The 122,064-nt window shown below is 41.5% G+C and overlaps 4 protein-coding genes and 1 non-coding gene across 6 annotated transcripts; 1 reads left to right on the top strand and 4 right to left on the bottom strand.

Annotated features, from left to right (window-relative positions):
• Window positions 1-1,576: 1,576 nt before the first annotated feature.
• LOC139655596 (serine-rich adhesin for platelets-like) lies at window positions 1,577-27,399 on the bottom strand. Of its 2 annotated transcripts, XM_071533038.1 has the most exons (6): window positions 27,117-27,399; window positions 6,594-7,921; window positions 2,937-6,191; window positions 2,733-2,795; window positions 2,524-2,572; window positions 1,577-2,246 (listed from the first exon to the last, which is right to left on the bottom strand). In XM_071533038.1, exons 1-6 carry the CDS (start codon window positions 27,152-27,154, stop codon window positions 2,210-2,212), a joined length of 4,770 nt encoding a protein of 1,589 aa, XP_071389139.1. In that variant the 5' UTR covers window positions 27,155-27,399; the 3' UTR covers window positions 1,577-2,209. The 2 variants fall into 2 exon arrangements, with proteins under 2 accessions (XP_071389139.1, XP_071389138.1); XM_071533037.1 differs by having other exon boundaries at window positions 2,937-7,921.
• Window positions 27,400-46,487: 19,088 nt separating this feature from the next.
• ttll12 (tubulin tyrosine ligase-like family, member 12) lies at window positions 46,488-81,306 on the bottom strand. The gene is made up of 14 exons (XM_071533039.1): window positions 81,166-81,306; window positions 80,343-80,506; window positions 79,499-79,697; window positions 77,246-77,405; window positions 72,914-73,047; window positions 69,468-69,544; window positions 67,830-67,946; window positions 64,691-64,885; window positions 61,881-61,992; window positions 57,110-57,261; window positions 55,947-56,028; window positions 52,062-52,130; window positions 48,879-49,017; window positions 46,488-47,199 (listed from the first exon to the last, which is right to left on the bottom strand). Exons 1-14 carry the CDS (start codon window positions 81,304-81,306, stop codon window positions 47,048-47,050), a joined length of 1,893 nt encoding a protein of 630 aa, XP_071389140.1. The 3' UTR covers window positions 46,488-47,047.
• A 1,300-nt stretch (window positions 81,307-82,606) lies between these two features.
• On the bottom strand, window positions 82,607-95,240 carry pnpla3 (patatin-like phospholipase domain containing 3). The gene is made up of 9 exons (XM_071533034.1): window positions 94,972-95,240; window positions 93,331-93,563; window positions 93,130-93,195; window positions 90,430-90,639; window positions 87,960-88,020; window positions 87,612-87,788; window positions 86,480-86,612; window positions 85,823-85,930; window positions 82,607-84,444 (listed from the first exon to the last, which is right to left on the bottom strand). The coding sequence occupies exons 1-9, from the start codon at window positions 95,156-95,158 to the stop codon at window positions 84,186-84,188; spliced, it is 1,434 nt and encodes a 477-aa protein (XP_071389135.1). The 5' UTR covers window positions 95,159-95,240; the 3' UTR covers window positions 82,607-84,185.
• Window positions 95,241-97,285: 2,045 nt separating this feature from the next.
• sult4a1 (sulfotransferase family 4A, member 1) lies at window positions 97,286-112,473 on the top strand. The gene is made up of 7 exons (XM_071533040.1): window positions 97,286-97,454; window positions 103,655-103,785; window positions 104,203-104,283; window positions 105,115-105,241; window positions 105,363-105,457; window positions 108,883-109,021; window positions 112,361-112,473. Exons 1-7 carry the CDS (start codon window positions 97,286-97,288, stop codon window positions 112,471-112,473), a joined length of 855 nt encoding a protein of 284 aa, XP_071389141.1.
• Window positions 112,474-118,178: 5,705 nt separating this feature from the next.
• trnak-uuu (transfer RNA lysine (anticodon UUU)) lies at window positions 118,179-118,251 on the bottom strand. The gene has a single exon. It is a non-coding gene; the product is annotated as a tRNA-Lys (tRNA).
• Window positions 118,252-122,064: the final 3,813 nt, after the last annotated feature.

The raw sequence follows: 122,064 nt of genomic DNA, 5'->3' as shown, positions 1-122,064 counted from the left end.
GGTTTAAAATAACCGATAAACACACAAGCGACCGCATAACAGTTAATATAAAATATATTAATGCGCGTCATACCGGTACTTAGCGCCCATATTGTTTAGCTAGCTATCATAGAATTTGAAATTATGGTCATTTGGCTGGTAGTATACACTTCTAACTTCTGAGTCTCATGTTCGGGCCACACATTAAATATTTAAATGACATTATCATAATTATATGGAGGACATGTTAGGTGTGCCAAAGGAAATTACCAACATTTCATACATAAAGAAGTGTCCTTTCTATCCATTCAAGTTCTGTGTTAGCTAACCTAGCTTTTGTAGCCCGTAGTCTGAACGCACCTACAGGACTATATTACTTGGCGGAAGAATGGTATCAATTAAATGAGTAATGTTGTGGATGTCCTGGTGGGTAGTTTGAGAGACGTTCCTTCAGCAAGAAGACCCGGGTTCAAGCCATGTGTTGACAATCATGCTGAAATACTCAGCGGCACTCCTACCAGCTCCAGGTTCACCCTGACCTTTGACCTCCCTGGAGGGGGCAATTGGACAGAGCATTTCCCTGTGGAGATCAATCAGGTATCACATGGTGAATAAAGAAGTGGGTAACAACCTTGTCAGTGATCAGCTGCTACACGGAGTGATTTTACCTGGCAGTGGTCTTTCCAACATGATGTGTCTTGTAGTTCCCTTGTGTTTTATTTTGTTGCATACTGTACTACACCATTTAGTTTTTTTGATTAGTTAGATCAGGTAGGCTTGTTCTCTGTTAAGTCTTCTGAGACATGATCAAATAAAACATCCCATCATCAAATAAGTTTTATCCGTTTTGCTTATGATGTATACTATGAGTTTACATAATAAAGATTTATGTCAGCTTCCATAAAAGAAAAGATGAGTAAACTCAGTTCAGGTGGGTTTACCCTCGACTACATCCCTGATTCTTAGCCTACTGCCAGTGACAAACCAATTTTTCATGCTTGTCATGTAGACTAGGGGAGATGTCTTCAGTTCCCAAGTTTTCCTTTGTAGGCTCTAACACTGAATTCATTCAAGGTGGCTTATATGTTGATTACTCACTGATATAGCCCAATATGAGCAATATATGCACTTAATTAAATTTCCCTACCTGCATCTCAGTGAGAAACAGGACTGCTTTTTGTCAACATCCAGTTCTTAGCCATCTTGGTAGGAAAATAACAGGTGATTATAATCAAATGACAGCCACAGCCAATGAGCTGTCTATATTGTAAGGCACCATATTGGTAGGAAATGCATGTAACATAATGGGAATACTATGAATAAATGCATATTATAATAATAACAACAACAACAAATAAAATGTATAGGACCCATTCTGTATCAAGTGTCAACCATGACATTTGGTCAAAGGGCTTAAATTACCCATTATCTTTCTTTTATTTAAAAAAAAAAAAAGCTACTATATATTGTTTTAAATTTGCATTATCATACATTAAAAGTACCACTATTTTGCAATGATGGATATCATTTTAGAATGAAGCACAGTCCCCCTCTAGTGGTGAAATAGAGCTACAAATGAGCACAAGTAACAATGGATTCATTTATTGAACAAGACATTTGATGTATTATACAAAAATAACACTTAAAATAATAAAACATTGCCCAGCAACTTAACAATTGTGTAACACAGTGCTAATATTTCAAGTTACAAAAACACTGTCAACTTAAAAAAGGGAATGTAATGCATCAAGTAAAAATAAAAATAAAAAAACAACAAAACAGAAATATTATAGTGCATTCCTAAAGAACAGAAATGCATCCACACTAATAATCAGCATTCTCAGTAGGATGCAGGTTGCTTATACACCCAGTAAGAATAATGGAAATGTGCCATATACGCTCCTGTCTCAATAAAATGCTTGAGTGAATTTGAGGGCAGCAGGCCTTTACAGTAGAATTTTTGGAATGTCTACCAAATAATTTTGAGAGCTATTGCACAATGCTATTTTGAGTTTCCATTGGATTTTTTTTTCTTCTTCTGTTTTTTTGTTTTTTGTTTTTTTTTACAATTTCCTTGGGTCAAAATAAACTGAATCTTCAAAACTCAAAAGTTCTGAAGCATTTGACATGGATCTCTGTCACCTAAGACATGACTGTAGCTGCACTTAAACAGGACCAGGAGAAATAAAAAACATTTCAAGATAAGACGGTATGGAGAGAGATTAAACAACTAAAAGTAGAAATCTTCTTCTATTCCACTGAGGTAGCTGGTAAAAAAAAGAAAAGGTAGTACAAGACCAACACAAAGAGACATCTAATACACACACACATATTACTAAAATCAGCATTATATAGTTTTATAGCATAGATATGAAGAAATCTGTAAATTTAATGTAGTATGTTTGTGAAAATAAATGACGTGCACAAAATCCTGCCAGTGTCAATTAGTTACAATATGAACTACTATTTTTTCCCCACAAGAACCTCTCCCTTTGGGCAATGAAAAAAAATGCGATATGCAGCCATTGGCCACTTTTCCCTTACTGATAGGGCTCTGGAGGGGATCTACTCCTCTTCCTCTCCCTGCTGTAACCTAAAATGCAAAATAGTAGAGAACAAAGGAAAAAGGGTTACACTGGCATCTCAGAACCTATAGGAATGGGTGAAATGGAATAGTGCATTAGTTGGCTGTGAAATCATCTGTGTGATTGTGCATGAAAAGAACCATGTTAGGGGAAAATGGCAGGTGTTACCCTTTGTTTTGTTTGCTGTTGTTCTCTTGTCTGTCCACTTGTAACCTTCTCCCACAGAGCCTCCTGTGGTAAGAACGATGGTCAGGAGGAGCCAGAATTCAAATTACATACATTAAAAATACGGAACTTTGTTATATATACACATTTATTATTGACTACTTGAAAAATACATTTTAGAAACTTCAAAGAACACAATGCGCGTACTTCGTTCATATGGGGATGCATTCCGATGTATGGCGGTCAACCTCTTGGCCTGATCTATGCTCTTCTTCATCAGAGGGGCAGCGGACTCGTGGGACTTGTGCCTCTGCCTGGCCAGCCTGTCACAGTGACTGGGTCCTGGATTAACGACCCGCCCAGCATCATAATGCTCTCTTCCAGGTGTGCTCTTAGAATGAGTGGGACTGGTCCTAAAGTCCACTTTAGTCCCGAAGCCATTTTTTTTGTCTTTCGAAGTTGGGATGAAGAAGTTCTGCCAATCTTTCCTCATATGTTGCCATGCTAAAGTTTCACTGGAGTTAGATCGCTGCACTTTAGATGAAGACAAACCTCTGGAAATAGACGGGCCTTGTTTGGCTTTAGAAAGACATTTGTTTGAGGACGCCGAGCTTTCTCTGGAGGAGGCCGAGCTTTCTCTGGCGTCAGAGAGGTGTCCTTTTGTGGAAGCCAAACTGCCTCTGGAGGCAGATGGGCCGTCTTGAGTACAGAACGAGCGTCTTTTGACAGGAGCCTGGGCCTCACTCTCTGATATCTTTTTTGTTTGGAGTCCCCTTGAACAACTGGCAGGTTTATCATTTGATACAAATCTAATTTTTTTATCTCCGAGTGACTGTGGCGTATACTTTTTATCATTCTTTTTGCTGTTTTTTATGGGGGCATTTGAGACTTGAGTTTCATCATTCCCCTGCTTGTGGACTGTAGACTCTTTTGAAAGTTTCAGGTAATTAGTGGAGTCAGAAGAAGTTTGCACAATGAGGCGAGGGATCACAGGATTAGGAGCCAAGGGGCGAGCGATCACAGGATTAGGAGCCAAGATGGACGACTCCTCTCTGTCCACAGACTGGTGCTGTGGCACTCGTGACTTTTCAGATGACAATCTGGTTTGTTGAGGCTTTTCTCCAGCAGTTCTGCAGTGATTGTCCACAGGTTCAGATGAATGTCTGTTTTGTGGAATAAATCTGTCATCTGGACTGTCCTCTGATCCTGATGAGAATAATCTCCTTCTCTTTGCCTTCTTTTTGCCAATTTGGCCACTTTCAGCATCTGTTACAGATTCAAGTATGGCAGTGCGTTTCTTTAAAATCTTTCGTCTCTTCATCTTGTGTTGAATATGCTCAGAGCCAGCTTTGGATTCAATCAACTGTCTACTTGTTCCCATACAGCCCGACTCGTCAGCGCTGTCCGTTTCTAATGTGGAGATGATCCTTTTTTGGCTTTTTTGAACATTTGTGCACTCATCATCACTCTCTGATTCAGACTCAGGTATACATACAGAGGTCAGCAGCTCTTTCCTCTGAGAAAGATGTAAGATATTTGGTTCAATCTTCTTGTCCCAGCACTGCCTGGACACTGTCAAATAGTTAGGCCTATGTTCTGATGGAGATATTGAATAATCATCACTGTCTTCAGTTTCACAAGAACTGGATTGTCTGCTGCTCCGAGGTGTTTGTGGTTCCGTCTCAGACTCTATTTCAGGTGAAGGTGTAGTCCTGCCTGGTGTCTTGGTCATTTTTGCTTGTAGAAAGCTACCAACTGTCTCAAACACATCCAAATCAGAAGTAGAAACTAGTGCTGGCATCGTTGAGCAATGTAGCTCAGAGCGAGATAGAATTCTGCCAGCTTGTCTTTGTTTTTCTCCAGATTTACCATACTCTGGGACATTTCCTGGGCTTCCCTGGGTTACTTCTGTTGATTCAAATCTAAGGTCTGATATTGCTATAGGTATGACCATCCAGTTTTCTTCATCCATCTCATCCTCCGTTTTATCGTCACATAGGAAATCATCTGCTGTCAAATCCTCATTTTGTTGAGATTCATCCACTGTTCTCAACTGCTCACATTGTGGATCTTTGGAATCTGTCACTTTCTGGTGTTGTAGTCCATCAGTCTTGATCACAACATCATATTGTGAAGTTGTCACTTTGGTTATACCTTTATTTTGCAATCCTGTCACTGTTTGGCTGACTGGTTCTTTGGGAGCCTCCACCATGCCCTCCTCACTAGAACTTGACCCGTCATCTGACAATGGAGCAAAGAGGGAGTGCTTTGTTTCCTGTCCCAACTCTCTCTCAGTCTCACATTTGGGGCATAATTGTTTTTCAAAACCATCATCAGTTTCAACAAAATATGGACAACAGCATTTTTGTGCTGAATCGTGCCTTTCTGTCCTACGTAGAATCTGCTTCTTTGGAATCTGTTCCCCATCTGAAATGACATCTTTCTGCATCTCAGCAAGAGCCTGCTCATGTCCATGACCTTGATTTCCAGATGGAGACTTATCACTGTTGTATTCAGACATTGGTGAAACTGAATGTGGCCCCACAGTCGCATCTTGGTTTTCATTTTCATCATCGGTTATGTCTTCATACTGTAGGACTTTAAAACACGTTGGAAAGCTTGATCCCTCATTCTTGTTGTTAGACAGTTGTGTAGTTAACTGTGAATCTATAGTCACATTTTCATTTGGTGGATTTTCATCATCTGTAATGTCTTCATATTGTGGGTCTTTAATTTTTGTTAGAAAGGTTGAGCCCTCACCCTTGTTTCTAGAGGGAGGTGCCTGTCCTTCGCACTTGTTTTCAGAAAGTTCTATCCTTAACTCAGTTTGAGGATGTGATGAAGGATGCAGATTCACAAACTGTGTATCATTACGATTTGTCTGGATGCATCGCCCTTCACTTTGGTTTGTAGAAAGTGATACAGAATTATGAATTTGTTTTTCAGAGACTGGTAAACTCAGCTTGGAATGTGGAATTACCTTTTCATATTGAGGGCCTTCCTTACCGGTCACACTGTCATGTTGTGGATCTGTTACATTTTTCTGTTTGCCTGGTTGTTGATTTTCATCAACAGACGAAAATTGAAGTGTTTTCTTTTCAGATAGCACTGAACTTGACTTGGCTTGACGATCCTCTGAGACATCACTGGTCACACCCTGCACATTTTCCAGTTGTACTGCCTCAAATGGTTTTCGGCTTCTGGCTTCATCCACTTTCTCTGGTATATACTTCAGAGCCAAAGAAACACCAGGCTCTCTGTCTATGTCATCCAGATTCTTGTTGATATTCAACCAACCAGATGTATATTCTTCTTGTAATGAGTGACAGTTTACCGTTAACACTGGATGCTTCTCAATCAGTTCGCCCACAGTCATTCCAGACACTGTGGTGAGAACCACGGGACTCTTATCTTCATTCTTTGTGCAAGTGGCAGCAACATTCAGCATAATGTGTGGATATTCTGTGGATGTAAAGACATGAACGTTATCTTTGTTCCCATTCCAATATTGTTGCACTATGATGTCAGAAATGTTGTCCATCTCAGCAATGGTCTCTACATTCTCCAGACTAGCAACCAGCTCCTTCAGTGCAATTAATGAATAACAAAGGACTGGAACAGTGGGTAAGCCATTCTGTAAGGTCTTTCCACACCATTTACTGTTGAAACTTTCATCATCGTTAACAAGACATGTTTTTTCTTCAGAGCTATCGTTTGAATAAATTAGTTTGCCATCACTATCCTCAGACAGAGTTACATCCAATCGTTTCTTTACGGGTAAATCAAAATCTAAAGGTGCGCTTTTCTCAGCAGATTCATTTTTATGGGCATCTTTGGAGTTTTCTATAGAAGAGACTGGTGTACCTGTTGAATGTTTCTCCGTTGTAGATCTAGCCCAATCATCTTTTTTAGCTTTTAGAGTTAACTCATTTTCTTTGCTCTCCTTCGAATGGTCCTCTTCACATGCTTCTCCACCAACTGTGAAAGACTTTGTGAAGTTGAAGTTGTGAAGTGGAGGAGCAACACTCTCTGCCTTTGGCATGATGGACCTGCAATCAGGCTGGTTCTGCGTGCAGAGTGTGGAGTCCTCTTTACTTGAGTGCAAAGTTTGCCCCTCCTTGGAATCTGGCCGTCCATTACTTGGCTTGTTGTGACTTGGATTACTCTTAAAATACTCAAGCGTTTCTGCAATGAAGTCCAGTATTTCGCCATCAGTAAATATTTTTCTTTTCTCAGTAGGCAAGACCTTGTCTATGGATAGCTGAGAGCTGAGAGAGGGAGAGGAGCTATGCTGCTTATGGGAGGTGGGATGAGAGTCCTTTTGTGTACTAGTTTGAGAGAACATTTTGTGTCTAGGCTGTCCATACTTAAGAGCTGGTGGTAAACTCTTGGCTTGCTGGCTTGTATTAAAACTGGTGTTGCAAGAAGGTGTTGCTGTCAGCATGGAAGTCAACAGTGGGAAAGACTCTGGTTTTCGCACAGGTACATGAGAAGGTTGGTCTCGTACAGGAAATGTCTGCGCTGCCATGTTGAGGCTGACTCCCTGAAGTCCTGCAGAACTGCTAGACTTTGATATGGCAGGATTTAAATGTTGCGTCTGTGCCAATCTAGTATTATTGTTCATATTTGACCCCTCCCAGGAATTGGGAACATTACAAGATTCCCTTGATTCTCCACTAAAACGTGCCATTGGTTGTCTAGCAGAGCGCTCATTAGCAGTCATCGCAAAACGTCTATTGTGCTGAGCAGAGACACACGCTGATGAATTGAACTCTCCCTTAGCTTCTCGGCTTATTGGGTGGCGATTATTCTGAAGAGGAAACACGTCTCCCATAGGGACTGAGTGTTGGAAGCCAGTGCTTGGTGAGCTTGTTTGGGTGTCCTGTCTGTGGTGCAGTGCTGGAACATTCTGTGGTGCCTGTGTGAAGTGATATTGCCTCTGGCCTGGACTGTAAACCCCTCTGTACCCCCCAGGATGTTGAGAGGCAAAGGGTGCAGGGTATCCCAGTGCAGGGTATCCCAGTGGTTCAGATGCAACATTGTTCTGGTAGGGTGATGGGAGAGCTCCATTGTTCCTCCTGTGTTGGCGGCACGCAGGATAGACCCCTCCTTGATGGCTTTGTGGGTACCCAGATCGCATGGCATGGAGCGCAATCTTAGAAGTGATCACAATGGTTAAGCTCTTCTCTGGTCTAGAGAACAAAAAGAGAACAAAAATTGGTTGTCCATTTCACTTTCAGTAAAACACAGTAGCTCTTCTTCCAGTTTTTTACTATGGAGACCTGTCAAACCTAAATATACATACTTTGGCACTGCCAACAAATAGTAAGTCTTCTCTTTGGAATGTGAAAGAGGGGTTACAGAGATTGTGGCTCAAATGAGTAAGCTTAAAATAAAGCATAAACAAGTACACCTGTCTGTGGTAATGGACCATTAAAGTCACAATTAAGTGACATTTTGACAGCACCTTGCTTCTATAATTTGACACATTTCCGGTTGAAACGGGTTGGATATTGGGGTGGGGCACAACATGGGGAGGAATCAGTCAAAAGTGGCTGACAATGTGAACCATTGGGATATCAGTATCCACTGGGGAGAGATAGGCAGTTTTATATGACGGGAGAGGCGAGGAGGTGCAAAAATCTGATATTATTGGAATTTTTTTTTTTTTTTTTATGCACGCCTTCTAGTACACCATTACGTAACCACAAAAAATACCATTATTCAGAAGTACAACAGTATTTTGACATAAGAAATATGAGAAAATATTTTTGTAAATGGAAGTCGTGCACACAAACCTAGCGTGGCCATGGTTTGGGAACGCGGAAGCTGAATACAATGGAGGAAGACCTGATTTGCATTAAATAATGGATGACATTTTGTTTTTTCCCCAGAGAGCAGAGCAATCGCATGGTGTCAGAAGACTTGGATTATTGTAATTGGGCGTTTCCAAGGGATGATATGCTGCTGTGAAACTCCTGTCCACATAGATACATACATGCATGAATATAAAAACATAATATCAACTATGCTGCACACTTTTTTGCCCTTTTTCGAGCCTGAAGGACTGGCTTCCATTTACTGCAATTGTTTGGGAGAGAGCTTCTCTGGCAGTGAGCCTGGAGAACTCCTGTAAGTCGTATGAAGAAAAACACTCAATTGATTTCGTACTGGCATGACTGAGGATGAGTAGATAATGACTGAATAATAAATTTTAATTTTTGGGTGAGCTATCCCTTTAACTCCAAGTATTCTTGCCTCAGGATGTAAAGCTTTTACTCTCTGCCACTAGTACAGACTCCAGTAGTTATGCTGCAGAACTAAGGAAACATAAATTTGTCCCTTCCTCAGTCTTCCACAATTCCCAAACACAAGCTGCACTGCAGAAACATGGTTATGGAATTAGGCAGAAAATCAAAAATGCTCTATAGCTGCATATCACCACCTCTAGATGTCACTGAAGGATAGCTGAGCTTTCAATCTCTCCCAGTTTGGCTTCTAGTCTTGATTACCCAAGAACACGTTTCACCACCCACTGACTCAAATCAAAACTGGAAAATTTTCTACAGTATAGTCTTACAGCTGATCTGTTATTTCAGTGTTTTATGTCCAGTTTTCCTCATTATTGATTGAAGTACCCTTGGTGCATACAGTTTAAAAGTGGTGTTTTTTGTTTGTTTTTTGTGTTTAATTGCATTCGACATTTGACTGAGGATTAGGCATCTGAAGTCGGATGCAATTTGAGTAATAGCCTATATAAGGGCATAGTTTTATCAATTTTAACCATAATCAATAGGTTTAAGAAATAATGCACACACTGTAACATTGCTATGGAGTTGTTGTTTTTGCACCTTTATTTTGCTCATATGCAGTTGATTTAACATAAATTACATTTTTATGGCAGCTCCAAAGCCTATTCTCTTTCAATTTTAAAATCTACATTAAGTTTTTTTTATTATTATTCAGTTTAGTTATATGTAAAGATTGGATTTATTAATCCATCAAATTAAGTACATAATTTAAAAAGATTGCTGAAAATGAAATGTCTCTGTTTCATGAAAATATTTTACCTTGTTTTAAAAGGCTGTTGATACCTCTTCCTAACTGCAGACATTCGACACTTGACCCGCAATTTTTTTTTCCCCACGGAAAGCTGGGGGTGACTAATAAATAATATAAACTTGTATTTAACTGATAACTTTGAAAACAGATTGACAACATTTCCATAGCATAACAATTAACAGAGGTGCACTGTGGTTAACAAATTTTGCTGAGCAAGCCTTGACAACCTGATGAGATGCATACAATAGTCTATTTACATTGTTTAAGGCAGCAGGGTGCCGTATGTAGAAACCGCCCTTCTGCCAGAGGATCCTGGTTCAAGCCCATGCGTCAGAAAGCTTCTACCCTGCTGGATTGTCGTTGAGCAAGACACTGAATTCCTACCAGCTCCAGTGGTGCCATTCTGTAGCTGAGCTAGGGCCGGGGCGACTCATCGACGTCATCGATTACGGAAATACGTCGATTTGCATAACGTGTGTCGGCGCGTCGCAATGAAGTAAGATAGCTGCGCCCGGTCAAGGCATGCCCTGCGTTCCAAATCGCATACTTTTTCTTTTTACTACACTACGTACTACATCTGCCCTTAGAAAGTATGTACTGTGCATGTAGTAGGCAGACAATTGGGACATACTATTTCGTCATCACATTGCGTCTTGAACTTTGACCCTCTTGCTTATATATCCGTCGCAGTAATACGGTTGCAGTCCCTAGCGCAAAATTTGAAGATTGTTGAAAACGTTGCCATGGAGATCCAAAACGCCATTCGCCGAGCTCGTCAGAGACGCGCATACCGTCGGAGATCAACCCGGAGAGCTCTGCTGCTGTTACTTTGTAATGTATGTAGTTTTAACGTCATTGTACATTATAGCATGCAGTATTAGATGCACCACAGTTTTTGTTTTTGTTTATTTGTTTTGTTTTTTTCTCTCTCTGGCGGCTCAGCATGCGGCTCAGTCGAAGTGACGTGTCTTCCGCTGCGCAGAGGATTGTGGGTCAGAATAGCCAAAAAAGCATGCTGGCCTGCATACTGCAAAATTCGACCGGATGTAGTAGGGCATCCGGGTATTTTCTGGTATACTGCATTGACATGCATGAATTGGGACATGCTAAATCTTTTTCTGGCATACTAAATAGTATGGAAGTATGGGTATTGGAATGCACCCATGGATTCCCCCGGAGAACAAGCTGCAGCTAAAAAACCTCGCCCACGATCATCTAAAGTGTGGGAGTATTTTAGACAGAGACCCAACGGTTACATGAGACTTTTTTCATTCTGAATGAAATCATTCCGAAGGAAGATTGCCACGCAAGTGTTTACATGAGCGCTAAATATAACGATCGCATTAAGATGTGCGTTTACATGCTCCACAGTATGTAATCAGAATAAAAGTTTCTGACGTGCAAAACACTGAACCCAGCACTCTAACATGGGCTTACGTTTTTAAAAGATGGACCTGCGTCGGTTATTTCTTTACTGCTGTTCTTTCTGATGAAGCAACAGTTTTATCAAAACATACGACTCCATAAGTGTCAGAAAAAGACGTTTTGTTTTGCCCCCGCAATGATTGGGTCCATTTGTAATTTTCACCACTGTAAACCGAAACTGGCCCAGAGAGGCGGAGTACTGACACTGACTCACAGACTTCATATAAAAACGGGCTGCGCCGCCTACATCAAGCCTGAGCGCCCCGGGGTTATTTGCACTATATTCCTTTTACTTGAATTGAACAAGCTCTCTTTAATTTTATTTTTTAGAGATTTTATGGTTGGACTGTTTTTAAGAGAAGATGATTGAATAAAATAGTGAAATATTAATGAGACAAGTTTTTGATATTTATTTTGGGAAAATGAATTGTTATATTAATCGAGTAATAAAACAATTATCTTTAGAATAATCAATAAATTAGTCGTTAGATTAATCGACTAATCGATAAAAAAATAATCGTTGAGCCTGACCTCCCTGTGGAGGGGACAAGCGAGAAGAGAATCTCCGTACGGGCAAATCAGTCAAGTGTCACATCTCTGCATTTACTGCCATGTCCTCTAAAGTATGTGGGCTGGTTACCATACACTCACTGGCCACTTTATGTTAAATTGCAGATCTCATTTCAAATTCTGAAGGATCTCTTGAATAAATACCAGCTGGCTGTCAAAAATGCCAGCTGGTATCAATACTTTTCCAATCTTATTGACAAAAACTGCCATAATCCCAGGGTACTTTTTAGTGTGTTAAACTCTGTCATCTCCTCCACTCCCACCCCCTGTTTAGAAGTGTCTGTCTCGAAATGTGAGGATTTTCTAAACTTCTTTAGAGACAAAGTACTTGACATCAGAGCTAGTATTAGTCCATCTGTAAAGTCTAACCATCTCCTCTGAAAACACTGCAGTTCTAAATTCCCTTAATTCCATCACTTTACCAGAACTTCATCATATTATCTCCTCTATGAAGACCTCCACCTGTTCTCTCAACATTATTCCAACGAAACTCTTCAAAGACGTTATTGGCACCATTGGCCCCAGCATTCTTTCAATTATCAATAGCTCTCTGGAAACCAGCCATGTTCCCCAATCTTTCAAACATGCAGTGGTCCAGCCACTTTTAAAAAATAATTACAGACCAATCTCCAAACTCCCCTTTCTTTCTAAAATCCTTGAAAAAGTAGTTTTTAAACCAACTGTTGTCCCACCTGGCTCAAAACTGCATTTTTGAAAAATTCTAATCTGGTTTCAGAGCTCTTCACAGTACTGAAAATAACTAATGACTTCCTTCTAGCTGCTGACTCAGGTAACTGCTCCGTCCTCTTGCTCCTAGATCTAACTGCAGCCTTTTATACAGTAGATCATTCCATTCTCATTCACAGGTTAAACCATTGGGTGGGGGTCTCCGGTTCTGCCTTAAACTGGTTTTCTTCATATTTATCTAACAGATCTTTCAGTGTCTCTATTAGCAACTCATCTTCTTCCTCTGCCCCCATGTCCTGTGGTGTCCCCCAAGGTTCCGTACTTGGTCCAATCCTCTTCTCCATCTATTTGCTACTGCTATGCAACATTATTCAAAAACACATTTCTTTTCACTGTTATGCAGATGATACACAGATCTACCTCCCCCTAGAGCCTAATAACTGCACCAAACTAACTGACCTCAATAACTGTTTTCAAGACATCAAATCCTGGATGGCTGCGAACTTTCTTCAGCTCAATGAGAATAAAACTGAAGTTATCTTATTTGGACCACAGCCTTTGACCAATATTATTTCTCCTCATCTTGGCCCACTGGCCCCCTCTGTTAAACCACATGCAAAAAATCTTGGAGTTGTATTTGATTCAGGATTGAAGTTTGACAAACAAATCAATCAGGTAGTAAAATTAAGCTTCATGCAGCTCCGCATCATCTCCAACTCAGATCAATTCTCTGTACTTCTGACCTGGAGAAAGTCATCCATGCCTTCATATCATCCCGCCTTGACTATTGCAACTCGTTATATTTTGGTATCACTCAGTCTTGTTTATCCCGTCTTCAACTAGTTCAAAATGGAGCAGCAAGAGTTTTGACAAGGTCAAAAAAGAGGGAGCATATTACTCCTATTCTTGCCTCCCTACACTGGCTGTCTGTTAGCTACAGAATTGATTTTAAAATCCTTATGTTTGTTTACAAGGTGTTAAATGGTCTCACCCCCTCTTACATTACAGAACTCCTGTCCCCATATCACACTGTCAGAGTACTGAGATCGTCTGACCAAAGACTTCTGTCTGTCCCGAGATCCAGGACTAAGTGTTACGGGGACAGGGCCTTCTCTATCGCTGCCCCTAAACTTTGGAATTCTCTTCCTCCCACCATCTGATTCTCCCCCACTATTGAGATCTTCAAGAGTCATCTTAAAACACACTTCTGCTCACTAGCTTTTAACTGTTCCTAACTTAACTTAACTAGCTCAGGTATTTCTCCTGAAGTCTCTGTAGGTCTGTGTTGCCACTTTGGGCTCTGTGTGACCATGTGCCTTTACTATTATTATTTATCATCACTCTGATTTTTTTCACCTCTCTTATTGTGTTTGTTTCCTTCTTTTGTTTTTATTTTCCTCTGTGTGTTGTAAAGCACTTTGGATCAACTATGTTGTGTGTAAAGTGCTATATAAATAAAGTTGAGTTGAGTTATCAGATACACCTATCTAGTACCGGCTGGCCATCTGTTGCTATAGCCCATTTATCAAGGGCCAACAACTTGTGTGTTGTTAAGATGCCCTTCTACACACCACTGTTGTAAAGAGCTGGCATTGAAGCATTTGTGGCCTTTCTGTTAGCTTGAAGAAGTCTGTCCATTGTCCTCTGACCTCTCTCATTAACAAAGTATTTTCGAACTATAACTGACTGGATATCTTCGCACCATTCTTTGTAAACTCTAAAGCCTATAGTGCGTGAAAATCCCAGGAGGGCAGCTGTTTCTGGGATGCTGAACCAACAATCATACCACAGTGTTACCTGGCAGACCAAGTACAGGGTCCCAGATCAGCCCTCACTCTAAGGTGGCCTGCTTAGCCTGCCTAGTATTTAACAGCACAGGATTCTAATGGATACAGGCTGAAGGCGAGAGATATTCATCCAGCGACTGTCTACTATCCCAAACTCTACCCTACTTCCACTCCAGGAGCACCCTTATGCCGCTTTTCTACCGCATGGTACCGGCTCAACTCGCCTCGACTCTACTCGCTTTTGGTAGTACCACTTGGTTTTCCACTGCAGATAGTACCCCCTCAAATTTGAAAAGATTCTTATAAAAACTGTTCAAGTTGTCACCTTTACATGGAGGATCTGCAGCATACGGGGTGAATCCATAATATAATAATATCCCCGAAAGTTATTTCGGGGATATAATTATGAGAAAATAACGATCAATAAAAATTGATGAATGTAAATTAAGAGCAAATAAGTTAAAAACTAATTTCAGTGCCTACATTCAACAATCAAAATGGTAATAATTTGGTTCATTACTAGCCATTAGGAGGAGAAAGATAGATTCCTATGCCTATCACAACTCCCTATACTGCTAACCTTCCTTTAGATCGACACTTCAAGAGATAATCCAAAGTTAAGTATCCAGAGAATATATCCCAAGAGTATACCCAAAGACTACTTGCAGTCTTCAGAGACTAAGAGTCATCGAGGCTCTAAGTTTCACCTCTCCATATTGAGGCGAAGTGCTTTTCTTTGATCAGAGGCTAAGTTCTCAGCCGAGAACTTATCTGAAAAAAGTCCCAGTATAGTTCGATCCTCAGTCAAAGTGTCGTAGCCTCCTCATCCTGGGAGCCCTCAACGGGCGACTCCTAACTGAGCGATTTCTGATGCCTTTATATACTGTTTCTAACCCTCTTTCTCCCCCCTTACAGATCATCATACCATAATTAGCTCAGCTCCACCTCGGTGGCTTGGTGCGCTACCTTGAGGTTCCTGTTTTTAGTTTTAGCCTGTTAGTTCGGTTTTTTTTGCAGATATCCGAAAAGCACCAAATTTATCCAGGCAGCTCCAGCCCGAAAAGTAACTAACCGTTTTGCTGGTGTCAGTAAATCTCTGCTATTTTTGATAGGCCATAACTTCTTTTCTTTTGGTCACACACCCAACCTTGGGAATTTTCCACTGAGCCTTACACACACACACAATGCTGACTACAACACAACCGTGATTATTTCAACCATTTAAGAACATTCTTAAAATCAACCACTGTCTCAACATATCAATTTGATTAACTTAACCTTATTAGTACGTACTCATCTTTGTGATTATTATTTTTCCTTAACATTGCATTTCTAAGCAGTTTAAGCAATTCAATACATAAATCAACTTATTTCTTTTCAGTTTTCTTCCAAGGTCTCTTCTCTTGCTCATTGTCAGGCTCACTATCTCCCAAAATGTCCTCCAAATCAAAAGGCATCCGAGGAAGCCTGGACTTCCTCCTCTTCAATGGCAGCCAGTAACTCAGAGAAGGTCGGGTTATGATCTGGGTTTGTGTCCCCTTCTTCTTCCTACGGTTTTTGCTCCACTGTAACGGTTTTGATCCACTATAAATAAGGATTTTCCTCATCATCTATCAGAATCCCCTGTTCCTCTGGTGGTGGGGAGGTCGGTGAGAGTAATTCTTCAGATGATGGTGATCGAGGGACAGAGGTCATAGCTGTGGCCAGTCTCTTACTCATATGCGTCGGTTCTTCTTTGCAAGCAAGCCTTTCAACCTCAGGCCTCCGCTTCCTTATCGGGAGCGGTGCATGTGATAAGCGCAGGGCATACGAAAGGTCTGGTCTCACGACAACAGTGAAAGTCAGATCACGCATCTTGCCCCTTCTAATGTTTGGTCGAACAACAAACTAAACCACTTCACCATGACTGCATGCTTTATATATTGAGTTGCAGCCACATGATTCGCTGTTTGGAGGAGCAGGCTATTGTGTTAACAAGCAGGTGTTCCTAATAGAGTGGCCAGTGAGCGTATGTACCAAAGGGACAGGCAGAATAAAAAGTGATGCTTAAACTAGATTCTGTAACACCCATTGTTTTGCAGAAGAGCAGGTTTTGTTTTTCACTTTTGTGACTCCGCTCCTGTAAGTGTCACTCTTGAATTCATTTAACTGCAACTTCAAGAAGTATGGAGGCCCCAAGTGACCAAACTACATCTATTCCATTAATAGCAAGTGCCATTAAGCCTGCGCCAGCTAACCTGTCGACTTCTACCCTGTCAAAAGGCCGGACATCTCCGCTGTCCCACTCCTTGACGATACGAGCCTGTAGTTGCAGCTCAGGAAGTTGGAGCTTCAGCTTGGCCTCCCATCACCTCCGGCTACACGGGGGGCTTCAACCATGGCTATGCCAACAGAATCAGATGTCAAAGATGTCAAGGGAGAGAAGAGTCATCTCCAAGGCCGGCAGTAGCTATGGGCAGGGGTGGGCTCAGCCCACCCAAACGTGCGTCTTGCCCACCCAATCAAATGTTAAGAATTTGTTTTTTTTTGTGGCCGTATTCACACCACATGGGGTCGTCTCTCTCTACATGGGGTTCTCTCTCTCTCTGTAATGTGAATAACAATATTAGTTAATAGAATAAAATAGATAATGAAATAAATAAATGAAATAAAATAATATATATACAATGCAAGTGTTAATCTACTGATATAGTTACATTGAAGTTTGAGTATAGGCTTGAGTTAGTTGATTTAGTTGTTTTCTTTGTCACTTTTCAGTTTGAGTTAATATTGGCTATGGTGAGAATCTCTCTGGATTAGGTTTTAATTTTATTTGAAAACTATGCTCATCCAATGAAAATAAATGTTATAGAGTTGATTATGTTAAAATCTGACTCAAATCATAGGGTAGCAGCAAACTTAGAAATGCTGCTTCACTACCTCCCAATTTCCCTGCTTCAAACTATTCTTTATAAATTAGAATAGAATAAAACAGAATACTACTTTATTAATCCCCATGGGGAAATTAATCTTCTGCATTTAACCCATCCAAACACCCCATACACAAACACACAGCCATAAACTGGAGAGGCCTGAGGGCACAATGGCAGGAGCTTGCATCTGATCTTGACTCTGACAACCCTTCGGTTGCCAGCTGTCATTTTACCAGATTTTTGTGCCATCTGGCCAGGGATTCGAACCGGCAACCTTCGGACTACTAGTCTCCTTATTTATACACACACACAATTAAGAATAGGCTAATTCTAATGAGAATCAATATCAGAGAATAAGAGGGGAGATTCAAGTAAAAATATTCATATATATCTTACTGGATGACTTGCTTGTGGAAATTGAGGGAGTGTTCACTGAGTGTTGCTAGGCATCTGTTCCTGTCTGTCTTCAGGAAACATGCAAATACTTGATAAACATCTGTTAGTGGCTGGGAAGTTGGGGGACTTTTACTTCTCTAATTTATTTGGTAACCGGTTCCAACTCACTGAGGATTATTTGTTGAAAGGTTAGATTAGGTGGGAAACCTCTCTCTCACCATATTACTATTTTGTTGATATTACCTTGAATTCTTGATTTCACATGTATTGATTTACTGCTCGAGCAAACCTAAATAAATATATTAATTTGCAATTAAACTAGTATAGTAGCATTTCATCCCTATCTGAGGGGGCTAGCTCCAAGCAACATTGCGGGGGCAAGCGATACTGCGTACATTTGCATGGTATCCTTGACACGAAACCAAAACGGACACAAGGCTCTCCCATAAACCGTAAACAGAAATGAATGTCCAATTTGTTTTATTTACATCTTTGCACACCAGTAGGGAGGCATTACGCAATTCAGGGTATTCTGAAACTATTAAAACTAGCCCCTCCACAGTTTTCTCCAGTGTGGTTCCCATGATAATGGAAACGCTCTTATTGAAGAGAGGCTAGAAAGGTGGAGCATCCTTGAACTCAGGTGGCGGTGGCAAATAGCCATATGTGTCACCGTGAGCAGGAGCCGCCTTCTCTCCCTGTGCCGCTGCGGCTGCCGTTGTATGTATATTGAAAACAATGGAGGCAGCAGTGGTAACCACCCACTGTCTGCCTTCAGAGTGAGGGCTGATCTGGGACCCTGTATTAGGGCCTCCAGGTAACAACCCCTACTACATACATATCAAGCCCCATAGCAGTTTCCTGTTACGTGTCCGTAGGATCGGACAAAGACACATCAATGACTCAGTTGCAAGGACTAGAGATAAGGTGGAAGACTAAATCATTAGCATAACACTGTGGCATTCCTGACCATGAGAAAGTAGGCTACTCAGGCCAGGGTGGAGACAGATCATGAACTGCATTCCTTAGTATGTACGCATGCAATGTAATATGCAATGGAAAACCAAAAATGGAAGTTGTACTTCTGTACCTCTATTGCTTATACGCAATTAGGGCTGCATGATATTGGAAAAAACTGACATTGCAATATCTTTTTTTCCTGCGATATATATTGCAATATGAAAAAATACAGGAAATGTCACCAGATACATGCAGTGTGTTATTCATGTACAGATATACAATTAACAATCATAATTTTCATCATTTGGGTACTTTAAAAGTCTATCCTCTTCTAACAAAACAAACCTCCCTCCTACTTCTACCACACTTGGTACAGCCCTCTGCCACCCAGAAATCAGCGTGGACTCCTCCACTACAAGGAGTGGAGAGAGAACAGGTGGAGAGGTATTTGGGAAAAACAACACGTTTCTTAATAAACTTTACAAATGGACTTGTGTGTCGCAGTTGTGTTATTTACATGTAATCAGAACAGATTTATCTATATGCCGGCAAGATGTAGTACAGATAGATCTGGATTAGGGTTGCAAAGGGGTGGAAAATTTCCGGTAAATTTCCGGAAAGTTTCCGGTAAATTTCCATGGGAAGTTAAGCTGGGGAATTTTGGAAATATTCCAAATTGGAAACTTTCCATGGGAATTATGGGAATTTATGGGAATTTATGGGAATTAATGGGAATTTATGGGAATTAACTGGGAATTGAGGGTAATTTAATGGAAAGGTATCATATCCAAGCATAAATATTTGTTTTGTTATAAGCAGACATCCATCCAAAATAATACAATTAAAACAGATTTATTTGTAAGTAGAACTTTATCAAGTGTTAAATATTTTATTGAACAATCAATTCTTTCATTGAAGAACAAAAACATGAATGTTGAGTTAAATATTACTCATCCCCCCGACCCAACCCATTCAAAAATTAACAAAAATGCACAGGAATGCACAGTGCATGTAGGGGGCGTGGTCTCAATAGCCCTGCAGTAAGCAGTGTGCTATGTGTGCATGTGATTGAGGAATAGCATAGATATTCAACTGTTCTTGCATGATATCTGGTTGTTTTAGTCAGGATTATGCTAAAATATATTTTCCCCAACTATATTTAAGTTCCCTATTAAGAGCATACCTTCAATTTAGTAAATTCCTGGTTTATTCCCGTTTATTCCCATAAATTCCCGTTAATTCCCATAAATTCCCGTTAATTCCCATGGAAAGTTTCCAACTTTGAAAATTCCCGGAATTTTGCAACCCTAATCTGGATACTGCAAGTTTTGTGTGTGTGTTGTGTGTGTTAAGCGTTTCTTACATTAGGGCACGGACCGGCCCCGTGACTAACTTTTTAACTTTTAACCAGCACTGGGACGAGGTGCCGCTGATAACGGGAATACACACACTCAAAAGCCGCCTCGCATAACTGAACGCCTGCCTCTAGCATCCAGGCGACATCATCTGTGACAGTAGCCGCGTCGCATGCATGTTTACAGGCAGGTGATACGCAGACTCTGCATGCACAGCGATCAGTTCGCTATGTGCTCTGGTGAAGGGGTGTACTTGATCAGTTTGTCAAACAACCAAAACAGGGAGCGCTCATTTTCAGGTTGTGGTAGGCGACTAGTGGGGCCTGCTTTGGTTGTTTGATAAATTGATGAAGTGCACCCCTTCACCAGAGCACATTGGGAGCTGATCAAACTCCATGTACCCAAGAACCCTTAAATCCGACTAAATTATGTAATATCAGACGGACTTTTCTTGTAGATTAGTCATGGAAAATGAGAACCTTGCGAGTTTTCCAGCAGCAAAAACGTTGTAGCATGACGTGTTTGAGTTAATTTGCCTTACTTGACATCGCGCGTCCTGCAGTGTGACTATTGCACATGCGCACATCGCGATGACGATGCTGAAACGATATATCGTGCGGCCCTATATGCAATGATAGTGCCATCTAGTGTATGCATAACAGGTACCCTATTTAACTAATGACTCAAAATGATGTTAGCATACAATATGACCCAAGGCCACAGCGTCCCATGGAACTTTACACTGGGGCCCGCACCCTGCAATCGGCTACTATTGGTCAACTACATTCCATGTGACAACCTGGCCATCACTCTGCACGGTCCCGACTCGTCACCCTCCTGGCACCTCAGTGGTGGAACGATTTTCCCTCCTCACTCAGGACTGCAGAGTCACTCCCCAATTTCTGTGGCAGACTGAAAACCCATCTCTTTACAGGCCAGCTTGCCCCCTGATGTCGTGCCCCCCTGCCAAGCCCCTCACCCTAGCTGGGCTCTGTTTCCTGCCCCCCTGACCCAAAACAAGGCTCGTATTCTTCACCAGCCCTCCCCTCAACCTGCTATCTGGCTATTTACCCTGTTCACGCTTGAGGAATGTTCACTTATTTTACCGTAGCAATAACTGTAAATCGCCCTGGATAAGAGTGTCAGCTGCATGCCTAAACTGCAGAATACAGGGTTAGGGTAACTCTACATATCGATTCGCAAAATACCTTTCCAACAGTTTTTCCTGATAACCTCTTTCTCGACACACCAACAAATCCATCGAATGTAAAAACTATTTTTTGCGATATTTGAGGACTTAGAAATTCAGCTTTCATTCAGCTTATTCCCCATTTGAAACTTATATTTTTGCATGAAGTGGCTTGATGGAAACACAACTACTGTGGCTGCATTCAATTCCGTGTAAAACGCTATCTTCTGGATGTTGTCTTCCCTTGAATTCAGGGGGGAAGCCCCAAAACGGCAAGATAAAAAACGTCTGACAAAGTGGAATTCAGTTCCAACTTCTGTTAAACAAGGGAGCCTTTATCCCCCCTTGTTCTCTCATTTTTCCTCCCTTCCACAAAGGGTAGAGAATGTAAGCTTCCAGCATGTATTGTATCCCACAATCCATCGCTCTGGTCTCTGAATCCACACTGAATGTAGCCTAACAGAATAACGGCTGATAGAAATCGTGCATATCCTTTGAATGTAAGGTGATTTGACAACTTCCAGTTTTGATACAAGCTAATCTCTGCGTTTACTTTTTTTTTTTTTATAGCTAATGCTGCACCATTCAAAAATGTGATTTCTAGAGACTAAACTTGAGTACAAAACTTCTCGCTGGAGAGTAGCTAAATGTATCGATTTCCTTCCTAGTAGGGATGTCCAACATAAATCAATGATTGATTTATTGTTTGTTATGTATCACGTCGATTAACTTTAACGGTTAACAACTGTCTGAATTGTGTCATCGCAGCCGGTTAAACCATTAAACCAAAGTGGAGGGCTACTTGCAAGAAATGCCACTTGATACGAATCCACTGGACTGGTGGAAAGCCTACCAGGTAGGATTCCCAGGCTGACAGCACTAATGCAGCGGTACCTCTGCATCCCGGGACCTCTGTCCCATCAGAGCACGTCTTCTCTGCCGCTGGGCAGACGTTGCGTGTATGTGGTGCGTTACTCTGGAGCGTTTGGATATGCTGATCTGTATAAATAAAAATGTTTAGGCAACAGGCCTAAAACAGTTAACCCCAGATGATTTGATCAACAGTAGTTTTTTTTTAATTTGGAAACTTTATTTCAGTCGGATTAATATTGGAATACGAGAATGCCAGATAAAAATGCGGCAGGATTTTACAAGCCATAACTGCATCGCCTAAATAGACTAATACTATAATAATATTCTTATTTTGTTCTTTATGATTATAGCCTCCATTCAGCTTCAATATGCTTGTCAGTGTGACTTACATTGTTTGTCTGAATTATGCTTCGATTTGAAGTGTGTGTAGTGGCGCATGTGTGTTTTGTTTAGTTTTTGTTTTTTTTGTTTTTTTGGGGGGGGGGGCAGCTAACAATTTATTTGATCTTTAACAGTGCAAATCTATCAAGATTTTTTTGGAAAATGTGCATCCCTACTTTCTAGTTAGGCACATCAGACATTTCATCACTAGGGGGCTCACTGAAGGGAAGACAAGAGGGTACTGTGGATCTGAATGCAGCCTGCATCTGGGATGAAAAGGGGAAAACCTACTTGTCTCAGACTCAAATGTGGCCCTCAGTGCGACTAGCTGGAATCTCAGAATCAATTCAGACTTTCTACTTTCCACCTTCTCCCTACTTATGGGAGCATAGACTTATCTTCATATTTTTTTAATCCCATCCATTTTCCCCATCTTGTTCTGCGCCGACTGAACACTCGTTCACATTTTTCTGCTGCATACACACACTTATGTCAAAGTCACACTGTTCCCATCAATGTTCTGTCAGTCGCCTTTGCAAAGATAACTGATGGATCATCAGCAGATAAATAGAGAAAGTTTAACTGAGTTGAACGTTTTCTGGATGGACAGATTTGGTCACCATCGGTTTAGCCAATTAGAGGTGTTCCTACATTTGTTTTGGGAAAAATGGCAGCAAACACCAAGATGAGGCTACACCATCATGTTGTTGTATGACTCAAAGGATTACAAAAACAAAGAAAATGGAAAAGGCCTGGTATTATGTTGGGATGACTGTAGGTTTTCCAGGTCAGTCTTAAACCTAATTTAAACTGTACACTTTGTTTCACGGCAATAAGCAAAGCCTTCTTGACATGTTTTCTGCTTACTGTACTTCTGCCAGACTGCCACGTCTGCCACATTTACATTCCAAAACAACTAATGGACAGAAATCTATCCTTCAAATGTTCTGTCCATTTTCATACACATCAGTGTGTGCGTCCCCAAGTGGTATGGCTGTGGACGAGCAACTACTGGATTAAAACATAAAAAATAAAAATATGCCATACGTTGTTTTGTACTCCTCTTCAGGCAGCTGCTTCTGGTAGCAATTAGCCTTGGTCATTATAGAAGCCACACAAAAGCCCAGCGTTGGCAAACTGTTTACCTTGCGAGGCAGCTGGATCACGCGAGAATCCATCTTGCCAGGCTTCAAGTTATGCGTTTGTGGCCGAACCACAGTGGTGCGGACCAATCAGTGTCCTATGAGGACAGCTACGGGCGTGGTTTAGGTGTGACGACAGCGTGAAGCGACTGTTCGAGTAAGAGTAAGAGAGCCCTTTATGCGCAAATTTTCCTTACAAAGACGGCAATAATTGTCCTACTACGTCATATGGTTTGTTGATCTGATTGGTTGAAGTTAGCCCGTGATAGACAGATGGTTCATCCAATCACCTGCCAAGTATTTTTTGAAAGTGCCTGCCCTCCAAACAGTTTCCAAGAAAGACTTCCCAGATGGTTCTGTGTAACAAACCATCTGGCGCGTCAGGTTAGCAAACTTTGGCTTCCGGACAACAACGCAGATTAATCTCCAAAAGCATCCAGCTATTTCTACAAGTTACGGTGGACCTAGCCAAACTAGAAACTTTTGTGCAAGCTCCTTCAAATGTTGAAAGAAGCCAAACAGAACATCTCTGCGCTTATTGCCAACATGATTTCTATACACATGCAATCGATGAGCACTGTAGAGAGCAGATAATGATGCTTTGCATTTTGTCCATAATCTGCTTTGGCCAGTGTAAATATTGGCATGCACCAAATAGTCAAACAGTTAGCCTATTTAGACGACGCACTGACTTATAAACCGTGAAAAACAAAAAAAAAAGTACTTTCTACAAGTAAACATGGAACATGGAACCACTGGAATTTCACTGGAATTTCCTGTGGGAAATTCCAGTGGTTCCACTGGTTCCATGTGGTTCACACCAAAGTTTCCAAAAGAAAGCTTCCAAAGGAAGTTTGACCGACACCTGCTAATGATTATTTGCACATTTTGACAAGAGACAGTTCTACTTTTGCTTCATCTTCACCATCTCCAACATTATTGAAATGAATTTATTTCTTGAAAAAATGTTGCAGGGGTGGAATTTAATAATGAGATGCAAAACTCAATAGGCCTATTTGATGATTAAAACCGTTCTTTTCATGAACATGCAGCCTGCAGGAGGGATCACTCAGGAGAGAGAGACTGAAGTGCCCTGAACTCACCGTGGTGAATTATAAGAACTCAGAAACTGTTGTACCACACTTTGTAGACATGGCCCATCTGACATTTCAGGCCTTTCTTATGTAATGGCATAGATAAGAATGACGTTTCAAATGGGCCACGCCCACAAAGTGCGGGACAAGTGATATTCCCCGCTTTATCTCTATGGGCAAAACAAAAAATCAACCATTTTCTGTTGTTGATTTTTCTGTATTTTGATAATTTATGTGAAATGTATATGGTGTAAATAATGTGTCATTATGTTTTTACAGTTATCAAAGAACTGCATTATCATTAAAATGCTTTTTTCTGGAAGTCACATAATGCTAACAAGCTAGCAAACTTCCATTCCCAAGAGGAGTCATGCTAGCATTTTGAGAAAAAAAAACATTTCATGATCTTGCTGTTTGACAATCACGAAAAGGTAACGACAAATTATTTACACCATATACATTCCACATACATTATTAGAACACAGAAAAAGCAACCACAGAAAATGTCTATTATTGTTTTACTTTATGCCGCATCATCACCACTCTCATCTATAGCGCATGACATCATCTGGTGACTTCTAGCGACTTCCTGAGCTGGCAACACTAACCCCACCCATAGATTAGCTACTAAGAACATAATCTCTTGTCGAAAAAATGTATTAGGGCCTGAGCACCAAGTGGTGCGAAGGCCCTATTGTAATGCAAGGAATTATTATTTTTCTGCCGGATGAATCATGGTGGTCAAATACAGATAACCCCTTTATAAGTATGGTTAACGCTTAACATTAACAACTACTAATGTTATATTATTAACCATTTTGTCTGCAGGCCACAACTAACGTTAGATGCTACCAGGTCTGCATTGCATTTTACACAAAATTTCACTGAAGTGCGTCTCCTAACCGTCCTGCTGTCAAGAATCCGGACGTTTCGCCCGCCCCGAGTAGATCACAAGCATCCAATCCGCCAAAGAAATGCTCAAGCCCGCCAAAGAAACGGAGGCCCACGTCTACAGAGTCTGCTTACCAAGCAGAGCCAATGCGCAAGCGTCAAAGATTAGCCAACACCACAACCGGAGGAAGGTGGGCTAACCTACTCTCACCAACTCTCTCCGCCAGCAGAGGAACGAGGAATGTATTCACCCACTCCTCCTCCTCCTCTCTCCTATTATTCACCCACCACTCCACATAGTGGCGACGAGGGAAATAGCTCTGTGAGGGTGATGAATCAATGGCAAGTGCCGTTGGGAGAAACTATGATTGTATTGGCTAAGCACTTTTTTCACTGAGGTTGGCGGTAAAGCTGTGTGCTTAGTTTGCAACGAACATGTGGCTGTATTCAAAGACTACAACTTGAGCCGTCACTTCAAGACAAAACACGCAGAAAAATACAGAAATCTATCGGAAGATGAGAAGGTGAGGACAGCCAAGGGATTGCTAGCTAAGCTACAAAAGCAGCAAGGACTTTTTACACAGCTTCATACAACAAAACTTTTTGTTTTTTTGGCATTGACAATCCACAGTGGATTATCCAACAAACAAACTCATGTTCTCAAAGTGTGGAAAAAAGTAACGTGTGTATATGAGATGGTGTACTGGTTTGGATTTTTTTTTTTTCATCAGGGTGTTTGGTTTTATTTTTCAACCTTGCTTTTTGGACCTGCAGTGCATGTTTTTGTCTTTTGGCATGTTGAGAGATTTTTTGTTTTGTTTAGTTTTTTTAATGGAAACATTTTTACCCAAAATGGTCAGTCCTGTATGGTAGGTTCAAAGACTCCTGCATATAGCTTAATGTTCTTAGTAAGATGCTGTTTGGAGTGATTTTCAATATAATAAATGCTGAAGAATAAGTGCACAGTATGTTTAATCTAGTGATAAAATTAGAGGTTACGGCATGACAAAATTTGTTTGGCCCTAGGCAACAATCTGGGTTTCTCATGTGGCCCCCCAGGAAAAATAACTGCCCACCCCTGCTCTTGGGTAAGAAGTAGGCTAGGCGTATTTGGTGCTTTCCAAAGCTAACCTACCCCCACGCTTACTAAGCACGTGCAGTAAGATGAGTCACTTCAAACTGTTTGCCTTCGCCCATGCAATATTGAAAATCAGCTGAAAAGGGGTATGGTTTACGGGGCAAAATGGGATTCCTCTGAAATGTCACTCAACCTAGTAACCGCAGGGCTGAGGATGATGTCCCAATAACATCTACGAGTTGCAGCTGCTGCCAATAATGTAATTAAGCGACGGCTATGCTAGCTTTCCCGAGTCGTTTCACTTTACAAGATTCTTCGTTGATGGACGGGGCTGGATCGAGAGGCTATCAAGCTTAAACGTGAGCCAAAGCATGGTCCCTCCCCATCTTTCTCTCAACGTTAGTTTGAAAAGTTTCCCCATGTTTCCCCAGTGCATCACTGTTCAGTGACCGTTGAAAACACAAGATACACTGGGGAAACATTGTCATCAGAGGATGCGTCTATTGTAGGTAGGGGTGTGTGTTTATGCCCAATAATAATCATAAAAGCAGGGATACAAAAAAAGTGTCCTCCTGTACTACTTACCGATTACTTACTGAAACTCCATGTTTCACTCTCCGCATTCCTCAACACATCCAATACTTCCGTACGACATTTGCAAACTTAGTTGCGCATTCATTTCCCGATGTCTCCTAATTCCAGTGCAGGCGAGCTAGATCATCATCTGAGAGAAATCACCCCGGGGCGACTGTTACCCAAAGGCGATCAGAGGTGAAAGAGAGTCGGGAAACGTCTCCGGTTTTTATCTTGATGAAGTCGTGATGCCAACGGTCGTACCTCCGTGTCTACCGACTGCCCGGTTCGAATGGTGAAGTTCAGATTTTAGAGTGGAGAGCTGGATAAGAGCGTGCTGATATAAATGATGTCACTCCGAGCTCTGATTGGCGGGTTTGCAGATGGGTGTGGATTGGAACAGGAAGGTGCACACACACACACACACACACACACACACACACACACACACACACACAAGTAGTTCTTCATTGTGGTCGCAGGCTCAGTGATTTCAGCATCACTAAAGCAACTTGGATAGATTCAACATCGATCTGGACAAGAAATGCTTATTACAGTCAGTTTTTGGGGCTTGTATGTAATTATTTGTAATTAAAATGGACATGTTCTATTTTGTTTTTTCAGAGACTAACTCTCAGGCAATAATGCCATATACATTATATGAATATTCAATATTCAAGGGGCTGCAACTCAATATCCTGCCATGCAACCCCTTTTGCACAATCCACGTCTCAGTTGTCTCAAAGCTTAAAAATCCCTCTCTAACTCGTCTGCTACTCTTGATTGAAATTGATCACATATGGAAGAGAGGCATTATCATTTTGGAATAAAGCATGTAAATATAGCCCTGTTTTTGGTTTGTGGAAGAAAAGAAAAACACACATTTCTTATTGGTGAGTCAAAAGGTGAAAGTGAAAGTAAATTGTGTAAGTCAAATACCATTAAATGGCATCTAGCCACCTGCTGAGATGCATCAAAGACCACAGCATAGTCTTTAGGTGTCACTGGAAAGTTCCCTCATAGCTAAATAAAAAATAATCTGAACTCAAAAGTGGATTTACCAATAGAATATTGTTTAGAGACTTTTTGGAGGAGTCTAAAAAAACAGAGACCACCATTTTCACATAAGTTCATGACAAGACAATGCTTCACATAATGAGACTTCTTCACAAAATGCCTACAGTTTTTCCAGATTAAGCTCTACAGCATCTGGTGATTTTTAATATGGTGTCAAACACCAATTATGAGACAGTGTTTACATGAGAGAAAAAGAGTTTATGGTATATTACTTTTATGAACTTGTATTACTCACCTAATTACTCTGTGAACAATTATAATAATCACAAAGAAACGTATAAGAATTCATATAATCAGACATAATTATAATTGATCATAGTCAACAGGTCTCATGCAAGGAGGCTGAGGCCAAAACAAGATGTAAGGGAGAACAGGATGTGCGAGTACGTGCATGTTCTTGAGTTGTTTACTACCAAAAGAGCCAAAGTTGAGCAGACAACTGAGCCAAAGTTGAGCCAAAAGTTGCCTAACCACCAATATCTTTCCATATAAGGAAATCAGTGAAGTGAGGAAACCCAACAAAAAAGGAAAAGCCTGTCAAGAAGATATTGATGGCAGCTGGCTCAAGGCTATTGATTACACAAGTAAGATGTGTAGCAACTCCCAGAAATCTGTATAAAAAGAGGAGTGTTTCTTTGTGTGCTTCAGTTGCTCTGCAGACCGACTCGGCTTCTGTTACTTCATGTAATAAAAGTCTATTGGATTTGAAGATTCTGCCTTTTGTAGTTTTATTTGAATTCTCTGTATCATTGGCCACCACAAGTTCTTATATCACAAAAAGACAAGATCTTAAAAGACAAGTAATATAAACATCGAACAAAAAGTTTGGAAATTTGTGTTTGGTAGATTATTTCTCTGTTGTAACAATGCTTCTTGGCAATACATTTTATACCGTTGGAAAGCCTGTTTATTTCCCTTTTAAATGGTGCCTCATTTGTAAGGAACATGCATTTGTGGGATGAGCAGCACAGCTGAGTATGTGGGTTGCGCTCATGTAAAATTTGCCAAATCTTCTCTGCCAATGCCAAACAGCTTATTCTGCTGTTGCTATTGACTCTTGTTTGGTGTTGTTTGGTGGATTGGATGATTGAAGTCTATCAGTAACAAGGAAGAAACAAGACATATTGGCAATTTTACAATTTATTCATTTAACAAACAGTCAGGAGCCTCAGTAGCGTGTGGAAGAACCATACACAGCCACAACAGCCTGGCACCTCCTCCTCATGCTGGTCACCAGCCTGGTCACACACTGCTGTGGGATGGCATTCCACTCCTCAACCAGGATTTGTCGCAAGTCAGCCAACGTGGTTGTGTCGGTCACTCTAGCACGAACAGCACACCCAAGCTGATCCCATAAGTGTTCAATTGGGTTGAGGTCAGGACTGTTGGCAGGCCATTCCATTCTCTCTACTCCCAAATTCTGGAGGTAGTCTCTGATAAACCCCGCTCTGTGGGGGCGAGCGTTGTCATCTTGGAGGATGGAGTTCGGTCCCAGACTGTGGAGATATGGGATCGCCACTGGTTGCAGAATCTCATCTCGATATCTCTCTGCATTGAGATCGCCTCCAATGATGACAAGCCTCGTTTTTCCAGTGACGGAGATGCCGCCTCACACCATCCTACTGCCTCCACCAAAAGGTGTTACTCTATCGGTGCAGCAATCAGCATAGCGTTCTCCCCGTCTTCTCCACACTTTGACCCTACGATCCAACTTCCGTAGGCAGAATCTGGACTCATCACTGAACATAACGTTCCTCCACATGTTCAGGTTCCAGTGCAGGTGCCAATCAGGTACCTGATTGTCAGCACCTGGGGGTACCGGAAGCTCAAAACAAGAGTCAATAGCAACAGCAGAATAAGCTGTTTGGCATTGGCAGAGAAGATTTGGCAAATTTTTCATGAGCGCAACCCACATACTCAGCTGTGCTGCTCATCCCACAAATGCATGTTCCTTACAAATGGGGCACCATTTAAAAGGGAAATAAACAGGCTTTCCAACGATATAAAATGTATTGCCAAGAAGCATTGTTACAACAGAGAAATAATCTACCAAACACAAAGTTCCAAACTTTTTGTTCGATGTTTAGTTAAAACACTAAAACTGGATATTAAATCATATAATTTACTTAGAGCTTATTGTATTTCACTATGCTCAGTTAAGTGCCTTTAAAGCAACAATCCGGTTTCTGTGTCATAAAACACACACACATGTCCTTATACTGAACTCAAGGGTATATACACCACACACACACAAGATTTACCTCATATTAAGACAAGTGTGAAATTTTTTCTATGTGTTCACTCAGCTCAAATGTATTACCTGTTCAGTTCCACCGTGTGTGTGTGTTTCAGATTATATATAGAAGGCTTTGCACAAGGCGTTGCAGCAGTTTCACAAGATGAAAAAAGGGGAAGAGGCCGTTTAGGTAGAGATCTGTTGTTTTTTGACTGGAAGCCTATGCCATGCCAGTTTCGATGGTGTCAGGTGATGGCAGAGGAGAGGAGAGGCTAGAGGGAGAGTAGGGAGAGAGAGGAGGAGGTGATGCCCCCTGGGAAGATGGCCCCGGGGAAGATGGCGAGAGAGAAGAAGATGCAGCCTGGCGTGCTCTCTCATCCTCCTGACGTTCCATCCATTCGTTTAGCTCACCCTCGATCTCCTCCTGTTCCTGCTCTGCACGTGCAATCCTCTCTCTCATTGCTCTGATGGCCATCTTCTTCTGTAGTGGAAATATACTGTGCCTACAGTTGAACATGCGATTAGTTTGACTTGCCTGAACATTTCCCTAAATGGCCTTCAGATTCGTGAGAGTAGCTGCAGTTACAGGATGAACATGCCAGAATAGGGGAGTGAGAGTAGCTGCAGTTGCAGGATGAACATGCCAGAATTAAGGGAGTTAGATATCCTGCCTGGTAAACAAAGTAATTAATATGTCAAGAAAATGATATGCCTCACCTGCATCTAGTAGGCCATAGGAGAGACATGCTCTCCACCCCTCGGGAAAAGTAGGAGTATCCATCGGTGATGACACAAAGACAGATTCTGTTGGTAGAAGAACTAGAATAGGAGGGATTATGCTAGAAGGTTGAGTCAAACTGAAAACTGTATAAAAGTATTATGCTTTGACCATGAGTTCTGTTCTTCTGCAGAACAACTCAGGTCTTTGTTACTTTAATAAAGATCTTTAAAGGCTGATTCACGTGTCTGAGGACTTTACTTCTGTCACTTTGGGGAACAACTGTTCTACTACTACTCTACTACACTTCCTTTGCCTCCTCACGGTGTCCCTTTCCCCGTTCTGGGACCGAAAAGTAGTACGCGGTCCTATCCGGAGATTTGTTTACTGGGTAACTTTACTAACTCCAACCTTAAAAATAGCCACGCTATAAGGCTCACAGAAATTTTGCTGGCCATTGCTAAAAAAATGTATTGCGTTAAAATGGAAATCAGATGCCCCCCTCCCAATTGGAATGTGGCTCTCTGAAATTAATAGCTGTATACCCCTAGAGAAAATAACTTACTGGTTGAGGAATAAGAGTAAAACATTTTACAAGATATGGCAACCCTTTGTGGATTATATGGAAAACCTCCCATCGCACCAGATTGATTGTGCCTCTGTATATTCTTCCTGTATGAGGATGTGCTTGACCATATGATTCTTGAGGTGAGATGTTGCCCTGTGTCTCTCAATGTTTTGTTTATTTATATTATTTTGTTGTTATTGTGGAAGGTGATTTTAACTTTGATTTGTTTATTGTTTGCTGTCTTGTTGACTTTGTACTGTCGTTTGTTGGTTATATGCTGTTTGTTATTGTGTTTGGCTTTGAAAAAGCAAAATAAAATATTCCAAAAAAAAAAAGAAAGAAAGAAAGTAGTACGCGGTCTTGACCGGACCCTTGCTCCATCTGTCCCACTTTTTTCAACACTATCATGTCATCATTGTCAGGTCATTTTTTAATGACTGAGGTATTGACTTGAGTATGGATTTGTACCATACAGGTGGGATAATGCTGTTCTCAAAGCATGCACACAGAAAACCACATTTAGTTCGAAATAGATGAGGTGATTTTAACACCTCATTACCTATGTCATCAATACCTGACATTTTCCTCAATTTGGCTCCCTTGACTGCATTGTAACTTCCTCATCTGTAATTCCAGTATTTAAGAACTGGTTAGGAGTGTAGAATTGTTGCTTGTTCCCTATCAAATCTGCATTTACAGGCACGTAGTTGCTTGTCAAATCTGACCTCTGACTTTAAATTCCTCTCTTTCTTCATTTTTTTCTCACTTTATTTCCTTTATATTTTAAAAACCTTTTCTCAGATTGTCTATTCCTTGTCCATAATACACTTAATTCTTTATTCCAATGAGGCAGTGCACATAGCAAAAAGTGTTACACACAAAGTCGTAGTGGTGGTTTATATTCCTCAAACAGTCCTTACACACATCCCACTTCTTTGGTGCTGAGCCAAACTGTGTGTATTACAGGCATCTGGTTTGTAGAGTAATGGCTCCCAACTCTTGTTGAATGCTCCCAACAAATTTATTTAGTTACATAGACAACGTTTTGATCCCAATGGGACCTTCGTCAGGTAAACCCGGGTTTACCTGACGAAGGTCCCATTGGAAGCCATGATTCTACAAACCAGTGGTGGTTTATACAGTATATCACAATATCACAATATTGCAAGGAAAGTTGCACAGTCTGGAGAAGAGAAACAAAGTCTGTAAGAATAGTTAGGCTGGGATAAACTATTTTCATTTGCTTCTACATTCCACTACTCACACATCACAACTTCATCTCTTAGGAAGAGAGGAAGGGAGGTGAGGATGGCTCGGCTACTTTCATCTCATCTCCTATCAGTTCACTCAGTACTGTGACCTCTTAAGGGGCCTCTTACAGAAGAGCTCAAGCATGGAGATAAACTTTGGAATAATCAAGTAGGGAAGATACCAAATTAAAAATATGTATTTAGAGGGTGTAAGATCTGGGAGGTTAGCAAATATATAATTATTCAAATTAGTGAATAGGTTAGCGAATATTAAAATATTGGAATAGAGTGTGTTTTTGTCCAACAGATGATCTGAACCCTATGGGGAATCATTAGCATGCCAATGTATAGGAAATAGTAACAGGGAGACAGAAGAACTGAGTGTGTGGGCTGTGGTGGAAGTTTTCTGTAATAAAAGAGACTTGAGAAACAAGAAAGTGTCCTTTCTGGGTTTATTTGTTGCACCTGCAGGTGGGCACAAACAACCTTCAACAGAGTTTCAGGCTGAGTGAGCAACTTCCTCAGTTCCCTCTTATACATTTCGCTGTTCCTTAACACCCATAATCCACACCATTCTATGACAGAAGTACAAAACAACTCTATTTATATGGTGAGGTCAAGGCAGGGTCAAACGTCATAAAATCTGAAAATGTAATAAAGTCTCCGGATCAAGGTTTTGCTTGTCACATATAGAGACATTTTGGCAACACTGTACTTCATTATGGTCATGCCAACAAAGCCTCTTTGATTTGAATAAAACTTCTTTGAATTGACATCTGGTCAGCACAGGGTCAGGAAAGGGACAAGGTCCCTGCTGTATTTTTCCATTACAATTCTTCCCTTTGTGCTGTGGGAAATTTTGATTCACCTGAATTTGTTAAATGAATGAATAATCAGTATGATATCCAACATATGAAATAGTTAGTATCCACGATAATCATGTATTCATTTATTAAAGTTATTATTTTTTATCAACATAGTAGCACTGTATGAAATAACGGTGTCCCGAATGAAGAATGTGGTTTGCTCAAAGCATACATGTGAGGTCATGTTGACTCCATTAGTTACGTTCAAAAGCATACCTGTGAGGTCAATGATTGAGGGAGTAGACACCATTAATTACGGTGAACGGTGGAAAGACCCTATGACAGGTAAACAATGACAGGTTTTTAAAAAAAAAATTGATTCTAAATATATCAGAGCAAGCTTTTATAAAAAAAAAAACACATCAATGATCACATATTCTTGTATACAATATCAAGTTGTATACACATATTCTCGTATTCAATATCTACTCCATTGTATGGAGGAATCCAGTCTGGAACCGGGGATAAGTCGGGAGTGTGAGCTTCATCCTTTGTGCCTAACTGCACATATTGTTGTACTTGACCACCTACCACTCCTCCTATCCATCTGTACATCAATGCTCTCATGCAGGTTAAGGTACAAAAACAGAGTATAATACCAAACATGACCATCATTGGAATTAAAATCTGCACTAACATTGCACCCCAGGGCCCCAGCCTGTCATGTAACTAAGCATTGAAGCTGTATCCTGCAGAGTCTGATGGTCCAAAAGCGTCTCTTATTTGGTCTAGTGCTGTTATGACACTGGTGATGTTTTCTGAGTTATCTGGAATCACGGTCACACACGCATCTCCTCGCACAGAGTCCTCCTGTCCTTGCCATGAGGAAATCTAAGGCCATTTCACGTTTCAACAGGGTGAGTCGGTGAGATTTATCATTATCAGTAAGTAGTCGGAAACCCTTTATTGTTCTATTAGCAAAGTCAGCCATTGTATATGTTACATTGTCAATGTGATCAGCCAGGAACGGAACACCGTACCACGCGAAAAGACCTATGACCTATGCAACGAGAGTAAGTGCTATAAAGCTAAGTTCTGGTCCAACAGGACATAGGTGCTACGACGCAGTGCTATAAAGCTAAGTTCTGGTCCAAGAGGACATAATGTTTATGTCATACATGTTTGTTTTTTATAAACATCTTTTGTTTCTGTAGTTTCCCATTCCAGACTTTCAACACAGCCAGTAACCCAGGTCCCCAGATCCAGCCTTCGCCATATGTCTGATTTTGCCAGTGAAATGTGTGGTTTCACCCATCTGTTCCAATACACTCTCTTTTTCACCTCTGGTTCTAGCTGTATACCTACAGCACACATACTGGCATTCCAATACAACCAATCTGTCTGTAACTGATCATTCTCATGTCTTTCTCTGATCCCATTTCCTCTCAAACACTGTAACGAATCTTTTAACTTTACTTTAACTTCAAACGTCTGGCCCTAAATGCACATACAGTATGCAGTGTAACTCTCCCTCTGTCAGGAACTGTACTTCCCCTTTAACCATATGTGTGTGTGCCTGTTGGAGCAGGGTTTGGCTGATCTGTTTTGGGTCATTTGGGTCTATATGCCATTCATATGCGTACAGTGGTGTATGGGAGTAAAAATTTCTGTTGTACTGCTGTCACCCCCTGTCTTTCAATTTGAATCCCCTTCACGGTGCACACCAAAGTTATGCCTAGTGCACACATGAGGTCTCTCCCCAGCAGATTTACTGGACAGCAGCTTGAGAACAGAAATTAGTGGGTGAAATGTCCTGTTTCACCATCCTGTTAATGTTCTTTCACCGAATTTCCATTTGCCCCAATTGTTCTCAAATATCTGCCGCTTAATGATGGTCTGGGAGACAGGTCCGTTTGTTTAATCACGGATTCTCCTGCTCCAGACCAGAATCAACCAAAAATGTTACAGGCTGGCCTGAGACTTGTAGTGTGAGCAAAGGCATCTCTTTGTAGGCTGGGTGTTGGAACATTGTGAAATTAACATCCTCTTTTTCTTTATCTGACTGTTGCTTTCTAGCCTGTTCCTGTTTTTCAAAGCAATCTATAGCATATTGGACCATTTGCAATTCTGAACTAATTCTACCTGAATTATCATGTGTTTGTGTTTGTGTGTTGTGGGAGATTTTCTGACTCACCTGTAGGCCTGAACAAGCCTGCCTGATCATGTAATCAGTAAGATAACCAGCATAAAAGAGACGTAAGCATGCATGGATGACATAAGCCTAGGCTATATTGACTTAGGGAAATGACTGTGCATTGCCTCATGCTTACTGAATTAGCCATGTGCATTACATCATATTATGGAAATGACTGTGTGCATTGCCTCATGCTTATTGAATTAGCCATGTGCATTACATCATATTGTGGAATTGACTGTGCACATTACATCATATTAACATTTTTTATCTATATTCAGGGCAGCGTTGACACCATTAGCTACCAAAGAAGGAGAAGTCAAGTTAGGGAAGATTCAGGAAGGAGGGAACCTATAGTTAGGCTCCACAAGAGGTGGAGCATGCAAAAGTATATAAAAGAACGCATGAGAGAGATCAGTTAAGTTGCTCCATGGACCAACTTGGGGTTTTTGTATCTGTTTGATGCTTCAGTAAACTTTTATCATATTGAACTCTACTGCACTTGTTTGAATTATTTGAGAACGGTTTTTGAGACGTGTGGCTGAGGACCTGAAGACATCTGGCCCAACTGAAGGTTTTTCACCCACAGTGTCAGTGTTCTTACTGTCGGTTGAATCATTTTCTGGGGCTCCGCCTGTTCCCTCATATCATATCATATTGTGATGATATGAAGATATTTTAATATCGTGACACACATTTCTGCTGTCTAAATTGCATATTGAATATTGAATATTACACATTGTCACATTGTAAAACAAACTTGAACTTGACCAATCTGGGAAGGGGCTGACTTATCCCCACTGTCAGCCTCCATGTGGATTTGTTGAGGTTTTGGAGGGGCATGTCACTGTGTGTGTCTGATTTCCTTTTTTTTTTTTTTTTTCTTACCACATATACAGTATGAGATAGTGTTTTATATCATCAATCCTGAATATCATAAAATGTTAACAAATGTCAGTCTTGATAAATCACTCATAATGAATGGAACTTAAAGAAAAAGTAAGCACATTTTGACTGTAAAGTCATGATGGAACCACTGGAAAAGACGGTAAAATTCATTATATTATTTAAACTGTCATATGATTCAAATTTATGATAGGAGTGCTATGGATGAATCATTCAAGGTAAAAAGGCATCCAATACAAACTGTTACATTGATCAGATTACCTGAGAGGAGGGAAGGATTTTAGAGAAGTGTTTTAGAACAGATAAATAGTGGAGGTTAATAAGAGTGAGGCCTAGGCATAGCAAGAAACTATAAGTAAATCCATATAAACTGTGTGTACTTTGTTGAGATTGGATCAACTTTGTGGGAGAATTAGCAAAAAATGGGTTTTGTATAAAATTCATAATGGTGGAAGGACCTTACTACTGCTTTAGCTTATACTCTGTACTCAGTAGTTTTGCATGTCCAATGTCCATCCATTAATTTCCACTGTTCACTCTGTATTTTGGTTCATAGTAACATTTTGCCCTGTGTAACTGTCAGTACCACACACAGATTCACACAGGTTCTAATTAGCTTTAACTCACACTCTCATCAGTATCTTCCCATCGACTTGTTTATTCTGCTGTAGAAATGGCCTTGCTCTATTATTTTCTGTCTGTTCAGCCTACTCAGACTAGTTCAATCTCTGTACACTGCTCAGCATATATAAACATCGAACAAAAAGTTCGGAACTTTGTGTTTGGTAGATTATTTCTCTGTTGTAACAATGCTTCTTGGCAATACATTTTATACCGTTGGAAAGCCTGTTTATTTCCCTTTTAAATGGTGCCCCATTTGTAAGGAACATGCATTTGTGGGATGAGCAGCACAGCTGAGTATGTGGGTTGCGCTCATGTAAAATTTGCCAAATCTTCTCTGCCAATGCCAAACAGCTTATTCTGCTGTTGCTATTGACTCTTGTTTTGAGCTTCCGGTACCCCCAGGTGCTGACAATCAGGTACCTGATTGGCACCTGCACTGGAACCTGAACATGTGGAGGAACGTTATGTTCAGCGATGAGTCCAGATTCTGCCTACGGAAGTTGGATCGTAGGGTCAAAGTGTGGAGAAGACGGGGAGAACGCTATGCTGATCGCTGCACCGATAGAGTAACACCTTTTGGTGGAGGCGGTGTGATGGTGTGGGGCGGCATCTCCATCACTGGAAAAACGAGGCTTGTCATCATTGGAGGCAATCTCAATGCAGAGAGATATCGAGATGAGATTCTGCAACCAGTGGCGATCCCATATCTCCACAGTCTGGGACCAAACTCCATCCTCCAAGATGACAACGCTCGCCCCCACAGAGCGGGGTTTATCAGAGACTACCTCCAGAATTTGGGAGTAGAGAGAATGGAATGGCCTGCCAACAGTCCTGACCTCAACCCAATTGAACACTTATGGGATCAGCTTGGGTGTGCTGTTCGTGCTAGAGTGACCGACACAACCACGTTGGCTGACTTGCGACAAATCCTGGTTGAGGAGTGGAATGCCATCCCACAGCAGTGTGTGACCGGGCTGGTGACCAACATGAGGAGGAGGTGCCAGGCTGTTGTGGCTGTGTATGGTTCTTCCACACGCTACTGAGGCTCCTGACTGTTTGTTAAATGAATAAATTGTAAAATTGCCAATATGTCTTGTTTCTTCCTTGTTACTGATAGACTTCAATCATCCAATCCACCAAACAACACCAAACAAGAGTCAATAGCAACAGCAGAATAAGCTGTTTGGCATTGGCAGAGAAGATTTGGCAAATTTTACATGAGCGCAACCCACATACTCAGCTGTGCTGCTCATCCCACAAATGCATGTTCCTTACAAATGAGGCACCATTTAAAAGGGAAATAAACAGGCTTTCCAACGGTATAAAATGTATTGCCAAGAAGCATTGTTACAACAGAGAAATAATCTACCAAACACAAAGTTCCGAACTTTTTGTTCGATGTTTATATATACTGTATATACAATAATAACACTTGAATACTAAACAACACCAAACCACAGCGAGGACAATTTCTTTCCTCAACACCTCATGGGCCTGAAAGTTGGTGTGTTTGTAATGGATGCAGGTTTTTCTTTCATAGTACACAATACTATTGCTAAATATTATTGCTAATAAAACATCATACATTGTTTTATATTGATGTACCGTATAATGTATGGAACAAGCAGAGTCTGAAACGCAGATTACATGCTGTGGACACGAGTGATGTGAAGATTATGTTGCAAAAGACGAGCAGGATAATATGTCAGAGTCTCAGAAACAGCAGTTGCCCCATTCCACCTATTTGAAATGTACCCAATGAGGAGAAGTCGGAGGCAGACGCCGTGACTCGTGTCATCCTGTCAATCACTCCTCCTGTCACTCACTAGGAGCAGCGGGAGGCTTCTCATTCCTTGTGTTGGTTTGAATTTCCCCCCCGAACTTACCTACGGCAGCTTTAAATGCAGGCAGGACACTCTAAGTCATGCTATGCTGTGTCAGCTGACAGATGCCACTCCTATCACATCTCACTGCTCTGATTTAGCGGTCTATTTAAAGGCCTTCACACTCTCATTCATGCTGCTGTTATTTGCTTCCTCTGGCTACTGTAGTTGTTCACTGTTTGTTTTGTATGCAGCCTGGAGTGTCTTCATTTCCAAGTTAATCCATGGGAGGATTATTTGCAATACTTGTTGCATCTTATTCATCATGTGCTCTGTATTACTATGCTATTATGCAATATTACTGCAGCAGGGAGCATCCCCAAGAGTAGAACCATACCACCAAGTCAAACTGTATTGTCATCTCTATTTGCAATACATGGTTAAAGGGTAACTTCGGTATTTTTCAACCTGGACCCTATTTTCCCAACTGCGGGTGTCTAAGAAACTAATGGGGACAACAATTTTTGAAATTGGTCCAGTATTGAGCGAGATCGCTTCAGCCGGCAGCCGCGAAACAGACTGCAATGTAATCCGACGGGGCAAATGCGCACCGTCAATGTACGTCCACTAAAAGTGCTTGTTTTTGCCACTGACTGGCTCAGATTGTTATTATAAGTGTATGACACAGTATGGAAAGGACCCTATACAGAAATGAAACGTACTTCCTTACCTTTAGCTTGATCCCGTCTGTGTGTAACCAAGTCTCGCCCAAGTCCCGCGAGAGCTTAGTTGTTGCAGGAAGTCACCTGTGGAAACGTGAGTGAGAGTTGGAGAGAGGAGTGCCACCGGGAGGAGTTTGTTGTGTTGGAGTACAGAGATCGTAGCTCAGTGTTATCTAAAAGATTTTCTAAGTCATGACTGAATATTTACCTGATTTCGACAACGTGGAAGAGGCATTTGAATTCGATGGCGGCCCGTATTTATTTGAGCCAGAGTATACGGATGAAGAGCTCTTACTCATTGAAGAGCTACCATCATCATTCATTGCCAGTAAGTATCTCTATGATAGCCTATCTGCTAATGTATAGGATATACAAATGTAGGCATAAAAGTGGTCTTATAGGTCGTATAATAGATAAGCATAAATATGACATTTTTACACCACGCACACACACTTTGGCAACAATATTACACAGATAATTTCAGCTTGTTGATATCACTTATTGTATTATTATGAATGTCAACTGCTGAAAAGGGGAAATGAATCTATATACATATTTTATAATCAATCATGACTCAGTTGATATTTTACACATACTACTGGCTAGCTCCGCCAAGGAGGTTATGTTTTCGGTGCCGTTTGTTTGTTTGTCTGTCAGCAGGATTACGGAAAAAATACTGGCCCGATTTTCATGAAACTTGGTGGAAGGGTGTAGCATGGGCCAAGGAAGAACCCATTAAATTTTGGAGCGGATCTGGATCCGACTCACGAACAAACAATAATAGCATGAACCTTGGCGGAGGTCTGCGCTCTCCGAGTGCCTTTCTAGTTTAGTGATTGCTTTTGCCGTGTGTACTGATGCCAGGACAACGCAATAACTTTAGCTAATAACATTACCTCCACTCTGTCTGGAGCAGGTCTCTCCACTCTTGGGACAGCATTTTTCTTTAGGAAAAAGTGCTTTGGGATAGGATTTCGTCTCCTCTTTGGCTGGCTGTAGTCATACCGGTCAAAATGGTCACTGCAGACCCGATGGTCTGCAAGGCGCAGCGTATGGACAGGAGTGTTGGCATCCATTTGTAGCACAACTAGCCACAACTTCAGCGGGTCACTATCCAACAAAGGCAGTCTGTGAAAGCTGCGCGAAGTGTTGCGCGACATTTTGTTGGCACAATTCGGAAATGCGCAAACACGAACCATTGTTTTTTTGTTTTGTTTTTATTTAGATCTTTTAGATAACGCTAAGCTACGATCTCTGTACTCCAACACAACAAACTCCTCCCGGTGGCACTCCTCTCTCCAACTCTCACTCACATTTCCACAGGTGACTTCCTGCAACAACTAAGCTCTCGCGGGACTTGGGCGAGACTTGGTTACACACAGACGGGATCAAGCTAAAGGTAAGGAAGTACGTTTCATTTCTGTATAGGGTCCTTTCCATATTGTGTCATACACTTATAATAACAATCTGAGCCAGTCAGTGGCAAAAACAAGCACTTTTAGTGGACGTACATTGACGGTGCGCATTTGCCCCGTCGGATTACATTGCAGTCTGTTTCGCGGCTGCCGGCTGAAGCGATCTCGCTCAATACTGGACCAATTTCAAAAATTGTTGTCCCCATTAGTTTCTTAGACACCCGCAGTTGGGAAAATAGGGTCCAGGTTGAAAAATACCGAAGTTACCCTTTAAGCTGAGTGATTCCTGACAGAACTGAAGTAATGGAAATGATGGCGTGGAGGTCCTGGGACAGAGTGTTCCACAGCATGGGGCCAGCGACACTAAAGGCCCCCCGTCACCCATGGAGCTCAGCAGGGGGGACTGAGAAGAGAGTGGGAAGAGCAAAGTGTGTGAGAGGGTGTGCAGAGATGGACAAGGTCAGTGACATAGGAAGGCAAGACTGTCGAGATGAGCAGGAGGATCATGTACTGTATGTAATGGAGTGGGAGCCTGTGCTGGAGGGAGGGGGTGATGTGTTCCCACGGTCTGGTTCAGATGAGCACACTTGCTGCTGAGTTTTGGACATACTGCAACCTGTTAAGCCCCTGAGCAAAAGACGTGATTTCAACGTCGCGTCTATGCTTTAACTCTCATATACCCCAGGATCATTACGGCTATGTATAGACCTATTTTAGACCAAGCAGTAAATACATTATTACAATGAATAAACATCTGTAAATACCAAAAATATGCACCAGAGAAGTCCTGTAGACTAGCCTACAAGATAATTATCTGAGCACAAGAAGTAATTTCAACATTGCGTCTATGCGTAGCTCTCATATAGCCTAGGATAATTTTGTCTATGTCTAGACATCTAATAAACTTTCACTTTTCAACCCCATTTAAACTTAATTTAGCCTAGATGGCTATGGGCCATTTAGACGTGTTTTAAATGTCTAATCAACGTAAAATTGCTCAGTGGGGACTGTCGAATAAAAGTTGATGGAGTCTTACTTGAGTATATATTTATTGAAGGAGATTCTTGCAAGAGGAAGAGATGCACACAGCATGAGGCTACGTACACTTCTTTAAAGAGGAATTCACTGAACCAGGCATTTATGTATCTTTCAAGGACAGAACAGAATGTGCAGACATCAGGATAAACCCCCAAGTTGTGTCTTAACTTAGAGCCTCCATGGTCACAACGGAGCCATCCTGACAAGCAGGACCTCTGGCCTAGTAAGTTATAGCACAAGGGTCACAGTGAGGTGACCATTCATCAAGCATCTGTACGTTCCTTCTAGTAAACCCAGTACAGCTGTTAGGCACGTGTTGATTTTCTACCACAATGACACTCCAAGGAGAAAAGTGCTGCAGTAGTCCAGCCTGGATGTAACAGAGGCATGCATGAATGTCTCAGCTGCAGAGTGTGTGAGGGATGGACGGAGATTAGAGACGTTTCTGAAGTGAAAGAAAGCTGTTTTGGTGATGTGTTTGATGTGTGTGTGTGTATCAAAGGAGAGGGCAGGCAGTGGGAGAATAGAATGATATGACAAACTGTGTCAAATGCAGCACATTTGACACATACTCACTCCACAATCTGCATGCATGAAAGAGTTCAAAACAATTTTTTGCCTGCCAACAGCATCGCTATCCCCTCACCTGACAATTACAGATGACGAATCAATGGGAATCAGTGTTTAGAGTGGGTCTCGCATTTTCATTTGGCATGCGTTGAATCAAGGGGAGAAACAGATAGGGCCCTATTTTCTTGACGGCTATGCCGAGGTAAACATTAAAAGTAAATATTTAAAGTCCGAGAAGGAGGGAGAACATTACTTTCTAAATAGACTTTAAAACCTTACACTGTAAAAACTCATAGTGCAATTTAGTGAAATCAACTCATCTTTATCCATTAACACAATGTATATAGATTTGTTTGTCAATTTCAACTTAAAAGTGCTAGTTATGAGCTTCATGAGTTTCACATCTTGTGACTTAAAATTGTGAGTTGAAAGAACGCCTTATAAAGCATTCACTAAACTCAACACTGTTAGTTTATTAGCAGACTTCCCAGTATGCATTGCATTGGGTTTAACTCTCCACAAACTCTTCCTTATTTTGGTTTGAATGAGGTTACAGGATAGAGACTTGTTATGTATGTATGTTTGGTGAATCATAGGTCAATTTCTGATAAAAAGAAAATAAATAAATACAAAACCATGATAAAATCTACTATCTATCTTATCTATATATCTGGGAATTCACAATTAAGTAAGTTTGTTTCTGATGCACATAGCAAGTACAATCCACTACAAGTAAATGTATTGCAAGATGCATACTATGTGGTGAACTGTGTATTAATCATGTGATACAAGAGAAACTTAAACCTAGCAAACCTTGTGAAAAAATAAATAACACTGGATTTCAGTTAATCAATTAATGCATTCAACTTGGAAACACGAATCAGCATGACTAGACATTTGTTGATTGAACTTATTGTCTTAAGTTCACTCAGTTAGCTTTTCTACATTAGAACAACTAACTAATGATCTTTGACCAAACTGTTCAGTACTACTTCAGTCAACTCACAATTTTAAGGCAGCACGGACACTAACTTTTTTTAAGTTGAAACAATAAGTTTTCTTTTACAGTGTACTGACTGTATTCATGTTAGTCTTCTGGAAACATCTATAAGCGTAAGGTAACTTATGTTTTTAGGGTGATCAAATTACTGGTACTGATGAGACAGTAACAGCCCTTAGTTAGGGAAAGATTTAAGGGAGTATTTAAGTATGTGTGTCCATGAGTCCTCTTCCCTACTGAAAATTCACAATTTAATCTAGCACTGTGAATCAGGCAGATTCTGACCTATTTCTTTGGGAAGCAGGCCGAATGCCAAGAGTATTTTCTAGGGTTCCTCGTTGAAGGGAAGAGCTGCTGGAACATCTTTGGGGATTTCATAAAGCAAGAGTTTGCCATTGTGTGCTTCTAACTTTTGTGTGTTGAGAATAAACCCCCATAAAACTTAGTTACTGTGTTGGTTATCTCTGATTCAAAGCCAAAATGTACAAAAGCATTACACATTAGCAGAGGTTGATCAGGGAGAGAAAAGAAGAAAGAAGAAGAGAAGATCCATTAAGGGTTGGAAAACCTAACTCTGGAAAGATAATTTAACCGGTTAAATTATTATCAAGACTATCATATTACTGGTAAGCTATGCCCTTCTTGCCATGTGATGTCCAGGGACTTGTAGATGTGGCTTAATTGCATACAGGCTAATCAGACTGTGAGAATCTTGGGACTTAAAGCCCTATTGCTCAAGTCACTGCCGCATGTGGTGAGTGCAGCCAGCCTTTTTAGTAGGGAGTAAATCCAGGCTCTTCATTCTATAATCAAAGTAATCACTAAAACCTACTTTAAAGTGTAATGCTGGTGTTTTTTTGTGCCAATCATCCAAGTAGCCCCTTTCCATTCTTCCTGGTTTGTCTGCACACAGTCAGCATAGTTGAAGATATCAGCGCTCATTTTCCTTCCTTCCTTCCTTCAGAAGACATCAGCTGCCATTCATTCTTGTCCAGTATGAAAAACAACTTCCACAGAGCAAGAGAATCCATCACAGAAAATATGAAGACTTTGTTTGGTTTGGTCAAAGTTTCTGTATTATCGTAATTTCATTGTGCTGTAGTTTCTTGCTTCCGCCTAGGGTGTCCTGAAAGGCTAATGCGTTGGTGGAGGCTTGCTATGGCTCAGCCTCACTTTGAATAACCTCAGTTTAGCCTCACTCGTCCCTAAGGCCCTTGGTTTGGTATGGGCGGGAGTCCCTTCCCTTCAGGGGAATTAGCCCCTGTTCAACAACAACCCCCCTGCAGATGCACTTCTACTCCCTCTTTTGTTAGACTGCTAAACCCTCTGAAAGGGATAGTTGTGTTCAGAGCCAGACAAAGCCAAGACTGCATTTTTTAATTTTTTCTCTCTTCTCTGCACCGGGGACCAAGAAAGCTAAGCCTGCAGACACTTTTTCAGGGGTAATAGTTTGCTCTCGCCAGGGTGACCTGTTTAAACTTGGTTGGCTAAAACAAAGTCTAGATACAGAGTTAGGTCATAAATCTAGCAAAGTTAAAACTACTAAACTTCTCTCTTGCGGGAACTCAGGGAATATCCCTTTTCTGGCTTCTAGGCCTACAGGGGCTAAGGTTGGGTTAGTGACCTGAAGGTAAGGGACTCCCACCCGTAACAAACCAAGGGCCTTAGGGAGTGAGACTAATACAGGGTCAGCTTAAGTGGGGCCTAGGCATGGCAAGCCTCCACCGGTGAATTAGTCTTTCAGGAAGGGGAAGCAAGAAACTGCATAGTGCGGTGAATCATCTGTTACCCCCAGAACTGCCACTTCTCCTACGTGCATCTTGTACTTTGGTATATTGTTGGCGGAGTTTTTTGACTGTAAATGTATTCAAAAACACCAGCCGTATCCTTTAACAAAGGATTTGGGAAAGTCCTGTTACGTGGTGTAACAGGACATCTGTAACAGGACATCTGTTCAGGTCTGGCAGACGTTTAAAGAGGAAGTAACGTGTAACTTGCATGTTACTTCCTCTTTAAACATCTGCTCGCCTCCACTTCTCCTTTCCATGACTTTACCAACCACCACAAGTTGTTACATTTCCTCTGTGGATGCACTTTTCCCTAGATAGTTTGTCTTCCTAAGCAGTTACCTTTCCTTCTGATCTTTCTCAGCTGACGGTCACAAGGTCTCCCCCTTGTTGGATCAGGAGACCTTGAGGCTCCACACTTTCCTCAACACAACACAACCAACATGCCAAGCAACCAACAGAGAGAAGTGCCAGGAAAACTTTGAGCCAAGGAGAGAGGTAAATGTTGAAAACATCAGTTACAAGACACGTGTATTATTTGTTAAAATGGAAATGCAAGTTGGTCAGCGATTTGCGATAAAAACACACCCAAGATAACCATTTTTCAAACATCAATTCCAATGTATCCAATTTACTTTTTATTGGGGCTACATTAAATTTCATTTGTACAGTACAGGGGTTCACAGAGTTTGAAATGTGGGATGTTGTAGCAGCCTCCTACACACTTCAACTGTAATGAAAAAAGGGAACCGGGTCTGTGTGGGGAATTCAGAGAGAGAGAGAGAGAGACAGACAGTTCTCTTAAGACTCTGTCCATATACAGTGTTTCTATTGTTGTTCTTCTGTTCTATTGTTGTTCATCTGTTATTTCATGTTATGATGGATTTCTGTAATGTCTGTTTTGTGAGACAAATGTATGCTTTACCTTTCTTTCATTTTTATGGTTTGGCAATATTGTTACACAACTGTCATGCCAATAAAGCTTATTGAACTGAAAATTTATTTGAGAGAGAGAGAGAGAGAGAGAGACAGAGAGAGAGAGAGAGGTGAGGCAAACATCACATAATTCATATTCTCCATTTTTCAAAAAAAGTTGGAAAGAAGTAGATGTAAAAGAGAATTACAAAATAATAGATCAACGACTCTCTCTCTCTCTCTCTCTCCATCTTAAAACAAAAGCTTTCTTCCTGGCTGGTGCTGGGGAGTCGTTCAGAGGATCTGTGTGACCGGACATTGATCGGACTGATCCAGGAACAGCGTCTGGAACATGTGGTTGTAGAAGGAGGGGTGGTAGAGGCAGGCCCGGGCGCAGTCTGGGCTGAAGTTCACCTCCAGAATCTGAGGCTTCATGACCCGCTCACCTGACCCAGGAGCAGAGCGAGCACCGGTTAAAAAGTGGTGATGAGGGCGAACACACTGATTACACAGAAACAAAAAAATGTGTGCAATATTTTCTCTTTCAAATACAATGATCTCTCCCTGTGAGAGTGGATGTCTACATGACATTAAAGTCATTAAGGAAACCGTATTTCAGTCACATCTTGCTTCCATAATTCAGCGTATTTCCAGATGAAACAAAAAATTAAATTTTCAAAAATCTGATGGTCTTATTAGTTGGAATTGTTATGTACACCATGAAATAAACCCTAAAAATACACAGTTTTCCAGGAAGCAAAAGTTATGGTATTTTGATATAAAAATACAAGAAAACAAAAACGAAGTACGTTTTTGTGCATTTCTTGTTAAACAGGTGGACGTTCTTTCACTTAAATTGCTAATTGTTTATCTCTACAGACGTAAAGCAAATAAATGGCATTGTAATGAACACACCATGGGATTCGGCTTGATGGAGCTGATGGAGTCAGAGCTTCATCTTATTGAGTATTATTGAGTATAAATTTATTAAAGGAGATTCTTGCAAGAGATGCACACAGCATGAGGCTACACACACTTCTTCAGAGAGGGATTCACTGAACCAGGCATTTATGTGTTAACGGGATGTGCAGACAACAAGATAAACCCCTTGGGGGAATACACATAGTGGCCCTCATTTACGAAACAAACGTACGACAGAAAACTGGGCGTACGGTCATTTCCACGCAAAGCTCGGCATTTATCAATTTGGACGTGAGCGGAGGCTACGATCAAATCTCACATCAAGTCTCAACTCGTGTAAGTTTTCCAGTCAGCGTGGACTTGCGGTGCAGCATAGTAAATCTGGCTGAGTCGGAGAATTGTTATTAGACCATATACTCTGACTGGCATCTAAGCATATGCAGCCATATATGCATCACTTAAAAATATGTGGCCTATGGCAAAATATTCTATTTTGTAAAGGCCTACATCGACTATGTGTCATATAGCCTATCCCTAACATAAATAGGTATTTTTCATATTTTCACAGGTGTTTGCAATTAACGGGGTTAACAGTTTTCTGGTGTAAGATGAATTTCTCTTTCATTTTGAGATGTTCTTCTGATGCTCTTCATGTTGTAAACTCTGGCGGCGAGGCCTCTAAACCGAGAATATTTAGGGGCGTGATATTTAAATGACAATTGTTTTCAGCCTCCACATTTATCAACGCCCGATCATTCTTACGCTGGGATTGACGAGATACAAACGTTTCATGAATCACACGTGAACCCTGTCGTAAGATGATTTCTGCTCTCGGATCTGCGCTGGTTTCTATGTTAGATTGATAAATGAGGGCCATTATCTCTTGACAATGGAGCCATGTTGATTTTTCTACCACAGCTTACAGTGGGTAGCTTCAGCCAAGCAATCTGATTGGCCAAAGACACTTTTAAACTGTGTTGATAATTCCCATAAAGCACAGCTATATTTTGATTGTATTATTCTCGTGTCACTGTTCATCGTTTTCATATCATATGTGGGCCGTATCTTGTACCAACCAACACATATTATGACTTTTGAAGACAACACTCATATTAACGCATATATTAATATTATTTCATGCCGCGTACACGTTAGCGGATGTTTCTTCCCCTGCTGACGAACTAAGTATAGACCCAAGGCTCACCATTCACCCCTGTGCTCCAGTTGAGCATGAGGTCCACGGCATAGATGGCCCGAGACGATGGGTAGGCACAGATACCGTACGGAGGCGGACGGGACGAGGCCGCCTGGAAGAGCTCGCCGAACGCCTTAAACAGCTCCGCCTGTGAGAGAGAGAGAGAGAGAGAGAGAGAGAGAGAGTGAGAGAGTGAGAGTGTATGGTATATTAACCTTTAAAGGTTTCATGCAAGGAGTCTGAGGACAAAACAGGATGGGCAGGATGGGCAGGATGTGCGAGTACGTGCATGTCCTTGAGTTGTTTACCACCAGGAAAAGTTGAGCCAAAAGTTGCCTAACCACCCATATCTTTCCGGATAAGAAAATCAGTGAAGCGAGGAAACCCAACAAAGCAGGAAAAAGACTGTGAAGAAGATATTAATGACAGCTCGCTCAAGGCTATTGATTGCGCAAGTAGGATGTGTAGCAACTCCCAGAAATCTGTATAAATAAAGGAGTGTTTCTTTGCGTGCTTCAGTTGCTCTGCAGACCGACTCGGCTTCTGTTACTTTATGTAATAAAAGTCTATTGGATTTGAAGATTCTGCCTTTTGGAGTTGTATTTGAATTCTCTGTATCATCGGCCACTACAAGTGAGAGGAAACAGAATAGAAAGAAAAGAGGAGGAATGCATCTCCATCTCCATCGATTAAAATGTTATATTAATGATAGTAATTAATGATAATAATGCAGGGATACAAATTTTGGAACTACAATGAATGCAATTTACTAGCCTAACTGCCATTACCTTTTTTCCCATTTATTTTCCAGTGCATATTAATTATGCATAGTACGCTGATTTATGTTAGAGGTCCTGATGTCAGTGACGTTTCAGGAGTCAGCAGTATAATTTCATGTGCGATACTCCATCCTTGCAACGTATTTGTTGCCCGGACATTGAACTGTTAGCCGTGGGACTCTGGCCATATTATTTGCCCAGGGAAATGTCACATGTCACTGTGGTGGCTGTTTACATCCCCCCCTCTGCCAACCCGACGTCGGCGTGTAACGTCATTCACACCGCCATAGCTCGACTCCAGACTCAACACCCGAGTGCCCTCATAGCAATCTCGGGTGACTTCAACCATGTCACCATGGCAACAACCCCGCCCAACTTCACCCAGTATGTGAGCTGTCCAACCAGAGAGGAGAGGACGCTGGACTTGTTGTATGCTAACGTGAAGGATGCATACAGCTCTTCTCCCCTCCCCCCCCTGGGTAGGTCAGACCACAACCTTGTGCACCTCAACCCCTGCTATGTGCCTCTGGTGAAAAGACAGCCTGCGACCACAAGGACAGTGAGGAGATGGTTGGAGGAGGCCTATGAGACACTTCAGGGCTGTTTTGAGGTGACAGACTGGCAGGCACTCTGTGAGACGCATGGAGAGGACATTGATGGGCTCATAGAGTTCATCACAGACTACATTAATGTGGATTGCACTGTCCCAGCAAAGACTGTCCATTGTTATTAGAGCTGGCAATAGGGAGGAGGTGAGAACAATCCAAGGGGACCTGAAAGTGAAGATCCGGGAGGCTAAAGAGAAGTACAGGAGGAAGCTGGAGCGGAAACTCCAGCAGAACAACATGAGAGAGGTCTGGAGTGGCATGAAGACCATCACTGGTTTCAGGCCGACTGGCGGCAGAGGTGCTGAGGGCGGTTTGGACAGAGCCAATGAACTTAATCTGTTCTTCAATAGATTTGACACAGTGACCCCTGCCCAGCCCCCCCATGACTCATCTGTTGTCTGCCTTCAACCACCATCTACTCCACCGCCCCCTCCTCCCCCTTCCTACAGCCCCCCTCTGGCTCCCAGACTGACTGCCCTCTCCAACCTGACGACTCCACCCCTCCCCCTCCCCTACCTGTAACCTCTACAGTGTGCTTCACAGCTGACCATGTAAGAAGACAGCTGATGAGACTCCACTCAAGCAAGGCTGCAGGCCCTGATGGTGTCAGCCCCAGGGTGCTCAAAGCTTGTGCCCCCCAGCTATGTGGAGTGCTTCACCATGTCTTCAACATGAGCCTGAGTCTTCAAAGGGTCCCCGTGCTGTGGAAGACGTCCTGCCTCGTTCCTGTGCCAAAGACGCTGCGTCCCGCTGGCTCCAAGGACTACAGACCGGTGGCATTGACCTCCCACATCATGAAGACCCTGGAGAGACTTGTCCTGGAGCAGCTCCGACCCATGGTCAAGCCACTCTTGGACCCCCTCCAGTTCGCCTACCAGCCCCGACTTGGAGTTGAGGACGCCATCATTTACCTGCTAAACCGCGTCTACGCCCACCTGGACAAACCGGCGAGCACGGTGAGGGTCATGTTTTTTGACTTCTCCAGTGCTTTCAACACCATCCGGCTGGCTCTACTGGGTGAGAAGCTGACAGCGATGCAGGTGGATGCCCCCCTCGTGTCCTGGATTGTCAACTACCTGACTGGCAGACCACAGTATGTGCGCTTGCAACACTGTGTGTCAGACAGGGTGGTCAGCAACACTGGGGCCCCGCAGGGGACAGTCCTGTCTCCCTTCCTCTTCAGCCTCTACACCACAGACTTCAACTACCACACAGAGTCCTGCCATCTTCAGAAGTTCTCTGATGACTCTGCTATAGTTGGATGTATCAGCAAGGGTGAGGAGGCTGAGTATAGGGCTGTGGTGGGAAACTTTGTCGCATGGTGTGAGCAGAACCATCTGCAGCTCAACGTGGCAAAGACAAAGGAGCTGGTTGTGGATCTGAGGAGGGCCAAGGCACCGGCGACCCCTGTTTCCATCGAGGGGGTCAGTGTGGACATTGTGGAGGACTACAAGTACCTGGGAGTGTACATTGACAATAAACTGAACTGGGCTAAGAACACTGAAGCCCTCTACAAGAAGGGCCATTGTTATATATTGTAGTATAATGCACATATTTTTCATATTTCTTACTTTCTTATTTCTATTTTTCTTATAATTTATCTATGCTTATATATATTCTCCTCTACAATGTGAGCAACTGCAATGTAACCCAATTTCCCCTCGGGGATCAATAAAGTATTTCTGATTCTGATTCTGATTGTTTGTCTAATGAGAGCAAGAGCATGACTGAGAGACATAAACATCTGAAATCGGTTGTTATGTGTGTGATGCAATGCATTTTCCAAATTGGAAGCTCACACTTACCTCCACCTCCTTCCATGGATACTGTGGGTACTGCTTTTCAAACATGGGGATGAACTCGTCATAGTGCACCTGGAGGCAGACAGCCAGACAGAGTGAGGGAACCAGAAATTATCAGTGGGAAACACTGTAACTCATTCACAACAAGAGCTTCGTAACAGCTACATGGCACATTCATGAATACTGATAGTATGCTTTTACATTCATGTGTGTATGTATCGATGTTTGGACTGGAGTTTCCCAAGGTCATAGGGTCATGAGAGTCCCCTGTTGACCAAGTCCTGTCTCAGCTCTGTTTTTAGGAAAATGGTTAGGGTTAGGGTTTGAGAGGAAACAGATGTTGAAGGCGCCAGAAAATCTGGGACCTTGTTATGATGAACTCTCTTTACCTGGGGACTGCTTATACTTTCCATGTGTTTTGACACCATGTAAGATTAATGTATAGACTCAAAAACTGAGAGTGGAAACAGATGTTGTTCATTCGGGTCTATATAAGTGGCCTCACGCCACTCATTTCTTTGTCATTTCAATGCTACTTGCTTGTCTGTAACAATGACTTGAACCGAGCTCGTATTAAACCTGCATGAAAGAAGTTACTCTGTGGTCATCGTCTGATTCTTCTTGTCTGAGCAGAATATCATTCATGGGAAACACCCAGTTACAAATACTGACTCCTACCACACCTTATGTCAGTTTTCATTATCATTATTGTTCATTTCACTTGTCTATTTCATAAAGTGGAAAAGGTGGGAAACCGTATAATGCACAAAACCAATCATTTGCTATAAATTGTGCTGAAAAAATACAAGCACTTTAAAGCAATAAATGAACACAAATATAGGCTTGTAGTCAAAACGCCCGTGCACAGCCGCTTATAATCAGGTGCTGGTTGGTTGCAGGAATACAAGATAGTCCGTATAAAGGAATTATCCAGCCGCTCACTGTTAGACTTTGTTGCCAAGTTACTCACATCTTTATTTTTCTTATAACTTTTGCAAAAATAGGCTTAAGGAGCGAACTGCGCGTTTCGCTTGTTGCTTCCTCAGGTTCGCTTACAGGAAGCAACAAGCGAAACGCGATGTTCGCTCCTTAAGCCTAAGAAAAATAAAGATGTGAGTAAATTGGCAACAAAGTCAAACAGTGTGCGGTTGGATCAATCCTTTATACAAATATAGGCTTGGTTGAGCAGCTACTCAGTAGCTCAACAAACCTGATTTATGTTTGAAGACAATTTTGCTGGTTGGGTGGGTAAATAAAAAAAAATGTTATACTCTTCTTTTCTCTTGCTCTTGTGTGTGTCAATGTCAAGTTATTGGAAGTACAGTTTCCTGTGTAGACGAGTGTTAGCTCTCCTCGGCTCTGCACAGAAGTGAAATGGTTTTGCTCAACTGATAATTAAGGGGGCAGGAGATCTCATTTACAACCTCTCAGTCTGGTCAAATCATCCCCAGTCTGGGTGTTAATTCCCCAGACCAAAATTACTTGTGCGTAAAACTATCAACACAGTTCAGGGGGGCTTGGGCATGAGAAAAGTGAAGTAGCTAATTATGGTAGAATGAGTTTTCATTTGCCGTGTCTAGCTGCAGGACAAGAACCAAGTTGAAACAGGGGTGACCTCCCTACATTCGGCTCGAGAGCACAAGCTAGGTTGATAGGCTTTGGCCAATTCACTGTCAGGGTTAGAGTGAATAAGGTTGGAGTGGGACTTCAAGCTAGGTGACCAAACACAAGGTACAACTGTGCAATAGTTGAAGAACTTCTGTAGTGGAAATATACTGCGCCTACAGTTGAACATGCGCTTAGTTTGACTTGCCTGAACATTTCCCTAAATGGCCTTCAGATTCGTGAGAGTAGCTGCAGCTACAGGATGAACATGCCAGAATTAGGGGAGTGAGAGTAGCTGCAGCTGCAGCATGAGCATACCAGAATTAAGGGAGTTAGATATCCTGCCTGGTAAACAAAGGAATTAATATGTCAAGAAGATGATATGCCTCAGCTGCATCAGGTAGGCCATAGGAGAGACATCCTCTCCACCAGTATGTTTTAACTCTCGGCCCCCACCTCAGGAAAGAAGGAGTATCCATCGGTGACAACACGGAGACGGATTCTATTGGTCGAAGAACTAGAATAGGAGGGATTATGCTAAGAAGGTTGAGCCAAACTGAAAAATGTATAAATGTGTTATGCTTTGACCATGAGTTCAGTTCTTCTGCAGAACTACTCAGGTCTTTGTTACTGTAATAAAGATCTTTAAAGGCTGATTCACGTGTCCGAGGACTTTACTTCTGTCACTTTGGGGAACAACTATTCTACGACACTTCAATTCTTAGATCGATCGCCTGGCTCTCCTTTCACCCTGACCCCCTCACCTCTCTATCTCCCTCCCTCACCTCCATGTCATAAAAAAAAAAACAGTCGCCGGATGTACAAGTGTAGGAGGAGAAGAGAGCAAGCAAGGTCATAAACCAGAAAGGCAATCTAGGAGATATCTGACATCTCCTAGATTTAACACCCACTTTTCAAGGATTGCGAGTAAACATTCCCGCTCCATTTAGGTGAGATCAGAAGGATTCCTGACTGGACCCACTCACCCCTCCTGCCTGGATGGCAGGCTGTAAAACACAGAGACAGTTCCCTCCAGATTCTCCCAAAAGACTCCGAAAACCCCATTTGTAACATGAATTCGATAATTGTATGTGTTTTGCATGTTCATTTTACCATGGTTTTGAGTTTGAACTGAGATTATTATGGCATTTATTGTGGGAGTTATAACCATAGGCAGTCTAACTCCGGTTGTTGTCATCCCAAGTATGCCATTGTTGGTGTAACTTGATAGTATAAGTTATGTCAGTTTTAGGGAAACTTCTCTCAAAATCCAAATTGTATGTGTTGTCAGATATGTCCGATTTCAATAAGGAGATCATCGATCAAAGAGGTGTAACCTTTACTCCGCGGCAAAAGGTGTAGCCTCCCCCTGGACGCCACCCCATTTCAGACCAAAAGTAGAACTAGTTTGGCCAATCTATTGTTGTGGTCTTCTACTGCTTTTGTCTTTTGAGAACGTTCTTCAAGTTTGTGCCGTGTTGGCCGACTGGAACTGCGTGGCCAGCCATCCCAGACCCAGCTCACACAGAATCTGCCAGTCCGCAACAGAGACTCTGACTGAGAGAAGCAAAGCACTCCTCCTCTCTCCCTCCTGTCAAAACTACGTGTTGTGACTGAACTGTGGATCGCAGTTCAAATCATGCTATCGTGCGGCGTGGCTTGTCCTAGATCCGCACTAAAAGCTGCTTCCAAGAAAGGTAAGAAAGGTACCGTCTATCGTATATTATGGTAGTGGGGCGTTCCAAGGTCTTCTGACAACAAAATCATTTTCACCTCTTTAGGTGAAACCCCTGACCGTAATAATTATCCCATTTATTACCATACAAAAGCATTAACTCTGGGTATTTTCCCATTTAGGAATCCTTATCCGATTTTTCTTCTCATATATTTAAGTTGGTTCAGTCACTGGTCACATTATATGATTTCCTACCCACACTGCTGATAACCCTAAATCTCAATCCGTGCCTTGACTCGCCGAGCCATTTTAACCTGTAAGAACCTCGTCAATACTCAGGATTATGCTATTCCTATACCAACCAAGAAAACGAAAAATTTGATTAAGCCTATTGTTAAGACCGCTGCTGGAATGGCGCGAGGGGTTGTGGACCCATCCACTAGGATGCAACGGGCCTTGGGAAGGGCAGGACCAGGGGTCAGCAAGACACAGATGAAAAAATATGTTGGGAAAGAAAAGAGAAGGGAAAGGAGACAGACAGAGGCAGCTGGTCGAGCTCAGGAAGTCACCAGCCATCACCCAACGGCTGATCACCAACAAAACAGTACCTGCTTGAGCGCCACCCCGTCTGCATAGTTCATGACGGTGAAGTGCTTTTGGTAATCATCAAAATGGTCCAAGGAGAAAGGCCTGGATCAGAGAGAAAAAGGACATCAAGACACTGGTGAAGAGAAATGATTCACCCCTCTGAATAAAGACAAGCAATACCCGCTTAACTGCTGTTCCCGAAACACTTCTGCACATACCGCACACACACACACACACACAGACAGATGGCAAAATGGAACCAATTTCATACAGTGTTCAACCATGATATCAAGAACAATATAAGGGCAAGTAGAGTCATGACTGAATTCTTAAGAGGAGTTTGTTCACTTGGCATCTGTACTGCTTTTGCCTTCTGAAACCACAGACCCAGAGCAGAGGATCTGACCCAGAGCAGAGGATCTGACCCAGAGCAGAGGATCTGACCCAGAGCAGAGGATCCGACCCAGATGTCACTGAGCATAACTGTGCGTTCACACTGCGAGCAACGTGATCAACAAGTCACCCCAAGTCCGTTCACTTCCTACAGAGCTGAGCGACCAAGGAAACTTGTCCAAAGCTTGTCAGCCAAGAGAAGTTGGCCACAGCTCAACGGATTTCCACACTTCCTTGTTTTCCTTGTGATTTTGTTGCATGAACAATAGTTTTGCCTGCCAGTTGCAAAATGGACGAGAAGTTGATCCAGCCATTCAAAGCTTCCCAGTTCTCTACAACTTTTGGAATAAACATCTCAAAAATTATGCTTGGAGCACAGTTTATATAGTTATTTATATAGTCCTCCAATTATGTCTCAAAGGACTTTACATAGAAAAGAGCCTACCTAGATCTAACTGATCAACAATCAATCATAAAATAGAATGACGTAACACAAATTCAAGGAAGCAAAACAAAGCAAAAGACACACAATAGCAAGTTTTAGCAAGACACAGCGAGCCTACCTATCCTACACAGCCTAGCCTGCCCGGCACCACCAGCCTTAGACCCTCGAGGCATACAAGGAAAACTCCCAAGAAAACCTTATTAAGAAAACAACGGAAGAAACTTTGGTCCACTGCCAGGTAGAAACACTCCACCGGTGTCTAAGAGGAAAGACAGACAGCCACACACACACACACACACACACACACACACAGCCACACACACTCAAGTAGACATATCCAACCACCTATTGGCAAAGCGCAGCCAAAAGACTTGGTAGGCATAGAGGCGCAGCGGCTCCACCGAGCACAGCATCAACATGTAGCGGATGTCAAACTTCACCATTCCCACCTCCTCCCTATGGAACAGGACTGGATCCTCGAGGTACTTACACACCACCTGGAAGACAAGGACACACACACACACACAATACAAAATAAGAGATTATAAAATATTAAATCGTCTATAAGATGAGTCTGAGTGGGAGTCGTAAGGTAAGTATTACGGGTGAGGTACAGGGACCCTCAGGTGTCCTTCCCCGGGTTTCCAGGGGTCCCCAGCAAACTGACAGTGAAATTAAAAAGGAATAATTAAGCAGTGAAATAGAAATGTGTATTTTGACTAAAGGCTCCAGCATATTTTGACTAAAGGCTTCAGCATAGACAGTTGTCATAGGCAGCCAACCACATGACAATGTTTTTCTGAGAATAACAGGAAGATGTCTTGTGGTTGGCTGCACTTAGCATCTCAAGTTATTCTGCTAAGAACGTTGCCTGATGCATAGCTCCGCCCATTTTCAACCTGGAACCTACTGTCCCTCATACTGATCAATTCTGACCAAAATTTGATCAATTGCTTCAATATAGAGCTACTTAAAGGTAAGGATTTCACTTAAAATTTCATTTTTCTTAAGCTTAAGAAATTAGAAAACTTCCTCAGTTCTCAGAAACCGATACTCGAAAAACAGGAAACAGAAACAGGAAACAATGCGGTTCAAACCGGATCAGACCAGTGTAGGCAGGAAGTGGGTGTAGAGCCTTTAAGAAGCTTTGAGAGTCGCTTGAAACGAGTAGAAGCATGAGTGCGTTAAGAGGAGGGTCAAAGAGAGAGAGACGGAGAGAGAGAGAGAGGACAGACGGATCGGTAAGAACAAAACCTGACCTTGCGTACTCTTTCTACAAGAACTCAAAGAGCTTCAGAGAATGAAAAAACAACCAATAAACCAACATGTAGGTTATGGTATATTACTTGTATAAAGTTGTATTACTCACCTAATTACTCTGTGAACACTTACAGTAATCTCAAAGAAATGTAAGACATAATTATAGTTGATCATAGTCAACCTTTAAAAGTTTCATGCAAGGAGTCTGAGGACAAGACAGGATGAAGGGAGGGGGCAGGATGTGCGGGTACGTGCATGTTCTTGAGTTTACCACCAAAAGAGCCGAGTGGAAAGTTGAGCAGAGCCAAAGTTGAGCCAAAAGTTGCCTAACCACCCACATCTTTTCATATAAACCAGACAAAACAGAAAAAAGCCTGTCAAGAAGATGTTAATGACAGCTGGCTCAAGGCTATTTATTGGTCAAGTAGGATGTGTAGCAACTCCCAGAAATCTGTATAAATAAAGGAGTGTTTCTTTGCGTGCTTCAGTTGCTCTGCAGACCGACTCAGCTTCTGTTACTTTATGTAATAAAAGTCTATTGGATTTGAAGATTCTGCCTTTTGAGTTTTATTTGAATTCTCTGTATCATCGGGCTACTACAAGGTTAAAGGGTAAAGGCTTCACAGACAACGAAGTCGATCGGCACCCGTGTGGTTTCTTGTTAGCCGACTTGAGCTAGAACAGTCAGCCACAGGTGACGCATTTTGCACGACGCATTTCCGTCGCCGGTGCGCAGCCCAGGAAGAGAGAGAACGCCTCGGTTTAGCGGTTAGGAGTGATGATGGAGTGATGATGTTTAATGATGTCGATGTTCAGGCCATTTGTCTAAATGTACAGCGTTTCTGAGAATTCGTGTGTCACTGAAGGCTTCGCTGAGAGCGATACGAGCAGCGAAGCCTAGGTTTCCAGCAGACAGGATGAGACGAGGCATGGTCTGTGGTCAGTTTAATGATGTTGATGTTCAGGCCCCCCCCCCCAGTTTCTGATCGATTGCTGGCGGACACACTGTCACTCTGATAGCGAGAGACTGATCAAAAACCTTTTCAGTGAAGTGAATAAAGCCTGACGTTTTGACATGTTAACCTGTGCACTTTTCACATCTCATGCTGCCTGTAGACGCTATCCATTATAAACACACACTGTCCTTCAAAACAGGCTGCCCCCCCTTTTATAAAGAGCTACACCCCAAATGTGTCAGCAGCAGCAGAAGGCAGTGCAAACAGCGGCTTATTGGTGACGTAAACATCTGAGGAGCGAGTCAACTGCAGCTGCAGAGCCGACTCTGAAGTCACAGATGGACAGATTGGCTCTCGCTTCTAGAAACTAGCTCTCACCTGAGGGATTTCACCAAGTTAGACTCATGACAGGATGCAGATGTGCTTCCCCATTGAACATGTTGTTGTGGCAAAAAAAAAAAATACACCCACAGGTCACTGGAAACTGTATAAAATCGCGCTGCCACTAGAGGAGGAGCACACACACACACAGGGAAGAGAAGACAGAGAAAGCTTCAGAAGCAGTTTAGGACCAGCGTGTCTGACTGACAGGGCTGAGAGCTTGAGGAAGATAATAAGCTGAACAAGTGGCATACGTATTAAGTCAGAACTGATATTTATGCTTGTGATTTTATGTTTGGACTTTTCCATGTGACACATTTAGCTTGTATTTCGATTGCAAGTCAGGCAGTATGATAATAAAAGTGAGGCTGAAGTTGTTAATTGCACTGAATGAGACACTTGGTCTGAGATTTCTTTCTTTTACAGTGATGCTGAATGTTAGTATCTTGTGTTGTGTAGCTTCCTGGCCATGATAAAACCCCAAAACTGGATTCTCTGTTTTCTGTTGCTTGGAGAAATTAGTTTTTTCTCTCTCCACTCACTGCCTTTTCTCCAAATCATGTTTCTAGCACATAAACAAATGAAAAAAACAAATCTGATCCTGACAATATATTAAAAAAAAAAACCATACCGCACTTAAATTCTTCCGATTGGATTTCGGTGTTACACTTGCTGGTTTAATAACATGAAGCTACACAACCCAAGGTACTAAAGCTCAACATCACTTTAAGGACGTTACTCTGTAGGCTAAGAGTAGGAAAGAGTCGAAAAGCCCAGGGACGCTCAGGGACTCTTGACAGCTGCATTAAATCACAAGCGTAGTCGAATGTAGAGGCCAAAAGAAAAGTGGAGAAGCTTGAGTAAATGGTCCGGCCGGCGTAAATGAGAATTTGAGCCTCTCTCCTCTGACCTCCTCTTAACCTGTAAGAACTCAGGAGTCAGTGGGTCCAGCTTCTATCGACCAGGAGGACACTTAACTCGCCCGCTATCAGCACATCCGCACATGCCGGAACAAAAGTATGGATGACACAGAGAGACCGAAGGTGGACTGAAGAAAGAATTAGCAGAATTAGTAACTGTGGAAGAAAATTCAACATAATGTATTAACAGCTGAACTGGGGTCAGCTCAGGGAATGTAAGGTTTCATGATGTATGGTCACCTCACTGTAACCCTTGTGCCTTAACTTAAGACATAACATGTGACTGCTTATACTCTACTTTGGTGACCTGTTCTAATGTCAGCACATTCTGTACGTCCTTGGAAGATACATAAAGGACTGGATCAATCTCTTTCTCTTCGAAGAAGTGTACGTAGCCTCCTGCTGTGTGCATCTCTTCCTCTCATGAGACTCCTTTTAACAAATATATATTCAAGTAAGACGAACCTCTGACTCCAGAACATTTCTTCAACAGTAACTGCAGGATATGATGTTCAATTGATGTCATTGTCAGTGTGGGTCCAGCCAAGGGGGTTTAAAAAATAAAAAAAATAAAAATGCATTGGAATTCTTTATCACGAACCTGACGTCATTCAGGCAAAAACAAAAACACACAAGACAGGGTAAAAAAAAAAAAAAAAAAAAGACAAAGACAAAGACACGTAAGAAACAAAATAAAAGCTGCTGTTCTGGGTTTCGGGGGCCAGAGGTTCCGGTTCTCCTCTGTGTATTCTGAGAGGCCAGAGACTAGATGGTTATCTTACACACACACACACAAACACACACACACACTCTATCTTGAGGTACACAGCAATGGGAGGTCACCGTGCCCCACTAGCTGTCAATGTGGATTAAGAGTCAGAGTTATTGCTGCAGTAGATCACGACTGTTTACATCGGTGAACCCAGGTCCAGGTGGGGGCAGGCAGACAAGAGGCACCAAGCACCCAAGGGAGCGGATTTGTGTATTTTGTTTAGATCTACTGTCTACTATATCTGAGCGTGGGATCCCCCTCTGTGAGGTCCTTCCCGAGGTTTCTCCCACCTTTTTTTTCCCTCGCTATGTTTGAGTGTCTATGGTTGGAAGGAGGGGTGTCCATTTTCAGTTATTGTGTTACAATGTGGCTGTGTGAAGTCCTGTCAGACTGGAACTGTAATTACACCCTATGCAAATACATTTGACTTGACTAGCCCTCCCAAACTGTAGAAACACAGTAGTTTACTTGTGCTAAGTGTCAATAAAGTTTGCTCACGATTCAGATGTAACTGCCACGCCTTCACTGACAAGAAAGTAAACTAAATGCTGAAATATACTCACAAAATATAAAAGGGAGACTTGACTGAATCATCGTCACTGTCATCGTGAATTATCGCTTATTGATTTCCCATATTAAATCTATACCAATCACATAGGAGGAGATGTAGATAAAGAGAAGCAGGAAGAGTTAGAGAAGGATTTCTAAGCATTGCAGTGGATCCAGACGCATGTAAACACTTTATATAAGTCACTATACATAGTCAATATGCAAGATGGCTTCATAAAGTTGTGTGTGTGTGTGTGTGTGTGTGTGTGTGTGTGTACCTTAGGTGTGCTCTCTCTCTGTCTGATGATGTAGTCTAGGTTGTTAGTGATGTGTGTGTCCAGTCCACGGGCCAGGTTCCAGGGTTTACAGATCCAATGGTTATCCTCTCCCCTGAAACACACACACACACACACACACAGACAATATTAACACCTTTTTTTTTGTTTTTTGCAACCTAACATCAAACCCCAGAGTGTGTCATCACCCTGGAACATGGAGAGAATTGTTATTTGAAGAAAGGAAACTTGATGACTGATTGTTTTTTTACTCTGCACATGATGGTGTTCATCTCATGTGTGTTTTATTTATGCCATGATGCTATGTGAACATTGTACTGCAATTTTGGGGGAGAAAACTCAGGATGAGAAAGTGGAAATCCGGCAGGTTGGGGAGCCATATTTCTTTCAAATATTTCTGATTATGTTAATGCAGATGGAATTTAAAAATTAAGCTCTTGGTCAAAAAGTATAAGGTCATATCAACAAGAGTGAACAAGAAATAACAATTGTAGTGTTATCCCTTTAAGAAGATGTGTAATAAGAGGCGACCACTATCTTTTAGAAGATAGAAAGTAATATTGTCAAGGCCATTTGGTCAGTGTTATCTGTGAGTTATGGGCTTCTGCACACACATGCGGTTACTTTGGTGCTTCTAAACATATTTAGAGTTGAAGCTACTTAATCTTACAATGGTGAAGCAGACTTAGTATTCTTGAGTTTAGGCACTTAAGGTTTTGAATATATGTAAATATGGGTCAAAGGTTGCATATTAAGTGAGCCTATAGGAATGTTGTTTAGTATTGGTACTTTTCCATTTCTTCCTCAACACTATTAAGAGTCACATGCATGAGCGTGTCCCGTATGTGAATGTAACCAGCACATGACTTGGTGATTTATTTTTCAGCATCCAAGAACACTATTTTGTTGAGATGTTTCCACTGCAGCAGTACTGTGCTGTACCTGTGTTGGACCTGGGTGTGGTTTGGCACTAGGGCTGAACAATTAATCAAAATTTTATCGAAATCGCAATATGGCCTACTGCAATTTTCAAATCGCAGGAGGCGCAATATTTGTTAAAGGCGAAATGTGTCAAAATACCATTTTAAATTAAATATTGTGGTGCTGCAGAGATGTCCTGGCCTACACATCATATTCTACAGACTTAAGAAAACATCTTTGTTTGGTACAGATCCCCGCAAAAATCACACCATAATCATTTTAATACATTTTTCAATGAAAATGAGAATAATGATGTAAAAATTATCATTCCCTCCAATATCGCGAATCATATCGCAATTGCAATATCAGTCAAAATAATCGCAATTAGATATTTTTTCAAAAGCGTTCAGCCCTATTTGGCACAAGATCGGTACTGTCTGGTTTTCCTTTACAATTTTGAACACATGGGGCCCTGTCCATAATGCACAAGTAACAGGAGAACCACAGCCACCAGTGTCAACATCACCAACAGACATGTTGGACCCTAGGGCTGCAACTAACGATTATTTTCGTTGTCGATTAATCTGTCGATCATTTTCTCGATTAATCGATTAGTTGTTTGGTCTATAAAATGTCAGAAAATGGTGAAAAATGTGGATCAGTGTTTCCCAAAGCCCAAGATGACGTCCTCAAATGTCTTGTTTTGTCCACAACCCAAAGATATTCAGTTTACTGTCATAGAGGAGTAAAGAAACCAGAAAATATTCACATTCAAGAAGCTGGAAACAGAGAATTTTGACTTATTTTTCTTAAAAAATTACTCAAACCGATTAATCGATTATCAAAATAGTTGGCGATTAATTTAATAGTTGACAACTAATCGATTAATCGATTAATTGTTGCAGCACTATTGGACCCAATGGATTGTATCTTTCCTTTGAAATAATATTGCATCAAACAGGTAACTAACTATTCTCCCCCTTTGGTTTGTTTGTTTCCACCAGCTGGATATTTAAAAATGTTGGTTTAATTACTAGATTTGTGCTCGTTGACCTCGGGTACAAACATCTGTCAGCTCTGTATTTGCTGTACGCTCTCCGTTCCAACAATACTGCAACATTTTGTTCTACACTCTCAGTACTGAACCTGGCTCTCCGTCAAGGACACCAGGAGCGTTCTGCACCATTATCGGTGAGTTTTAGAGAAAATCTGGAAAGCCTCCCATTTGTCAGCATGACTGTTTGTATAAATGTCAGCGGTGATTTGTCAGCCATTAGGTTTCCAGATGTGAGGATCGCGTGCCTTATGAAGGACACGTTCCATTAGTCTCAAGTCAAGCATCATCCCGTCTCTTTTCTGCCAAATGCCAAATTGAAATAAATCTTTGTAATAATGCATTTTAAAACTAGTAATCTGCGAGATCCTCATCTTTGTATTTAGTCTCCATCTTTGGCTCTAAGCGCTCATCACTGTGGTGTGGCTGCACTGCACTTCCCACAGATCATCTGTCAATCAAACAGAGTGGGCGGAGCTTGGATTCTCTGTTGATGCAGTTTGAGTTTCTCTCTTCTTTGTCTGTTCAGCCATGATGGCTATCGCTGCTCATGCTAACTACCCAGTTCTTCTTCTGTTTATTCCAAACAATCCGGTAATGTAAAACGCATCACTTCCTGTGCAGCAGAGGATTTTTCCCGGGAAAGAGCTACCAGACACCGGCTGTTTAGAACAGATGGAAAAGCTTTATGAACTGGATATAGGTTGAATCACTAATGTGTCATATCAACTGGTGATAGAGAGTAGCAAAGTGCACATTTATTAACATGAAAACGTCACTGATTATTAAAAAACGAAACAAAGCATCAGACTCAAACCTCTCTTGTCTCTGCTGGTAATGTCTGACGAACTGGGGCAGCTCCGTCTGGAGGTTGAACGTCTTTGGCAGCCAGTCGGCCCCCCGGCCGCCCCTCGCTCTCCGGCTCACGGCGGCCAGGCAGTCCTTCACCGTGAAGACGCTCTCACAAGGAAACTGGTTGACCATGACGTGAGGTCGCTCCTCGCTCAGCTGCCTGTCAGAGGAGAAGCCGAGTCCGTTCAGTGTGATGTCAACGACGGTGATTTGTAAGAGCAGAAGTTGTGTTCTCTGAATTTAAAACTGAATCGAAGAGTTTGAAAACAAATTTGGTCATTATGTTGTATGATGATATCGATACCGGAGAACAGGAACAGACAGGAGTCAATCTGATCAAGTAGGAGACGTTTAATGATGCAACATGAACAGAGTCAGTGATGTACTCCAGTGGTTCTCAACGTGGGGTCCGGGGACCACCAGGGGTCCTTGAGGGGGTTCCAAGCAAACTGATGAATTGTTAAACTTCGTCATTATTTCATTTACAAGACGTTAACACAATTAGAGAATGTAGAAGAATGACTATTTTGATCATAGTTTCACTGTTATCTCTCAATACAATACAATACAATACAATACAGATAGTGATGGAATTCTGGACAAAATCACAGAACAATAAAAATATTCTCAGATTTGGGTCCGAGAGACAAAATCTTATCAAATGGGGGTCCGATGCCCAAATGTGTACTAAATTAAAGAGAATCAATGATGTAGTCTCTTCCTTACTGAGAGAGACCTGTGATCCATTGTTGAAGAAAAAGGTTCTTGAGTCAGAGGTTCATCTTAGTTGAATATATTTATTAAAGAGGAGTCTTCGAAGAGGAAGAGATGTACACAGCAGGGTGCCCCTACACTTCTTCAAAGGATAATAGGATTGAGCTGGTCTTTAAGTATCTTTCAAGGACGCACAGAATGTGCTGACATGGGACCAGGTCACAGAATCAGAGTTACAGCAACATGTGTTATGTTATGGCGCTTTTCCACTGCATGGTACCAGCTCGACTCGACTCTACTCGCCTTTTTTGGTTTTCCACTGGCCAAGTACCAGGTACCATATTACGTAGTACCTGGTACTTTTTTTCGCAGCACCTCCGTTGAGGTTCCAAGCGAGCTGAGGCGAGCTGAGGCGATACCAAAAGGTGACGTAAAAACACTGCAGACCACTGATTGGTCAGAGAATCGTCATCGCGACACGGGACATAATGCTAACGTTAGCTACCAGGCTAGCGGTTAGCTTACCCTCTTGCGTCGCCTTGAGCAGCCAGAGAGCAGTCTGCTGTCTCGCTGCCTTCAGCCTCTTCTGAAATAAAAATCGGTCTCCTTGCTGTGACTAACAGCCACATACCGAGAATCAAGAACACCATCGCTTCGATATCCTCCACTGTAGCTGTGTGTCGCGTTTCATGCAGCGTCGCTATGACGACCAGTTTGGGGGGTGGGGCACATTGAGGGGGTACTATCTGCAGTGGAAAACCAAGTGGTACTACCAAAAGCGAGTAGAGTCGAGTCGAGTCGAGGCGAGTTGAGCCGGTACTATGCAGTGGAAAAGCGGCATTAGTTTAGAGGATTTACAGATAGTCTGGGACATCCAGGAGCCACTACTGACAAGAGACCTCTGGCCTAGTAAGTTATGGCACGAAAGTTACAGTGAGGTGACCATTCATCAAGAACAGTGCATTCCCGTGCATTCCCCATGGGGACCCTAGTTCAGCTGTTCATACATGTATGTTAAATTTTTCTTCCACATCCATACAGTGGTTCGTTACATAATGACAGATAGTGAATCCTTCAAATGACAACATACGGCTCCCTCATGTCTCCACATGCTTGATAGCTGACCTAGCGACTGATGCCCCTGGAAGAATGGCCTTGCAGCAGGAACATCAGGCCCATCCTGAGATTTAGGTCAACTAACACATGAGCCATTGTCACCCTGGATGATCCGATTGGCCCCTGAGGTTCATAAAATATCTATTTGACACGCCTGACCCCTGAGTGAGCTCTCACCTGACCACTGCGTTAAGTACCGTATACAATTCCACAACTATTGCATTCAACTTTAAACTGCTTAGGACGCACTAGGCAGACAAATCGAACAGGAGGTCGATTGAATCTTTGCTCGTTTCGTTTTCCCTGGATGTGTGTCTCAGAGACTTGAAATTGAATTTTAAGAATTTGAAAGTGTACTGATTGAATTAGTTAAACGCAATAACAACCAAATTCAATTTCAAACCATTACTTTCTGTTTCAAATTGATTGAATTTCTGCAATTCAGTTTCAGTTTTTGCATACAATGACTCAATTCAAGCATCAAATATTCAAGTTAATGCAATTCAAATTGAGTTTCTGATTGCACTAATCTCTGCCCATAGCTGGGACTAATGTCTTTTCTATTTATGCTTATTAGGGGGGAATGTGAGAGTGCATAAGACTGATTCCCATCATGATTTCTATCTTTAATAGAAATCTTCTTTATCATTTCCCAGAGATCCTCCACCCACCGCCCTGCTTCTCACAATACGGGCACATGCATCACTAGAAATATAGCCTTTTCTATAGAATTAAATAAGAATTTGTCCTTTTACTTACGGGTGAGGAATGTTTATTTAAAATTAATGTCACATCTCAGCAACTTGGGGATCATAGGTAATCCTCACTTTCCCTGTCATATCTTATCGTTCATGTGCGCTCAAATCCCAATTGCGATATTTCCGACAGCACTTGAACGCAGCACAACAGAGAGAATACTAGCTGAGTGGCAACATTATTTTGCTGCATGCTGATGTTAGCAGAACTGACACTTGTTGCAGTGATGTCAGTTGTAGTGCAACAAAATAAATGAATCAATTTATAGAAGGGACTTTTATTTTTTCTTCATTTTAGTTTTTCAGCTTCACTTTCACATTTCACATTTTTGGTCTGTTGCTTTTGTTGTTCATGTTCATTTGTCAGGTCGACTCGCACAATCAGTCTGTCGTTGTCAGCTCAGTGTAGTTTGGGCTGGTTTGTCTGTCAGAAAGGCTGTATTCAGTGAATGGGGGTGTGTTTGATTGTGACTGTTGGGGTCTGGATGTCTGTTTTGTGTCACTCAGCTTGTTGCTGACCTGAAATCCTTGAGGTGACCGAAGGCCCAAATGATATCTGCCTCCTCCTCTTCGTCTGTGAGCTGGAAGCGTGGATGAGTGAGGTTGTTTCTTACTTGCTTCATTACGGAGAAAACTCTGGAAGCAAAGGAGAGGCAGATTGAAAAGTCTGGCGCACACTGAAGTGATAAGAAAAGATGCAGGCATGCGGTGGGGGTGGGGAGGGGGGTGGAGGTGGGGGTGGTGGAGAGTGGGGAGTGGGGAGTGGGGAGTAGGGAGTGGGGGTGGGTGGATAACAGGGAAGAACAATACAACAACCATTTCGGGGTTGGAATGCGTAACACTGCTGGGTTAACTTCAAAAGATGGAAATGAATGGCGTTCATTCCTTCATTCCATTCTGGCAAGTGACCAGGCTCTGTTCCTTTCCTTAAATAAAGCTGATAATTCGGGTGAAAACCAAGGGGTTAATCTATCTTTTATTCTAAGCTTTTTGAATGGTGCATGTTTGTTAATGATTGAAAGAAGGGTTTTTGTGAAAAAATCCAGTGTCATTTCAACATCTGGGATTTCAGATGTATAATGCATGTCGCGATGGAAAACATCAGTTAAAAAGGCCTGGTCACTAAAATGTAACCATGTGAGATTTTGTTTTCTTTAATCTAGTATTAAGTAGTATTTCTAATACATGCTATAGGGCAATGATCACTAATTCCTAGCTTGAAGACACCACAGGCAATAATTTTATCAGTCCTATTGGAAAAGATGAAATCAATTAGGGTAGACCTAGAGTAATCTTTCAAATTTGGCCTAGTGGGTTCTGTAATTAGCTGGGATAAATTGAGGTTACTTCTAACCTCCTTGAGATAATCAGATGTATTATTCAGCCAATTCAGATTAAAGTCACCCACAACAATTAATTCAACATTGGAATACTGAGAGAGTAGATCTGCTATTTTGTCAATGGAATTTGCATCAGCAGATGGGGGTCTATAAACCCCTACCACAATTACTGAATTAGGCCCTAACTGAACCTTTAGTGCAATAAATTCAAAACATTTCGGTATGGTGGCAGCATTTAGAACAGAAAAACCTGATTTAACATATATAACCACCCCACCTCCCCTTCCAATTCTGTCTATTCTGTATAAATTGTAATCCTTTAAAGCTACATCCAACTCATTGACACTCTTTTTGAGCCAAGTTTCACTAAGCACCAAGATATCAGGATCAGTCTGCAGAACTAATATATTTACATGATCTAACTTCTGAAGTAAACTTCTAATATTTAAATGAATTATCCCTAGGCCGTTTCTGTTCTTAAAGGTAAGTGGGTTAAATAGAGTGTTTGGAGTGGGATCAGAAGTAGCGATAGAAGACTGGAGGGGGACTGTAATTAAATTAGAGGCAGTAACAGAACGATTTGAAGAAATGAATAGGCTAACAGTGATATGAGTAGGAATGATCGAAGGAATAATATATTGTTCAACCTTGGGGATGATTAAAGGGATCAAATCAGAAACAAGTGACAGCCCAAGCCTGGACTGGAGGGTGAAGGCCTGAGCGGGTACCAAAACCTGACAAACAACCAATGACTTCCGCTGACTATCGCATGGAGAGTCTGTATGGAGCAAGGAGGTATGGAGAGCGACAGACTTACTTGAGGATTTTGTCCTCGGGGAAAGTGTGGGGTTGGATTTCCACTGGAAGCTTTTCCTTGTTCTCCTCTGAAATGGTCTAGAGGAACAGAAACAGAGAACAGAGCAGGGAGGAGAGAGCAGCGTGAGGGAAGACAGCACAGACCATTACATATCATTAGACATCAAAATGATCTAAGTACTCGGTTTGTGTCAAAATGATTACGGTTTTTGGTCAGAAACGATCGATGAGGCCTCACTCTTTTTTTGGAGCCGGGTGTTTTTGTGCTAGAAGCAGCGTTCAGTTTTTATGCTCCACATATCTGGAACAAACTCCCAGAAAACTGCAGGTCTGCTGCAACTCTCAGTTCTTTTAAATCAAGGCTGAAGACTTTTCTGTTTGCCGCTGCCTTTTATGACATCAAATAACTAGTCAACTCTCACACTGCACTGTAACCTTTATTCTTGTATTTTACACCTGTCCTATTCTATTTTAGCCTATTTTTGGTTTTTTTTTTATTCTCTTAGCTCTTTAATGAACTTTATTTTTCTTGGACTTTTATTTGAATTTTATCGTTTTCATTTTGTCTCGATGCTTTTAATGTTTTATGTAAAGCACTTTGAATTGCCTTGTTGCTGAAATGTGCTATATAAATAAACTTGCCTTGCCTTGCCTAAAATGAAAAAAAAGAAAACCCTGGAGATCCTGCCTATGTGTTTTTTCACCAAAAACAGTGGGTGGCTTGACTCCTTCCATGTGAGATGGAAATAAAAGCCCTCAAAACCCAGGCGGTCCCTGTCCCATGACCATTCATCTGTCCTCTGACTTTTGGGGTCCTGAGAAGTTGAGAAGTCCTGGAGGAACACCAGTGGACTCTTAAGTAAGACTTTATTTACATAGCACCTTTCAAAACCGAGGGTTACAAAGTGCTTCACAAAATGAGCAACAGCAATTAAAGAATAATAGGATAATCACAATGTAAAAGAGCGACAACAATCTATTAAAAGAACACAATATAAAAGCATGCCAAAGCAAAGAAACATAGAAATATACATAAAGAAGTTAAACAGAGATGGTAAAAAAAATAAATAAAAACAATGGAAAGCCAGGATAAAAAGACGGGTTTTAAGATGCTGTTTTAAACTTTCAACTGAGTTACAGCTCTAACAGGAGGAGGAAGAGTGAGTCAAATGAAGTTGTGTGTGTGTGTGTGTGTGTGTGTGTGTGTGTGTGTGTGTGTGTGTGTGTGTGTGTGTGTGTGTGTGTGTGTGTGTGTGTGTGTGAGAGAGAGAGAGAGAGAGAGAGACAAGCAATGTGAGGAACGTATTCAAGCTATAGCACACAAAAAGTGAATGAGTAGCTTGTGACCCCTTGTGAACCAGAAGAGTGTCAACCGACGAGCTAGGAAACCCCATTTACATCCCAAAGGCCTGTGGAGGGATTCTCCTTGTCAAGGACCATTAAACACCTCTGAACATCTCTGGGTCCGCCGACTGAGGAGCCACAGCATCTGTTCAGGTACCTTGGAATGTGGTCAAAATAATATGAAAAGACACGTGGGACCTTTGGGAAATACACTGTCTCTTGCACTGTTGTGTATCTCTTGTTTTGTGTGCATCTCAAGTGTATACTGCTATGTTTATTCACATTAATCTAATTCCTTCTCTTTTCACGGGGTGTAGGCAGTCATGTTTTATACCAAAATGCTCAGGAAATTAAGCTGAATTTGTTAATGTTATAAGATCCGGGAGCCAAAATAAATGTTTTATGCATTATCTTATGAGCCTACACAACAACTTTGTCGTCAAAAAGAGAAAACTGTGCAGGGAAAGCTTCAGCTATTCCTTTACCACAGATGCTCTTAGAAGGCAATTACGATAAGAATTAAAGGGGGGGGGGTATCCTAGGATGTGGCAATTCTTAGTATTTATGGTGATTTTGGTTCTTGGAGGTGTGAAGTAATCACAGTAAAAAAATGCCATTTCCCCAGAGTCACAAACTATAAAACACGCGCCCTTGTACAAGCCAGTCAGATTTTGCTCCAGTGTCTATGCAGACGCTGGACTGTCTGAAATCAACCAATCAGCGCTAAGAGCAGGGCGGGCCTTCAAGAATGGCCAGCCCTGCCCTACTGCTGGCCTCTTTGTCAACATTGTTAAACACCTACATCTTCTAGAACAGATGACCTACTCCATACGGCTCCAAAAAGAAGTGGGTGAAAAACGGTGGGAAAAATGGTGTGTTTATTTAGCCAATGAGACAGATCTTTCATAATTATTGTATGTATCGTGCGATATTTTATTTTAAAGTAGGCAAATTTGCCTTCACCCCATGACCTCATATTTGTTTGCTTTTTTTTATTTTTTTGTTTCTTGTTTTCTTTTTGCTTGTTGTCCTTATACTGTGAAAAATGTTCATAAATAAAAAGTTCAAAAAAAGAAAAGAATGGCCAGCCAATCAGAGCAGTAGCTCATTAGGATGAGAAGCTGCTTATGTAAAATGATCTATTTTCTTGTAGGTGGGAAACAAACACTGGGAAGTGAATAGCTAAAGCTATAACTAAATGATTTTTACTGAAAAAAATGTAACAAATGTATTTTATAGACACCAGGTAATTATATAAAATTGCAGAAAAAGCAAGAGATACCCCTCCTTTAATATCAGTAATAATAGCATACACACTATCCCTCACTCAACACAATTACTACGTCCAGGAACTTGTGTGGATTTGAATAATAAAAGGTTATTCTTTGTATTTGAAGCATTGCATCTTTATTAGATGGGCTATAACATTAAAAAGAGAACCTATTTTGTTTAATTGTCGTTGATGTTATTCAATAATTAATAATAATTAATTTTGTTCTGTCGTGGAAATCTGTCAAAAACACTGGACTCATACACAAAGTAAAGACACAAGCCACTTACTGATTTGAAGATTAATGAGATTATTATTGAGTCAATAATAAGGAGACATAAGATCACACCCAAAGCTTACATCAGTATGTCTCAACTAAAAAACAGAATACTTGATCCTTATATAGTTTCTAAGAGACAAAGAAATGATCTGTGGTTGGTCAATACATATTTTCTTAAATACTTTCAACCAATTGGCACAAAGCCATGAGAGAGGGCATCCCCTGATCATGCGTCTACCACATGTGTTTGTCAGACATGCAGTCATGTTATAGGACACCTTCAAAACAGAACCTCAACATCTGGTTTCACTTAAATGTCTCTACTAGGGTCTCTTTGTCCATAATATAGGTGAAAGGTAAATCAGAACATAATGAATAAATGATAAAACTAGATACTTGACTTAGTTTACCTTGACAGTTCATTGATATCAGACACTATCAATAGCTGCTCGCATCACACCTGTATGGGTAACCGTCTCGCAGCGTGTCACCACCAAGGAACAAGGTAAACTAACTTGCATATCAGAATAAAAGCGACTGTGTTTGCCCTTACCTCATAGTATAAGTCGGAGGGCTCGGGGGTGGCAGTGCTGACCCCGTCCAGGTCAGCTGGTACCCATGGCAACAGACGGCACCGCCTCACCAGGGGGTTTGTCTCGCCGTAAGCGTAGTCACGCGTTACTTCATCTGTGAGAGTGGTCACAAGGTGATAAAGACTCGCAATGAGGAGATGCTGCAACAATAGAGGCAAAGTCCACACACACACACTGCAGACAAATGTAGTTGTTAGCAATAAAGTGAGAGTGCTTATGTTACACTGTAGATATCACAGTGAAGTCATGTGGGTGCCTATGTTGTTTATGTTGAACACCCTGCTCAGGAGGGGGGTTAGGGAGGCTGTTATCTCCATGGAGTCCAGACAGACACAGGGAGTCTCTGCCTCTGTCCTTGAGTCGGCCAGAATAAGAATAAGAAGAGATCTCTGTTGGAGAGGAAACACCTGCAACTTAAGAGTTGACGTTAGTACATGAGTCCAGTTATAATTGGCCAGTGTTCAGCTGAGAAGAATCCAGGATTTCTTTCACACCCAACACACTTTCCCTTACCATGCCTCGTCTACTTCTACTTCAGTTAGTAAATTCCTGCATTTCCCAGAATGCCTTTGAACTTGCTCAGCGATGGCATAGTAAGAGCGACAGAGCGCAAGATTTTTCAGTTGAGAAAAAGCGAGAGTTGAACCCCTTACTCAGTGCGCAGCAAGTCTTGTGGCTGCATTGCATTCTGGTCTATTGAGGCTGCTGCCAGTGGAGAAATTGGTCTCTCTCCTCTTCTCCGATGGATTTCTCCCTGTATGATTGTTGAACGTCTCTTGGTGCAAAATGGCGGCTCTAGAAAGAAGCCCTCGCTCTTTGACACCAAAACCTGACATTTACAGCTGATGTTTTAGATCACTGAAACATTTTCTGCTATCAAACTCCATTGTTGCTGCTGGAAATATCTCATCATGACGTCATGTTGTCTACGTTTGGCCAGTTATCAATGTGAATAAGAATGTGAATGGTTTTTTTTAACTGTTTAAGTGTTTTAGGGTGGATATTTGCTTTAAATCCATCATCTTTTTGCATATTTTTCCACTTATAAAAAGTTGCATTCCACTATCATATTACCCAACTGTTTAGTGTGAATTCAGTTACTCCACATACATACAACAGATTGTTAACTGAGCTGCGATCAAAGGTGCACGGCTCATTTGTTTCCACTTCTTGGGAAAAAAAATAAAATAAATTCCACTTGAAAAACGGTGGAGAGGGGACTGTTGTGGTCAGTCTGAGATAAAACTATTTGTAAGCATCTGAGCCAATAACAGAATTCAGAACAAACTTAATGGGGCCAAGAGAAAACGGTGGGTTTATAGAATAATATCTGAATAAAAACAGTTTCTGAAACATTGAGTAACTTCTATTTAAAGCAATGTGTACAACTGTTGAGTGACTTGGGCCTAGAGTGACACCCTTTGCACATTCAACCTATCCACTCTGCTCTTGTGTGTATCAGAAATATATGCATTTGACTCCGATTCATAAATTTGGTCGTCAGTAGAGCTGGAAAAACATTGACAGTGCCATACCGATATTTGGTATCAAAATCAATCATTAAATACTGAAAGGAATTTCAAAATAGCAGATTTTTACAGAAGAAGAATTCCAGTTTTCTTCTGAGAATCTGCGCTAAGGAAAAGAAGTCGAAATATGGTCGGATTTTGTTCAGGAAAGCAGACGACATGCGCAAACGTTACACTGAATTTAGTTTTCTCCATCACATAATGAATGGTGCCGACATCCAATCAGTGCCGCAGGAGGGATCTCACTGTGGTGGGAGATTACATTTTTTAAGCAAAGCTGAATTAAAAAAAAACAAAACAAACAAAAACAACTGCACACACACACACCGACTGACAAGTTTTCTCATTTAACATCTTGATTGTACAATGCTCCAGTTTCTCAGGGTACAAATCGAATAGGCGCCTAGGTGAGAATAACTTTCATGGATTCCTCAAACGCACACTGTATCAGCCAGTCAATACCTCAAAATCAATCAACTATCAACTATCAACAATCAATCTATCAACCAACCGGTTCATCAAGCCATGGAACAACAACAACCACAATACTCTCCAACCTTAACTTTGTACAAATCCTGTAAGACAGACTAGGGCTGGGCGATATGGACCAAAAATCATATCTCGGTATTTTTAGGCTGAATGGCGATACACGATATATATCTCGGTATTTTCTATGAAGTGGGTTAAATGTTCAGTTGTAAGTAGGGCTGGGCGATATGGACAAAATCAAATATCACAATATTTTTAACCAAATACCTCGATATCGATATTGCGACAATATTGTAGGGATGACTATTGGTGCTTTCACAAAATATTTACACAATGAGATATTTGATAAATAATCATCAGTAATGTGGATATAATGACTAAGTGGGTAAAGGCAAATAATAGAACAGCTAGAACAGTCTGGTAAGTTCAGAAAATGACATCACTTTACTGTAATGCAGCCTTTAAAACCAGGAAAAAACAACACTTATGCCATATCACGATATTACGATATCCAAAATCTAAGACGATATCTAGTCTCATATCACGATATCGATATAATATCAATATATTGCCCAGCCCTAAGATAGACATACTCCAGGTAGCAGCTGAAAGGCAGTAGAAGACTCGTAGAAGCAAGCAGCACCTCCACCAAAGCTCTGCTGAAGACACTGCTGCATTCTTAACACCCTGAAACAAATGGCAAACCACAACTTTCACAAAACACAGCGAAAACAGCACAGCTTTCAAACAGCATTTTGTGACCTAAGCCACTTAAAAAGCCTGAAAGAACTACAAATACAAATTGCACTCACCAATCTCAAGTCTCCTGCTGTAACCAAGTAGCTGTTGACATGAAAATGTAATCCACAATGAAATGTCCAATAAGGTCAGCGGGCCTCTGGTCTTCAATTACAGAAAAGAAGTTTGTTTTCTTTCTTTTACAATCCTCTGTTTCCTTTTCCTTTCATTTTAGTTTCCAATTTCCAAGGGGATCAATAAAGTGTTATCTTATCTGATCTTATGTTAGTGAAACCAATTTGTGTTTTTTCTCCACTGTGGCGCTGTTTACCTTTGAGCTGACAAGTCCAAGTGAAGTGACGTTTTTTTTGAGTGACACTATAGCTCTGTTTCATTAGTCATTTAACCGGCCCTCCTTCACTTCCCCTCGGCACTTGGTAATACGTAGCACCATGCGTAACGCGAGTGGCCACTTGCAGAGCTGGGGTGCAGGGTCCGAGGGGGAGCAGAATATTTGAAATGGAATGCACTTTCCCTTAAGCAGGCCTAATAATTAATAATAAGAATAAATAATAAAAATTACAAAGAACAATGAGTAATGAAATATTGCAGATGAGTTCATTTCATAAATATGTCTACATCCTCTAAATTTTGTTTGTTTACTTGCATTTATATATATCACCTGTTCGTGCACCGGAATTGACGGACGATCACAATGCATCCTGGGAAATATGCGCTTGTGAAGTCTACATCGTTGTTGACTCGCTCCCTCGGCCCTTGAAGGGAATGACACTTAAGATGGAGGAGGGGATTCCCTCGAGGGAAAGTGCCGAGGGAAAGTCAACGAGTGCCGGTTGAAACGACTAGTGAAACGCACCGCATGACCAACTTGGCAAGAGACACCAAAAATATTTTATTTAGTCTTGCAAAGATTAATATGCATGCATTACCTCTTGATCTATCTTGATCTATCTTAAATGACATTTTCATTTAAGAGAGATCACTCATAACTTGCTGCTCGGTCTTTCCCACTCTTTGGGAGTGAATGAGTAACAAACTGGACTCCAGTGGATGATTAATCATCATCAAAATTATTCTAGATATGGTATCATCTTATTCAGACTTCTTTGCGTTTGTGCTTTTGACTACATGATCATAAACAAAAGCAAATATCAAATATATAAAGTTCTTTACAGGTGGGCCTTCTAGGATCTTCTTGGATTATGCTGCAGCTGTATGGAGGATATTTATGGAAATGTTTTGCCCTTTTTGAAGCCTAAAGGACTCGCCTCCATTTACTGCAATTGTTTGGAAGAAAGCTTCTCCGGCAGTGAGCCTGGAGAACTCCTGGTAAGATATATGAAGAAACTGGCATGAGGAGGAAATTAAAATTTTTGGGTGAACTATCCCTTTAAGATGTACCTCAAGTCTCCATCATGCAATGAAACACAGACTAAACTAATTAATTACAATCAAACTATTTTCTGGTCACCATCTGTGTGTTGTGTGTGCATGTGTGTGTGTGTCTGTGTTTACCTCCTTCCTGCAGGTCCTGCAGAGGCCACAGCACGCTGTAGGTCAGCTGGCCCTGTAGGTAGAAGAAGGGAGCAATGCCGCAGCTGGGCTGGTCCGAGTGCTGCACCTGGGAGCCAAACTCATCCATGATGTACCAAACCGGCACCTTCTCCTCCGCCGTCTGGGCCCCGAAAACACAGCAGGAGGGGGAGAGTGGAGCAGGGGAGGACAGGGAGAAGGAGGGAGAGGATTAAGAGTTATTGTTAGGCAGCTAGACTTCGCTTTCACTTGATGTGTTTTTTCTCCCACTTGCAGCCATTTTGCGGCGGACATTTAGCTCCCGTCTTAGGAAGTAGTCAGTTTAATGGAAGAAAAATGAGAAATGGATCCATGACAAAAATGGTAGTGAGGAAGAACTGGGTTTAACCTCTTCCACCCTGCATACACACTCATGCATCATTACAAATAAGCTTTGTTCAAACCCACAGAACTTTATTTTAAATTTCCAAAGACACCAAACATGTCAGGCTGAATTTTTTCCATTGAGGTAATGGTGCAGCAATAAAAAAATGGCAGCTTGGCCTTGAATATTTCACGCGATATAAGCAGCTATAGCTCCAATGAAGCACTGGAACGAGCAGATATAGAATATGTGTGAGGCACTGTTGTACAGCGTGGACAATTTTTTTTTTTTCCTAACTTTGAAGCTACTTAAGGGGGATTTTAAAGGAGAAAATCAGGGTGCAAAAGTGTGGAAAAAAATGTCTTTAGGGTTAGTGTATATGCTTAGTGCAGAATATTGCTTAACATACTGTATGTCCATCATGTGAACTCAGGTGATAACAGGTGAAGCAGAAAGGTTGCAAGATACTGAAAGTGCTGATGAAGGTGCTGCACAGTTTGTGTGGCAGTGATGTGAACACCAGACGTTGCTTTGTCTAGTGAATCTTTATCCTTGTAAGTGTTTGGCCTTTTGCATAAAGGTTTTGTTAAAGTGACTCCATTTCAGAGAACTGAAACATTCCTTCTGCTGCGTACTTCTCTTCTCCATGACGCATGCATCATTAAAGTGATGTTGAACTCAAAAATCACATTTCTAGCACACAAACGAACGCAAACAAAGCAGATTCTGACAAAATATATATATAAAAAAACTAGTCATGCTGCTGAATTGTGTTTAAGTGACATCGCTTTCTTCATGTTTATTAAACCTTTCAGTTTGAACATGTGTAACACCGAAATCCGGACGGAGGAACCTTATGCTGACGGAACAAAGAAAAATAATAAGTTTACCAATAATTGTAAAAAGGCAAGAAATGTGAGACTCGTGTGGGAAAAATATTACATTTCATGATTGTAACGTTTAGAAGTAAATTTGCCTTATGACCTATTGTCATGATGAAGGACGAATAGTTTAGGGACGTGTGATTATATTATATATATGCTGTGAAATGTGTTAGAAGCATGGGACATTACTGCGAGAAGATGACGAACAATGAACTGTGTGTTTGTCCATCTGGGATGCAAATCAACATCAACTGCCTATCTCAGATTTACATAGTGTGCTTACTCCCAACTGGAAAGAGGAAGCTCTAACGCCAAAAGAAGAGACATGGTTATGCAGATCCTGTGCCGATGACAAAGGTTATCTTGCAACACCCACACATGCCCTTAGACTTGTTTCTTTCACTGTATAAAAACTACAACACTGATAATCCCTTTCAGAAAACTACTGACCTTGTTGTCATGTACTTCTCCCCATTGCTGCATGAATAAAGAATTGATTCATCACATCTACATTGAATTATTCTTCTGAGACTTAGCAACTCTCTTACAAATAGAAGAATTTCCCTCACACTCGTTTATATACTGGCTGAATCTGCTTTGTCAAAGTCTTGTCATCCCACCTTTTTTCACCTATTTACAATTGTTGATAAACTTACTATTTCCATAAGATTCATCCGACCGGATTTCGCTGTTTGTTTATGTGCCAGAAGTGTGATTTTCAGGTCTGTTTCTCCATATAATGGCAGTGAATGGAGAGAGAAAAACAACACAATTCTCCAATCTCCTCTACCAGAGCAACAGATAACAGATAATCACTGATTTGGGGGTTTTATCATGGAGGAAGATACACAACCCAAGGTACTAGTAAAGTTCAACATCACTTTAAAGAGAACACTGAATCGAGCGATGGCAAAAATAGACGTTATTTCGATTCTATTATTCTTCAAAGGGGGGAAGGGAGGTGGAAAGATGCGTTTCCCATCATACCCCCTGGGACAGCTGGTAGGTCTGGTTGTACTTCCACATGCGCTCCATCACCAGCTCCACCGTGTCCGGGTCGGGAGCCTCTCCGTGGAAGTCCAGCCCCATGAGGGCCGCCATCCTGGGCAGCAGGCCGGGGATCTGCTCCAGCTGCTGCCGGGCGTGATCCACGCGGTACGTCCACGCATGGTCCACCAGGAAAACACTGCAGGAGGAGGGTGGACAGATGGACAGAAAATAAAAGCAATGATTATTATAAAGACTCTAAAAACAACATGGGAATTTGGCCTCTCCTTCTCCGAAAAGGTGGAGGTGGCAGCACAAAAATGCAATATTTATTCTCAGTTGTAATTCATTCCCAAAGACAGCTCAGTTCAGCTATCCTGATTAAAGTCTAAAGTTTCATCTTCCATAGTAAAAGATGTCTGTAAAAGTAAGAACAAAATCCCTTAACAACAAGGAAATCTGTAATGGTGACGGCCATTTATAATAAATCATGGCATTAGTAAACTAAACACTGATACATCTGTTGATTGTTGTAATGTGAATTAATGCGGATAAATACTTCCATTATTATTCTTTCTTATTCTATGTGGGATTCATTATTCTCCCTCATGTATTATCTCTGACCTTGTGAGGCATTATGTCATAAATATTTTCCTGGCTCCTTAATATCTGCCTGAGCTGTAAGAATTAGTACAAATCCAAATTCCTCACACTCACCTGCTCCTCACATTATTTAGAATTAAAGACCATATTTTGAATTTAGGTTTAGCCAAATGGAAATATGCCTATTTGGTCTGCTTTTTTGTAACCTAAATGGAATGATAATAGACTCTAGCGCCCTCACCTGGTCGGCTCTGAGGCTTGCAGCCCGCTGTCCCGGGTCACCACCACCTTACAGGTGATCTCTGCTGCAGGATTGTCCCTCCGCCTCTCCCCGTCCTCTGCATCCTCCTGCTCGCCTTCTGCGTGGACCTGCATGATCCCGAACACTTCCCCGGCATCATAAATCTAGGACAGACATCAGATCACTTTATGAATGAGAATAAATAGGAAAGAATACAGAAACCTAACGTCTATTCAAAAACCTATCAAAAATGTTAAAGTTTACTTCTTTTCCTCCGTGTGCCCCTGTTAGAATCCGATTTAAAACGTTTTAGGAAGTGTTAGGGTCCACTCTTCAATTCGGCATACATTCAATACTCAAAGAAGCACTCGTTTCAATAAAATATAAGTTTTACAATTGGTCTGCCTCCTATTTTCTAACCCCAAAATAGCCTAACTTCACAGTAATTGTCGGTACCTGTGAACCAACTATAAAGGTTGAAATTGAAATAGCATGCTGCTTGGTGTATTATTTGTATGCCTTGGAAAAGTTCTTAAGTCATGTTCTATCCGATGAGTACATTTGCCGATAAGCAAGAAAACTTTGAGCTGCCAGATTTGTGAATGGAGTTCGGCGCTAAAGTCTGAACATATCGGGGCTCGTGTTGCAACGGTACTCGCAAATGTCAGCTAACTATCCAGTCATAACACAAGATAATGTTGTATTCTAATTGTTAAGTGAGGATAATGAATGATCCTGTCACATCAGCATGTCTGTTTTGCACAGCATTAATGTTTCGTTGTTAACACTAACTAGGTAGCATGTTAGCTAGCAGGGTTCAGACCTCGTTGACAATTTTGTAGTACAGGCTCTTCCAGTAAATTTGGGGTATTCTGGAGGCGTGCAGTGCCGCAGCGTGCAAAGCCAGGAAAGCATTAAACTCCTCGTTCTCGTCTCCATTCATTATCCCGGTGTTTGTTGGCATTGTGGCTAGCTGTGGGTGTTTTTCACGTGTTGGCAAGGAGCGAACCAGGAAGTCGGGAGTTTGACAGCTGAGCGAGCAGTGCATTGTGGGGGGATTGCACTTAAACTGGGAAAAGTAGACCTGAGCACCTATGATGTTTTTTTTCTGCAGCTCTCTGCTTCAAAAACACATCTTCAAACCTGGGAACTGCCCAGTAGAACCAACAGTTGGACTGGAACAACTGGGAGTTGGGTGCCTTGCTCAAGGGCACCTATAGCAGTTTTTGAGGGAGAGGAGAGTGTTTCTTATGTTCTCTTTCCCTGTCCAGATTTCACCAGCTGGTCTGGGATTCAAACCTACCACCTGCCACAGTTTGATGCACCTTCCCCTACTGATTGTGCAAGCATGGGTGAAGAAGAAATGTGTTGGTTTCTAATCTCAACTGGTAATTATTGCAGGAAATCACTCATTACATGTAGCTTACATTACTCCCCACATGTAAGGAAATAAAAGTATCACATTTTCCTTTTTTGTTTTAGACAGGAGAGGATATTTGAGAAGGGCACATCCAGGAAAGAGTGAAATCCTGATATAACAGCATTCTTTCAGAACAGCATTCTTTCATCTTAGAAATATTTGCAAACGGCCCTTCCTAACCCAGAACGTTTGTTACAAGTAGCCTAGACTTCTGCAACACCCTTTTTACCAGCCTCCCTAAAAAGTATATCGAGAGGCTTCAGCTTATCTCAAACTCTGCAGCTAGACTTTTAACAAAAACAAGGAACCGAGAGCATATCACTCCGGTTTTAGCCTCATTGCACTGGCTCCCACTGTCCTTTAGAATCGATTTTAAAGTTCTTTTACTTGTATACAAAGCTCTTAATGGCTTAGGACCATCAAGATCCCTCAGGTCCTCTACTGCTGGTTTGTTGTACAAAATCCCACTGAAAAGAAGATTGGGGGTGCAGCCTTTTTTTTCTTCTTTTTTTTTTTTAACTCTGCTCCTAAACTGTGGAACACCCTGCCAAAGAATATTAGACAGGCTCTGTAAGCATTTTCAAACGTCTGCTAAAAATGTATCTTTTCAGCTTAGCTTTTAATCAGCCTTCATTTTAACTGTTTCATTTGATTGTGTGCTTTTATCTTTCTATTTTACTTGGATTTGATTCCTTTAATGCAATACATTTTGCTTGTTATCTGTTTTTTGTTTTTTTAAATCTCCCTTCTATTGATGTAAAGCACTTTGAGCTGCATGTTGTCTATGAAAGGTGCTATACAAATAGAGGTTATTATTATTTTATTATAATAATTCAGTCCAGGTGACCAGGGGAATGTGTGGCTCAATCCATGGGGGTCTTGACCACTGCACCAGCTCTCTGAGTAGAGGAGTTCAATAAGAAAACAAACACATTCAAAAACTATCCAAATTCATACCAGGTTTAACCACAGTACTTTCTTATTATGTACGTTCTTATTAAATAGTAATTATTGAACTTGGAATAAAAACTTAGAAGTCTCCACTCAAAAACAGAACACCAGACCAAATTTTGAAATTGTTCAAATTTAAAACAGAATATCACAGTGTATGAACAAAAAATGATATTCAAGTGATAAGCAACAAGAAAAATAGGTTCACAAGTTGAAGGTCAGGCAATGTGCACTGATAACATTGACATACAGAGATGTAGATGCCACACTGCAGACATTTTCAGTACTGCACCTTGCAGTAACACTGTTGCACTACAGGTCTGGGTGGCATCAGTGTTTTGAATTTGGCAATTTTAAGTCAAACGAAACAATGAAACCAATAGAGGCTTTGCAGTTGTGTCACAAATCTCCAAACAACCACATCTGGCACCATCATGGAGGTCCATTAGAGAAATGACTTAAGCCTAATGCACAAATAATGGGTAAATATATAAACACTGGACTAGAAAATGAAGGATGCTTGAAAAAGATTGTTGTGGTGTTGGTGTAGGTCAAGTGAATGATGTTATAAGTAAGTAAAGTAAATGGTCTCATAAAATAGATTTGTTTCCAAATTTAAGTTGCTGTGACACAGTAAACTGTCTTGTCAGCTCAGTTAACCTGAACTAAAAGTTTCTGCCTGAACAGCCAGATATTAGTATTGTTAGCTAGCTAGCTAGCCAGCAGGCTAATTTAGCAAAACGACCAATTTTAATGTTAACATTGGTCCCTGTCAGAAAACAGCACAGGGATTAACCCTGTCTGTTGAATGCTGTTGAGATGAAGTTGTACGTTTAGAAACGCAACCGGCAGTTCACAAGATCTCAGGACCTCCAATATGGCCGCCAGAAGTTGCACTACGTCACCCGAAAGCCCTCTATTGGCACCTGGGGGTATCGCGTAACCGTGACGACCAACAGACACGATGAAGAAGACAAACAGACAGACAGAGAGAGAGGCACTTGAGAAGAAACAACAGACTTGATTCAGTAAAGTTATATTCAGCACATACTTCCATTTTGTCAAAGATAAAGCTGGTGCACTGGAATGAGGAATGAATGCTACATCTGAACGAATTTAATACAGACAACTAGGTAGGTCGAGTTGTAGTTAGTTGGTAAAACTAGACACGTTGCCGTGTCACACGATAAAACAGGTCATAAAACATCCTGAGAGAGTAGTGACACTGTCAGCACTCATTAAAACACAACGCACTTGGTGCAGCCTGGAGTGTTCAGAGTCAGAGACGTCACTGTGTCCATAACACCAACAAAACCATCGGCCATTGGTTCAACCACACGGATTCATAAGTTCGATCTCATCTGTCAAATTACTGTCCGGCTCCTCACAGATCTCCTCTAACCAGACGTCAGGACTGATCAGGAGCGGGAGAGAGCTGGAATATGATAAAAGTGTCCGGTCCCGTGTCTTTTTCACTGACTGGGGGGTTCGTCCCGCGAGCCGACAAAGAAGCAGACCTGTCGAGGAGAGGGGCTGGGTGTGAGGGGGGTGCTGGGAGGGTGGTGGTGGTGGGACGAGGAGGAGGAAGAGGAGGAGGAGGTAGAGTTGGGGATTTCCCAGTAGTTGCTGTGCAGGTCCAGGGCGGAGAGAGCCACGAGCTTGTCTCTCTCCACGCGTCCGTCGCTCTCCGCAGACGGGGGCAGGCTCAGGCACTTCCTCAGGTACGGCTCACTGTGGAGTCGAACACACGGACGATTATTGGTTTGTTTCATTCATTTCAAAACAGGCTGCTATAAGAAAAGACTCTGAGATGCTGCAAGAAAGGCAGTACTGAGGAAGGAAAACAAAGAAAATATAAATATAAATTAAATTGTGAAGCTTTTGGTCCTACTTGAGTTTCATCAGGACATACAGTCAGTGCAAATATATGGGCAGGTATATGTAAGAACCGCCTCAAACAGCCTAATCAATTGTGCCACATATTCTTTTCTAGTGATCTTTTTCAGAGTTTTTGTAGTTTTATAAGGATATACTGCACAAATATATCCATCGAGACAAACAGCATATAGTGCACAAAAGCCATACAGAAAGCAGTACATACATATTTACATATTTACACATAGGGACAGTTACATGCGCAAACAGTGGTCATAAGCTATCATCAAATATATGTATGCAGTACCTAAAAAAACTCTGTTTACAACACAGCTTTCATATCGAAATCCTCATTTAAGCCTAAGGGATGCATGTAGGACCGAAAGCTTGATAATTTAATCAAACGTTTTTGCTTTTTTGCTTTGATAAAGTTTGCAAAAGCCGTTTTTGATGTGCGCTGGTGAAGCAGCTTGCTCTGAAATGTGTTAGTTAATATGAGATGAGTGAGGAGATCAAGTTGCCAGATCCTGAACCTTTTTGCCTGAGCACACTTGAAATGTTTTTTATAAAGCGTCAGCATCTCGCTACAAGATTCAAATACATTCTGTAGACTCTATCCAAAACTCATGAATAAGGCAGTAGTCATCTATAGGCCTGTGCCAATACTGATAATTATTAAAAAGATGAATACGTTCTAAACAGTACTGTACTAGGCTTCAATTAATTAAAAACAAATTTATCATATCAATCATTTGACATTTGACTGTTGACATTCCACTTTCTTAAAAAACAAAATAATAAAATGCTGGTGTAGCTTATAGAAACTGTAAGGACACAAATAAAAATCCAAATACAGACAGTATCTAAAATAAACAAAGCACTATACTGTCCTGCAGCCACTTTAACTCAATCAGTAACATGAATAAAACATGTATTAGAGCACTCCCCCTTTTGGAGAAAATGTCCTCACCATTATTGTTTTACATATACACAGTACTGTGCAAAAGTCTTAGGCACATGTAAAAGAAAAAAAGTAAAGCGAAGATGCTTTCAAAAATAATTAAATGAAAAGTTTCTAAATATCAAAAAATGTACTATAAAGAGCAGTACACTGACACACTAATGCAGAAAAAAATTAATAAACATCTAAGAATTTATATAAAAACTCTTGGATGCCTAAGACTTATACACAGTAATACCGGCGGTTATTGTCCCATCCCCAGTCATCTCTTACCTGTTGGGGTTTGCTGTTGCTCCTCTCCAGGTCTGTCGGTACACGTCGCCCGCCACCCCAAACAGCCAGCGCACATCAGCGGGCACCTCGGGGATCCACTCCACAAACCTGGGCCGGGGCAGAGCGGGAATTACAGACTGTCAAGGTACAGGTGAGAACTGGTAGCTGCTGCGGCCTCAAGGCACCGCAGTTTTAGCTTGCAGCCCTAAATGTAAATGTGGGATGTGTGGAAACCGGTCTGTGAAGTGCGGTGCTCTTTTGCTTAAAACTGAAATATTAATAAAATAACTTCTGTTGACGCTCTGGGTGCTAAAAACTTGCTTATGATCTCAGTGCAGCACCACTCTTATCCCTGAAGATAATGGGAAAAAGAAGAAACCAGTGCTGTAAAGCTAAGTTCCTGGTGGACACAGAGTCTCAGCCATGTACGTCTATATCTTGACCACTAGAGGGAGTCTCTGTGTAATGCATTAATTGTTAGTTAAGCCAGGAAACTCTGCATATGATTACACTGGCACTTTTTAGGTTTGCAGTGGAGTGCAGTCTTGCTTGTTTGAAGCCGACAGCACTGCCACTCGCTTGCTGGGAACACTACCAAATGCGGGCTGTGTGTGTGTGTGTGTGTGTGTGTGTGTGTGTGTGTAGGACTACACTCACCTCTGGGCCACTGAGTAGGCCGACTGGACTGGAAGTGTGTAGGGCATGAGCATGTAGGAGGCCACTCTCATCGGCAGCATCTCCGACACCTTGGCGTACAGGCCGGGCTTGTCTTGGCAAGCTTCACAGAAAACTGACACACACACAGACACCAGGACATATAAGTCATCAGCTGACATAATGACATCATTATAAAGATATCAGTTAGAGGGGCATTACGTAATATATGATCTTTGACCTCTATTGGCGATCAGTAGGAATTGCAGCAACATTGATAGAACTTATCTCCTCCTACACAAGTCTGTGGCACAGCTTTCCACAAACGATTTCACATAGAGACAAGTAAGATAACAAAATTAGGAGTGGAGATCCAATAAAAATGTCTCATGAAGAGGTGATATATCACCATGCAAAATACTGGAATAATAATACTGCTTTGTCATTTGCATTTTTGGCTTGAGGACAAGGCTTTTTATGCTTCGTAGCTGAAACGCCTTGCTGGTCGCTTGCTCATAGCAATCGCGGGGGATTGGGAGTAAAGTTGGGTGATTAAGTACAGAATGTTTTCATATGGATACATATGATAATATGGCTTACATATGCAAAATCACATGTTAAATAATCAAGCTGATGTTCATTGCATTGAACTGCATGGTAATGTTAGGTGTGATGTCAAAAAAACTCAAATAAAATATTTCATACCTCATTTTGTCTCAGTTTTTAAATATAATTTGCTTGCTATCATCAATTTAGACAGCAGAATTGTGTATCACGATATGACAATATCATCATATCATCATGATATGGTTCCACTGAAAAACGATAAATGATAATATTGAATTATTGATCAGCCCTAATTGGGAGTGTTGTTTTTTTTTATTTCAGTGTGTGGGGACTCTTTGTTCCAAAACAAGAGTACAGGCCGGTGGAAAGTGACTTGAAAGCCTGAAATCTCAGCATTTGGTAGAGAAATCGTTGAGTCACTGGTATTGATAGACAACCCTATCAACCCCCCACAGATATATTATGGCCATTTTGTGCTATGGAGAAGTAAAAAACCAAATACTGCCGCAGTGACATTAATGGGCATAAACTTCCCTCAAAGCCAAGAGAGTCTGAGACGACCTCCCACCTTTCTTGATGTGCGTTGGCAGGTCGATCTGCTCATCCAGCCACCAGTGTTGCTTGCGCAGCAGGTGGAGCCGCCGCAGCACCCACTCCTTTGTGGTTTCGGTGTGTTTGCAGCAGCAGGTGGGCGGGGGCTCCGAGGGGGCGGGGCCAGCGGTCGGACACTCCAGCAGCAGCAGGTCTGCCGTCACAAACATGACATCACTCACATGTTGCAAAGGTTGAGCTATTTATAAACGGCGATGAAGAGATAGAGGCTGATAGGGATACAACGCAACTGGGTATGATATGTAATCACAAAACGATACATTATTGGAGAGTCATCATGGTGCCATAACACTAAGATACTCACTGTTGTCTTCAAGGAACCGCAGAGCGTCCTTGTAACCGTTCTGACACATCTCTGCCATTACCTAGCGAAAGAAAGAAGTAAATCTTATGTGAGAAAGACACTGAATCAATAAAGTGCACGAAAGGGAGAAAGACCTGGGAATAAATCTGGGTGGGGAACTATGGAGTGACTTGTGCAGAGATGGTGTCACCTCTACTTTAAACTCTAGATATAGATTGATAAAATTTAAGGCTATAAGGCTCACAGAAATTTTGCTGGCCATTGCTTAAAAAATTTATTGTGTTAAAATAGAAATCAGATGCCCCGCTCCCAATTGGAATGTGGCTCTCTGAAATTAATAGCTGTATACCCCTAGAGAAAATAACTTACTGGTTGAGGAATAAGAGTAAAACATTTTACAAGATATGGCAACCCTTTGTGGATTATATGGAAAACCTCCCATCGCACCAGATTGATTGTGCCTCTGTATAGTCTTCCTGCATTGATGATGTGCTTGACCATATGATTCTTGAGGTGAGAAGTTGCCCTGTGTCTCTCAATGTTTTGTTTATTTATATTATTTTGTTGTTATTTTGGAAGGTGTCTATTTGATTTTAACTTTCATTTGTTTATTGTTTGCTGTCTTGTTGACTTTGTACAGTCGTTTGTTGGTTATATGCTGTTTGTTATTGTGTTTGGCTTTGAAAAAGCAAAATAAAATATAAAAAAAAATAAAAATAAAGTGGACGAAAAAGAAATATCCATGACTTCTAAAAAAAAAAATCCACGGAAATTATGGGAATGTCTGCGCCCCGAAAGACTTTTAAAAGAAGTCTACTTACAGAAGAGTTTAAGAAAGACTTCTTACAAGTCTTTGAGCGCTGCCATTCTTCTGTTTTTCATAGATATTTCTTTAACATTTTTTTTATGTCTTTTGGAGTGCTGCCATTCCCATGTTTTTCTTAGATTAGATTCTATAATCTGTTTATAGTTCTTGGCAAAGCACCAAGCAGGAGGGTGATATGAAGAGATGCACCTGAGATACTTTATTCAGTATTAATGTCTGATAGAAAGTCAACAGCAGATCTTTTCATTATCTAACTTATAAATCTGTAAGAGAATCATCATCTTATTGGTTAATGACATGTCCCATCCCTGTCACTGTGGTACCACCGCATCCTCAGAGTCAGTTTGTTATTGCACAAGTGCAAACGTTTCAGTAAAAGAGGTAAAGCTGACATCAGCAGAGGTTCTTACAGCTCCCGCATTGGCCGAAACAGTCTGACTAGGGGTCGCAGGTCAGAATACACAGTTTGCTCCGTTATCTGATGTTCAAATTCTTTGTATTTCTACATCGGTAATGCATGAGCCAAGATGCGTGTGTGTTTGCAGTGAGTAGTTCATATGGGCTGATTAAACGTCATTATGGTGTGTGTGTGTGTGTGTGTTGACAGCTTGAGTGCGTATGAGCAGATTAGTTTCCCTGCGGTTTTTAGGTCGTGTGGTACGGAGAGGCAGTTCCTCGTTCCAAGAATGTCGTAAGAACACACAGAGATTTGCGAACCGAATTACATAATCTTGAGGTCCAGACGGCACAGCACCCCACACACACACGTGAGGGGAGTGCTGAGGAGGCAGGCTGTACAATAACAACACAGCAAAAGAGATCTACCCCAGCAGGGTTGAAGGTCACCTCATCTGACAAGTTACCTAACGTCATCGCAACAAGAGGGAACAATGAGGGGAAACATGGGATAAGGGGGGGGAAAAATCGCAATAGGGAAATAGAACCAAAAGTACACCGAGCTTCTACTGATAACTGAGCGGTAAAGGGGGCAGTGGAGGAAACGGAGAAGGTGAAACAAAAAAGTAGTGCCGCAAAAACTATGACCCTTCCTTTGGAACGATTTTGGTCAAGTCTCGGTCGAACCAAGGCAAAGATTCTTGTACGCTCTCAAGTGGTTTGAGGTGTTAAGGGGCCGACAACATTTGTTTAATAGTCTGTATGTCACGCACAATATCTTAGACGCCACTGATTGGATTTTCATGAAACTTAAGGGAATGGTGCGTCTCATTTTGCACTGATAAGGGGCCTAAAGGGGCGCTACAATGTTTGTTTACTTGTTGGATTTTGCTGAAACTCAGGGGAATGATGCATCTCACCACTGCGTTTTCACATTTTCAATTTTTCATACACTGATCAGCCCAAAGGGAGGGGGGCACTACATCATTTGTTCGCTCATCCATGTGTCATGCGCAATATCTCAAGACTGATTTTGACAAAACTTGGGGAAATGATGCATCTCACCGCTACACTCCAGCATTCAAAATGACAAAATGACAGATCAAAACAAGGTGACATATTTGTTACTGATTGGCCCAGATGAGGACTTAATCATTCGTGGGGGAAGACATGTTTACTGTTATTCTTGTCAAACACTTTAAAAGTCATCAGTCTTCATCTTTTTGATCGCACCCTCTAGACTCCTACCTTGGGTTCTGGTGGGAACAAGGCCTTGCTGAGGCGGTACATGTTGCCCAGGTTCATCTGGATGCTGGTGTTGGTGAAGCGCAGCTCGTGGAAGCTGGTGGAGTTGTCCCGGGGACAGATGTCGCTCTCGCCCGAAAACGGAGAGATGGTGATGGTGTTCTTCAGCTCCGACTGGGGGAGGTTGTTGCTGATGCCCCCGTCCACGTAACGCTACAGAGGAAGAGATTGAGTCAGTGAAGAGATTTCATCCCTGCATAAGGTGGTGCTCACTTGGGACATTTGGCATCCGTCAAATTCAGAAACAAGTCTGCATTGAAACCAGCTAGGCTGCGTTGTTGTGGGCGGGGCTCCAAACCTTTTGAAGCAGTTGGTACAAATTTCATTGGCTGATATAATCCATTAGCGGATGATGTTTACCTGCACTCTCTCAAAAGTTCAGCAAGTTTCAACTTTTTTGACGGATTGGGTTGCGATATTTTCACGCAATGCATTTTCTATTTTTATTGAATTTATTTAACAGGCACAGATACAGTATACATAGAGAATTGTAGAACGGTATTAAAATGTAATGCATTTATAGCTACCGCTAATTTACTGTGAAGCCCCTAACTCGACACAAGCGGTTATTTGTATTTACAAATTTTGGTCACAAATTTGAAACCATTCCCATATTTTGTGGCCAGCACTTGCTCGGAGCTTGGAGTTAAGGCATCTCACACGAGACATTTCAGAAAAAAAAAAACACCATCTCAAATCATTACATCTCTCCAACACTAAAATCTTTGTAGGCATGAGTGAATGTAATGAAACGCTCCGGTCTCATTTCAAGGTCCGATCAGAAAATGAAAGGAAGGCTTTCTGATTTAATGCGCTTAAAATGTCATAGAGGGGGAATTAACCTTATTCTAAATGCCAGCTCTAAAATCCCATTCGGCGTGGCACAGACGCTGGCAGATGACAAAATGGGTGAAAAAATGCAGCCTCTGTGTTTTGTTTTCCTGTTTGAAAGGTCAGTCTGATGAAATATAGGTCAACGGGGAAATAGAGGGAAAGATAATGAAATGTGTATATTGAGATTCACACTATGCTTGTGTCTTCTGTTTGTTTTGATTGTGAAGAACTTTGTTTCAAAAAAGTGTTACACAAATTAAGTATTATTTTTAGACTATTATTCCTAGTGTTTGTCTATTCTCCCCTATGGTATTAGTCCAGAGGAAAACGTGACAATATGTGCAGAGTTAATGCACATTGAGGCACAGAGGTAATGAGTCAGCTGAAGGAGGCTTTAAGCCAGCGAGAGATCTAGGAAGTGAAAAGTACACAATGTACAGAATTCATTACCAAGCCCCGCAGCGGAGGGAGTTCTCTAAATAGCCGACTGTAAAACTGAATCCTGCAGCTACTTATAGGACACACTGTAAGCACTGTGGTCTTTAGGTTGAACTTTGTCTCCAGTCATCAGAGAGACCCGGACAACAGCCTCCATTCAGAGTGTGTGAAATACAGTTAGAAGACCACAGAGAGGCAGAGAGAGAGAGAGAGAGAGAGAGTCCAGGCTCGAATGCAGCACATGTTTCAGAGGATTGTCTCTCTGTCTCTTCTGCCCCAGTGACTCTTTCTGTCTGGACTCTGGTCCCAAGTGTCCGAATCCAATCTGGTGGATTTAGTTAGGATTCTGCCTGACCTGCCAAAGGAAATAGGACGTAGGTCTACGCACGGATTGACTACTGCTGGCAAACAGAGCAACACAGATAGACAAAGACACACACACTCACACCGTTGCACAATTTTTAGATAAAGTCAGTCACCCCTCCTGTTCACCGTCAAAGTCCAATAGCAGCTGATAAGTCAAAGTGAAGGCAAAAGTGGAGACAGAAACTAGGGCTGCACAATTATGGAAAAAATGGTAATGCAGATTATTTTGCTAATCGTGATAACAATTATCAATCATGATTATTTGGTTCTGTTTCAGGAAACAAAATTACTTTCTAACATTTATCTTCACTTTTTATCAGTGCAGTTTCTCAAAGTAGCAGCAGCTAGAAAGTCTTGTTTTGACTCTTATTCATTCTGGATCTTATTTTACAAAATTCAAATAATACATAAATTACTACTTTATTACTTTGGGGTGCAGCTACAACCCCAAGGCAAACTTTGCATAGAATCTGTACTTTTTTTTGTCATCTGGTTTAAAAACAAAGTATCTCATAAATGGTGCCGGTCTATGGCGACAAGGGGTTTATTGTTGTTGTCTCCGTTGTTGCTGTTGTTGTTGCTGTTTATGCAACACCAAGACAAATTCCTATCAACCATCTGTTGCATGGCAATAACATTTTTCTGATTCTGATTCTCCAAATGACAGATAATCATGTTCATTTTCCTCTCTAACGCTGCGTTTTTCCAAAGACGGTCTATGTAAGGTTTCTCTCTTTCTTTCCCACTGGAGCTACCTGCCTCTCCATCTTAACCTTTGTTTTGTGACATGGCTGCATGTTGCCCATTCAATGGTTGTGATTGGTCACATGTAATGTAAGATACAGGCTACCACACCTTTAACAAACACTTCAATATCGCCAAATGACATGACTATTAATCGTGGAAACATAAAATCGCGATATATGATTATCTACGATGAATTGTGCAGCCAAAGGGAAAACAGAGCTAGAATGTTGATGGGGGAATTCAACCAGAGACACCTACCACTCCTCTGAAGGACGGAGGGATCAGCCCGCAGTAGATGGGGATGAAGCAGCTACAGACCAGGGCCTGCGGACAGACAGAGCACAGGCTTAAACCAGAACAAATCCATGTCCTGTGGCATGCATCTCTCTTCACAGCAGCCCAGTCCGCCCCTCCAGATAATAACCCACAGACGCCCATGTCATAAACCAAGAGAAATACCTGGATGAGCTCTTCTTTGGAGCTGAAGTCAGACACCAAGATGTTCTCCCCGTCGGACACCCGGGTGAGGGAGACGCACAGCCGGCCCGAGGCCAGGGTGTGGGCGTCGGCGGGCAGGTCGCGGTTCAGGCCCAGCTTCAGCACCTTGACCAGGTTGAAGGAGGGGTGGAGGGGGCCCAGGTTCCTCTTCCTGGCCTCCTTCGCCACCTCGATCACATCTTCACAGCATTTAGCTAGGAGAGAGAGAGGGAGGGAGAGAGAGAGAGAGAGAGAGCGAGAGAAGGGGAGAGGGGGAGTTAGGGGGGACAGGACTTTGAAGATTCCCAGTCAATCTACAGCCAATGAAAACATGCTGACTTATTCGCAGAAGTCAGCATGAGTCAGTGACCGACAGTGAACTCAGTGAACTGTGAAGGGTGAGCTCACTGTCGAATACCGAGCCGCTGTGTTTCCCATTGGTTCAAAGCGCACAGGTCGATCTCCAACTCACGCGTGTCCCCGGCTTCCCGGTGACATCATGTCACTTTTTATGATTGCATGGGAGAGAAAGCGAAACGTTCGACCGAATCTCTCACTGACTCATGCTTTCCACGGCGAGACCGGGCATGTTGGCTTGCGATCCTGTGGTTTCATTCCCAAACTCTAACAGATACACACATACATTAAAGTCATTGTCTGCCCTTAAACCCTCTCTGTTAAGCTCAGCTGTCTGCTTCTGATAGATGGTCAGATCTTATTAGAGGCATTTGGTTAAGCATTGCTGTTCCTCACTTTGGATAGCGGCCAAATAAATATAGGTTACATCTAATCTTGTAGGCTACAGAGATATTAAAATTCAACCATCTATGTTTGGTGATAAATAGATTGGAATATTGAAAATATTATCACTATAACTCTAATAACTGAACTTACAGAAGATCCCAAATGAACCCATATTGCAAAAAATACATATATTTCACACTGACTCCAGAATATGTTTCAGAGATATGTTTGAAAATATTTTTTTAAAAATCGACAAAAGTGTATTTGTATATGTACATGACATTCAATTGAACACTGGATTGCATTGCCCTCCTATGTTTCAGATATGGAAACATATCTGAAAGTATATCCATAATGTATTTTGGCAGCTCTACATGCATAAATACATTTTTGGTCTATTTTTTTTAATATGCTGAAACCTATTTCTAAACATATTCGTAAGAAAAGAGATATTACAATTAAGTATCAATGTATGGCGATAAGTTGCTTGGAATATCTAAAGTATTATCATCATAACTCCAATTTGAACTTACACAAGATAACAAGTGAACCCATATTAGAAACATATACAGGCCTATATTTCAGATTCACTTCAGAATGGTTAGTTATATGCTTGTACATAAAATAGCCAAAAATGTATTTGTGCATTGTCCTCCTATGTAAAACCTATGAAAACGTAACTGAAAGTAAATCCAAGATATGTTTTGGCTAACTCTATATGAATAAATACATTTTACACCATATCTCTAACCCATATTGTGAAGCAGGCCTGTATGTGAAATGTATTTTTGTAAAAGAGAGGACTTGTGGAAATCCTCAACTGCTGCGTAAAAGCTTGCGTAAAACCTCAGGCTCCCCGGCCCGTACATGTTGTCTTACTTATGGAGGCTTGGCTGGCGAGCACCGCGGCGGTGAGGGCGCCGGCCGAGGCCCCGTACACCCGGCTGGCTCCCTGGACTAGGTACGGCGCTTTCTCCAGCAGACAGCTGGCCACTCCGATGTGGTAAATCCCCAGGAACCCGCAACCGGCGAAAGACAGGTTCCATCCTCCGTTTAGGTCAAACATGCCAGGACATGCCCCGGCTGGGGAGCCTCGTTTCGGGACAGATCGCTGACTGCGTGCCGCTGTTGTGGAAAGATCACACAGGCATCAGTCCTCCAATGATGAGAGCAGCTGACTGGCAGAGTTACAGGTAAACAACTGGTTCTATATGGGGAAGTGTCTGGAACGATAATGCTGCCTTCATGTGCTGTCGGAAATTTCAGAATTCCGAAGTGTACAAATGTGTTGTTTCCCTTAGCAGTGTGTCCTCGTTTTGTCTTCGGTGTGTGTTGCTGTTTTGCCACTGCAGAATGAAAGTAGCGTGAGGGAAATGCGCTTAATAAATGACAAGTAGAGTGATTTACAGCCTGACAAATTCCTGGACCCTTGTAGTTTGAGATAATATCGCAAACATGCGTGATCTCCGTTCATTACAATAGGTTCGGTAGGCTACTTTCATTATTTGTAATCCCGTGAAATGTTTTAAAACGTTGGTTTACAATTTAAAAAGCCAACGATAGGAAAACAAAATATGTAACGTTCATGGGTCAGAAGGTATAGAGGTCATGTCAACAACTGATTGCAAAAGGTATGTATTTTATTATTATGTAGGCCTATGTTGTTGTTTGACATTATGTTTAAATTATTAGTATTTTATTTTCACACTTTAACTTCCTGTGGTCATGCATATACAACACTTTTTGGTTAATAAATTGACTAAAATGTAATTTTCATGCCTGATGCAGACTTTCTCCTCTTCATTCTGTCTTATGAGTGGCTGCTTGTTCTCATATTTAGGACTTCAAAATTTGTACTGGGATTTACGAGGAGAACTTAAAGGCAACATCATTTACGGGGCGCATGATTGGCTGAGCGGCATCGCTGTCACTTCCCCTTTCTCCGTGAGAGCCAATCAGCAGTAGAAGGGCTGGATGAAGCGCAGTGAAGTCATTATTCGACTGACGCACGAAACAAAATGAAAATAACAAAAAATAAAACCCTGATAAAATAATAATAAACCCCCCCCCCCAAAAAAACGTACTACTCCTATTTCTTTACCGATTATTTACAGTATCTGCAACATTCCCACATGGTAATTCTGGGGACACAGAAATATGTAGATCATACTGTCTGTTCACTGTTTCTTTGGCCCTTGCACTCCTGTCTATCAGGGCTGTAAACCCACTTAACTCAGTTCACCCCTTTTGTATTTGTGGAATAGAGTTTACACTCTTGTTCAGGCTGATGTTATGACCTAAATTCAGAGTATTCGTCCTAGTAAACAGTATCAAACTGCTGCATGTTAGGCTCTATGAGGACAGGGTCTTGTAGGGGAAATCATAGTCTTAAATTAATGCTTTTCTGTTAAACTGGTTGATTTGGGTTAGTTGGGTTTTTACATTGGTGGTTGTTTGCCTTTTGATAATCACAGTCTGCAGGTTAAGGTGTACCCATCTTTTTATTTACCACATCACTGATTAATATTGATTGCTTGTAATGTTGGTGATTTAGGAATTGTAGGTTCCTTGTAAGTCACTGTGGATAAGAGCATCAGCTAAATGCCAAAAAACAAAATGCCATCACGAAAAATAACTATAAAATTAATTCTAGTAAATTCTTATAATGCATTTTAGAAGGACATTAGACCAATATGCCAACAAAACTAGAGACTATAGTATCCTAAGGGAAAATTATGATACCATAAAAGGTAAAAATATCATGATAAGGTCACTAACTCACTTTTGAGTACCAGAGACACTATAATCTTCTATATAAATATTATAGGAATATTAATATGTTATACCATAGGAGATACAAAATATCATGTACATTAAATTCACTACAAATTCACTATAAATCAATAGTGATTTTGCTTAAAGTGGAGATGTGTAATATTCCTACAAAAGCGTGGGCGCGCGCATCCTCGGGAACGGCGAGAGTGGTCCTGATGCTGAGGGCGTGCGCGCGCATTACATCACTTCTCTCCTGCGTGATTGGCTGAAGGTCAACTCATTCGCCAGCCGTAGCATCCGAAGCAAGCCTAAACATCCGAAACAGTCTTATACCACCATCATCATCATCATCATCACCACCAGCTCGCGATTGATTTTAAAATCCTTTCTTTTTTTAATCTCGGTGTCGGTGTCGAGGATGGCCGAGAGCGAGGCAGACACGCCGAGCACGCCGATCGAGTTTGAGAGCAAATACTTCGAGTTTGATGGAGTGCGGCTCCCGCCCTTCTGCAGAGGGAAGATGGAGGAGATTGCCAACTTCTCCCTCAGAAGTAGTGACATATGGATCGTCACCTATCCCAAGTCAGGTAGATCCCCCTCTGTTCTGTCTGGTTCCCTGTCGGTGTTTTCCTGCTCTCCGCTGCATTTACCCACCGCCGATCATTAAAGTTTCATCTGATCCAATGGCACCAATACGCACTGCATTCGTCTGATGGTAGCAGAGATGTATGCAGAGCAACAAAACTGAATAGAACAGAACAAAATAGAACAGAACAGAATAAAGCGACCAGGCTAGGCCATAATTTATCGCCTACCTCTCATTCTACAGTTAATATTGCATCGCTTATAGGTCATACTGATTATAATTGGTGTTTAAAGTCACGAATCAGGTCATCCTTCATATTAAAACTCCCAGGCTTATCTAATATGTGTGTTTTCATTGCGCTTGTGCAGCATTACTAGACTACATTTTATAGGCCTCCACCTTTTGCAAGAAGTAGCTTAGCCTATTTCATCGACAGACACTAATCAGATGTCAACAAACAGAGGCTGATAAGTAAATCGATAATGCCGCTAGTGCATTAATTAGCCCGCATCACGCCTGCATGGCCTCATTCATTATATTGCTCAACGCCATCAAGCCGCAATCAAACCGCCAGCAGCTTCATCTGCACTAAATAGCCGGAGATGCAAGTTAATGTTTACATTCAGACTGTCATTGCGCAGCGCTGCTGCATGCAGGCTGCATGACGTGCACGGTGCCCACTGTGTGCTGGGTGGGTCTGGTCACGTGACCGGTGGGCAGCTGAAGCACAGTACATACAAAAGGGAAAAGGGATTTTATTTTTATGGAAAATATCTTTTAGTTCCTGTGAGAGAAATGTCCATCGATGTTTTATTTTAGTTTCAGTCTGTAATTCCACATTCTGCACTCCTACATGTTATCTCTTCCATTCCTTTCTACTCCTTAGTGCTGCTGTGTAACTTTTTTTAATATATTTTACCAAGACTTTGTGCCTGGTCCTTATCCATTCAAAGACATGTGAATGGTCCAGAATGCCTTTTCATGTTTCCCGCTCCCTGTGTGTGTGTGGTTTTTAAAAAAAACAAAAACCCTAGATATTCTCATCTGACTTAGAGAACAAAAGAACTTGCCACCAGCTTGTGTCTTTTCTTCTCTCCGTGCATCTGTGCTCGTTTAACAAACCTTTCAGAAAGAAGACAGTCACACCTCTCCTTGAAATATTCAGTTTATACTAAATTCTTCAGCTGTTCCTAACTCAGAGATCCAGCAGCATTGCATGTTAGCAACATCTGCATCAGTGATGATAGTGGTAAATAAAAAGGTGACTATGACCTCCAGTTGGTAAATATCATAAGGCAAACAACCACATATATGAACTAAAATCAATTATACTTTCAGATGATCATTCCTTTATGCCATCTTCCCCTTAGGAGACCCTCTCATCATTTAACTTACTGCAGTTTGATACTTCTTACTATATCGTATCCTATGAATTTATGACCTAAAGTATGTATATCAGCCTGAAAATCATAGGTAAACTCTATCTTGCATATAAAAAGGTGGGTTCAGCCTCCATTACATGCCTGCATCTGCTTCCATTTTGATCAAAGAGCCAAAGCAGCAAAAGAATGAGAGAAGGCCACAGTCAGATAGCATGCAGGCTTGATTAGAACAATTAACAGCTATTCAACAGGATAAATACTTGAATATTTGCATAGGGTGTTATTAGTAGGTGAATCTCTCACTACGCCAGCTGCTCTGTCATATGACACTGTGAGAGAAAACTGTGGAGCCATGCAGCTTCTCCTGTGTGTAGTAGACCGTGAAACTTGCTGTTCAGATTTTGTCCTGTAAGCAGTAGTTCTGTGCTGGCAGCCTCCCATTTCACAGCAGCCAGAGGCCTTCAGCTCACCGGTCTCAGACAAGATTAAATTACACTCTGCTGGCATACTCTCCTTTCTCTCTGACTGAGGAGAGAAGACTGAGTATGAATATTATGAGATAAACTGGAGGGTAGATATAAAGGATTCATTTCCAAAACCTTACATCCATTTTGAAAACATGTAAACACTGATCCCTTGGGCCAATCAGTAACAAGATGTCTCTTCTCTCCAAGTTGTGTCAAAATCGGACCATAATTGCCTGAGATATTATGAAGCGAGATAGATCATGGTCTCTAGTACTAGAACATGCAAAATGTAAAAATGTGGAAAAAAAGGGCCATTCTCAAAAATAATACAGAGCCACACTTTTTTTGCAGTGAAAAATGTGTATAAAATATATTTTTCACTGCAACAAGTTTTATTTTCCCTGTTTTTTTGACACCAGCATTCATTTTTGTTTTTTTTTAACAATGCAGCGCTCTTTGTAACTTCTCTTCTGTCTGAGATATGATGTTTGAGTTTAAAATTTTGGCCTTTAATTATAGAGCCCTCATCAGGCCAATCACTGTAATTCTGTAAACAAACAAACAAACACAGTGCCAAAATGCATAATCCCACCAAGTTTCATCCAAATCAGACCAGCAGTATCTGAGAAATCACCTGAGATGTTGTGTTTGAAGGAGGGACAGATGCAGATTTCATTTCATTTCATTGTGTGGGGAAAATTAATCATTATCATCATTTTATATAAATAGTTAAGTGTATAAATACAGAGGTTCCAGCCTGTAAAAGTGTTATTTTGTCAACCCTAGACTCAAGTTACCCACTGTCTGTTAAAAAGTACTATAATTTATTGTAATATTTGTGCTATCAATCAATTTTGTAGGTGGGTAGATTAGATTTAAATGAGATTAAATTAGATTATCTCAGTTTATCTTTGTGTATTGCTGGTTATGGAAGCATTACTTTAAAGCCATTGTGACATTATTACAAGACTTTCTGATGCCAGTTACATTTCCTATTATGATTTTATGATAACAAATCATGCAACATTTTGTAAAAAGTGATGGCTCTGAACTTAAAATTCAGACATCTCTTACTTAGTTAAAGGGAAGCGCCTGAGTCAACCAACATCATGAACAGTTTCATGGCCAGTTTGTGAAATGGCTCACAGCGAACACAGACAAACCCACATATCAGCTTCTAAATAAAAGATAGAGTCTGTCTGCAGGAGCCAGACGTGCAAGGGGATGCTGGTCTCTTATCAAGAGTGTTTTTGTCAGGCTGACATCATGAATCCATGACATTCTGAATTGCCAGAACTGGAAGTACCCAGTAAAACCGTCTTGGCAGGCCGACCCAAGGCGGTTGCACAGTGGAAGATGCCAAGAATGCACGCTTTCATAGAAGAACAATAGTTTTCCCTGCAGGATTTGGAGTGTTTCGGCTTGTTTATATAAAAAACCATGAATGCCCGATCTGAACATGATGTACTTTCTCACTTCCCATCCATCACACAGCTTTCATTGTTTTTCATGATCACACATGAGTGTACAACTCGTTGTCAGATGAAAACTTTGTTTCTCCAGTTTTGATAGTTTCAACTTCAAGTGAAGGATTACATTCTCCTCTATGGGGTTGAGAAAGTTCTACCAGCCCCAGGCTGATGAACACCTTTCAAAACCTATAAAATAAACTGAAAAATGCATGGAGGTCCAGCTAAAAACAAGGCTGTTTTTCTTTGTTTCTGACAAGTTGACATTTTGGAGATGCAGGGAGGTTTCCAGCTGACAGCAGCTGCATGTGCTCAGGAGAGAAAACCTCCAAGGTAAAAAGGCAGTTTAAAAAGCGACTCCCTCTCTCTTATCTCCTTCCTTCTGCTCGGCGTTGGCGTGTCTGTTGCCAACTGATGCAGAGGCAAAGGAAGCACATGGCAGGCCACATGGTCGGGCTTTGGTACAGCCGCGATGCCATTGGCTCACACATGCCAACCTTGGCCAATGGGATTAGCGCTATTCTGTAATCCAAGAAGGATGAGAAATGGTGTTTTTTTCCTCAAAAATACAAATTAGTAATGATTCAGAGCACTGAATGGATTTGCCTCCTCATAAGAGAGCAGATACCTTTGAAATGAGAGAGAGAGGAGGGAGAGAGAGATAGAGGGAATGGGGATTGTCCTGTAGTCTGTGATGACTGTGCGTTTACAACTGAATCTGTAAGTGTTTCTCTCTACAGGCAGTACATCTACACACACACACACACACACACACACACACACACACACACTGGCCCGGAGCCACTGTGTCCATCACTGACCGACAGCAGTTTAATCAGAAGCTCAGAGGTGAGAACATCTTCCTCTCTGGATGCAGGCTGTGCACTTTCTTTGACAGAATTGATAAATGGGATTCTTGTCAAATGAAAATTAAGTGCATTTAAACACCCTGAACACCCTGTTGAACCAAAATGGCGTCCCCATGTAACACATTATGCAGTACACATTATGCATGTGTACTGTAGCCTCCCAGTGACAGTTCAGTTCAGTGAAAGGGAAATTTAGTGTTCATGGTTCATGTTTTTTTTTGAGTGAAAACAATAGCAGAGCACAAATTGCAACTGTAAAATAAAGATCTGCTCTTCACCGGGGTGAGAAAGTAGAATATCCATTTTGGGCAAATTCTACTCATTTAAATTCATCAGTCAGTATTTAAAAAATGCAGATTATTGTATCTTAAAAATGCAACTATTTTGCCAGCAAAGTATAATAATGTTTTACTTTCATGCCTGCAGTAATTTTGTAAGATTAAGAAGATGAATTAAACTCCTCAAGGGCTGATTGACTGATAGAGTCAAATCCTTTTACCTCCAACTTCATATTTCAGAGTCTGAGTCAGAGTCTATTTGAGAGTCTGATGTTGTCTTTCACGTGTAAAACACTTTGTAACTGGAACAAATCATAAACCCTTTCAGAATGCAAAATGCACGATATAGCATATAAGTGATACTAATGAGTTTCTTTTTGATTCGTGAAATTGGACTTTTTGCAGCTATAAGATTTTCTCAGGAAACTGGCAATAGTTTGAATCATTTGGATTCACTGCCAGCATGTGTCCAGCCTGAGGGCCAGACACAGACTGTACTCTATAGCTTTGCTGGCATCTTCTTCGTTCACTGAGCCATCAGTCTTCCTCCAACACATTGTTCTCTGCAGGAGTGCATGGGCATGCTCCTGGTGCGGATATTGATCAGAGTCACTGATACGACACTCAGCTTTTACCGTTCCCTCTGCTCAGTGATAGAATCCAACTGATGTTCAAGTTTAGTCTGACATTGTGGGTTAATGATTGTATCTGATATCAGCCTCCAGGCTTCATTTTCTTGTGATATTGGTCTCCTGTTTGTCCAAGAGAAGTGTGTTAGATTGGATAGGCAGATTCAAGGCACATCTGCAAACCAAAATGAGTCACAGGGCCACCGCTGAGAACATTGGCATGACAACGAAAGACAAACAAGAAACTAAAGGAGTGGTTGACATGACATGAACATCAGCAAGACCACAGAAACTGTATTACTTACATGTTGTCATATTTTTTTGTCACCACTGGTCCAATTTTGATTAATCTTGGAGGGATGATGCATTTTGGCACTGTGTTCTTAGACTGATTGGCCTGCTTGAGGCGCTATAATTAATGGGCAAAATTTCAATGTTAGAAAGGCCACAACTGCTACACCATCGGTTTGATTTTAATGAAACTTGGAGAGATGATGCATGATGTTACTGTTCGGCCTAAGGGGGCGCCTACTGCCTACATCGTTTGTCGGGGATGACATGTTTACTCGTTATTCATTGCTTTCCTTATACTTGCAACTCTCACTCTCTCCTCCCCCTTCCCAATGGCTAGAGAAGCAGGCTTGGGACTGGAAGGTGGCCAGTTTGAATCCCCAGACTGCCTGGGAAGAGCTAGGAGGGGAAAATAAATGAGTAACCCTTCTCTCTTCCTTCAACAAATACAGCTGAGTTGCCCTTGAGCAAGGCACTTAAACCTGAGCTGCTTGGTGGCCAAAAGTGGAAGACTGTAGTTGTACGTGGAAGCTCCCAGATGTAATTTAACACAAGAAAAATAAAACCTTTTAATATCCAGAGAAGGGTTTTGCTGACCACAGGTGCTCTCTTATACTTGCACCAACTCTTTCCTTTTCAAAACAGTACAACAATGGAATAGATACTGCTTATATATCACTTGAATGCTGTTATAGTGCTTCTCCTGCACATACAGCTATACCACTTTCTCTGTCCCATTTTCCTTCTTGTCCTCTGCCTGCTCTGGTTTGTCATCGTCCCTTGTCTCTCCTTGTCTCTCCTTGTCTCTCCTCGTAGGTACCAGTCTACTCCAGGAGGTAGTGTATCTAGTGAGCCAGGGAGCAGACCCAGACGAGATCGGCCTTATGAACATCGATGAGCAGCTGCCTGTCTTGGAGTATCCCCAACCTGGCCTAGACATCATACAGGTATTGTAACTGATTCCGGGTTACGATTAGGCTACAATGCTCATTCATTGATTTATTCATTTCCTCTTCCTACATAATAACTTTCAGGATACATTTGGCAGAAGGCAGGGAGACACTCTGGACAGGTCCGTTGCTGGGCTTTGACTATAATATTTTGAACAACTAATGAAAAGGTATTAGTGGAAATTAAATTAAATATAGTGTTTTGAAGGGACCACAGGCTGTAAACTCAAACTCAAACTACAACAAAAACAAAACATATTCCTCCTTGGCGGAGGTAATATTGTAAAAACACCAGAGAAGAAGTACATCAAAAACGGAGCCAGAGATTGGACAGTCTGCATGAGTAGTAAGTGAATGACTGTAGTTTAGTGATTGACTGATGATTATATTGATGACTCCACTGTGTTTCCCCAGGAGCTGACGTCCCCTCGTCTGATCAAAAGCCATCTGCCCTACCGCTTCCTCCCCACAGCCATGCACAACGGAGAGGCCAAGGTCAGCACACACAGACGGGACAGTGCAGAGTAGCTTTGTCAGCCGTGGCTTTTCACTGCTTAAATCAGCTGAGTTTCAACCACAGATGTAGAATGGATTCTCTCTGCAAGAATTTAGATAAAGAGCCTTATTTTCAGATTGATGACCGTGAATTTTTGAAAATTTTGCATGGTTTTTGAATCTCATTAAAGTCTCATAAAACTGGCCCAACCTTTAAGCAGTGGAGTTTTAGTTAGTTAACATTTCTCAGAGGCAGAGCTGCTCTGGAGGCAGAAATAATCTCATTGGTTGGAGTTAAACCTCAGTGGGCGGAGCCAAAGAAACACAGAAAGGCTAAGTAACCTAAACCTGAAGAGGTAAGAGAGGTGCTCTGCTGCCAACTGAAAAAATGCAGTGTAGCCACACTAGTGTTAGTATTCTATGTTAGCTAGTTAGCCTAGCTGAGCTTCCAAGTTAAGTCAGCAATACTAGCCTGTAGCTATCTAGGTAAGCCAATTACCTAGCCTGATGACCTTCCAATGGTCATGAATAAATGAAACAAAAGAAGTCATTTGTTATTTATATTTTGACCAGAGTTCCTTCTTTACCACTGTGATAAACTGTGGTTCTTTAGCTCCGCCCACTGAGGTTTAACTCGACCAGTAAAATTATTTCTGCCTCCAGTGAGAAATGTTTGTATAACTAAAACTCTAATCTGCAGCCTATAAAGGACATAAACCATCAGTTCTAATAAAAAGACAAAACCAACCGAAATTGACAACGTTGTACTACAGCAGCAGCATCATTATGTATCTAACCACACTGGGTGGCGTGGCTGTGGTTCCCCTGTAGGTGATCTACATGGCGCGTAACCCTAAGGACCTGGTGGTGTCGTACTACCAGTTCCACCGCTCTCTCAGGACCATGAGCTACCGGGGAACCTTCCAGGAGTTCTGCCGGCGCTTCATGAACGACAAGCGTAAGTACCGGGACACAGCGACCTTTCGTCTGGTGCAGTTCACCGAGCTCATGCACTGTTTTGTCTACTGTAAGTTTCCTAACTCTGTTTCCGTATCTCTCTTTCTGTTTCCCTCTTCTAGTGGGATATGGCTCCTGGTTTGAACATGTTCAGGAATTCTGGGAACATCGTATGGACTCTAATGTCCTCTTTTTGAAATATGAGGACATGTACAAGGTAACACTGGCATTAATACTGTCTCTTATACTCTGTTTCTCTCTCTAGCCTTTATCTAAACATTATACAATCCCAACTCCTAACCAGAGGTGGTGGAAGTACACAAATTTCCGACTCAAGTAAAAGTGCAAATACTCATTTAAAAATATACTCTGGTAGAAGTTGAATTACCACTTCAACTCCTTTACTCAAGTCAAAGTATAAAAGTATGTGGACCACAATTTACTTAAAGTATAAAAGTAAAAGTCATTCTCTAAAAAAGTCATTTCTAATGTTCTAAATTGGTTTTCTGTTGAGCGTTCCTCTGAATCGCAGATGAGAAAGAGTCTGCAGCTCAAATCACGAACCCTAGCACAAACCCCTCTCCCTTACCGTAATGTTTGGTGTCGCTTTGCTGAACAAGCAGCCAGTCACATCTGGCTCTTGATCAGCTGCTTCCGGGATGGAAGCCGTCTGATGCTGAAAATATTTTTTTTTTTAGAAAATCAGTTGATGATTTCCTGAGAGTAACTAGTCTCTTTTGAAAATGTAGTGAGTAGAAAGTACAGATTTTTCTTTTAAAATGTACTGAGTAAAAGTAAAAAGTCTTCAGTGAAAGAAAAACTTGAGTAAAGTACAGATACTTAAAAATCTTACTTAAGTACAGTAATGAAGTATTTTTTACTTTGTTACATCCCACCTCTGCTCCTAACCCTGTCAATGGTGGCGGCCTCAAGCCCTCAGAGAAACATTGTAACACATTGTAACCTGAAGGTTGCCGGTTTGACTCCCCAGACTGTTTGGGATCATTTAGATGGGGAAAGTGCTTGAGTAACCTTCTCTAGTGAAGCTGCTCTATGCCCAAAAAGTAGAAGACTATATATTTTTTTTTAATTTATTTGTCCACTGAAGGGACAAATAAATCAACACCACCCTGCTTCACACTCAAACAGTTCATTATATTGCACATTCATTGACACATTATTTTTTATTTGCAAACAAATACATACATTTTACAGACTCAATATTATTTACAACTGTGTATTTATGGATCATAATACACACAGAAATTAGAAATGTGTTTTACTACCCACATACAAATATCTCTCAACTCTCAACTATCTCTCAACATTTAAATGAGTGTGCAATGATTTGTACAAATGGATACATATTTGTGAGTACATGTTTTCGCTTTTGCACAAATATCTCATACTTTGTATAGGAAAAACATTTCACATTTGTCAATAATACTGGAGGAGTCCAATCTCGCGAGAAACAAGAAATCCTTAAAGGGCTGATGCAAAGACAATGAAATAATACAGTAGCCTAGGTCAGATAGACAAAGTTTGACAGATAAATTCACATCCAGAAGCTGCCCAGTCCAGCTCCACCGGGACAGTTTGGCTGCAAGTGCCTTGCTCAATGGCAACTCCACAGTAGTAGGAGGGAAGAGTATTTCTCATTCAGTTTCTCTGCCCCAGATTTTCCCAGAATGTGTGTAACTGTAGCAGGGCCTTGCTGTAGAAGAGCGTGCCCAGTAATCATTCCCTGGATTGATAAAGCATTAACAAAAACCCTAATCTGTATTCTTGCCCCTACTTGTACTAGTTATCTAATCCATACTACAACAAACAAACTCACCCCCCCAAAAGCCACCCTCCTCCCCATCCTTTTCCTATGGCCATAACCGAGCGTAACCGTATGTCTTCTGCCCCCTACTCCTTTTCTGAGTAACGTGGCATCCAGAACAATCTGTACTTTCTATAAAACACTCCTGTGGAAAACCCTCAAGTCACAGAAACAGAGCAAAACAGGGTAGAAATCAATATTCGCTGTTTGCTTTACCAAAGGTCCCTTTACATTATCTGGTCTTATCACTTTTATGAGGCACAGACACACACACACACACACACACACACGTACACCCTCCCTTCCATAGATAGGCTTTTCTTAGAAATGAAGAAGAACATGAGAAGACAAGACCCGGTCAAACAAAGCCAGTCACTGTGAATCAATCAAGACTGTGTTCAAATCAAGTCGTTTTAAAGATTATGAGTGTGTGAATGAAACATCTTGGAAGACAAATAAAGAGAATAAGGGCGTCAAAGTGTTCATGCTGAATCAGCCTGTTACATGTTGTTTGCGTGTGCGGAATTAATAGAGGAACAACGGTCAAAGTCAAAGTCACATGCATACGCACACACACACACACACACACACACACACACACACACACACACACACACACACACAGACAGACACAGATATATAACCCGTGTTTAGCCTGTTGTTAGGTGACGTATTCTGCATACACTGCAAAAAATGACAAGTGATTTTATCTTGTTTCCAGACTCTATCAAGCTGATTTCATGATATTTTTTGTCAAATTATCTCACTAAACTGGCAGATAATCTCACAGTTTCACTTGATACATGCCAATATGACTTCTATCATGAAATCATCAGAAAACAGTGAGGGAAATCTTGAAACGAGAAACTTAAAAGGGAATGTAAATGTCACATTATCCTGAGAAAATACATAAATCCTAAAATAAGCTTGATAAGTCTGGATGCAAAATAAAGTAACTTAACAAGTCTGTCAGTTTTTGCAGTCTACAGACTTGTTCATTTGTCCGTGCTGCTGAGTCTGAAGTGTTTCTCAGCCTCATGCCACATGGATGATGTAAGCACAGTGAACTGACTGTCCTCTGCCTCTGTGGGCGGATGGTATTTGTGGAAACAGAATCAGTTTCCTTAGGAGCATTTAAGAATGCAGGAGGGATGCGATTAACTCACTATGTCTCTGTGTCACTGTGAATGCCACGATTTACTCTTCTCTTCTCTTCTCTTCTCTTCTCTTCTCTTCTCTTCTCTTCTCTTCTCTTCTCTTCTCTTCTGTCCGATCTGCTGTCTTCTTTTCTCTTTTGCTCTTTTTTCCTTTCCTCTCATCTTGTTTCCTCTAATCGCATTGCCTTTCCTTTCCTCTTTCCTCCTTTCCTTCCCTTCTCTTTCCTTTCCTTTTCCTTTCCTTTCCTTTCCTTTCCTTTCCTTTCCTCTCCTCTCCTTTCCTCCTCTGCACTCCTTTCATTCCTTTCCTTTCTTTTCCCTTCCTTTCCTTTCCTTTCCTCTCTCCTCTCCTCCTTTCCTTTTTGTTCCTCTCCTCTCCTCCTTTCCTTTCCTTTCTGTTCCTCTCCTATCCTCTCCTCCTTTCCTTTCCTTTCCTTTCTGTTCCTCTCCTCTCCTCTCCTCCACTCCTCCTCTCCTCTCCTCTCCACTCCTCCTCTCCTCTCCTCTCCTCTCCTCTCCTCTCCTCTCCTCTCCTCCCCTCTCCTCCTCTCCTCTCCTCCCCTCTCCTCCTCCTCTCCTCTCCTCCCCTCCCCTCTCCTCCTCCTCTCCTCCTTTCTGTTCCTCCCCTCCCCTCCCCTCCTCCTCTCCTCTCCTCTGCAGGATCTTGGGACGTTGGTGGAGCAGTTAGCGAGGTTCCTGGGTGTTTCGTGTGATAAGTCTCAGTTGGAGAGCATGGTGGAGAGCTGCAACCAGCTCATCGAGCAGTGCTGCAACTCCGAGGCGCTCTCCATCTGCAGGGGTGAGTGGTACAGAGGAAACAGAATAGAATACAATAGAATTGGCGCTCCCGAGGTCCCAGTTAAGACTTATGGATGATAGGGCTTCTGCTGTGGCAGCGCTGAGACTAAAGCCTTCCCTGAAGCATCATACCAGCCAAATCTGACTTAAAACCTGTTTATTTATTAGCCTTTCACTGTGTCTGACATGTTCTTTTATGCTCTATTGCTTTTTTTATTTATTTATTTTTTGCTTATTTCGTGTTTTGTAACCTCGCTGTTTTGTAAATCACTTTGGTACAAAATGAGTGTGTGTTGACTTGTCTAGAATAGAATAGAAACGAATAGAATAGAATAGAACAGAATAGACTCAACTTGACTCAAATCGAATCGACCTGTCTCGACTCGACTCCACTCCACTCCACTCGACCCGACTAGACTAGACTAGAAAAGATTCTGTTCTATAGATTTAGAATAGAATAGAATAGACTCAGCTCGACTTGACTCGAATCCACTCGACTCGACCCGACCAGACTAGAGTAGAATCGATTCTGTTCTATAGATTTAGAATAGAATAGAATAGAATAGAATAGACTTCAATTTGACTTATAGAATACAATCACCTTGACTTGACTAGATTAGAATAGACTTGGCTAGACTAGACTTGACTCAATACAAACAGACAAGACACAATAAATCCACAATCAACATCCCACTAGACACACAGACAACATGAAAGCCCAGCCCAGATTCCAGTTCATATTTACAAAAAAACAAAAGGGTTTGTGGATAGAGAGTTAACATAGGGCATTGACCTGTAGTGTCTACTGTGAGCGCGGGCTTTAAAGAGGACAGTCCACTGTGTGGCAACTCTGCCTTTTACACACAGTGAGCAGGCATGTCTGTCTGGTAAGATGATATGGGGCAAATGCAGAGGTCCCATTCATGCCTCAACTGCTCCAGCATATACTATAGAGAGAGAGGGAGAGAGAGAGAAAGAGAGAGAGAGAGAGAGAGAGAGAGAGAGAGAAAATAGTCTTTCCACCAGTTTCAAAAGAAGTTTGTTCCTTTCACCTAATCTGAAACATGAAGGTGGAATGGTTTGCCTTTACAGCACACACACACACACACACACACACACCATAAACTGAAAACATGTCAGACGCCTTTTATAATGTCACAGTCACTTTAACCCCCTGGGGCCCCCTGAGCGTCAGAAGTAGGACGGTTATATAAGAGACACTGTTTGCTCTCTCCATCCACACATAAATGATTTCTTACTTGTGTGCGGTAAACCTTCATATAAATAAATCATAAACATCATTTACAAAAACAGACGCATATTTGTGAAAAAAGTTTTGTGTTTATAAAAGAAGTTAAAGAGGTTTTCACAAACGGTACGACACTTACAAACATAATATACTGTATGTTCAGAGCAGACATTTAAATTGTTGAATTAGTGAATTGAACTACGCGTGTGGATCAGCTGGCATTTATATTCATCTCTTTTGACACACATATGAGCCGTTTACTGTAACACAGTGACCCTGGACCCATAGTTACAGTGTGGAAGGAAACATTTAGATAAATCTGATTCGGGAGCAGTTGTAAGAGGGGAAAGCTGGATATTAACATGTGGGAGTTTGGCTTGTGTGGCAGATTTATGAATATATTAACCAACAGAGAAAAAAGGAAAGGTGAAAGATGCTGGTTGAGCTGCAGATGAAGGTCAGCTGTGATGACGCAGGTGCCAGAATCCAATTATTATAAACTAGAAAAATAGGAAAATAATTCTGCACACTGCAAATAAAAGGCTATAGCACAAAAAAGGCTAGTGTAAAATGAAAAAGTGAAAAAAGAAATATATGTACAAAGGAACTAGGGAGCAAACACCTTTCCTCTTTTCTCTGTTTACCAATTTTTTGATGCTTGCTGCTCCACCTGTTTTTAAGGTGAAGATGACTGTCTTTGCATGAGTATATTGACCTAAATAATTGATCAGATCTGGACGTTCTGTACCTTAATACTTGAATGGTGAACTCCCCCCTCAGTATGAAATGATTATAGCGCTACTGTGTGGCGGAAAGGTGTAACTACACCACAGATGTTACCTTACAACCTGGAGGCCCAGTCTCTCTTGTTTTATCATCCCATTTCAAACTTTTTTTTATTTTTTTATTTCATGCTTAACGAGTTATAAGTTCTGAGTTTATTTAATTTTACCATCCCTGTTTTGATTTTGTAATGTGTGTCTCTGGTTTCTGTTGTCAGTTTTTCTTCTGTTTCCCCGTCTGATTTTTCTCTTAGTGCATGGAAGCCTTGTGTCTGGCCTGGTTTAGGGTTAACACACAGCTGACAGTCAGTATGATCTGTCTCTCACACGCCGCCACAGGTGAGTCACGGCTGCATTAGGCCGCGTTCACACTGCAGCTGAAACTGCCCTAATTCTGTTGTTTTTTTCCCCCTCATATACAGATACAGATCTGATGTTATTTTGTGCAGTTTGAACAGAAAAAAACACCTGGGATCTGATCTTTCCATTTCTGATCAGGACCACATTCATATATTTTCCGAACTTTGACCCATACCTGATCTGTGGCCATGAGACCGACTGCAGCCAGAACTGTGATATTGGAATTCATGTGTTTGTTTTTTTATGTCACTATCGTTACAACTCTGCATCCATTTGACCAGAGAGAATGTATATTATGGCATGGAAAATTAGTGAAATAGTCATTTTTCATTTTGTAGTGATGTTAAAGAAGTTAAAGAAGTTAATTTCAGTGGCTTCCATGACAGACTGTCCAGACGTTTTTGATTCATTTTGTGTCATTTCAGGATTGAGGTCCTTTCAAATTGATATCTGATATGGGTCACACACACAAACAAACATGAACAATCAGACCAAAAAAAAAAATGGATCCGAGCAAAATATCAGAATTGAGCAGTAGGCCTGCAGTGTGAACGTAGTGTGTCAGTCTACATTTTACATTTCTGGTACATAACTCTTATCCACAGTGACCTACAATGAGTCAGCAGGTCTTGGCAGGTCAAATGATGTGTTTGGGGGATCGTACCTGTGACCTTTCAGCTACGGGACGCTTTATAAGACGCTCATAGAACGCTTCTCACTGTTAGCCCTCCCTGCTGCCCTGTGAGAGGAATATCAGTAGCAGGGGAACACATTGAATAAAGGCTTTCTTAAATATTCTAATAGCTGAAAATGTAGACGTCCAGGTTGTGTGAAGGTAAATTTGAAATCCTAACTCAGTTTCACTTGTGTGTGTGTGTGTGTGTGTGTGTGTGTGTATGTGTGTGTGTGTGTGTGTGTGCGTGTGTGTGTGTGTGTGTCGTCCCGGCAGGTCGCGTGGGTCTGTGGAAGGACATCTTCACAGTGTCTATGAACGACAAGTTTGACGCAGTGTACAGACAGAAGATGGGCAAGTCCGACCTGACCTTTGACTTCGGCCTGTGAGGAGCGGCTGCCCCCCCCCCCACCACACACACACACATACACACACACACACACACTGACCAACTCCAACACAGTCGACAACAACCGCACACCTCCTGCCAAAAAAACCCACCAACACTCTCCTTTGTCTCCATTCAGTCAGTCAATGAATCGATGAATCAATCAGTCCGAAGATTAATTGTACATGAGGCATTAGATTTCCCCCAGTTACAATCTCTCTCTTTGCTGATCAAGTCAACAACACACCCTTTATGGATTGATCAATACGAATCGAGATTTATTATTCGTTTATTGAAATTTCTCAATCGATAGTCAAACCAAACCTCCCTCAACCCCCCTACCTCCTCAGTATGTACCCACCGCTGCGTATGTATGTATGTAAATATTGAGTAGGGTTCGACCGATATGGGTTTTTGAAGGCCGATAACGATATTTTTTAGACTGAAGCAGAAGCCGATGTTTTGTGCCGATGTTCACGCTCTTTAAATTCGACTATTTTCAAGCCAAAAACATTACAAAGATTCAGTGTTTTCCCCCCTAAAGCCTCTGAAACAGCATTTAGACCATCATGGGGCAGTAAAACTCTCCACTGAAACCCAGACTGATGAAATTATTTTAGCAGCTTTTTAAGGCAGGCATCTATTCAATGGTAGGAGAAACTCTTGGGTAGATCCCTGCCTTTAAATAGGAATGTATCTACAAAATCATTATTGAACAACCAATGAAACAATAAAGAAATTTCGCAGGTTTTACAGACTGTTTTTCTGCATTTTTATGAACCGACACCATATCTGATAAGTAATAAAAAGTCAATATCGGCCCAATATATCGGCAAACCGACATATCGGTCTAACCCTGGTACTGAGTGCTTTAGCAATTCCTTAATGCAGCAGCCAGGTAAATGCATGGAAGGTGACTGTGTGGCGAGGCCAAACTGTACAGAACAAGCTGCTTGTCACGCCTAATTCAACACAGCAGTAAGACACCGACTTGTTAACTTATTTTATCTTGTATGCAGACTTATCAAACTTATTTTAGGATCGTCTTAGTGAAATCGTACAGAAGCCGAGAACGGCTTAAATGCCGTTATCTCGAGATCACAAGTTAATTATTTCGTTATCTCGAGATAACAAAGCTCGTTTTCTCGAGATAACGGGTTCATTTATCTCGTTATCTCGAGAAAACAAAAGGCAGATTTCTCGAGATAACGAAATAACGAAATAATTTATCACGAGAAAAGGACTTTTGTTTTCTCGAGATCACGGGATAATTATGGAGAACTCGAAAATGAGTGTCTGGTTTGTTTGATCACACCTGATTTCAGCCTTCAGGATCACTGTCATGACTGTCAGGGAGGATTCATAACTGAACAGGAACCTAAGTCAAGGCATAAATGTGTAGTTTTGTTTGCTGCAGTTACGATTTTCAGCTTAAATCAGTTGCTACAGTTGTCAAGACGCCATCTCTGCATGCTGGCATGGCACTCCTGATCTCTGATAAACATTATAAGTAATAAGAGGAAACGACAAAGCTTGTTTTCTCGAGATCACAAGATAATTAACTCGTGATCTCGAGATAACGGCATTAAAAAAAATAATTGCAAGCACGGCCGTTCTCGGCTTCCGTAAAATCGTCTCACTGCACTGGCAGATCATTTTAGCAGTTTCAACAAATTTGACTTTTTTTTTCAGGAGAATGTAACTTTTTTCAGGACATTTACTTGTCCTAGAGAAAGTTTCTTGTTTCAAGATTTTCTTCATTGTTTTATGATGACTTCTTGAAACAAATCATGTTAGCATTTATCAAGTGAAATTTATTGAAAACAAGCAAAATTATCTGCCAGTGCAGTGAGATAATTTGACCAAAAACATCACAAAATAAGCTTGACAGGTCTGGAAACAAGATAAAATCACTCGACGACTCGTCATTTTTTGCAGTGTCGTCCGCAGCTGGGAAAGTGTTGTGTTGGATGATTGTTTGAGCTCATCGTTTTTTTTTTGCTCAAAAAGTTTTGTTAAGATGCTGCGGGATTTTCAGCCGGCGTCACCATCATCATCGATTGTCATTAGACATTTGTGTACAAGCTTTATGTGTGTGTGTGTGTGTGTGTGTGTGTGTGTGTGTGTGTGTGTGTGGGAGAGAGCTTATCATGTCATTGCTGAGCCATACCAACAGAGTAACACTACATCAGGGGTTCCCACACATCAAATTCAAGGATTTTTCAGTGGCTTTCAAGGACTTGTGTGGTGACATTTAAGGACTAAGGGGGGAAAGACATGACACTGGTAAAAATTAGACTTCACAAAAGCCTCATTTTTTTTATTCATGTCAACTCAAAAAACTCCTGGTATTATCATTCATTTTCAAACTGCTGCTACATCAGCACACATCTGCTGATGCAATAGGATGGAGAGAGCTGAGGCATACTGATGAATTTGGGTGCTATAGTTGAATTTTGTTAGATATCAAGTACTTTCAAGGCCCTTCAAAAAAGCCTTTATCTTATGGGACATTTAAAAACACTTAAAACAGTCCTGCTTTCTTCTCACTTTCAAGGCCTTATTTCCCTCAAACTCCCAAACTTTCAAGGCTTTTCCAGACTTTTTTTCCAGTGGGAACCCTGCCACACACTGCATTACCACTGTCATCTCTGGTGGTTGGTGTCGTTTCAGGTCAGTCTCTCTCTCTCTCTCTCTCTCTCTCTCTCTCTCCCGTCCCAGAAGAAGAAATGTCAGGTTTTGGGGGCTGCAGGAGAGGGGGGGGGGGGGGGGGGGGAGTCTCAAACTCCCTACCAGCATCATGTGTATTCTGCAACATCTACTGTATAGTGTCACGACATCAGAGGCAGGATCCGGACTCACGTTAGCAAAACCTCAAGCAGCAGCGCAGCACTTACAAAACCCCCCCAGTAGGCTTACAGAGAGAGGGTCGCATCTTCTCCCGCGTCACCCCGAACTCATTGTCCCTGCGCTTCATCCTCCTCCTTCATCCTCATCCTCCTCTTCCTCTTCCTCCTCCCTGTGCATTACCGGACACTTGTGAATGTCTTTATGGTGTGGATGTAAACAACAACCTCAGACAAACACGTCACACAAGGCTCTTAACCCTGCCACACACGTTTTACGACGGCTCATTCTCTCATTGTTCTCTCTCTCTCTCTCTCTCCCTCTCTCTCTCTCTCTCTCCCTCTCTCTCTCTCTCTCTCCCTCTCTTCTATCTGTGTCACTCTGTTTACAACCGTTGGCAAGGCTTCAACTGCCCATCTCTAACATCTGATTGTTTTACGGTTTGTGTGTGGTTTTTTTTTATACATGCCTGTTTCTTCTCTTTTTTTTTTTTTTTTTTTCTTGGGCGTCTTGCGATGTATTTTACATGCTTTGCTTGCTGGTTTATTAATAAAGTTGTGTCTTCAGGCAATGTGTGAGGAGTGTGTTGTCATCTTTGTTTTGATTCTCCAGTGTGCAAAGTGCTGTAAATCTTCTGTCTGCTGCAAAATCTCAAGTCAAAGTCGTATTATCAAATCTCAAGTAAAAGTCGTATTATCAACACATTTCTGTTGTTGCTGTATAGAAGTGGAGGCTGATGATATAAATTAAATTTTGACCTACAGTTTTGTAATGTAGGGTAAACACCTCCACAGTTTATAATAGAGTTTACCCAACTTTTCTTCATTTGCATAAGTCTTTAGGAGGTAAATTCATAGTATAGGCTTACATCATAGTAAGTACAGTAGTATCAAAATGTCAAAATTAAAGAATTGGGTATCTTTTTTTTAAAGAGAGTCTTGACACCAACACTGTAAAGAAAAAAACAAAAAAAATGTATAATGTACATTTTAACAAGGATATTTCCAAACACTTTTCTTTTCTCCAAAAATAATGGATTTACATTAAAATGTTGTTATTCTGTCCTGTCAAACAGATCATATAACAGATCATACAGACGTTCTCTGTTTTACAAAGGGACAATAGAACTAAGTAGAACTACAACCAACATTACAGCCCAGATATTTCCCTGTTATTTTGTTTATTATTAAAAAGTACAGTAACATGTTTTTTTTTTGTAAAGGTCATTCCACTGTAACAAAAAAAAAAGTGAAATATGAAATATGGTTATCACAAGAGGATTATGCCTTTCACCTGACTCTGAATGTTTTGAGTTTACACACACACACACACACACACACACACACACACACAGTTATACTTAAGTCCCTTTTGGGGTATTTACATAGACTTACATTAATTTCCTGGAGACTTACCATAACCATAACCATAACCACTACTTGCCTAAACCTAACCCTAACCCAAACCTTAACTACTGACCCAAAAATCAGCTTTTTACCAATTGGGGACATGGCTTTTGTCCCCAATTGCACAAGCCGTCCCCAATCAACTGGTCTTAAGTCTGGTGTTTGTCCCTGAAAGTGACTTAAGTCATACCACACACACACACACACACACACACACACACAACCCACCGGTCCTGCAGGGCATCATGGGACACAGGGTACTGGGCCACACTGGACAGTCCAGGCAAGCCGGAAGGTCTCCGTGTCCCGGGCCGTCTCGTCACAGCACTCCACGTTAAAGCTGGTGGTGAAACCGCTGGAGCCCCTGACTACAAACAGCAGGTCATCCACCAACTCCTCTGTGCCAAAGTTGCTGTGGGGGGTTGAACATGGCGGACACGGAGCGCCAGGTACTCGTAGTCGGGGGGTTGTAGGCCTCTGCACTGCGTAGGCAGCTGGTTCCATCACAGCCACCCACCTGGGAGAGGGAAGGTGAAGTTTAGGAGTACTGATTCACAGTCTGTATCTTATATGAGCAGAACCTGTGTTTTCTGTTTGCCTCACCGCATAGATTCGTTCTCTGTATGCAATAACACCAAGTCTGCTATGTCTGCTTCTCATGGGGAAAAAATCATATCAAAATCACAGCCTATTAGTCTTAGGGATGTAATACTTTGCAAGTATTACTAATGCAAGGATAGCAGATGTATGCAAATAGTGACTGAATGCTGAATGGTTGTATGCAGAGTGATATTTACAGTCTACTCTCTATTTGATGTCTTGCACTGTCCCCTTGCTCTGCACATGCAGTCCTGTTGAGCCTGTGTCATGTACTATCAAACTCGTTGCGATATGTCCTTGCACCGGTGTCAAAATGCTTTACATTTGTTAAAATAATTCTGATTGCTTCAGTGATTGGGTACTTATCCTTATTTCACTCAATAACATTGTAGGCATTAGTTGATGCTTTTACCCAGAGCAACCTAAAACAAGTAAACAGTGGTGTCTGACATATATTGTTTGAGTAAATGTTGGCCTGTAATTATAGCCCATTAGGAAAATCACTAATGTTTAATCTGAGATTCAGGAGAAAGTCACCTGTTTTATAGATGGACACAGCCTGATCCATAGTCCTCCGCCCCTGGTTTCATCGAGGAGGGAGCAGTGGTAGGGGATTTGGTTCTGCTCATGGTCTCTTTGACAGGAAACATGGCTTTGGGATATGAGCACGTCGGCTGTTGTGGGGGTCAAACTATGGGACAGTTTGTCTATCCACGAGGCCACCCTGTCACCCCCACAATGATGCTGGGACCTCATAGACAGGTGTCCATAAAGTACGAAACCCCCTACATGTAAACTGAACACCTCCTTGTGAATAGCTCCAAGGTTGCAAACAGCCACCAAAGCAAAGACTCACCTGAACAGGGACTTGAACCCTGGACCCTCAGATTAAAAGTCTGATGCTCTACCGACTGAGCTATCCAGGCTCTGCTAGATCTCTTGCTATGGAGCCTTGTGTCGCCGGCATCTGTCCTTTCCTCATGCATAAACACAATTAAAAGTATGCTGGTTGGTCTCAGGCTCATAACACTCAGCAGTGTTGAAGTCCCCCATGACTTACATACAGCCATTCAGCAGGTCAGCAGCGCTCTCCTCAGCCTGGGTCACACTAATGCAACAGTCAGCTCAGGTATCGCACGTCTCAATCCATCCTCCAAAAGGATATCAGAAGGACAGCTGAACCTTTAGGCCCAATTTGTAATAACAGAATGGCTCCATCTGTTCAAACACTGTTTCCCCCACATCTGGATTTGTTTACATAATGATTTATTGGATTGGAAGAAATTCGCCAAACATCAACCAATCCTATTTCTTTCTCTGCTTTTCTCACCATTGCTGTTTTTTCTGATTTGTGTTTCATCTTACTTACATTCATACATTCACATCATGTTAAGATCTCCACCCATTACCGTTATACCTTTTGCTTCTGTTACTAGCAAAAATAAATTCTTCTTCATAAAGTTTGAATCCTGCCCGGGTGGGTTATAGACATTCAGCAAAGTCATTTGTATGTTTTCTATCACTAAAACATATCTTCCTTCTTTATCGTTTATACATGTTTCAGTTTCAAATGATACATGCTTTCTCACCCCTCTTCTTGCTGTACTATGGGATGATGCGAACACTTGAGCTGATGTTACTTTCTCCAACTTGTCATGTTCTTCTCGTTTCTTGCAAGAATATAACATCACACTCCTTAAGTCTCTGAAGACTTTTCTTTCTTTTACTTGGATTATTAAGACCATTAGCATTCAATGAAACTATAGTAATTTCACCCATGTATTTCTTTCTTTCCGCCATTTCTGTCCTTTTTTCTTCTTCCTTCTGTTCTGCCTCTTCTTAGGCCAACACCTGACAGATTTCGTACCATTGTAATATTCCCTTGGTTTTTGTTCATAATTAACATAAGAGCAAAAAAACAACAACAAAGAAGAAAAAAAAACATAAAATTGACAACTTCCATAATGTGCCACCATCCCCCATGGTAGCGTAATTGGTTTTCCATGCTAATCTCATTGCATGGATCCCAGGATCCTATATCTAAGATGGACCCCTCTCTTGAAAATTCATGATGAAATAGAAAAAGATTTTACATATTGGCCTATTTACAAAGGAGCTAAGGGGAGTGGAAGTGAGGAGCGATGAAAAAATAAACAAATCAATATTGAAAATAAAAAAGGAAAGTTTGGGGAGATATTGGAAATCGGTATAAATCTCTTCCAGAAGGTTTTGAGCAGAAATAAATAATAATAAAAGATAATTTGTTCCTTTTATTTCTTCATTTTCTCTTGTGCACACACGTAATCCTAAAAGCTTGAAGTTTCTTGGGACTGCCATCTCCTGAACCGGGAGGCCAACACCAGCCTTATAAAGGCCTATCACAGACTTTTCTTCCTGCATCAGCTCATTAAATTTGCAGTGACTGTGGAAGCTATGGTTCACTTCTGCAGGGCTGTCACTGAGAGTGTGCTAACCCTCTCCATCACAACATGGTATGTCAATACAACAGCTCAAGAGAGGAAGCAGCTGGAGAGAGTTACAAGCACATCATCTAAGATCACTGGCTGTGAGCTCCATGTGCCACCTGTATTCACAGGGAGAAACTGTCCACCAACCCTTCACACCCTGCCAGTTCTTTCTTCAAACCCCTTCCTTCTAGGAAGAGGTACCAGAGCATTAGCTGTCCAACCTCACGCCTCCATAATGACACCTACACAGAGACTGTTTGTCACCTGAATGTGCAGGCTGGGTGATTTTTAATGGAAGCATTAGCAGTCAGGTAAATGAAGGGCCTTTGTAAGGCATTAGGTCACTTTATTAAAGGGTGGGCACTCTTTGCACAGTGTAAGGATAATGTGTAGGTGTGGATTTGGCACATGTGTGTTTTCAGGTGTGTATGTATGGTATGCTGTATGGCTGTTATCTCATGTACTTCATTGTCATCTGTGTCTTTGTTTTTAATGGAGCGGCATCAGTGCAAATCCTATCTGCCTCCACTGACCCCATCTATTGTTTTCCCTGTTCCTCCAAGCTGCCAGCATGGACTGCCCCAGAAATAAAATAAAATACAATAAAATAAAATAAAATAAATACATTGAGCAATAAAAAATAGAGCATTTCCATTTTAGCAGCATCTCTTCAACATTGAACTGTGATGTCACAGGGCACAATGGAGAGTTGTGGAGTTTAGAATCTATGGAATCAGAGTTTCAGGTCCAAGATGCGCCTTGTGTGTCAGTTTACACGGATTCCCTCTGCGTACACACCACGTCTTCACGACTGCGATTGACTGTGTTTTCACCTTGTTGTCTGCTGTTGCTTTGAGCGTGCATTCACCACTTACTTATCAGTAACCACCTTCTCCAAGACCCTGCAAAGGTATGATTTTTTTCACTCACTTATCTAATTTCACTTGCTTAACCTGTTCAAGCCTAAAACAAATCCTACGTTTTAGTATCCTAAGTGTCAGTGAAATGTTACATGTCACAGTTAGTTATATTGTCCCCAAATGAAACACTATGGCTAGACTTACACTGCAAAGCTCAAATTTGACACTTTTCCCTCTTGTAACATAAATTTGATGTTGTAAGAGGGAAAAAACAGGTGAAATCAGATGATTCTCTGTGTAGACAGCAATGTATTGGGATCAGGATCCCAAAAGCATCCTATAGCAAGATGCTCTTGGTTAATACTAAAATGCTTTTGGGAAACCAGGCCCTGATCAGCCTCACATGGGGGAGTTACAGCTAATATGAGTCTGTCTGCTGTCAAGGCTCCTGCTGCATTTCTTTGAGGCCTTAAAACATTTCACTGAGCTATTGGTGCCTTTCTCTGTAGTAATATTGTACTATAAATGAATAACTTGAATAAATGCTGTATCATACCATGCTGTATGTTATTTTCCATGGTGTTCAGGTTGCCTTGTCGAGATCATGGACTACAGTCCCTCTGAGGTGGAGAAAGCTGAGGCCCAGACCCCCAGGATCCAGACCTGGACGGAGCTGGTCCACAGCTACTCCCTCAAACAAGTCATGTCCCAGCTGGCAGTTCAGGTATCATTATCATGGATGTGTGTTCAATGTGATATGAAATGGGAACCTTTGAATCCAAAGATAATCACAAGATGCTCCAGTAGTTACAGTTCAGGCTTCTGGAGAATTATTTTATTACGTTATGCTCCAACTATTAAACTTAATGACTTATATTACATGTATAGTTGATCAAATCTCACCTTATGTTTTTGCTCCCTCCCTTGGTGAGTTATACAGTACATGCATGCTTCCTCTTCATTAAATCTTCATGGTTGAAACTCAAGTTGTCTCATGCTGGTCTTCTGTGCTCTCCAGATCAGCCCTTGTGCCCTTGAGCCTGTGGATTGTCTGCAGGCCCGTGGCTCTCTGAACACACAGCGCCTCCTCTCTCCCTCCTTCCCCTGGGTCCAGGTGACAGAGGAGAAGCAGGAGGCCAACTGTCTGCTCCAGCCCACTGCGCACTACCAGGTGATACTGTGCTGCCGGCATGTTCAAATGCTGCAAGTGCAGGAGGAATCCCCTTTAATGTGTTGAAAATATTATGTCAAAATACATTGAATGACTTGTTAACACAAAAGTAAAATGCATTGCAGTGTAAGATCAATAGTAGGCCTATATGTTGCCATCCTATTATATCTAAGGTGTATATTTGCAGGTGGCCAAGTGCGTCTTGGGCAGCTTGGAGGAGGTTTTAGGGCCCAGAGCCGT

The sequence above is a fragment of the Centroberyx affinis genome, unplaced genomic scaffold (assembly GCF_046629955.1).
Source record: "Centroberyx affinis isolate AG114_WGS23_722 - 3 ecotype Tasmania unplaced genomic scaffold, CSIRO-AGI_Caff_v1 ptg002311l_1, whole genome shotgun sequence".
NCBI lineage: Eukaryota > Metazoa > Chordata > Actinopteri > Beryciformes > Berycidae > Centroberyx > Centroberyx affinis.
The sequence above is the reverse complement of the archived record's forward strand: the minus strand, read 5'-3'. Positions and strand labels throughout refer to the sequence as shown.

Bases quoted from the DNA above. Each gene is read 5' to 3' on its own strand.
- LOC139655596 (XM_071533037.1), bottom strand. From the start codon at position 27,154: ATGCGGAGAGTGAAACATGGAGTTTCAGTAAGTAATCG. The intron at 7,922-27,116 runs GTAAGTAGTACA...TTTGTTCTCTAG, and splicing joins GGAGTTTCAGTAAGTAATCG to ACCAGAGAAGAGCTTAACCA. The intron at 2,796-2,936 runs GTACGCGCATTG...TTCTTACCACAG, and splicing joins TGCATCCCCATATGAACGAA to GAGGCTCTGTGGGAGAAGGT.
- ttll12 (XM_071533039.1), bottom strand. From the start codon at position 81,306: ATGCCAACAAACACCGGGATAATGAATGGAGACGAGAACGAGGAGTTT. The intron at 80,507-81,165 runs GTCTGAACCCTG...TGTCTGTCCTAG, and splicing joins ACTACAAAATTGTCAACGAG to ATTTATGATGCCGGGGAAGT. The intron at 79,698-80,342 runs GTGAGGGCGCTA...CTCCTCCTGCAG, and splicing joins CAAGCCTCAGAGCCGACCAG to TGTTTTCCTGGTGGACCATG.
- pnpla3 (XM_071533034.1), bottom strand. From the start codon at position 95,158: ATGTTTGACCTAAACGGAGGATGGAACCTGTCTTTCGCCGGTTGCGGG. The intron at 90,640-93,129 runs GTAGGTGTCTCT...CTTCCTCTGTAG, and splicing joins CTCCGTCCTTCAGAGGAGTG to CGTTACGTGGACGGGGGCAT. The intron at 86,613-87,611 runs GTGGGAGGTCGT...TGTGTGTGTCAG, and splicing joins GCCAACGCACATCAAGAAAG to TTTTCTGTGAAGCTTGCCAA.
- sult4a1 (XM_071533040.1), top strand. From the start codon at position 97,286: ATGGCCGAGAGCGAGGCAGACACGCCGAGCACGCCGATCGAGTTTGAG. The intron at 97,455-103,654 runs GTAGATCCCCCT...CTCTCCTCGTAG, and splicing joins CGTCACCTATCCCAAGTCAG to GTACCAGTCTACTCCAGGAG. The intron at 104,284-105,114 runs GTCAGCACACAC...GTTCCCCTGTAG, and splicing joins TGCACAACGGAGAGGCCAAG to GTGATCTACATGGCGCGTAA.